Genomic DNA, 144,179 nt, shown 5'->3' on the forward strand with positions numbered 1-144,179 from the left:
TCTTAGATCCCGCCTCCCTCTCATTGCAGGGTACAGAGAGTAAGAGTGACATACCCCAGAACTAACTCTGTAGAACCACTGTTCCACCTGAAGAGCAAGGGTGTTCTCTCTAGTGCCTGGTCTTTTGGACACAAAAAAGAACATGCAGAGGCCCAAGACTGTCACTGAGAGAGAACAAAGAAAGAATAAAGTCCTCAGTGCATGCCCCACCCTATCATCATGGTTGCATCATCTTGGGGAAGGTCAGACTGGAGAATTTACACAGCTAAAATTTATAATCCATCTGACCTGTGGTGGCACAGGGGATGAAACGACCTGGAACACTAAGGACACTGGTTCAAAGCCCAGTAAAACATAAAATCTAAAAAAATGAAAATCGATATTATAATAAAACTTGTAATCAAGTACCATCTACTGGAAAATAATAAAAAAACCTCTTACAAGTGCAAAACCACACTTTACTTTTCTGTGGGCTTTTCTTTTTTTTTATTTTGGGTTGGGTTTTCTTTCTTCTTTGCTTTTTGTGGTTTTTCTCTTTTATTGTTTATTTTATTTTTATTATTTGCCTTTATTGTTGGTAGTTTTTTTGTTTGAGTTTTTACCAATACCACTCCTAAATGCCACCTAAGCAGAGGAAAACAAATACCAAGAATAACTAGGAAAAAGACACTGTTCAGACAGAAAGTAGAAAAGCTCTGGAAAGCATTATCAACAACATGGAAATACTGGAATTATATGATTTAATTCAAAATTAAAATTCTGAAAATTTTAAATGAGATACAAGAAAACACATAAATTATTTAATGTGCTTCTAAAACAAATCAATGAATAATACACTCCTTCATCAATGAGATTAAAAAATTAAAAACCAAGAAGAACTCAATACATGCATTGAAAACTGAGCCATAAAATTTAGCTAAAAAAACAGGCCAGATAGAGGAGAGAATCAATGGCATAAAAATACAGGCATATAGAGACTGGTGAGGCCATGGTGCTGTGCAGAGAGCATCAGCCTGGGACTCAGAAGACCCAGGTTCAAAACCTCAAGGTGATTGGCTTGAGCATGGGGTCATAGTCATGACCCCATGGTCACTGGATGAGCCCAAAGGTCACTGGCCTGAAGCTCAAGGTTCCTGGCTTAAGCCCAAGGTTGCTGGCTTGTGCAAAGGGTCACTGACTCGGCTGGAGCCCCCCAGCCAAGGCACATACTAGAAAGCAATCAGTGAATAACAATGGTTCAACAATGAAGAATTGATGTTTCCATCTCTATTTCTGTCTGTCTGTCCTTGTTTGTCCCTCCCTCTGTCATTCCCTCTGTCCTTGTCTCTTTCACTAAAAATCACTCCAAAACAAAAAACAGAAAACAAAAGGCATATAGAGTTGATACAGAGGGAAGAATAGAGACACTCAAGGATTTGAAAGTGAGAGCTCTATGAGAATTATCTGACTCCATCAGTAAGAACAATATAAGAATAATAGGTATATCAGAAGAAGAGAGGTAGAAGGTAATTGAGAGCCCATTCAAATAAATAATTGATGAGAACTTTCCAAACCTATGGATACAGTTATAGCCTCAAATTGAAGAAGCAAACAGAACACCTAGTTACCTTAACCCAAATAGGCCTTCTCCAAGGTACAGTGTAATAAAACTATATATATATATATATATATATATATATATATATATATATATATGAACCCTCAAGGCAGCTAGGGGAAAGAACAACATAACATATAAAGAAAAGCCCATCAGGTTATCATTGGACTTCTCAGCAGATACTCTATAAGCTGGAAGAAAGTGGACCCAAACATTCAAAGCACTGAAATAAAGAAATTACCAATTGCCAATCAAGAATACTATATCCATTAAAGTTATCTTTCAAATATGAAAGAGAAATAAAAGCATTTTAAGACATACAGAAGCCGAGGGAATTTATCACCAGAAAGCTCCTACAGCAAGATATACTCAAGAAGGTTATTCTACCTGACACAAAGCACAAACCAACACAAAAGTACAAGTAAAAGCTCCAACCAGGTTACAATATAAACAAGGATAATCTGTAATCACAAAAATATCAATGGAGAAAAGATAAAAATCTGAAGTAGCAAAGGAGAGTGGAAGGCAAAAGCACGCATAATACAAAAAAAGATTCATCTATATAAAATCTTTTTTTAAATAACCTAATGGTAAGCACTAGAAAATAATTAAAAACAAAATATAAAGCTTAAAAAAAAAGAAACAGAAGAAAGAAGCTTGGAATACTATCAAACAAAAACAACTGACACAAAAAGAAAGGAAAAAAACCAAAGGAAACACAGAGCTAACAAACAAAACATAAAATTGTTATAAGAAATCCTCATATGTCAATAATTACCTTAAATGTAAATAAAATAAACTCATCAATAAAGAGTCACAGATTAGCAGATTGGCTTATAAAACAAAACCCAACCATACGATGCTCCAGCAGACATGTCTAAGTTGCAAAAACAAAAGTTGACTCAACATAAGAAAGTTGAAAATGATTCTTCAAGCAAATAATACCCAAAGGAAAGCAGTTGTAGCCATACTTATATCTGACAAAGATGAGCATTTCATAATGATAAAGGGGACACTATATCAAAAGGACAAAACATTCATTGATATATATGCATTGAATCAAGGAGCACCAAAATACTTAAGACATTTGCTGTCAGAACTAAGTAAAAAACAAAAACTAGAAAAAAACACAGTCACAGTGAGAAATCTCAACATAACACTAACAACTTTAGAGCATCCAAAAAAGAAAAATCAATGAAGAAATATCGGCCTTAAGTGACACACTAAACCAAACGGATATAATAGACATTTCATCCCAGAACATCATATTATATCATCTTTTCCAGTGCACATGGAACATTCTCAAGGATAGACCATGTTGGACCACAAAACTAACATCAAGAAATCAAGATGAAAATTATACCAAGCATATTCTCTGATCATAAGACTCTGAAAACAGAACTGAACTGCCAAAAGGATATAAAGAAACCTAAAAATGTGAAAACTAAACAACATACTTTCAAAAAATGACGGGATCAAAGAAGAAATAAAAGTGAAGATTAAAAGATATATACAGACCAGGGGTAGTCAACCTTTTTATACCTACCGCCCACTTTTGTATCTCTGTTAGTAGCAAAATTTTCTAACCACCCACTGGTTCCACAGTAATGGTGATTTATAAAGTAGGGAAGTAACTTTACTTTATGAAATTTATAAAGCAGAGTTACAGCAAGTTAAAGCATATAATAATAATTACTTACCAAGTACTTTATGTTAGATTTTTGCAACATAAAGTACTTGGTAAGTAATTATATAATGTTGAATAAATCTTTATAAAACAACTTACTATAGTTAAATCTATCTTTTTATTTATACTTTGGTTTCTCTGCTACCGCCTACCATGAAAACTGGAATGCCCACTAGTGGGCGATAGGGACAGGGTTGACTACCACTGATATAGACAGACAAAAATGGAAACTCAACATACCAAAATTTCTGGGATGCAGAGAAAGCACTAATAAGAGGGAAGTTTATATCATTACATGGTTATATTAAGAAACACAAGAGATTCCAAGTAAGTTACCTACGATCGCATCTTTAGAAACTAGAAAAAGAAAAACAAAGGCAACCCAATGTCAGCAGAATAAAGAAAATAGCACAAATTAGAGCAGAATTACATTAGATAGAAAACAAAAAAAAATTATAGAAAAATTAATACAACAAAGAGCTGGTTGTTTGAAAAGATCAATAAAATTGACAAACTCCTGGCTAGACTCACTAAGGAAAAAAAAGGGACTCATCATACTAGAATACTATGAAAGATTATGTCACCAAATTCAACAATCTAGAAGAAATGGATAAGTTCCTAGAACTATATAATCTTCCTAGCCAGAGTCCTGAAGAAGTGGAAAACTTAAGTAGACATATAAGCAGAAAGAAAAAAGAAACAACTATCTAAAATCTGCCCCAAAATAAAGGTCCAGGACCAGATGGCTATACTAGTGAATTCTATCAAACATTCAAAGAAGACTTGGTACTAATACTTTTCAAAGTCTTCCAAAAATTTGAAGAAGAGGCCATACTTCCTAACACATTTTATGAGGCCAACGTAACCCTGATACCAAAACCAGGCAAGGATAACAGACACACACAAAAGAAAACTACAGACCAATATCTCCAATGAATACAGATGCAGAAATTCTAAACAAAATACTTGTAAGTTGAATACAACAATACATTAAAAAAATAATACATCACAGTCAAGTGGGATTCATTCCAGGAGCACAAGGATGGTTTAAGATATGCAAATCAATGTAATACACCATATTAACAAAACAAAGAACAAAGATCACTTGATTCTATCAATAGATGCAGAAAAGACATTCAATAAGATACATCATCTACTTATGATTAAAAAACTCAATAAAATGGGCAGAGAAGAAAAGTACCTTAACATAATAAAGGCCATATATGACAAACAATTAGCCAATATCATACAAATGGTGAAAAACTAAAAGTCTTTCTTCTAAAATCAGAAACAAGACAAGGATGTCCACTCTCTCCACTCTTATTCAAGATAGTAATGGATGTCTTAGCCAGAGCAATTAGTCAAAAGAAACAAATAAAAGGCATCCATGTTGGGAAAGAAGAACTAAAGGTATTGCCTTTTGCAGATGACATGATCTTGTATATAGAAAACCCCAAAGACACCACCATAAAACTATTAGAAACAATACACAAATATAGTAAAGTTGCAGGATGCAAAATCAATATACAAAAGTTTACTGCTTTCCTAAATGTTAACAATAAAACTTCAGGAAATGAACTGAAGAAACAATTTCTCTTACAACTGCAACAACAACAACAACAAAAAAAAATACCCAATAAACAAAAATACCCAACAACAAAAAATAAACATTTATTTATTTTTAGAGAGGAGAGAGAAGGGAGAGAGAGAGACAGAGAGAGAAGGGGGGAGGAGCTGGAAGCATCAATTCCCATATATGCCTTGACCAGGCAAGCCCAGGGTTTTGAACCGGCGACCTCAGCATTTCCAGGTCGACGCTTTATTCACTGCGCCACCACAGGTCAGGCCACAAAAAATAAACTTAACAAAGGATATGAAGGGCCTATACTGAAAACTACAACACATTATTAAAAGAAATTTTAATTATTATTATTTTTTTTGGTGACAGAGACAGAGAGAGGACAGATAGGGACAAACAGGAAGGGAGAGAGATGAGAAACATCAATTCTTCATTGTGGCACTTTAATTGCTCATTGGTTGCTTTCTCATATGTACCTTGACTATATAGCAGACAGAGTGACACCTTGCTCAAGCCAGCGACCTTGGGCTCAAGCTGGTGAGCCTTGCTCAAACCAGATGAGCCTGTGCTTAAGCTAGTGACCTTGGGGCCTTGAACCTGGGTCCTCCACGTCTCAGTCTGACACTCTATCCACTGCACCACTGCTTAGTCAGGCAAAGAAATTTTAAAAGACACAATGAAATGGAAAAACATTCTACGTTTATGGATAGGGGAATCAATATAAGTAAAATGGCTATATTACCCAAAGTAATATAAAAATTTAATGCAATCTCTTTTAAAATCCCAATTTAATTTCTTAAAGAAATAAAACAAAAAGTTAGTAGATGTGTATGGAACCGTAAAAAGTCCTGAAGAGCCAAAGCAATCTTGAGAAAAAAGAATGAAGTCACTACCTGACTTCAAATTATACTACAGAGCCATGATAATCAAAACAGCATGCTATTGGCAGAAAAACAGACACACAGAGCAGTGGAACAGAATTGAGAGCTCAGAAATAAAACCACATATATGTGGACAAATAATGTTTGACAAAGGAGTCGAAAACACACAGCAGGACAATTGGAAAGCCACATGCAAAAGGATGAAACTTGACTACACCTTGTCCCCTTGCACAAAAATTAGCTCAAAATGGGTCAAAATGTAAATATAAGATCTGAAAGAATAAATTACATAGGAAAAAATAGACACTAAACTTATGGACTGTGCTGTAGAGAATATTTTATGAATTTGAACCCAAAGGCAAGGTAAATAAAGACAAAAATAATGAGATCTTATTAATCTAAAAAGCTGCACAGCAAAAGAAACTGACAACAAAAGAAAAAGGCAGCCAAGTAAGGAGGAGTTGATATTCACAAATAGCTGCTCTGAAAAAGGATTAATACCCCAAATGTAAAAAGAACTCACAAAGCTCAGCAACAAGCAAACAATCCAATTAAGATTGGGAGAGGACCTGAACAGACACTTCTCCCAAGAAGACATACAAATGGTCAACAGATATATAAAAAAATACTCATCTTCACTAGCTATTTGAGACATGCAAATCAAAACTACGATGAGATACCACGTCACACCTGTTAGTTTGGATATTATCAACAAGACAGGTAATAACAAGTGTTGAAGAGGTTGTGGAGAAAAAGGAACCCTCATTCACTGTTGGTGGGAATGTAAACTAGTACAATCATTATGGTAGAAAATATGGTGGTTCCTCAAAAAATTAAGAATAGAACTACTATATGACTCAGCAATCCCTCTGCTGGGTATCTACCTGAAAACATTGGTACATAAAGACACATACACCCCCATATTCATTGCACCACTATTCACGATGACCAAGACATAGAAACAACAATAGTGTCCCTTGATAGAGGATTGGATAAAGAAGTGGTATGCATATACAATGGAATACTACTCATCCATAAGAAATGGTGATATATTTACATTTATGACAACATGGATGGACTTTGAGAACATTATGTTAAGTGAAATAAGTAAATAAGAAAATGCTAAGAACTATATGATTTCACACACAAGTAGGAAGTACAACTGAGACTCATAAACTTAGACAAAAGTGAAGTGGTTTGCAGAGAGAGAATGGGGGAGTAGAGTAAAGAGGGACAAATAAAGATGGAAAATGATTTGACTTTGGATGATGGGCACACAACACAATCAACAGTTCAAATGCTATAAAGATGTTTACCTGAAACCTATGTATTCTTATTGACCAGTGCCACACCATTAAATCTAATTTCTAAATTAAAAAAACAAAAAAGAAATAAAGTCAATGGAAGGGAGCAGAAGCTTCTAGAATGCTGATAATGCTTTGTTTCCTGATCTAGCTTCTAGATGCATGAGTGCATATTAATTCTTGAAAAGTCATTAAGCAGCCCTGGCCAGTTGTTCAGTGGATAGAGCATCAGCCCGGTGTGTGGATATCCCAGGTTCAATCCCTGGTCAGGGCACATATGAGAAGTGACTATCTGCTTTTCTTCCCCTCCTCCTTTCCCTTCTCTCTCTTTCCATCTTGCAGCCAGTGTCTGGATTGAGAGACACAGGGGTTTGAGCGTTGGCCCCTGGTGCTGAGGATAGCCCAGTTGATCTGAACATTGAGAGTTGCTGGGTGGGTCCCAGTCAGGGTATATGCAGGACTCTGTCTCATGATTCTCCCCTCCTCTCACTTAAAAAACAAAACCGGCCTTGGCCGGTTGGCTCAGCGGTAGAGCATCGGCCTGGCGCGGGGGACCCGCGTTTGATTCCCGGCCAGGGCACATGGGAGAAGCGCCCATTTGCTTCTCCACCCCCCTCCTTCCTCTCTGTCTCTCTTTCCCTCTCCCGCAGCCAAGGCTCCATTGGAGCAAAGATGGCCCGGGCGCTGGGGATGGCTCCTTGGCCTCTGCCCCAGGCGCTAGAGTGGCTCTGGTCGCGGCAGAGCGATGCCCCCTGGTGGGCAGAGCGTCGCTCCCTGGTGGGTATGCCAGGTGGATCCCGGTCGGGCGCATAAGGGAGTCTGTCTGACTGTCTCTCCCCGTTTCCAGCTTCAGAAAAATACAAAAAAAACCCCAAAAAACCAATACCATAAAAGAAAAGCAATATACTTATAATCTCTACACTTTTTTATATGTAGGTAGTACATCAATATTTTTTATAAATTATTTTTAATTTTTATTTTTATTTGGGGGGCAGCATAGGCAGTAGCTTGCACATTCACACAGTTCTGTGCTGCTTCTGCCTCCCCCAAATCTGACACCATTCATGTAAAAGCATTGATGTGCTGCCCACATTGAGGCCCAAGTTAGCCACCACTGACCCAAGAGTGACTGACGGGGTGCTACAGAGGATAAGGTTTCTTATCCCTGCTGTAAACACTTTCTCATTTGCCAACGGGACCTCAAGTGTAAAGCAGCATTCCTCATACTTAGTTCCAGGAGGACCTGCTGCAGCTCAGTATGCAACTACCACCAACTCACTGCCCCCAGCAAGTGTCCAGCATTCTGCCAGACTGTATGAATGGCAGGTGACACCCACTCTAATAGGGTATGGTATCCTGGGTAGTCATGGCAGTTCTGAAGCTGCTGCCTCAAGGAGGAGTGCATGGAAATGGCAGCTAATTTCTGTATCTCTTATCCAGAGAGCATGATGCCATTGACCCCTGTGTCCCACAACCACAGCAACCAAGCTGTCAGGGACTTGGTGGTATTCTGCCTGAATTTCTTTCCTACTCCATCAACCCCATTTGGATGTAGGGCCAGAACACAGAGTGCTCAACTACTTACATAGGGGGTTGTGCCTGCCCCTGATGCACTTGTTGCTGATGGGTTTTCACCTTCTGGGTGACCACTGGTCAGGTTCTGAGTCTGCTGATGGCAGTTTCAGCCTGAACCTCCACCTCCTCCTTAGAAAAGACAGAAATGCCTACTTCTGCTGACTCAGAGTAACTGCCAACACAAGTGCGCTCCTTCGTCAGCAACTGCTTTGGCTTTTCCGGCTGCTGGCTCTCATCCTGAAGCTAAAACTGGAGCTCTAGAACCCACAGCTATTTCTCTAGCAACTACCACTACTAGGATAGGATTCCAAGGCAAACTGGAGCTCTCAAATCCACAATTCCTTCTCCATCAACTGTTCCAGCTCCTACTATCATAGTGTCTCAGTTTCCATCTGAAACTGGAGTTCTTGAACCCACAGCTTCTTCTCCAGCTCATGCCACTGCCGGTGTTTGGTCTCTCACATGGAGTTTTCAGTTTCTGCTCGCAGGGCTGTAAAATACACCCAGCCCAATACCCCCAACAGGGCAGCCACAGAGCACCACATGCTCAGGAAAAGCCACTCCTCCAACTCATTCTTCAAGGGCGTTGGCAGTTCCATATCAATCTGATCCAAATCCTGTTCACAGCACCAGATAAAATGCTGGTGGACAAGGCCAGGGAGGTTCACAATGAATTTGGACTGATGGTAGAGGAACTGTAAAGCCAGAAAGTATAGAGCCATTTCCATTTATTAGATTCTTGAAACAACAGGAAAGCAAACAGGCAGGGGAAAACCGCTTCCCAAGTCAAGAAGCAAATGACAAGGAAAATGACCCCTTACAGTGGCAGGCAAGTGATCTGCCCTGAAAAAAAGTACCTGTAGCTTCATACAAGCTATACATCCATGTCTCCACCACATGCTTACAGACTAATCATGCAAAGTGCAAGCAAGCAAGCCTAACATAGCTGTTTTCCCAACAGTGGATTAGGACAAATAAAGTCAAGATGACAATGTCAGTGGGATCCCTACTTGGGGAGGTCTCTTGGTCAGGAGCTTCATATGGGGAAAGTCACCCCTACTCTAGAACCTAATCCCAGAACCACTGCTGGATACTCCAGTTCTGTTGCCCCTTAGGTAAGCAGCAGGTTTAGGTTGGGTGAAGCCAACAGTCCCCTCTGCAGAAGTTATTTCAGCTGGAGATCCCCTGGTCTCAGGGAGGACAATTGAGAGAGTCTTACACTGGGGCTGATTGTGATTCCCCCGCCCGAAGTGGCTAAGCCCCTCGACCAGTCCCAACAATAAGCTCCAAGGAGCTCACACTTTGAATGTCTGTGCTCTAAGCCTCTCTCCCTTCCCTCTGTGGTACTTAGCCAAGCAGGGCTGGGTATCCATGACATGGGCCTGCTGTGAAACTTGACCTCATTCAATGCATGTGAGCTGCTTGTGCAGGTGTTAGCCGCAGAAAGTGGGATTTGCCTCAGCTGGGTTCTGTGCCTGATGAGCTCTCTCTGGCTATGCTGCTAGTAAGGCTAGTTGGGTCCTGCTCTGATGTTCTCTGTAGGTGGCCCCTCTCTGTGTTGGTTCTGGGCCTCTTAGGAGGGAATCTGGTTGAGAAAAGTGTAAGACACTGCCCGGGAGTGGCCCTCAACAAACTTTCTGGAGCTATGGAGCTATAAGCAACCCAGACTTTCAGGTTGCCCCTGAGGGGCTTAGGTGCACATAAAAGAACCAAGTTGCATATCTAGGCTGAATTTTACCAGCAACAAGCCTGGGGGCAAGTCAGCAAAATACTCAACATTCCATGATAATGGCTTCCTGCTGCCTATGTCTGCTGACTGCTGGTTGGGCTTGGCCCCTAAAAACACCTCTAACTGAGTATAGAGCCTGAGGCAATTCAGGCATCAGGAAAGGTGGTGTGTGTGGTTCCCACCCCAAGGCCCTAGGTGTCAGTCTGTTCTGAATATTTTTATAGACCTTACTAGGTGTAAAGCCAGTAGCCAGGGCCACCATCACAGTCACCTGGCCCAATGCAGGTTTGCATTTGATTCAAACAGACAGTAATAAAACAACGGAGCTGAGAACTGGTGGGCCATTAGCTTTAATCCTAGCTTGCACCCAGTGGGCAAGAAATACACACAATGGGAAAATACTTCCCTTTCCATTCAGGGCTCCCAAAGCCACTGACTTATCTGAGTTTCCTAGAATCAAGTTTCTACCTCACCAGCCTTATTCACCTCTGTTCCCCATCTCCTTCTCTCTGCACAAACTCTGTATAAACTGGCTTCTCCTTCAGCACTCCACCATCTTGGCTGCTTCTCGTCTCCTCCACATGGCCTTTCTCTGCTCTCCTCTAGCATGGGCTCCTCTGCCCCACATTATAGTGTAGAAATCAAAACCTTTAATCCAATATACAAACAAGGAAGTCTCTGATACAAAGTCACGTATCTGAGGCATAATGGGATTCCTAATGAGAATGCACCATCCCACATCATGCAGCAGTCAAGGGTGTGGGGAAAAGCTTAGTCTTAAAACTAAGCTTTAGGCTATAATGACCCTGTGTGCTTACAGCCTGTCCCCCACAACCAATGTAAACTATAAGCGAGCAAACATATATATCATATTTACAAACTTATTTGACCAACACTAGGGTATGGGCACTAGGAGTCCAGTGGATGTGGCCTCTGAAACCCACAGATTTGTTCTGCTCATAGTCAGAAGATTCTACTGAATCCACTGTGAGGCAAAAACACCAGCCATATTCTCAGGAAAGTGGGGTGGGGGGAGTTGTGGACTCAATACCAGACAACTGAGTCACTGTAACCCCTTGAGTCTTTTGAGTCCCCTACTTCCGGGCCAAGGCTTCTTACTTCTCAGTAGGGCACAATCTCCCTAGGGTGGGGCAAGAAAGATTCCTGAGAACGGGGCAGCTGCTTTCCCCCAGGCTGATGTTGAAGAACGGGGAGTGCTCCATCCAGGAAAGATGTCCACTCCGGTATTAAAAAATGAATCAACACAGGGGTCCCGTGGCTGTCCCTCACTGTGTCTCTCCCTGAGGCCACCAACTTTACAGTCTCCTCATGCCACTTTAGTCCTCTCAACAACTCCCTTTGCCAAAGCCCGGAGTAAGTGGCTGTGAGTGAGATTTCCTGCAGTGGTCCTTCAAGAAGGTGCCTGTGTCTTTGAGATCTGCTGTCTCTTTTTGGCAGACAGAAACCCACTTCTTTTCACTGCCAAATGCTGTGTGGGCACCTCTTCCAGGCTCTGGTGCTCGAGGCTCAGGTGCCGGGCTTGGGGCTGAAGACCCACACCTCTCAGGAAAACCCTCCCAGCTGCCGACGGTCTCTCTGGACCCTCAGCAACTGCTCGTCTCTGGGAGCAGGAAGCTTTTTTTTTTTTTAATTTTATTTATTCATTTTGGAGAAGAGAGAGAGAGAGAGAGAAAGAGAGGGAAGGGGGAGGAGCAGGAAGCACCAAGTCCCATATGTGCCTTGACCAGGTAATCACAGGGTTTTGAACGGGCGACCTCAGCATTCCAGGTCTAAGTGGGCAGCCCTTGACCGTTTCTAAAAGGCTTGGTTTGGCTTCCCCTGTGCATCTTGGTTGTAGACTCCTCTTCATTTAGTTCTAAGTTGTTTTTTATAATGACTGCTCTTTTTTTTTAAAATAAATTTTTATTAATGTTATTGGGGTGACATTAATAAATCAGGGTACATATATTCAAAGAAAACATGTCTAGGTTATCTTGTCATTAAATTATGTTGCATACCCATCGCCCATAGTCAGATTATCCTCTGTCACCCTCTATCTAGTTTTTTTTGTGCCCCTCCCCCTCCCCCTAACTCTCTCCCTCCCTCCCTCCTGCGTCCTCCTTCCCCCCACCCCTGGTAACCACCACACTCTTGTCCATGTCTCTTAGTCTTGTTTTTATGTTCCACCAATGTATGGAATCATGTAGTTTTTGTTTTTTTTCTGATTTACTTATTTCACTCCGTATAATGTTATCAAGATCCCACCATTTTGCTGTAAATGATCCGATGTCATCATTTCTTATGGCTGAGTAGTATTCCATAGTGTATATGTGCCACATATTCTTTATCCAGTCTTCTATTGAAGGGCTTTTTGGTTGTTTCCATGTCTTGGCCACTGTGAACAATGCTGCAATGAACATGGGGCTACATGTGTCTTTACGTATCAATGTTTCTGAGGTTTTGGGGTATATACCCAGTAGAGGGATTGCTGGGTCATAAGGTAGTTCTATTTTCAGTTTTTTGAGGAACCACCATACTTTCCTCCATAATGGTTGTACTATCAATACTTTACAGTCCCACCAACAGTGGATGAGAGTTCCCTTTTCTCCACAGCCTCTCCAACATTTGCTATTACCCATCTTGTTGATAATGTTGATAATAGCTAATCTAACAGGGGTGAGGTGGTATCTCATTGTAGTTTTGATTTGCATTTCTCTAATAACTAATGAAGATGAGCATCTTTTCATATATCTGTTGGCCATTTGTATTTCTTCCTGGGAGAAGTGTCTGTTCATGAATGACTGCTCTTAAATTTAGTTATACCACCAGTTTGCTCCTGGGAGGAGGTGAGTGGAAAGTCCATCTGACTATTTTGGCATCATCTTGGAATCCTCTGTTAGTTTACCTTTTGCTAAACAAATATTGTTTGAACAATTGGCAAAAATGGAAGAGGGTCTTTGGCTTACATTGTGAGATTGTTCCAGTGCTGATTTCCTGTTATTGATGGATTTCTGAAGGCTTTGAAAGACAACGTCCCTATTACCACAAATGCACACCACAGAATTTAAGCATAAAAACCATATCAGGACACACAAACCACCACTTTAATCCCAAAGAACATGATAGGGTATTATTTTTTTCCAGTGAGATTTTCAAACAGCACAGACCCCTGTCTTTTCCTCTGCAAACACCTGAGAAATTTATTTTTTCTTAAAGTTTTTTCAGAAGGAAATTATCACAAAGTTTTCCTACATTTTACACCAAAGGAACACAGCAGTTTCTCACTAGAAAGCGTTTTCAACACACTGTAACAGATACACTTGAAAAAACTAAGATTAGAAAACTTTTTAAAACTTTTAAATCAACCTAACAATATAATCAAAAACATTTTGAAATTTTCAATGAGCAAGATTCCACAGTCACATTTTATTTTGATAGCAGTTCCACACAGGGGTCTGTCCTTAGGAAGAAAGTATAACTACAATAGATGAGGTTTTGGGGACAAGCTTGCACTCTGTGTTCCACGTGACCTCTGTGCTAACTGCGTTTCCCAGGGATTCAGAGTTGTGGGTGGTCCCATCTGCACACAGAGGTTCTGGGGAGAGTCCCAGGGCCTCATGAGGGCAGGAAACCCAGGGCCTTAGACGCCTGCAGTAAATGTGGGGCAATAACATCGCGCGGGCTTTCTTTCTCCTTGCATCACACAACCCCGCAGTATAAGGTGCTCTCCTCCCTTGTCCTCTGAGCATTGCTTTCCCAAAAGGACTGGCTGGACGGTAAGGCAACCAGATTTAAAAGCTGTTATAGCCAGAGGAACACGCAGAGACTGCCACTCGAGAAGTGATCTAAAACATGAATTTTAGATTGCAGACAATATGAAGTGTTCTAAAACATGAATTTTGGACTGCTGATTTAATAATGTGTTTTAAAGATTTTCTTTTAAAGTAAGAAACATTGGGCATGAAAATGGGACCGAACAACTGGGTTGATGGTGTTTCTAGAGAAACCTTGGTGAGTGTGAGGCTAGGGCTGGTCCCTAGAGTCCTGTGACCTGACACAAGAAAGATTGAGGGCCGTGGAAATACTGGCTCGGTGTGTGAGTCAGATAAGGAGAGAATGCTATTTCAGTAAAGCTATGACACCATTGCATTTCTCCATATGTAAAAAAAAATGAACATGAATTTTAGTCTATTGACTTAGTAAAGTGTTCTAAAGACTTTTTTTTTTTTTTTTTTAAAGAAGAAGCATTGGACTGGTATACCTTATGAGAAGTTGAAAGAGACAGGGTGATTGGGTGCTCCTTTCTGAGCAGCCGGGACTTTTGATACAGTTCAGACACTTTAAGACCAATAAAAAGAAGGCGCTTTTTGTTTGTGCAACACCACAAGACAGGTTGTCTGTCAATCAACAAGCCTTTAGAAACATAGACGCACAAACAGATTGAAGAGGAAGCGACCTCTGCACTGAAATGACAACTAGTGAACAGAGAAGAATCTGTTACCATATCAAGCCGGCATTCAATTTGTCTGTCCTTCATTCTGTGCCAATTTCAAGTGAGACGGCGACGCAGTAGGTACACGTGCGTCTTTTATTTCAGAGTGCAGCAATGTGAGAAGACAGTGGACTCTCATTGCAAAAACTGCCTTAACAATCTCACTTGCCCTGCCGTTATATATCTTAGGGAGGTTAGGAATTGACTTCTCAATATGGCTAGGCAGCAGCAGCGAGCAGGAAATGGGGAAGTCTGGGGTGCACAAGTGTCTCTCAGGCTGTTCTGTGGGTCAGAGGAGAGAGAAGCTGGTTGTCATGGTCTTCAGCATTCGAGTGTGTCTGGGAGCTATGTGTAAAGTAATACCCTCGATTCCTTTGAGATACTCAGAGTAGAAATGACAAGGTTTGGGTGTCAAGAGTCCAAAGTTCATAAAGAAGGAATTTATAAATCAAGGTACTTGCTTCTAGAATCTAAAGACAGGACACAGAGCAGAGGTTTTTCGTACAAAAAGTTTATTTCATACCTTACAGCTACATTACTTTAATTTCATATTTCTTATATCGTCCCCTGAGATGAGTGTGCTTGAAATTGGGACCAAACGCTTGATTGTGGAGTCCACGCACACACACACACACACACACACACAGACACACACACACACACACACACACACACACACACACACACACACAGAGTAGAGTAAAGGCCCAGAGAGATAAGTATCAAGAAATGAAACCAAAAAATGAACAAAAACACACAGCGCGGGGGAGGTGTGGGCGACGCGGGGGTGGGCGGAAAGAAGGCCACCCTGAGCAGAGGCAGAGAGAGAAACACACAGCCAGCTATCGGCAGAGGTACAAGGAGGCCAAGTGTGAGGACTCGGTGGGCCCAGAGAAAGGAACGACTGTATTACGGGAGACTGGTGGGTGGGAGACTCAGGGTGGGAGAGAGAGAGAGCAGACTTTAGGGAGTCAGAGGAGAAAGCACGGGAGGGAATGGGGCCCTCAGAGAGGGACTGAAGACAGGGGAGAAGGCAGGAATTCTGGGCCTTAGAATTTCAGGCAGACAAGGTTAAGAATCTTGTGCCTGGACGTCTGCGGGTGCTGAGGAGGTTCGCGGGCTGGAGGCTAGGACTGCGGTATCCTGGGCCAGGGTTTTCAGTGTCCAGGAAAAAACTGGCCCTGCTCTGTGTAAGGACCAAGAGAAGATCAGAAAATAAGCAAGGCACTAATGGAACAGGGAACTTAAGGGTTATAGGCAGGTCCTGCTCCTGTTCTGTTAGGAGTAACATGCCCAAGGTCGTTCAAGAAGCAGAGACAGATAGGGACTCTGGGAAGCTGAGAGAGAAGAAAAAAAAAAAAAAGGAAAAAGAGACAAACGTTTGCATTCTATTGGTTAAAAGACCCTTATCAGAAGTTTAGGTTTGGAATTCGCCAATGAGCTAGACCCCAGCCCCTGTTGCTATGCTATGTGCAGCCCCCTTAGCAAATAGGTTACCGCCACATCTGCTTCTGTATGAGGCTTGCTTGCTTAGCTTATAAAAAGATTGAGCGGTGAGCGCTAGGTGCGATCCCATCTGTAGCTACTTGTGAGCACAGTGTCTCTGAACACCTCGGGAATTTGACCCTGTGCAGGTAAAACTGGCCAATAAAGTTACATCTATACTCCTGAAAGTCTCCGACGTTTGTTCTTGACCCGGTGGATGCTACACTCTGCACCAAAGCAGGTCTGGGTCCGGCTTTTCAGTTTTATCTGGAAGCCCCATAGAAATGCCATATATCACCTGGCCTGTTCCCCAAGATCTCTTATGCCCAGGTTACAATTGGGAGTACAGTAGGTGCCCAGGAAGGAGGCAGGGAGTGGAGGCTGAGGAGCAGCCTGGCGGTGGGCGTTGGGCTGAATGATGATAGGGGTGAGAGGCAGGATGTCTTTAGTTCGAGCTTGCTGAGTCCCAGGGCCTCATGAGGGCTGGAAACCCAGGGCCTTAGACGCCTGCAGTGAATGTGGGGCAGCGCCATCGCGCGGGCTTTCTTTCTCCTTGTATCACACAACCCCGCAGTATAAGGTGCTCTCCTCCCTTGTCCTCTGAGCCTACGTGTTATTGCATTGCTTTCCCAAAAGGACTGGCTGGACGGTAAGGCAACCAGATTTAAAAGCTGTTCTAGTCAGAGGAACATGCAGAGGTGAGTTCAGTTTTCAAGACATTCCACCGGCAGAAGCAGGGAGCTCCCGGCTCTGCCAGAATTCCCGGCCCCCAAAAGGTGCTTTGCAGACAATTTTTCAAGAAGGGATGCATGCAGCTTCCTGGGTTTCAGTGACCAAAGAGATGCCAGTCAGGAAGTCTCTGACAGGTTTCTGTGGACCCCATGGATTCCCTCACTGCATTCTCTAGACTCTCTTGTCTACTGTGTCCCCTTTCCATGTACCTCCCTCAGGTCAGGGATTGCCCCGTCTAACCACCCGCAGTGTGGCCTCAGCCTCCCTGGAGTTTGTCCTTTGAGGCAGGTGGTTGCCAAAAGCCACTCAGGACTCTCATGTTTGCAATGGTAGCCTTTAGGCCTGATCTTTTCCGCTTCTCGTTATCCCTTGTCTAATTTAAATCCAGCCTGAAGGGTCCTGGCTGAGGAGCTGTTCTCTCTCAAGAAGATTCCCTCTTTACGGATAATAAAGCATTCGCAGCAGGTGGGCTGTCTTCAGCGGGAACAGCTGACCTCTAGGGTTCAGGACAGAAACCACGAACAGGACAACAGACAGACCTTACCACAAAAGCAGGACATGCACTGCACTGTTTAAAAAAATTTTATATTTATTTTTTGTATTCTTTTGTTTCTCTGCATTGGATGGCATGTAGGATGATTGCAGAAGTATTTTTTTTTAAATGAGAGGAGTGGAGATAGAGGGACCGACACCCCACGTGCTCTCTGAAGAGTATCCACCGGGCAACACAAGTCTGAGGCCAATGCGCTGCCAATCTGGGGCCATGCTGGACCCGGGGCTATTTTTAGCACGTGTGGCAATGGCTCTATGGAACCATCCTCAGTGCCTCAGGCCAATGCCTGAAACCAATGGAGGCATGGCTTTGTGGGGCCAGGAGGGCAGGTTGAGGGAGAGAGTAAGGGGAGAAGGAAGGGTGTAGAAGCTGATGGTCTCATCTCAGGTGTGCCCTGGTTGGTACCGAACCAGAAACATTAAGCCGCGGGGCCAACGCTTTACCGCTGAGCCACCCGACCAGTGCCAGAAGTGGTTTTTGAATAAGTGATAACTTTTAACGCATGCTGGAATAAGCATTGACATGTATGGAGGAGGAAAAGTATACTTCATTAATGATCTGATTCTTTAAACCACAAGCACTGGTTGATCAAGCTCCTCTTCCATAAAAAAAGATGTGACACATTGCACAGTGTTGACGGGAACGCATTTTTTCGCAGCAGATGTAATCATTCCCAGTAGAAGGTGAGGAATACGGAAAAATGTAGACCTATAGACACTCATTATAAATATCTTCATCGTTGACTCTTCCTGCATATACACTATTAGTTTCTCTAGCAAAAATGGAATCAACTTCTCCGTGAGGAATTTCTCCAGGATGTTCACTAATAATGTTATGATACTGGCTTTTATACGAGACATAATCGCGTCCTTGAAAAGCATTAGGAACATCTTTGATTTGGATGCCACTGAGATCAGAAACGGTAACAATCCTGTAACCTTAGGCTTCATTTACCCAGGTGATTGTATAGCAATCCTGAGAGGCCAATGCCAGGAAAAAGAATAGCTGAATAAAAAAATGAAAAAGTATAAAAAAAAGAAACCTGGCCTTTGCTGGTGGAGTGCATAAAGTGTGACCAGGAACACTGAGGTCACTATCTCAAAACTCTGGGCCTTGCCTGGTCAAGGCACATATAAGAGTTGGTGCTTCCGCTGCTTCCTCTTCTCTCTCTTTGTTTTCCCCTCTCTTAAATGCATAAGTAAAATCTTCAAGAAAATAAAACGGTTAAAAAGAAGAAAAACTTCAGAACTGAAAATATCAAAAAACATCAACAAAACTTGTTTCCAGTACTCAGGGTTCCCTGAACGGGACAGGAGAGCCAAGGAGAGGAGAGAGAAGCACAGCGCACAAAGCAGGGACACAGGCAAATTGGCCAAGTGAGCAAGGCTGTCCAGATAAAAGGGTAAGAGTGGGAGGGACTAAGTCAGAACCGGGCAGGCCTGGTTTTTGTCACTGCTGGGGAAGTGGCTCTGTTGTGATTTTGATAGCACAAAAATTGCAATTGCAATTGCACATTTTGAAAAAGGCAAAATTTGAAAGTACAACTGTGTAGTGCAATTGAAATTGCAATGTACATTGTGAAATTGCAAATTGTGAACACCGAGCAAGTACAACTGTGTCCTGGAATAACCCACTGCAGGGCCTTGGATGGGAACACAGCCCACAGGCAATGAATGTTTTGCTAAGAGAATTGTTGATTTTGATAGCACAAAAATTGCAGTTGCAATTTCACAAATTTTGACCACCGAGCAAATACAACTGTGTCCTGGAATAACCCACTGCAGGGCCTTGGATGGGAACACAGCCCACAGGAAATGAATGTTTTGCTAAGAGAATTGTGTTGTGGTTTGAAGGCGGGTCACTGAAACAGGTCCATGTGACTGAAGGCAGTTGCTGGGCTTTTCTCAGTAAAACATTCTCATAAGATTTCTGTACTTTGCAAGGTTATCCCTTAAGGTAAGGAGAGGAATGTTATAGGATCCATAGAAGCAATAGCATTTAATGCCTTCTGATATTACGTTGTTACTAAGCTATCTTGCAGGTGCACTCCATGTATCTTTAAAGTAAAAGTTACACTTGATGTTATGCCAATTTCTCAGTAAACAGGCTTTTTGAAGTCTTGTGAAAAAAAATAAAACACAGCGCAAACTGGGGACCATTTGCTTGAACGAGCGGTGCTCTTTTGCTAGTCCTTGATGATTTTGTCTGCTGATCTCTCTCTCTGCGCCCCCGACTCACAACAACAAACTGGACACCAAAACATACTAGCTCCATGTGTGAGTCAGATGAGGAAATAGTGTTCTCTCAGTACAGCTAGGGCAGCGTTGCTTTTACCAATGTGTAAACAAAAATGAGCATGAATTTTAGACCGTTGACTCAATAAAGTCTTCTAAAAATGAATGTGAGACTCTGAACACAATAAAGTGTTCTAAAACATACATTTAAAACGTTTGGTCAACACAGTGTTCTAAATTATGAATTTTAAACGACTGACTCAAGAAAGTATTCTAAAACATAAACTGTAGAATGCAACTTAATAAACTGTTCTAAAACATGAGTTTTAGGCTTTTGACAGAAGAAAGAGTTCTAAATCATGAATGTGAGACATTTTACTCAATAAAGTGTTCCAAAACATAAATTTTAGACTGCTGACTCAATCAAATATTGTAAAAGCTGAATTTAGACTTTTCAGTCATTAAAGTGTTCTAAAGCATGAACGTTAGACCTTTGACTCAATAAAGTGTTCCAAAAAATGAATGTTAGTCCTTGGACTCAATAAGGTGTTCTAAAATATGAATCTTAGACTTTTGACAAAATAAAGTGTTCTAAAACATAAACTTTAGAATGTGACTTAATAAAGTGGTCTAAAGCATGAGGTTAAGTCTTATGACACAATAAAATGTTCTAAAACAGGAATGTAAGACTTTTGACTCAAGAAAGTGTTCTGAACCATGAATTTTAGACTTTTGACTCAATGAAGTGTTCAAAATATGATTCTAGACTTTGGAGTTGATAAAGTGTTCTAAAAACGGAATGTTAGAGTTTGACACAATAAAGTGTTCTAAAACCTGAATGTTACAGTTTGACAGGTTCAAGTGTTCTAAAATATGAATTTTAGACTGCAGACAATATGAAGTGTTCTAAAACATGAATTTTAGATGGTTGACTCAATCAAGTGTTCTAAAAGATGAATTTTGGACTGCTGATTTAATAATTTGTTTTAAAGATTTTCTTTTAAAGTAAGAAACATTGGGCATGAAAATGGGACCGAACAACTGGGTTGATGGTGTTTCTAGAGAAACCTTGGTGAGTGTGAGGCTAGGGCTGGTCCCTAGAGTCCTGTGACCTGACACAAGGAAGATTGAGGGCCACAGAAATACTGGCTCGGTGTGTGAGTCAGATAAGGAGAGAATGCTATTTCAGTAAAGCTATGACACCATTGCATTTCTCCATATGTAAAAAAAAATGAACATGAATTTTAGTCTATTGACTTAGTAAAGTGTTCTAAAGACTTTTTTTTTTTTTTTTTTTTTTTTAAAGAAGAAGCATTGGACTGGTATACCTTATGAGAAGTTGAAAGAGACAGGGTGATTGGGTGCTCCTTTCTGAGCAGCCGGGACTTTTGACACAGTTCAGGCACTTTAAGACCAATATAAAGAAGGCGCTCTTTGTGCAACACCACAAGACAGGTTGTCTGTCAATCAACAAGCCTTTAGAAACATAGACGCACAAACAGATTGCAGAGGAAGCGACCTCTGCACTGAAATGACAACTAGTGAACAGAGAAGAATCTGTTACCATATCAAGCCGGCATTCAAGTTGTCTGTCACCCTTTTTGAGCCAATTTCAAGTGAGACGGTGACGCAGTAGGTACACGTGCGTCTTTTATTTCAGAGTGCAGCAATGTGAGAAGACAGTGGACTCTCATTGCAAAAACTGCCTTAACAATCTCACTTGCCCTGCCGTTATATATCTTTGGGAGGTTAGGAATTGACTTCTCAATATGGCTAGGCAGCAGCAGAGAGCTAGAAATGGGGAAGTCTGGGGTGCACAAGTGTCTCTCAGGCTGTTCTGTGGGTCAGAGGAGAGAGAAGCCGGTTGTCATGGTTTTCATTCTAGCGTGTCTGGGAGCTACGTGTAAAGTAATACCCTCTATTCCTTCAACGTACTCAAAGTAGAAATGACAAGGTTTGGGCATGAAGAATCTAAAATTTATGAAGCAGGATATTATAAATTAGGTTACTTGCTTCTGAAAACTAAGGACAGGACAGAGATCAGAAGTTTTTCTTAAAATAATTTTATTTTATTTCTTACAGCTAGATTTCTTTATCTTAATATTTTTTATATCATGCTCTATTGTTCATAATCATGGTGTCTAATTTTTAACTTTAATCATTTTCTGTTATTTTTTTTTCTTTTTTTCTTATTTTTTTCTGAAGCTGGAAACGGGGAGAGATAGTCAGACAGACTACCGCATGCGCCCGACCGGGATCCACCCGGCACGCCCACCAGGGGCGACGCTCTGCCCACCAGGGGGCGATGCTCTGCCCCTCCGGGGCGTCGCTCTGCAGCGACCAGAGCCACTCTAGCGCCTGGGGCAGAGGCCAAGGAGCCATCCCCAGCGCCCGGGCCATCTTTGCTCCAATGGAGCCTTGGCTGCGGGAGGGGAAGAGAGAGACAGAGAGGAAGGAGGGGGTGGGGTGGAGAAGCAAATGGGCGCTTCTCCTATGTGCCCTGGCCGGGAATCGAACCCAGGTCCCCCCGCACGCCAGGCTGACGCTCTACCTCTGAGCCAACCGGCCAGGGCCACTTTTATTTTTCTTAGTGTAAGCTTTTCCTTTCATTCCGGAAAGAAAAAATTTTACTTGCATTTTAAAGTAAAAGCCTGAGGGCCATTTAAGTGAGATGAACTATTTTAGTCGTTAACATGTCTTTTTTTTTTTTTTATAGTTATCAAGCTACTGTTTCTGAGGCCAAAGTTTTTATTTTGGGGATCCGTATCATTTTCTCTACTGTCTGTTTTAACAATCTCACATCTTTAAGATTAGTGTTATAGAGAAGCATTATTTTGCTGCTTTCCTGGGTTTTGAGCTGAAATGTTACTGAGGCCTTGATGTCATTTTTAGGACTTAGTGCTTAGTGCTATTTTTTATTTCTCTGGTATATTTTTTTGGTGAGGGCTTTACCTGCTTGCCCAGCGACATGTTGGTGGAGCTAGGGTGACCCTGGGGTCCAGGTTTTGTTTTCTTTAGTTTTGCCTATTGCTAGGCATTCTGAGCTCCATTTCCTGGCTGCCTTTCATGCCTGCCGTATCGTCCCTGCTCTGCTAATTTGTCTAACTGTCTAACACATGCCCCCTCAAGGCTCCTGGCTCTGGATTCCTTCACGCTAGTGTGATAGTGGAGCCCAAACGTGAGATATTTGGCTTCAGCAATAAGTAAGTAGCCTTTTAGTTGTAATGAATAGGAGATATATAAAAGTTAGAAAATAGTGAATCAGCTTGCAAGTCTCTCTTCGTGGCTCCCTGGATTTTACTTTGAAATGTAGCAAACAGTTTACCTTTGCAGGAATGTTAGAGAAAGCTTACATTTGGGAGGGGCCTGACAATTAGAGGGGTTTAAATCATTACAGTTTTTTTGTAAAAGCTTAGCCACAGGATTTACTCTGAAATGTTAAGGCCCATAAATTAATTAAAAACTTAGTTCACCAATCTTAAATCTTTTCTTTGTAGCCTAAGAAGACAGGGGTTCTTTTGCACAGATGATTCCCAAAGGCAGATGGTTCCAAGGCGGCAGGTCCTGGCTGTTCCTGGGAGACACCTGACTCTGGCTGACATGAAGATTTACCAAGCACACCAGATAAGACCGTGCTGATTGGGCCTGTGCTACATCACAGGAACCTGCAGAAGAGGTGCTTATGCAGCTGATGGACCTCCCACCCATTTACATTGTTATTGACTAACTGCACAGACTATTTACATTTTTAATAATTTCCCCTGAACCCTATAAAAACTGCCAGCACCAGGAGAGTGTTAAGGCCACTTTGTGGAAAGGACTCCCCTGCCTTTCTGGGTACTGGTATTTCTCTTTTAAAGATGCGCTTATGCAGTCCATTTGGTTCATCTCTTTAATTGGCTGAATGTGATGAGCTGCCCCCAACCCAGCTCTTTCTGCTAACATATTCTGAGGACTCTGGTAGGAACTTACTCTGGTAAGCTTACTTCTGTTAAGATATTGGCAAGGCTCTCGTGGGTGGCTCGGACTAGGGGACCTGGGAGGCAACTTTAGAATCTCCCTAGCAGCTCCAAGTATATTTAAAGGGGGTCCCTCATTTTGTTTCTTGGCATCCCTAGTCATAGTCGCCTTAGATTGAGATTGGTAGAGTGTCTCTTTGGTCTAGTTGTGTGCCCATTTTTTGGTGGCAACAGTTGTAAATATAATATTTTACAGTTGCAATTGTTTGAGTAAAAAACTGTTAGTAGTACCTCTCTGGTTCTGTCAGTTTCTGGATATCTGGTATTCTGGTATTCTGGTTCCTGGTTTAGGAGCTCCATTTGGTCTGGTAGAATGGGTGGCACTGCTTCCATTCCTGGTTAAGGTTCTTTGGGGTGGATTCATACTGGTTGGTTGACCTATGTTTATGAATCTATGAAATGTTATTAACTTAGGACAGCCAAGATGTAGTTCCTTTGAGGCCTGAATTAAATTCTTGCATGCAAAATTGGAAGTGCTGGCTGTCATGTTTACCTAAATAAAAGTCTCATTGCTGTATTTATAAGTGCTCTGGGCATTGTTGCTTTAAAATGGAAATATACAAGGAGCACTCATTTAAACTTAAATAGAAGATGACCAATCATCTTCCGTTAGGGAAGATAGTTCTTCTTTTGTAAGTTCCATCCTCCCTTGAAAAGTGTCCTCCTACATGTCCTTATTTTTGATATTGGAAGACTAATCTGTAAATGTCTGTATTCGATCAATGCAGAGTCAATCCATTGTGTGTGATGTGATGAATTTGTATTTGACATGACAATTTGTCAAGGATCAGTACAGTGTGGTGAGACACGATTATGAGACACCTGCACTCCGCAAAGGAGACCTCGAGAGGGCGTGCAATATACCGAGTGCACAAATGGCTTTCTGTACTTCTTCCTGAAACATGACATGGCACATATGACATTGTAGACTCATGATTATTTCTTTCTCAGTGAATATTCAATCAGACAGTAAGCACAATTGACATTTTATTAATTCATTATCTATTAATAATTTCCAAATATGTATAGTTTTATATGCAAGTATTTTCCTGAAATTTGAGTTCTAAAGTAGAAATCTAATCTCAAGCCATATCTATTAATTTTGATTAAATAGTTGCATAAAACAGACATTTTTTTAATTAGAAAATGATAAATACATCTGTATATCACTCCAAAATAGTGGTTTTGTTTGATATTTAGTCTTACTAAATGAGTACTTTTTTCTTATAATTATTATTAAAAATTAATGGGCCTGTAAGCATAATTATAATATAAAATATCAAAAATGTTTTTATTATGCATTTATCATATTATAGTATATTATTGTTGCAATGAATAAAATGTCTCTTTTATTTACGATATTGTTTTCTTCCATTTATTTTTGTCCTCCTTTTCATTTTAGAAAATTGGTCACCTTATTAAATAGAATGGAATTTTAATCCTGAACTTGTTTCTTTGTTTTGTACTCTGTAAGGTCTTGCCATACTAATTGCTGTGCTCTTGTGTTCATTGACTTTATAGTTAAGGGCCCAATAGCAACTCTGCTATTTGGTTTAATCCAGTTTCATTTCTGTGTCATGCTTGTGTCTTTGTACTGTATTTGTCTTGTTGTATGTAAAACAGTACACAGGTCTGTGAAACAGGAGCAATCGATTTCAGTTTCAGAGCTCTCATTTGCTTAAACACTCTTCATTTTTTCTGCCTGAAATTCTTACTCTTCTATGTGCACCGGGAATCCTCTGCTTCCGCTGTTTGGGCTTTGTCCCATCTGGACGTTCTAGAGGTCATTTACTGAACTGGTTAAAGTGAAATCAGGTTTAAAGACTAGTGTCTCAGTCCTACTTTCTAGAGAATTTGGTTTATAGATACCTTTTGTTTGAACTTTGTACTTAGAATTTGGTTATATTGTTATGCACTAGCTTTCGTGTTTTTCTTATTAAAGGTTCTATTGAGAAAAAATAAGTTAACAATTCAAAGTGGGGAAAAGATCTCACCCATCATTTCAGAGAATAATACTCAGAAAAAAGGAAATAGACAGACATGTTCTGTAAGTATCTTAAAGCCTCCTTCTGGAGATCTGAGAGCTGTTGTAGTTGTGAGAACAATAGGAGAACCAACACCTTTCTGGACCATGTGCAGGCTGTCAAAGTGGGAGAGGTCATGCCCAGACTTCAATATAGAGAGTAAAAAAAAGGGGAGGAGTGCATATGGCAGTTTTAAAATCCAAGCGGCTCAATTGCCCATTCCCATCCTTCACTTAAGCCTGCTCAGAGGCTGCCAAGATCAAATAAGGAGTCTTGCCTTCTCTGCAATATTAGTAATATTGTATATGTCTATAGTAAAATGTAAAACTAATTCAAATGTCTCTTTTTTTATATCAGGTGGTCTAGAAAATCATTTGATATTACTTCTGATTCACATTTACTTAATGCCTTTTAAAGTTTTTAACAGAAAATATGTTTGTTTTCCCCGAGTTTACAAAAGATTCATGTTATCTCTGTTATGTCTTTTGAATATATGAGTGTGTTTGCCTATAAGAGAGCCTGTTTCTAAAGGTCATAAAATGCTTTTATATAAGTATCAGTCTAAAATAACTGATTATTGACTTTTAGTTGTCACTGAAAGTTATGGTTTCTGGAAATTGAGAGTTCTGATTAACTAAAAAGAAATTGTATAATTTTAAAAATACTGTTTGTTTGTGGTATTTTCTGAAGTTAGAATTGGGCAGGCAGTCAGACAGACTCCTGCCACATGCACCCGATTGGGATCCAAATGGCATGCCCACCAGGGGACGATGCTCTGCCCGTTTGGGGCATTGCTCTGTTATGGTCGGAGCCATTCTAGTGCCTGAGGCAGAGGCCATGGATCCATCCTCAGTGCCCGGGCTAACTTTGCTCCAATGGAGCCTTGGCTGCAGAAGGGGAAGAGAGAGAGATAGAGAGGAAGGAGAGGGGAAAAGGTGGAGAAACAGATGAGTGTTTCTCCTGTGTACATTGATCAGGAATCGAACCTGGAACTTCCACACACTGGGCCAACACTCTACCACTAAGCCAATCGGCCAGGGCCCTAGAAACATGTTTTAAAGAAAAGGGAAGAAAGTAAGTTGTTCTGAGAGCCAGTTATTTCTGAAGAGGGAAGAAAGTTTGTTAAAGTTACAAAGGTTTGTGCAGTGTCAATGTAAGAAACTGTCAAAACTGTAAGAATGTTTTATGAGTTTATTTGAGCCAACTGTCAACAACTGCTGGGAGGCAGAGTCTCCATGGATTGAGAAAATGCTCTGGAAAATGGCAGTTTCACCACTGACTTTATACATTAGAACCAAAGGAGAAGACAGAAGGGATTACATGAATTTAGCTGGGGATTGATTGGGGAGGTGGGAGAAAGCAATGCGGGGAAATCTCTGGGATTGAATAAAAACTGAAAATGTGTGGCTTCTTCTGTGATCCTTGGTTATAGACTCTTCTTTGTTTATTCCAAAGTCAGTTTTTCAACATGATTATTAAATTGTTGTAATCCAATTTGTTCTTGGGGAGTGGCAGTTGGAACATCTGCCTACTCCATCGTTGGCTTGGAGTCAGGAGCCAGTCTTATACTAAAGGCATCTTTCAAGTCCAAACAAGTAAACCAGAAGACTTGGGCAATGAGAAGGCTTAGGAGATTCTAGGGCTTTGGCACTGTTGGTGTATAGTCACTGCTGCCTTATTTATTACTCTCAAGTCCTGTACTGGCTGGAAATCATTGGTTCCTGGTTTTCTGATGGGGAGAAAGGATATTCCAGGTTGACTTGCATGAGATAATGATGCCATGTTTCTTGAGCCTCTGGATATGCACCCGGATTCCTTCCAAGGCTTCTCTAGGAATCAGGTATTTTCTTTGGCTATCAGGCTGTGTCCCAGGCTTTAACTCTATCCATACTGGCACCTGATTTATTGCTAGCCTGGGAGGATTGTCCTCAGGCCATTTCTGGGTTAACCTGTGACTGGGCGGCTTCCCAGGCTTGGTAGCAAAAATCCTTCATTCCTTCTCTGTGGGGACAGTTACAGTTAGAACAAGCTTAGGCTTTGGGACCTGTAAGTCTAGCTGGCCATTTTCAGAAAAGATAGAGTAGCCCTTTGTTTGCTTAGCAGATCATGCCATTAAAAGGGAACGGGACAGTCAGGCACGTACAAAAACTGATGCATAACCTCATGACCTTTTATGGTACAGTTATGGAGCAGGCAGAATGCCTGTTATGCCTGTTTTCTTGTGGCTCCTACAATGTCCACCCTATAGGTGGAGAGTGGCACTACTGGCCAGGTCACCTCTGAGTGGTCAGCCCCTGTATCAATTGGGAAGTTTATATGTTAGCCCCTTACCGTCATATGGACCATAGACTCATCAGGGGCCCCTGAGTCTGGTTGCCCTCAGTCCTCGAGGGATTTCCCAGCTACATTGATCAGTGTGTCTACCCTTTGGAGGCGGCTGGCAAGCACACCTCCCCCTTTTCCTGACTGGGACATTCATTTTTCCAATGACTGGTTCCCTGGCAGATGGCACACTGATCACGCCACAAGGGGGTCCTGCTTGACTGTCCTTTCTTTTCCTTGCCTGTTTTGTTTCTATTTTCAAATGGAGCAGAATTTTCTTTGCCCTTGTGTTGAAGGGCAACAGCTATGAGCTCAGCCTTCTTTATTCCGCACTCATCCTCCTGCCTGCTTGCAAGCTGTCTGTTGGCATAGACCTCCTTCCAGGAGTTGGGAAATGTTCATCCGTGTGAAGACTTCTAATTTCTGGAGCTTCCTTTTTTTATCTCCTGCTCTCTGGCTGACAAAGGCCATATTAACCATTCTTTGGTTAAATAGGCTTTCTGGATCAAAAGAAGTATATATCCGGTAGGCCTCACATAACCTTTCATAAAAGTTATTCAGACTTGTGTCCGTCTTTTGCAAAGTCTCTGCCACTTTGCTGCTATTGGTGGTCTTCTGCCTTCCCTTCCAGAAGCCTTGGAGGAGAGCCCCTCTCAATCTCCTGAGCCGTCTCAGGCCCTCTGCTATATTCAGGTCCCATTTAGGATCTTCTCCTGGCATCTGAACCCTCACATATTCCTGGGGGTTCTGGGATTCCTCAAGGGTATTCTCTAGCCTTTTAGTCACCTATTATGTATTATTTGGCATTTTTCCTCCATGTTGAACAGAGAGAGGAGCAATTGATGGAAATCTGCCCACGTGGGATTGTGGGTCAGAAATATGGATTGCATGAGATCTATTAAGGCCTGAGGCTTTCCTGTATAAGGCGGAGTGTGGTGCTTCCGATTGAGGAGGTCAGTGGTGGTGAAGGGTTGGTGCACCAGCACCTGCCATTCTACCATCTGTCCCTATTCATTTATCACTGTGTTCCTCGATTCTCTCAGAAGCATCTGTACTCTAGGCACTGTCTTTGAGCACAAACTCTCAGCTAGGGGAGGAGAGCCTGGACCTGGTTCCAGTAGGGCAGTGAGAGGCACCTCCCGCTGGGGTGAGCTTATGCTGGGACTTGATAGATCCAGGATGAAAGTCCTGAATCAGTATCCATCTCTGGGGTGGACAGGGAGCCAGGTATGGAAGGGTAAAGCCTTGCCAGTGTGCACAGTGGGGGCATCAAAGTTTTTGCTTTTTGTGTCTCACTAGGGGTTAGAGTTTCTGACACTGGTGGTAGCAGCGTCTCTCCAGGTTAGGTGAGACACTTCCCTGCCTTTGCTGTCATCACAGTGGAAGCCTGCCTCTAAGCCAAGGGGGAGGGTGCAATACCAGCATGAGCCAAGTGTCTATGTAGGGAAACTGGACGGGGTGGCCTGGATCCCTAGTGACCATCTGCCATACCTTCTGCACAATGGACCTGTCCAAGCTTCCTTCTGCTGGGCACCCCACCCCAAAATAGACCATTCTAGTTCACACAAGGTCCTCAATTTCCCTGGGGACATGGTAACCCTGTAATCCCCTGGGAACCATTTTCTAAAGTTTCTGATCATTGTGGCCAGAGGAATAGGTTTTCCCTGTGAACCACCCATTCCTGCCATGACAAACATCAGTCACACTAAAATAAAGAATTGGGAGAGGTTAAGCGAAACGTGAAGGGGACGCCACTCATATCGTCCGTCACTTACAAAATAGTGGACCCTCTTGGCTTATGGCAGGCTGATATAAATTATCAGCACATACTTTTGCTTCTCACCTGTACAAGGTGCCCTTTAAAACCATGGTTCAGGACTCAACACTCGCTTCGGCCCTGTGGGAAGGAGTTGAAACTCCTCCGTGATGTCCGCCTCATTCACTCCGCACTCACTCTTTTACCCAACCTCCCGCCACACCTAATCTGTCCTGTGGAGAGAGCTGTCACCACTCCTACCCTATGGAGGGCAGTCACTCACTCTCCAGAGGGTGATCAGGCCTCCTTTCTGCGTAGTGGGGCAGGACTTCAGCTAGCTAACCTTGCCCGATTTCCTTACCGTTGCTCTGATGTGCCCTCATTTTCTCATTCTTCACTGTCTGATTCTACTGAGACCAGCAGATGGGGTTTCCCCTTCCATCCTGTGAGGCATTTACATGGGGAAGTTCCCAGTGCACACTCAGCGTGCACATCCACAGGGCAGTTCAGGGGCTGCCCAGAGGGGTACCTAAAGTCCACCAAACGTGGGCATCATTCCTCCTTACCATCCTGCCAATGCACCAGCAATCTGTTGCAGAAAATGACACTGACAGAGGATGGTAGATGTTCAGACAGTTTAATAGAGGAAGGAGTATTTATTAGTAGCCAGCAAAGCATGTGGGACTAGTAGCACCAAAGCACAAGCTCCCCGAAATTAGATTTCATACATGTCATATACCTTTTCCAGTGTCCACGCGAGGTGCGTGTGATTCCTTTGTCTAAGGTCCTGCGTAAGCCTCATGACTCAAGGTGGGGAGGGGAGTTTCGGTGGGGCAGCAAGGAGGAAGGGGTTTCCAGACCTCTGTGCCTATCCATTTACAGATGCTGTTTTTTCTGTGAGTGTTGCATCAGTCTTCAGGAGGTCAGGTAGAGTTCTACAGGATGTGGATAATCTGTAACTGGCCGAGTCAGTCATTCCGGCGGCTCCTTCTCCTGCATTCTTCTGGTTCCTCCCTCTCAAGCTGGCCTGTGCAGTCCCCACCCCCTCCCACCTCTCCCTGCTCTCAGGACTCCTGATCTCTCTGTGGCCTCTAGCTTCCTTCTCACCCCTCTTTTAGTGTTGCATTGCCTTTTCCTTTGGGGCCACCAAGTCCTAATCTGAGCTCTGCTAAACCCGTTATTGGAGCTGAGTGTTTCTCAAGCTACTTCTATTTAGGGATGCGTTCTCACCCTCTGCCACCCAGGTCTCCCTCCCTCACTTTCTCCACTATACTCTCTTTTTATGCTCTACTTTAAAAATTTTTTTTTGTTGTTATTAGTTTTGCCATCTATAGTGTGCATGCCCCACCATGTACTCCCAAAATCAAGAATTTGGTCTCAGTATCAAGAACACTCATCTGAGTCTTTGAGTATCTTTATTTTTTAATAAACTATCTTAAATTTAAAAATGCCTTAGTCTCCCTGGCTGGATAGCTCGGTTGAGTAGAGCATTGTCGTGAAGTGTGGAGGTTCCTGGTTGGTTTCCTGGTCAGTGTACAAACAGGATCAGATCAATGTTCCTCTCTCTCTCTCTCTCTCTCTCTCTCTCTCTCTCTCTCTCTTCCTCTCTTGCTAAAATTAATAAATAAGCTGAGTTCTGGTGGCACAGTGAATAAAGCATTGATTCTTATACATGCTTTATCCAGGAGTCTTAAGTCAAGCCGGTGACCCCTTGCTCCAGCCGGCGACCTTGGGCTCAACCAGTGACCGTGGGGCCATGTGTATGTTCCCATACTCAAGCTGGCGACCCTGTGCTCAAACCAGCAACCTGAAGCTTTCGAATCTGGGTCTTCAGTGTCCCTGGTCAACTCTCTATGCTCTGCATCACTACCTGGTCAGTCTCCTTCCCACTTTTTTTCAAATATTATTAAATAAAAAAATTTAAAATTATCAAATAAATTTTTAAAAAGCCATCCTGCCTATCAAGATGACAACCATGTTTGCAAGAATGACTCTCACCTTTCTGCGTACCTGCCCCCAGTTCCACTGAATCTGTAACCTGTGCACGGGGCGACACTGCCCTAAAAGAGGCTGACATGAGAGGACTAAGCCCAGTGGGGCTGGCCCTGCCCGAAAGGCAGCTTCCACTAGTGGCCTAAGGAAAGGAAAGCTGATTTGTCCTCACTGCAGCTGACAGTAGTGCACGGAGAGCAGTGGGGCTGCCTTCTTCCTAAAATCCACTGAAAGTAAGAGACAGAAACCAGGGACTCACTACTTCCAAACAGCAGCTAAAATTTGTAATTAAGACCAGGGGGCTGACTCTGTCCTAAAAGCTCTCATATTAGTGGACTAACCAGAAAGGCTGACTTCAACCTAAATGTGGAGGACATGATTGGACTGAGACCAAACGAGCTGATTTTGTCCTCAATGTACTGTCCACAGTGAGCTGAAGCTGGTGTGGCTCGATCCGTGGACTGAAAGCAGTGGGGCTGAATCGCACCTGAAAGTGGCTGACATTCCAGGACTGAAAGCAGCGGCACTTCCTCCGAACATCAGCTGACCGTGGTGCACTAAAAGCCTCCTGACAGGAGCCTGCATTTGAGTACTAAGACAAGGAGGGCTGACTTTTTGTCCTAAAAGTGACTGAGATTTTTGGACTAAGAGCATTGGGGCTGACTTTGTCCTAAAAGCAGCCGACATTCTTGAGGAAGTCAAATAGGTCTGACTTTGTCCTAAATAGGCTAATATTAAGGAACTAAGAACAGAGTTATGTTTTCCTAAAATGGGAAACATCAGGGTACTAAGTACAGCACCATGTGGTGGCCGTGGCCACCTTTAGGACCCCCCCCCCCCCCCCATGCACGGGCAGGAGCTCCTAATTCTCTGGTGGTGCACCATTGTCAGAATGGATTTTTTTATTTGGCTGTGGGTTGTTATAATCAGCTCTACACTCCTGCTGCCTTGGAGCCTCTGGTCAGATATCAGCAACTTGTCATGTTTGTAAGCAGAATGTGCTATAAGCTCCTGAGGGGAAAGCCAAGCCTTTAGAACTGACAAATTGGGGCAGAATGACTTCATACACTATTTCTGATTCTTAGCAGGTTAAACATCTGGTGGTGGAAAAGTTATGCCTTAGATGGTCAAGTTTAGATTCATGTTTGGATCAGCTGATACCATATAAAAAGAATTTAATGTTTAAAGAAGAAAAACTGTGTAAATAGCTCTCAGGGTGAAACGATGCCCTCCCTGGGAGTTTATCCCCAGTTCCCTGGAATGTTGCTCCTGTGTTCAGTTTATGGAGCTCCACTCACTGTGTGGTCATCGGGCTCTGAACCTCCCTCCCTCCATCCCTCTCCCCCTCCCAGCACCCAAGCTCCTCTTCTCTGGCTCCTGGGGCCTCCATCATTTCTCCAACTCACGCCCCACCCAGGTCTCTTGTAAACTGCAAATCGCAGCCACAGGACTAGCAGGTGATAATGGTGGACAGTTTGCTGCTTTCACGCGGCAGAGCAACACTTCAATACTTTGATGGTGTAATGCCAGTGGCCTAGGTCAGGCGTGTCTACACTGGACTCAGGCAGATGGCAGAAAATCTGTGGATCCAGAAAGTGTTGGGCCATTCCCATTTAACAGACTCTCACAGTGGCAGATGAGCATAATGGCAGGGGAAACCTCTTCTCACAGCAGCAAGCAAATGAACAGCAAGCTGGCCACTCATAATGGCAAGCGGACAGGCAATCTGCAATCCACCATTCACCGCAAGGGCAAGCAGCTCCAGCCTTACATAGACTGCACACATGTGGTGCCTCCACATGCTCACGCACTAATCAGAAAAGGTGCTTGCAGCCCGGAAACCAGCGAGCATGCCTAACAGCCATTTTCCCACCATTCCACCCCTTTAGGGATGCTCACCTCACAAGCTACAGGATAAGTATCTTCTGCAATGGTCCCTATGCAAGGAGTGTGGTATATTACAGAAACAAACAGACTACAGCAACAGCACACTTTGTACAATAGTTCCAAAGGTCCCTTTGCCATGTCTTCCTGAGCACTCTGCCCAGGGAGTTAACTGGAGCCCACCTCTAGCCCCTTGCCCCATGGCAGGTAGGAGGGCCTGTATAGCTCAGGGCTATGTCCATTGAAAAATGTGTCCCTGGCACATCTCTGCAACTGGATGGGAACATATTTCCTGTGCAGGAGGGCCTCCACAGCTGCCGCCGCCCACCCCCATCAAGGTCTCTTATAGTACTGTCCACAAGTCATGTGTCCATCCAGCAAGGGAAACAGTGCCCTCCTCTGGTTACAGTCCAAGAGTCCATTACACTGCTCAATGACCAGTCCACAATAGACAGCCCAGTTTTCTGTGCAAATCACCAAGGTAAAGGTCCATTACAGACACCTAGTCATACAGCTATTTAGTAAGGAACCTCAGCCCCTTTCCATAAGCACTCTGTTCATTCTCACAAGCCCCATACAAACCCCTAAGCAAGCTTACAGGCCCAGGCAGGATCAAACACATTCAACACCTGTGCTGTCTTGATAGTTCTCTTAGCTGCTGCTGCTGCTGCTACTGCAAAAAGTACCGATTATTGTTAAGGCGAACACAAGCTGTGCATTAGAAGGTGATCAGTGGATTGAAACTTTACATGGGCTCTCCAGCCCCCACTCCTTACCCATCCCTGTTTGACAGGTTTCTCGGCCTTCCCCCTATTTAAACTGGGCAGCAGCCCTCAGAGCCTTATGGTCCTGTGCTGTCTCCAGTTCCCTTAAATCCACCATTTGTTTAACTATGTTGATGGACTGCCCCACATAGGTCCCCAGCCCAAGATAGCCACTAGTGACCCAAAAAGGGCTGATGGGGCCTGACCAGGTGGTGGCACAGTGGATAGAGCGTCAGACTGGGATGAGGAAGATCCAGGTTTGAGACCCTGAGGTCGCCAGTTTGAGCGTGGGCTCATCTGGTTTGAGCAAAGCTCACCAGCTTGGATCCAAGGTCACTGGCTCGAGCAAGGGGTTACTCGGTCTGCTGAAGGCCCTCAGTCAAGGCACATATGAGAAAGCAGTCAATGAACAACTAAGGTGTTGCAATCGATGAAAAACTAATGATTGATGCTTCTCATCTCTCTCCATTCCTGTCTGTCTGTCCCTGTCTATCCCTCTCTCTGACTCTCTCTCTGTCTCTTTAAAAAAAAAAAAAAAAGAGTACTACCAAAAACAAAATTAAAAAAAAAAGGGATGATGGGGCCCTACAGAGAATAATATTTCTTATCCCTGCTATAAACACTTCCTCATCTGGCTCACAGGACCTCAGGATGACAGCAGTATTCTTTATATCTAGTTCCCAAAGGACCTGAGGACTGCCACTGAAAATTGCCTTTCGCAAGTCTCCAGCATTCTGCCAGACTGTATGAATGGCAGCCATCACCCACTCTAATAGGGTATGGTTTCCTGGGTTGTCATGGCAGTTCTGAAGATGCTGCCTTAAGGAGGAGTGCATGGTAATGATGGCCAATTTCTCTATCTCTGTTCTGAAGAGCATGATGCCATCCACCACCTGTGTCCCACAACTGCAGCAACCAGGCTGCCAGGGGCTTGGTGAGTATCTACCTGAATTGCGCCCCCAACTCCATCACCTCTGCTTGGGTGTAGGGCCCGACCACAGAGTGCTCCACTACCTGTGGAGGGGGTTGTGCCTGCCCCTAAGGCACTCTTGGCTGCTGGGTTTTCACTTTCTGGGTGACCACCAGCTGAACTCTGAATCTGCAGATGGCAGTTTCAGCCCAAACCTTCTCCTCCTCAGAGGAATTGGAAATGACTACAACTGTCTACTCAGAGCCACTCCGCCATCATAGATGCAGCTCTATCTTCAGCGCCTGCTTCAGCTCTTGTGGCTGCCAGCTCTTGGCCTGAAGCTGAAGCTAAAGCTCTTAAACTTGTGGTTGTTTCTCTAACAACTGTTGCTGCCAATGTTCAGCTATCAAGGCAAACTGGAGCTCACAAAAGCGGTCAGCCTCCTTCTCCATGACCATTGCATTTCCTGCTGCTGTCAAAACTCGGTCTGTATAGTCTATATAAGGTTACAGATGCTTGCTCTCAGGAGTGATTCTCCCAGATCACTCTCCTGCCACTGCGAGGTGTGGTTTTCCTGCTCCTTTGCCCTCCACTGTGAAAAGCAGGTTTTCCTTTGTTTACTCACTCTTTTCCTTTTTTCTTTATTTGCTTGCCTGTCTTTGTAAGCCTCCAATAAACAGGTATGGCCCTATGTTTCTAGCTTTGCAGTTTGTCTACCATCTGCCCAAATTCACTGTGAACCTGCCTGGTTTCAACCATCACCATTACAGCCCCCAAAAGGACAGCCACAGGGAAGAGCCACTCCTCTATTCCAACCTTCAACAGTGTTGGTGGCTCCACACTGATCTGGTCTGAAGCCTGCCCACTATGCCAGATGTAATGCCAATGTCTAAGACTAGGCAGGTCTACATTGGATTCAGGGAGATGGCAGAGGTATTGCGGAGCCAGAAAGCATTGGGCCATTCCATTTAATAGAGTCTTCCAATGCTGATGAGCAAATAGGCAGGGGACAACCTCACAGCAGCAAGCAAACAGGAAAATGTCCCCTCACAATGGTGGGCACGCAACCAGCAATCCACCATTCGCAGCAATGGCAAGCAGCTGCAGCCTTATATAGACTATACACACATGGTGCCTCCTTGTGTTCATGCACTAACCAGACAAAGTGCTTGCAGCTGGTAAACCAGCGAGCAAGCCTAACACAGCTGTTCTTTCAACAAATGACCAGGCTTTAAGATCCACCAGCCTGCTCAACAGGCCTGACTTGGACACTGGGAACCCTGCCTTTCCTCCCCACCTGTGGTCCTACACCTTGGTCCCAACCCCATGCCCACTGGTGTCCCTGAACATTCCTGGCCTGAGCCCTCCTCCATAGTCCCTTCTTTGCTGGAGACAGCCCATCAAGCTTTGGATGCCACCGTTCGCCTCTGCCTGTCCCACCACCCAGAACCCCTCTGCACTCTAGACTCCTAGTCCCCACTTGATTTTGTCTCCTTTGGCCCTGTCCTTATCTATTAGTCTGGTGCCCCTCCTCATTGGAGAACTCTGTGCCCTGAAGGCTGTGTTTATTTTTATCTTCAGCTCTCTCCACTGTGAATAACCCCACCCTGTACACAGGCTGCTCCACCTCCCATCACCTGCAATCCATTCTCTTTCCACAAGGGACTGCCCTTGCAGGTACTCCATAAACTTTCATTTGTGCTGAAGGCCCTGAGCGCCCCCTTGTGGCACTGATAGTTTATCACAGGATACACTTCCTTTGCATTGGTCTGAAACCCCCAGCCCACATCCCTGCCTCAGTCTTTTAAACAATATAGCTCAGGCCATATTGTTAAAAATAAAAATGGTCTGTGCCTGCTGTAAAAAAACTTGAGCAATTAGTCTGAATGCAAAAACGTTTAGGAACACATACTTTATCATGTGTTACTGGCATTTGTAGGTTTCCCATGGCTGCATGGCCTTCCGTGGATACAAATCAAGGGGTCCGCAAGTCATGCACCCTCTGAAGGCTGTGGGAGAAGCCTCTCCTTGACCCCTGCTGATTTAGGAAGTGTATTGATATCATTGAATAGAAGATGGAAACAATGCATTTGCCTTGCCATTGAAGCTATTTCTGGCCCCAATTAAAGGCAAAATGTGAATTGAACTAAGTGGTAAGTATAGATCCTGTATCACTTTACTGTCCTGTTCTTTCTTTCAACTCTTTTGTGTTTGTAACTTTTCACAATTCCAAGCTGGGGAGAGGGAGAAAATAAATAGAGGGTGAAGGGAAAGATGGGTGAAATGGTTAACAGCTAAATACTAGAAAGATGAGCACTAAATAGAAGGTGTGCATCATTTTCTGAGATTAGAGGAAAGAAGCTGTGAGTAGCAATAGAGACAAGTGTGTAGGTATGGGTGTGCAAAGTTGAGAAACTGCCAGGTGATCTCCATCTTTTCCATGGAGGAGGAGGCAAAAAGAGTAGCAGCAGGTTGGTGGCATGAGGAGAATGAAGATTTGGAATAGTTGCTGTAGAACCGCTGAGGTGTTGTAAAGTAACCGTAATTCAATTACGTGGGTTTACGTAGAGATACCAAGTCCAGATGAATTTTAAAGAGTTTTATGAAAGGAGGAGATTTCTTAAATATGCCGGTTTCATATTGTTGGGCAGATGAAATATATTATGCTCACTTAGTTAAAGATAATGCTGCCCACGTGGAGGCCTTTGCCCAGGTGATATTAATGTGTGTTGGGGTGGGCTAAAGGCAGGCAGAATCCTTGTAGCCTGGGGCTTGGTTTTGGGATTAAGCCTTTCCTACCCTTTTTGATGTGGGGCGGTACAATCCAATCATGCCTCAAAAAGTGACTTTGTATTAGAGACTTCCCTATTTTGTATATTGGATTAAGGGTTTGGATTTCTACACTATAAAATGGGGACGGAGTGGAAGCTTGCGCTCTTGGTTCCTGAGATTATCATTAGAAGAGAGAGCAGAGGAGAGCAGAGAAAGGCCACATGGAAGAGGCCAGGAGAAGCAGCCAAGATGGCGAGTGCTGAGTGAGATGCCAGTTTGTGTAGAGTTTGTATCTGGGATAAGGAAGGAGATGGGAAACAGAGGTGAATAAGTCTGGTGAGCTAGAAACCTTTGATTCTAGGAAACTCGGATAATTCAGTAGCTTTGTGAGCACTGAATGTGACTGGGTTTTGGAGCCCAGTGTGTATATTTACTTGCCCGCTGGGTGCAAGCTAGAATTAAAGACTATGGCCCATCAGTTTTTGGTTCCGCTGTTTCTTTACCGACTGTCCGAATCCAATACGAACCTGCATGGGCCGGGCTGCTTTGATGGTGGCCCTAGCCCTGGCCTTAGATACTGGCTTTACACATATGACTAACATGGGGCATTCGCAGACCCAAATTGTGTGTGTCTGGCACAGCCCCTGCGGCAGGTTATAAACCTTTGTTCTCACACACACAGGTTGGTGGGAAAAGGAGGAGGGGGATGGGACACAATTCATTAGCAAGCTTACAACATTAGTTTATAGGACCTATAAAAAACATTTCTACACATCAAAACTTATAAGGTAACACAATAGCAAAAATGTTATTTTATATAAAAAGATATTCCTAAATTCCAGTGTTCATTTGCCATTCCTTTGTTTAGAGATATATACATTAATTATACATTTTTCAGGAGGGGAGGGGTAGTTTCCATGGCACTAGGGAATAAATGCCTGCAAATGGCTCATCAAATAAGAAAAGGTTTTTTTCAATCTCTCTCTTCCTGCACCTGGATAGCTATTTATCTGCTTCCTTACAAGTGTGGGGGGGAAGGGAGGGAATCCAAATCTCCTCTTCATTTACAATACAATGCTATCAGCTATCCTGAGCTGGAGCAAATCACACAAGTATAAAAGTCATTTTTACAAAATTTCTTTTCACACCTAGCCCAAATTAATAAAATGATCTTTAAGCTTCCTAGTAGAAGGGAGCCTCCTACACAGTATGTTTCTGCAAGGCAAGAAGCTTTCACATTTCTTTCCCTAAAATATTAAAATTAATTTTGTAGCTTTTTGGTACCTTACTACAGAGGGAGCTGGACAGAGAGTAAAGGCTTCATAGCTAAAAGGTTTGGCTGAGGTGCCGCTAAGGACTTGAGTGTCTAGAAACTGCTCCTGATTTTTGCTCTTATAAGCACTTCAAGCTTATCTCCAATCACAGAACTGATCAGATGCTAATTGTTTATTCTACAATAGCATATGTTTCTTGAGGGAAGGAGCTTGGCTTTCATCTTTGTGTTCCCAGCACCTGAAATATTGTAAACAGTATAATGAATATTTATTCAATAATGGCAGTTCCACATTTAATTCTAAATAGTAAGTTTTTATTGACCTTTCTTCTTATCCTCAAACCAGATTCTGCTGGGTTAGTTGCTTCTCTATTATGATCCCATAGCAAGGTAAATGTTTGCAGTGCCCATTGAAAACCTCTTTCATTGCACTTCCTGCATTGTAGTGAAATTGTCTGTAATACATCTGTCTCACCCAGTAGACCAAAATCACTTAAGATTAGTGATTGTGTAGCTTGGCACCACAAACTTGACACAGCAGTTTTCCTAAAACACTACATACAGACTTTTTCTGAGCTGAGCTGAACAATCAATAAAGACTTTAGATTTTGCTTTGCAAAGGCTTTATTTTTAATGTACACGTGAGTTTAATAAATAGTTTTAACTGTTGGAATCCATGAGAGTCTGAAAAGACCAGAGTAACAGGCTTTATTGAAAGGAAGAAAGGAACCCTGCCGGGCACTTCTCCAGGGAGAAGGGCACTGGTTACAGACTATAAGGTGAATTTTATATGGTTTGGGAGAACCTGAGGAGATACTGAGTCAGAAGTTCTGGTATGTTCCCTTTTACGGTTTTACAGTTTTGGCTTCCTGAAACACTTCTCTTTGGGGCAGGTTGACCAGCTTCTTGGAACTTTTCTGCCTCAGGGGCAATTTTCCAGTAAGTAAGGGTGAGGTCAGGCAGCCAGGCGGAACAACCAAAGGGCAGTTGGAAGTCCTGGTAAATTCATATATCTATCATTTCTCAACTCTGTGGTATGATAAGAAAGGAAAAGAGGTGGGGAGAAGAAGAGGGTATGGGGATCAGGAAGGAGGTTTGTCTCAGACTGACTATCTTTTGTAGCTACTTCCTGCTGTTATTCCTATTGGGGGCCTCCTTCGTGAACCCCTCTCTGGGGTAGTTGGAGTAGGGGTTGTAAAAGTATTTGATTGTAGGTAATTTTGGAGATTTCTCTCATTCGGGCCTGCAGGAACTTGATAAAGAAAGGGGCAAGCACTAAAATTAGGCACAAAATTAGGATTGGTTCTATAATTGGTGCTAGCATTGAGAACAATAGGTTTTTCCACCATTGTTCGGAGTAGGGGTGTATTTATAGGGTTCCAGATTCTTCTGTTTCGTGAGGGCAGGATTCAGGGTTGGTGTATGGACTAGATAGATTTTTCCAATTTTCTGATTGGCAAAGGTCTATAAGAAACTGGTGAACAAATTTAAGAGGCAGGGTCCAAAAGTTTAGAAAAATAAATAGGAGGGTGAGTGGACCAATGAAAGGCAATAGTCAAGACACCCAGATTGTGAGAAACCACTGATTCCATGCTTATGAATTCACTGGGCTTCAGAGAGAGAGAATAGGAATAAGACAAGGCAGTGGCCAGTCCCCTGCCCCTAGACCTACTTGTGTAGAGATTCCTAAAGCAACAAGAAGAGGGATTACCTGTATAGCTCGTTTGGTCCTTAGATTGATGGGTAGTGTACTAGGAACTGGAAGAGGCTCATGGGGTAAGATTAGGTTGATATTTGGGGTGAGATAGATTAGGGTAAAGGTTTCTGTCCAATTAGTAGGGAGACACATAGGTGTTGGTCCCACACAAGTAGAAAGCCCCTGATTGGGTGAGGCAGGCTGAGAGGTAAATAGAGAACAGAAGGACAAGGAGGAGTTGGTTTTGTTTCTGTTTCTGAGCTGTAGATGGTCAGGGTGGAGGAAAGCCACCCAGAGCAGCAGTGGGAGTTGTCAGGATCACGGTGTGTGGACCTGTCCATGTGAAAATCAGTCCTTGGGTGATGTAATGCTGGAAGTGCCTCTTGGATAGTCTTTGAACAGTTTGCTGAGTCACCTGTAAATCCTGCAAGTGCTTAGGGAAAAGGTGGTTACATTTCTACACTTTGCAGTAAGAGTTTAAGTCCTAGTGACCACTGCTTCTAGCTGGAATTAGCAGCAGGTCCCAGCCTACAATCGGCATGGGGCACTGAGACAAGAGGAATAAAGAAGACGCTATACATTAAATAAAGCAGCAAGATCAGACTGTCAATACCCACAGTAGAGATCTTCGAGGGATAAATAAAACTCAAATATTCAGGCAAGGCATAGTAGATGACCCTTGTGTTTACAAGAAATGAGATCAGTTTATCTGTTACTTGGAAGAAATACCTTAGGCTTGTAAACTTGTCCTTGGGCCTTCAGTGGCAATGCCCAGCATGCTGGGCAAGGTCAGGTCACAGGTAGCTGGAGCAGGACTAGAAGAGACTGAACCCCCCCTCCATAAAGCAAGGGGGCAGCTTACCTTCTCGTGTCCCTCTTCCATAGCACAGATGTGTCAACCGGTGGTGCCGGGAAGCCTGGAAGGCTTCAGTTCAATAACCTTTCTTTCCACTCTTGAATCAGGACCCTGATGAAATCCTATAATCCAGGACCCTTTAGGGCACTGGAGCCTTTAAGAGTGTATGCCAAAAGCTGGTATTTCCTGACCTCTTTTGGAACTTATTTGCCTTTTCTGTTACTTCCTTGGCCATTATAGACCTTAAAAGCCATGCTCAGAAGATCTCATTGAGGGGCTTGACTAAGAGAGCAAAATTGGGAATCCAGTGTTTAAAGAAGCCTATTAGACTGAGGAAAGAAAGAATTTGATTTGCGGTGGTAGGTGGTTGAAGACTGTGGAGGGTCTGAGTTCGATCTAGGGTGAGACCTCAGGTGGTGGGGGTTAAAGTGATGCCCAAATAGACTATGGACTAGAATGAACTTGAGCCTAAGTGAGAAGACATGATATCCCTTCATGGTGAGGAAGTTAAGAAGGTGGTGGTGTGTCTTCTTGAGGCAAGCAGAGAGGGGATGCAGAGGAGTAGGTTATTTACATATTTTAAGAGAGTACTAGTTTTGAGATTGCATGCTGCTAAGTCCTGAGCTAGTACCTGCCCAAATAGGTGTGGGCTGTTTCTGAACCCCTGGGGTAAGACAGTCCATGTAAGTTGCTGGGCTGCATTAGTATCTAGGTAAAGGCAAACAGAAAGTAAAATCAGGGCATAGAGGAATGGTAAAGAAGGCATTCTTGAAGTCTAGGACTGTGAAGTGAGTGGGGTTTGAGAGAATGTGTGACAGTAACTTGTAGAGATTCCCTAATCTACTGGATGGAGGGGAATTACTGCCTCATTGATTAGGTGTAAAGCTTGTATGAGGTGATAGGCCCCTAAAGGTCTTCAAACAGGAAGGATGGGTGTATTGCAGGGAGTCTCTGTGGGGATGAGTAAGCCTGGTTGAAGAGGCGAGTAATTATTGGTTTAAGGCCTTAGAAACAGACACAGTTACACATTAAACAAAGACTTCATATACAAAGTATAAATTAAGGAATTTAAATGAGCACACTTTACTTGTTTCAATTAAAATTATACTAGAGATATTTTCTGATAAACACAGAAACAAAACAGATTACTCACTCACACAGCTCAATAAACAACTCTGCTTTTTAAGCTTTTTGAGATGGCAGGGAGTTGTCAGCATAGAGGGGAGGAAGAGAGAAAGCAGATGGATGGATAGTGTGAGCAGCTAGATGGAAAGAAGGAGGGTCAGAATCCGCAGGAGGAGGGGGAGGGAATTAAAGTGCTGGTGGTGGTGCCACATGGTCAGAGGAGTCAAAAAGATTTAGAGCTCTGAGGAGAGGGGTGAGGACGAGGGGAAGAAAGGCATAGTTGTAGCCAAAGCCGGTGGGGAGGGGGAATGGGTAAGATAGAGCTGAAGCCGGTGGGCTGGGAGGAATGGGTCAAAGAAGAAAGAGACAGAGCTGCCCATCTGTAAGGAGGGAGGGGGGTTTAAGAACACAGTGGAGAAGGGAGGGGCCCCTGGCCAGCAGGGGAGGAGAAAGAGAGACTGGTATTTGTAAGTGAATGAAAAACAGAATTTTGCAAATGGAGGGGGCTTTCTGGAGGGAAGAGACTTGAGAGAAAGAGATTTGCAGAGGGACAAGGAGGGGTCCCAAAAGAGGGGTGCCCCAAAGGTCAAGCAGGAGGGAAAGAGAGTTGAGAGTTCACGGAGAAGGAAAGATTCAAAGTGGAGGTTTTAGGCGAGGTTTCTTTGGCCAAAAACAGCCTGCGTGTAGAACAAGTGGCACAGAAATTAAGGACAGGAGCAAAAATAAAAGGAAGCCTGCTTGTAGGAAATTTCAGAAGCCTTTCCCATCCAGTGGCAAAGATTGTCAAGATTTCTTAGGATATTGTAATCAAATGTCCCATTTTCAGGCCAATGGGAGTCATTATCTAATTTGTATTAGGGCCACGCCATGTTACAGAAGAAAATGAGTTTTTTTGGCTTGAGGTCAGAGAGGCCCAATTTAGTGAGTTTTTTTTTTTTGTTTGTTTGTTTTTTTGTTTTTTTTAATGAGACATCCTAGAGGGGTCTGGTCAGAAGGCTTAGACTCTGAAGAGTCCATAGTGGAGACAGGTGAGCAAGAGGGGGCATCCTCGCCTTTTGTCACTGTCCCAAGAGGAGAAAATCTCCATGTGGGGGAATCACCCCTGATAGAGGTCGTCACCACCTGTCAGGGAGCTCCAAGAGAGAGAGAGAGTGGAGAGGCTTGGCTAGGCGCCTAGTCCTTCCATGCAGTCCACTGAGACTGAAAGTCGAAACCCTCAAAAGCTGAGGTGTGTCAGAGAAAATCATCTGACCAGAGAAAATTTTGTGGGAAAGAGAAGCTGACCAGGGAGGGAGAAGGGAGAAAACTCCTTACCTTTCTGGTCTGGCAGGGGTTCAGGACAGGGTCAGATTGCCAGCCAATCAACCTACAATTACATGTCCAAACAGAATCAGGGAGTAAGCCCGGGATGAGCTGCTGCTGCCCATTGCTTTCCTGGTTGTAAATTTGGACAGCAAAAAGGGATCGTCCAGGCAGTTAGTACCCTGTCCTGGGTTTCAGCACCAAATGTTGGAATCCATGGGAGTCTGAAAAGACCAGAGTAACAGGCTTTATTGAGAGGAAGAAAGGAACCCTGCCAGGCACTTCTCTGGGGTGAAGGGCACCAGTTACAGACTATAAGGTGAATTTTTTAGGGTTTGGAGGAATACTGAGTCAGAAGTTCTGGTATGTTCCCTTTTATGTTTTTATGGTTTGAGTTTCCTGGAATGCTCCTCCTTGGGGCAGGTTGACCAGCTACTTGGAACTTTTCTGCCTCAGGGGCGATTGTCCAGTAAGTAAGGGTGAGGTCAGGCAGTTGGGCTGAACAACCAAAGGGCAGTTGAAATTTCTGGTAAATTCATATATCTATCATTAACAAGCAAAAACAACAATATTACTAAAGTACAATCAATAATATACAGTGCCAAGTTATCTGAGTCAGAATACTCTAGATAAAACACAGAAGAACAATTGCTTTACAAACATCTGTAAAGGCACAACACCACCTCTTTCCTATTGTGTCTCTTCCAACTGTTCAAAATGGCAAGACTGCTTTCCAAGCCAGTGGAGGCAAAAGTTTCCAAACAGATTTACTTTTAGAAGTTTAGAAACTGGGTTTAGTTGACTTTTCATAAAAAACAATTTAGAAGACCAAGGGCTTTTAGTTTCAGGCACTGGCGGTGGCCAATCTTCTGAAAATGAAAGGCAACATGTGACTCTGAACAAGAACTGAGTTCCCAAACTGACTCTTTTGAAATCCAGCATGATTGTGCACTGACTGATATAATGAGGAGTTTCCTGGTTTGTAACTACTGCTGTAAGTGTATTCTTTAAATTTAAGTCTTTCTTAGTTAAATGTTGTTGGGCGAATGAGTGGTAAAATCTGTATTTTCTGTTTTTCTCACTCTTATTGTTAAAGATGGCCACTGCTGTCAGGTGGTGATGCTCTCATGTGATACAGCTAATTGCCTTTCATGCTTGGAAAGGGTTTTGGTTATGCTAATGGGTGTTGGGGAGGGCTTTTGTGCTGAAAAGTTTTAAAAGGAGGAGCTAGGAGGACATTTCGCAGAGCAGGTCGCGCTGTGGTAGGGAGAAGAGCCCATGTTGTAGCAGGGCAGGGAGGCCATGTGGAGGAGGCAGCCAAAATGGCGGAATGCTGAAGGAGAAGCCAGTTCATGGAGGAGAAGGAGATGGGGAACAGAGGTGAATAAGGCTGGTGGGCCTTTGATTCTAGGAAAACTAAAAGGATTTTTCTGGTTGTGGAAACAGAGGAACATGTGAGTGGGTTTTGGTGCTCCCTGTGTTTGTTTTTCACTCGTTGGCCAGTACGAGTCTAGAATAAAGGAAAATGACTCACCAGTTTTTGGCTCCACTGTTTCTTTATGATCTGTCTGGATTAAATGTGAACATGCACTGGCCAGGTGCTGTGATGGTGGCTGCGGCTACTGGCCATACAAATGTTCATTGGTTCTTTTTCTTTGTTTGACATATTTCAGTTTCTTTGTCAGTAACACGTTTTGATCAGGAGAATTACAGGCAGTGGGGCATTTCCCTAGACTCGTGGCTTGGAAGCCAAGCATATCTGAAAGAAATGCTTGTTTGGTGGTAGGAGGGACCCATTCATCAATGTCAGCTTCAAGGCACTCAGCAGTAGGACCATTGTTGAAAACCTCTGGTTGTGTAATACCAGATATAACACGGCTTCTGGATTTCTGGCTGGGTGTTTTTTTAGTTTTTGGACCTCTGGGAGTGGCTTGCTGTGCCTCATTTTCAGAGGAAATCCTTGTATTCTATAGTTAGCATAAAGATCTGAATAAAAGGCAGGTAATTTCTTGAAAGCTCCTTTCACCCCATGAATTCTTATTTGGTGGAATTCTTCAACAGAAATTGACTGTGAACATGGAGCAAAATCTTGGCTGTCTTCAAACTCACCTTCTGAATCTGATGGAAAATGTGGTGAACAGTGTGTTTTTGGATACATGGAAACAGACATGTTTTGCAAGGATAATTTTTGTGAAGACTGGCTGGAGTTTTCAGAAGCTGATCTCAGTGAAAAATCAGATTCTGTACAATGACTTTCTTCCAAAGACTTTCCCCACTGTAACAAAACATCCTGTGATTTTTTTGGTCATTTCTGTTGCAATGTCCATTTCTTTAGAACTATCATCAAAGAGATCAGCAGAAGCATTTTAGCTATGTTCAGGACCAGTGAAATCGTTGTGTTAAATCATTATCAATATGTCCATAAGGCATTCTTTTCAATGTATTTGTATTTCTCTTTGGACTACTGCACAGAGCTTCTAAGGGATATGTAAGTTTCCTGCAAATTGTAAGACTGTCACCTTGGTTCTTTAGTCACCAATTATATGGTTTATTTTCTAAGTTGCAAAGATCAGAAACATCATTATCACTTTGAAACACAAAGCTGTCAAGTTTTCACTCATTTACACTTTTTTTTTGTTTTTTTTTTTAAAGAGACAGAGTCAGAGAGAGGGATAGACAGGGACAGAGAGACAGGAACGGAGAGACGAGAAGCATCAATCACTAGTCCTTCGTTGCACATTGCGACACCCTAGCTGCTCATTGATTGCTCTCTCATATGTGCCTTGACCGTGGGCCTTCAGCAGACCGAACAACACCTTGCTCGAGCCAGCGACCTTGCATCCAAGCTGGCGAGCTTTTTGCTCAAGCCAGATGAGCCCGCGCTCAAACTGGCAACCTTGGGGTCTCGAACCTGGGTCTTCTGCATCCCAGTCTGACGCTCTATCCACTGAGCCACCGCCTGGTCAGGCTTTCACTCATTTACAAAAGTGATTTTTCTCCACATTCATTAAAATATTTGATACTGAGACAGGAATTGTCAATCTCCAAAATACTGTGCCTAAGTGAAATTGCAGTCCTATGTGGTGAAATTCTGGTAGACTTCCCAAGAGTAGAAATTGTTCCTAAACCTTCTGAAGATGGAAACAGAGCTGACGGATAATTGTTCAGCAGACAATGTTCAGAACTATCTCTTTCATTTCTACTTATAGAGACAGCCTCTGCTGCATTATGTGGTTATGACTCTTTTTTGAACACTAGGATTTGGATTTGCTTCACAGTTTGGAAAGGGAGTTATCTTTGCAAGAGTTTGCTTTGACTGCTGCTCGTGATGATCTTAAAGCTATGGGTGTTGTGCACAGGGCTCCAGTGGTTTCCTGGGGAGTCACAGAGAAACTGCCATGGCCTGCGTGCAATTTATTGATGCCATTATCTAGATGACACTTCCCAATGCTGGCATCTCTCTGGGTTATAGCAACCTCATTTTGTATAACTTCTAGAAATTTGTTTAAGCTTTCGGAGAATGGTATATCATCCCATATCTTGGGGTCATAATCCTGGGAACCACCAGATATCTCTTCAAGTCTGAGTGACCAAGGTGACAATACATATTTATTTCCTGAAAACTCAGGGGGGTGGGAGGGTACTGACATCACGATGCTGGTGACATGTTAGCTCATGCTGGAATACCTATTTGAATTGCCACTGCACTGTGGAAGGATTCTGTATTACTTGGCTCATGGTGCTCTCACACTTTCAAAGGGAGTACATTGGAACCAGTAACTCCAGGATCATGAGGACTGCTGTGGACTGCATTTGGCTGCTTAGCTTGTAAGGCAAGTTCTTCACCCAACCTCTGTGCTGTCCTCTCTCGGTCCATACATGAAACAAGGTTCCATGGACACTGACTGGCCCCACGGCAACTGCTGAAACCAGTGGCCTCCACCATGGAAATGTGCTTTCTGTTTGGTGGAAGAGCATTGGTGGCCTGGCTTTGTTCTGAAGCTGGGAAATGATTATCACCTGTCAGTTGTGACACGATGGAAGTAAGTTCAAGTGATGGCCACCAGAATATTAAAACATCATCCCTGCCACGGGACTCAGAGTAAGAACTGCTGTTAAGGCCGCCTATGCTGCTGAGATCACCACCTGAGTGCTCTAAAGCTAAGTGGCTATTAGGTGTCTGGGAGCAGCCCCAGCATTTCCTGAAATTACAAAGCCACAAAGCTGCCAGAAATAGTCAATGACAGAGAAGCAGGCAACATCTGGCAAGCCACCAGTACCTTAATCCCTCCCCTGCCTCCAGGGCACTGCTCTAAGTATGTAGTTACAGAGACCCAAAACTTGACCACAGTGGTTTTCAAAATTCTGTAAAAGAAGTAAGTAAATTTAAATGAGAATAAATTGTCTTCCTTTGACTAGAATGTAAAACAGATACATAAAATTATTTCAGTTCCTCTAGTATCATAGGCACAGAAGTATAAATAAGAGAACTAAACCTTAAAGTAAAGAGACTTATATTCAAACCCTGGGTTCTAACATTTACTAATATTATAATTTTGGACAATTTCTTTCTGAGTCTTAGTTTTCTCATTTATAAAATAAAGATTTAAAATGCAAAATTATTGTATTTGCAATAACATATGGAAACCTGCGGTGTTTAACAAATAGTAGTTCCTCAATAAATGGCAGCTATTTTATTTCTCATTAGATTCCATAAACTTTGAGTGCTTATGGGAAATGCTCTCACCTGTTTAAATAAATAAATAAAAGATACCCTGGCCACTTTGCTCAGTGGATAGAGCTTTAGCCCAGTGTGAAAATGTCCCGGGTTAAATTCCTGGTCAGGGCACACAGAAGTGACCATCTGTTCCCCCCCCCTTCACCCCATGTTTCGCTCTTCTCTTCTCTTAGTTGGTCCAAGCGCCAGCCTCAGGGACCGAGAACAGGTAGGTTGATTCAAGCATCAGTGCTAGATGGAGGTTGCCAGGTGGATCCTGGTCCAGGCACATGTGGGAGTCTGTCTTTCTATCTCCCCTCCTCTCACTTAAGAAAAAAAAAAAAGAAAAAAAAAAGATAAAGAATTCGCTAAGGTTTTAACAAAGAAAATCTCTATAGCTTCTGACTTTACCTTCTCTTTGGGCCTTTCTCACCGTTCAGTTATGGAGTGCTCTCATCCAGTTTTTAAAACCCTGATTCCATCCATGTTGTTGCAAAAGGTAAGATTTCTTTCTTTTTCATGGCCCCATAGTATTCCATTGTGTATATGTACCACTGCTTTTTAATCCACTCGTCCACTGATGGACACTTGGGCTGTTTCCAGATCTTGGCTATTGTAAACAATGCTGCCATAAACATAGGGGTGCATTTCTTCTTTTGAAACAGTAATATGGTGTTCTTGGGGTATATTCCTAACAGTGGGATAGCTGGGTCAAAAGGCAGTTCCATTTTTAATTTTTGAGGAATCTCCATACTGTTTTCCACAGTGGCTGCACCAGTCTGCATTCCCACCAGCAGTGCAGGAGGATTCCCTTTTCTGCACATCCTCTCCAGCACTTATTCTGTGTTGTTTTGTTGATAAGCGCCATTCTGACTGGTGTAAGGTGGTATCTCATTGTGGTTTTAATTTGCATTTCTCTAATGATTAGTGATGTTGAGCATTTTTTCATATGCCTATTGGCCATCTGTATGTCCTCTTTGGAGAAGTGTCTATTCATTTCTTTTGCCCATTTTTAGATTGGATTTTTTATCTTCCTGGTGTTGAGTTTTACAAGTTCTTTATAAATTTTGGTTATTAGCCCCTTATGTTAAGTGAAATAAGCCAGGCAGAAAAACAAAAATATCATATCACCTCACTCATTTGAGGAATTCAATGAACAGTGTGAACTGAGGAATGGAATTGAGACAGAAGAGGGATTAAAGGGACCAGAGGAAAAGAGGACAGAGGGAAAGGGGATGATAGGATGGGATAAACCTGAAGGGAAGGGGGGAGGGCGCTATGGGAAGGGGGACAAGGGAGATGTTGAGGGGAATATGGGGGAGGGAGGGATCCATTCAGGGTGACACTAGAATCTATGTAAACACAATAAATTAAAATCAATTAAAAAATCTGACACCAATGTGAATAAAATGTCCATGTGTTCCCTTCAGCATAGATGGAGACAGAAAATTATTACTCCCTCGGAGTCAGTATATTCTTTGTAATTTTATATAGTCACTTTTTAAATTATTTAAAGCCGTCCTTCTTAACCTATGCTTAGAGTTAGCAATATACAGATAAACAAATAACTAACACTTCTGAATTTATATAAAGTTAGAGTTTTAAAGCTCTGTCAGCATTTAAACTAGGCTCTTCTGACTTCTGAAAAAGGAAGCTGTCACACATGGTGTTTTAACAAATCACCTATAGCCTATTTTTGTACAGTCTGAAGTGGTTCTACAGGTTCTCACATTTATGACTCCTAACCAGTAGAGAATTCAAATCATTCCATTACAATGGGAATGCTAACAGAGTACAGAAAAAGAAAGTTAGTCTCAATTACCATCACTCCAAAAATGAAGCTCTGTCCAACAAAGCAAGTTTCCACTGCTTTAGTTAATAGGGTTCAGAGTGGCATCACTATCCAGTGTTGCTGGAATTTCATTAGAATCCTGAATGTATCTTGATTGGAAAGAAAATTAAAAATGTAAGAAGATAACCTTTGAAACTGTTAACTTGCCATAAAGTCAGAAGATACAAACAGTTTGAAAATGCAGCATGAATATTTTGAGTTCCATATATAAAAAGTGACTTTAAGAGCTAGGCATTTTGTTCCCTCTAGTTTCCCACAACCAGAAAGACAAAAACAATTGATCGATTGTGAATAAAGTAGATGCCTGCCTAGCCATCAGGCCCAGCAATTTCTCTAAGAGCAGCCGGGGAAGCAGTGGTGGGGTGTCTAGCCCTTCCCCTCAGAGCAGGGGCAGGCTTTCCTCTCCCCTGAAAGTGCTGGCGCTGGGCCCTCTGCTGGTTCTTTCTTCAAATGGGTTTGCTCTCAACAGTAAGGAGACAGACACTTCTGTGAAGGGACTAGGAGAGGAAGGTAGGAGGCTGAGGGGGAGAAAAAGCTGCAGTTATTTATATATGTCCTCGCATTCTCAGGACAATGTTATAATAGGTCAGACTATGCAGGTGAAGTTGTAATGCAGGTGAGAGAAATGACAAACTTTCAACTTCTGATATGCAGACATTCCTACAAATGGCTTCTTCTGCATCAAGGGATTTTAGCCAGTTGTGGGATTCAGCCAGTTTTCACCTGTTCGGCAGAACCAATACCTAATTTTTTGTTGAGTTTGGTGAACTGGTTGTTAGAATGGCACTTGTAACCAGGGTTTTCCCTAAGGTGGGCGCCTGGGCAGCTGCCCAATGTGGAAATCACAAATTTACATTCCTTACTCTTTTTTAACATTCACCTGCCAAACAGTGTATTCTAAGTGCCTGTAGGAATGTTCATTTCATCCATAGGTGAAAAAAAAATGCAAGTGAGGATGCCAATCAAGAAGCAATATAAAAATTTCTTTAATAACAGTTTCATTGTTTTTTGTCAGGTATTATTTAATATTTTTTTCATTAATATTTTAAAACTCTTTCTTATAACACATGGTAATTTAGTTTTGTGTACCTCTTTTATTGTTTTTATTTAAGTATTAAATGCATGAAATAATAAACTACCTTTTGGAATGTAATTTTTTTATACTTAAAATGGTCATTACAGTAGAGAACCAGTTGTTAAATTATTTGAATCCCACCATTGACCCTTGAGTGTTAACTGCAATTTGGATAATCCTTCAATATAAAACAATTTTATTTTCTTATTTTATGTTCTCTAACTTGGATTAGGGTTTTGGAAAATTAACATTCTAATTACAGTTTAGTTGGTTTCAATAAAAAGATTCTGGTTTAACATTATCACACTATGTATTCAGGAAATAAACATCTATTTCTTGATTATCTGTTAAAAGAACTGATGATCGGGGGTTGAGTGGTCTTTTCACTAAATGCCTCTTCTTCAAACTCTATTACTATACCAAAAAAGTAGCTAGGAAAAAGAATTCTTTTTTTTTTTTGTATTTTTCTGAAGCTGGAAATGGGGAGAGACAGTCAGACAGACTCTCGCATGCGCCCGACCGGGATCCACCCGGCACGCCCACCAGGGGCGATGCTCTGCCCACCAGGGGGCGATGCTCTGCCCCTCTGGGGGGTTGCTCTGCCGCGACCAGAGCCACTCTAGCGCCTGGGGCAGAGGCCAAGGAGCCATCCCCAGTGCCCGGGCCATCTTTGCTCCAATGGAGCCTTGGCTGCAGGAGGGGAAGAGAGAGACAGAGAGGAAGGAGGGGGGGGGGGTTTGGAGAAGCAAATGGGCGCCTCTCCTATGTGCCCTGGCCGGGAATTGAACCCGGGTCCCCCGCACGCCAGGCCAATGCTCTACCGCTGAACCAACTGGCCAGGGCCGGAAAAAGAATTCTTTAAATAATCTTACCTGTGCAAATCGGTTACTATAAGACCAAAGAATGCATCTAAGCAGGATCCAAAAACAGTCATGCCAAATAATTTGTTTGATTCTGCAACTTTTATGGAAAGTTTGTATTTGTAACTGGCGTTTTCAGCTTCACCAGTAGGACCACATTTTGGCCAATGAGACCTGGAAAAGTGGAAGAAAAAAGTATAGAAATGTTCAGTAATTTTTTTTCCATGTGATGAAAAACAAATCTGGGAAAGTAAAAATTAAAAATAATATTTTGTGTACAAATGTTTCCATAAAACTTACATCTTCTTAAACTATTTCAGATCAATCTCTTTTGAAGTTCTATGTTTATAACAGCTGCTTTACTGGTTTAAATTGAGTAGCACCAAGCTGACAGAACAGGGAAGGAAAGGCTGTGTGTGGGGGCGGGGGATATGGTGGAGGGAGCGAGATGTTCTTATGTTCTTACCGGGTAGCTAAATCATTGCGCACAACATGAGGCATATCGTTAGTTAGTGTGGGTTTGGGTGAAGGTGCAAACTAAATAGAATGAAGTAAACACCACACCAACAGAAGACCTAAAAACTAATGTCTATCTTCTATTAAAAAAGTAAAGAGGCCTTGGCCTGGTTGCTCAATGGATAAAGCCTCCAGCCAGAGCACCAGAGGTTGTGGGTTTGACCCCCGGTCAGGGCACATATGAGAAGCACTGAGTGCACAACTACATAGAACAACTAAGTTGAACAAGTTGATGCTTCTCTCTTTCTCTCTCTCTCTCTCTCTCTCTCTCTCTCCCTCACTTCCTCTCCCTCTATAAAATCAATGGAAAAAAATTTTAAAATAATGAATAATCTTGAAACAGTTAGTAAGTATTGTATAGAGAGTAACCCAGTCATACTTTTCTCACTATTGTAACTTTACTTTCTTTAATTAACTGGAATATGCTAAGAATTTATCAGATTATAAAAATTAAGGTACAAAACATCTTATTTAACTTGTTTTGAAGGCAATGTATAATTACAGCTAATGTCTTTCTGGTCAAGAACTATGTATCAAGTGTAACTCTACTGTACTAAATGTAGTCTTGGGATAGTTACTAAATCTCTTATACCTTGATTTCTTCATCAGTAAAATTCAGGGTTTGAGGATAAAAGGGGACAAAGTAAAAGAAAAAATCTTTGCAGATCTTGCCAATTAATAAGTGTTAGTCTGCTTCTCTCTTATAATTATATTAAATTTTATAATAATTATTGTCTACTGTTTCTCCTTTCTAGCTGTTTTGCAATAATAACTTACCTTCTTAAATTAGTAAACTGACTAAATACAACCCCTTACGGTAATGATTAACCGTAGAACTTTGTTTTTCCTTTGTGATGCTCACAATCTAGCTCAGCAATACGTAACCGTTTTCATCTCCTGGCATCCATAAACTATTTACCAAAATTCTGCAGCACACCAAAAAGTATATATTTTTTTGCTGATCTGACAAAAAATAAGTATAATTTTAATTCATTCACATGGGACTGCTATTGTGTGGTCTGTGGTCACTTTTTTTTTTACTTAAAAAGCTAAGGAAAAAGAGGTCAGTACCCTTGACTAAATAGTCAGGTATTAACATATTTTAAAAGTTCTTATGTCACACCGATTGAAAATTGCTGATCTAGCTTTAAAAAGAGTGGCAAAATGCAAATATAAAAGAATTGAAAATCTGATTGCTGCCAGTTAGCCACTAGGGGGAGCCTAAACTCCAGAGCTACAAACGTGACTATTTTGAACAAAGGTTAACCCGTCATCTAAGAAGTTATTGATTCATCATTAGAGCTGTGATAATTACTATTTTTTTTTTTTTATTATATAATTTTATTTTTTTAATGGGGTGACATCAATAAATCAGGATACATATATTCAAAGATAACAAGTCCAGGTTATCTTGTCGTTCAATTATGTTGCATACCCACCACCCAAAGTCAGATTGTCCTCTGTCACCTTCTATCTTGTTTTCTTTGTGCCCCCTCCCCACCCCCTTTCCCTCTCCCATTCACCCCTCCCCCCCTGTAACCACCACACTCTTATGAATGTCTCTTAGTTTCACTATTATGTCCCACCTACGTATGGAATAATACAGTTCCTGGTTTTTTCTGATTTACTTATTTCGCTTCGTATCATGTTATCAGATCCCACCATTTTGCTGTAAATGTTCCGATGTCATCATTTCTTATGGCTGAGTAGTATTCCATAGTGTATATGTGCCACATCTTCTTTATCCAGTCATCTATTGATGGGCTTTTTGGTTGTTTCCATGTCCTGGCCACTGTGAACAATGCTGCAATAAACATGGGGCTGCATGTGTCTTTACGTATCAATGTTTCTGAGTTTTTGGGATATATACCCAGTAGAGGGATTGCTGGGTCATAAGGTAGTTCTATTTTCAGTTTTTGAGGAACCACCATACTTTCTTCAATAATGGTTGTACTACTTTACATTCCCACCAACAGTGTATGAGGGTTCCTTTTTCCCCACAGCCTCTCCAACATTTGCTATTACCTGACTTGCTAATAACAGCTAATGAACAGGTGTGAGGTGGTATCTCATTGCCGTTTTGATTTGCATTTCTCTAATAGCTAAAGAAGATGAGCATCTTTTCATATATCTGTTGGCCATTTGTATTTCTTCCTGGGAGAAGTGTCTGTTCATGTCCTCTTCCCATTTTTTTATTGGATTGTTTGTTTGTTTGTTGTTGAGTTTTATGAGTTCTTTGTATATTTTGGATATTAGGCCCTTATCTGAGCTGTTGTTTGAAAATATCATTTCCCATTTAGTTGGCTTTCTGTTTATTTTGTTATCAGTTTCTCTTGCTGAGCAAAAACTTCTTAGTCTGATGTAGTCCATTCATTAATTTTTGCCTTCACTTCTCTTGCCTGTGGAGGTCAAATTCATAAAATGCTCTTTAAACCCAGGTCCATGAGTTGAGTACCTATGTCTTCTTCTATGTACTTAATTGTTTCAGGTCTTATGTTTAGATCTTTGATCCATTTTGAGTTAATTTTAGTACAGGGGGATAGACTGTAGTCCAGTTTCATTCTTTTGCATGTGGCTTTCCAGTTTTCCCAGCACCATCTATTGAAGAGGTTTCTTTTCTCCATTGTTGTGTTTTGGCCCCTTTATCAAAAATTCTTTTGACTATATATATGTGGTTTTATTTCTGGACTTTCTATTCTGTTCCATTGGTCTGAGTGTCTATTTTTCTGCCAATACATGCTGTTTTGATTGTCGTGGCCCTATAGTATAGTTTGAAGTCAGGTATTGTAATGACCCCGAGCTTCATCTCTTTTTCTTTAGGATTGCTTTGGCTATTCAGGTTTTTTATAGTTCCTTATAAATCTGATGATTTTTTGCTTTATTTCCCTAAAAAATGTCATTGAAATTTTGATGGAAATTGAACTAAATTTGTATATTGCTTTTGGGTAATATAGCGATCTTGATTATATTTCTTCTTCCTAACCAAGTACAAAATATTCTTCCATCTCATTATATCTTTTTCAATTTCCCTTAACAATGGTTTATAGTTTTCATTATATAAGTCCTTTACATTCTTTGTTATGTTTATTCCTAAGTATTTTATTTTTTTGTTGCAATCGTGAAGGGGATTATTCTTTTGAGTTCGTTCTCAGTTGTTTCATTGTTGGCATATAGAAAGGCTATTGACTTCTGTATGTTAATTTTGTATCCTGCGACCTTACTGTATTGGCTTATTGTTTCTAGTAGTCTTTTTGTGGATTCTTTGGGGTTTTCGATGTATAGGATCATATCATCTGCAAAAAGTGATACCTTTACTTCTTCTTTTCCGATATGGATGCCTTTTATTTCTTTGTCTTGTCTGATTGCTCTGGCTAGAACCTCTAGTACCACATTAAATAAGAGTGGAGAGAGTGGAAAACCCTGTCTTGTTCCTGATTTAAGGGGGGTAAAGCCTTCAGTTTAGTGCCATTTAATATGATGTTAGCTGATGGTTTATCATATATGGCCTTTATCATGTTGAGATATTTTCCTTCTATACACCATTTTGTTGAGAGTCTTAAACATAAAATTGTGTTGTTTATTTTATCGAAAGCCTTTTCTGCGTCTATTGATAAGATCATGTGGTTTTTGTTCTTTGTTTTGTTGATATGGTGTATTACATTAACCGTTTTACGTATGTTGAACCATCCTGAGATTCTGGGATGAATCCCACTTGATCATGATGTATTATTTTTTTAATATGTTGTTGTATTCGATTTGCTAGTATTTTGTTTAGTATTTTAGCATCTGTATTCATTAGAGATATTGGTCTGTAGTTTTCTTTTTTTGTGCCATCCTTGCCTGGTTTTGGTATGAGGGTTATGTTGGCTCATAAAATGTGTTTGGAAGTATTGCTTCTTCTTCAATTTTTTGGAAGACTTTTGAGTAGAATAGGAACCAAGTCTTCTTTGAATGTTTGATAAAATTCGCTGGTATAGCCGTCAGGGCCTGGACTTTTATTTTTGCGGAGGTTTTTAATGGTTTTTTTCTATTTCTTCTCTACTAATAGGTCTGTTTAGGCTTTCTGCTTCTTCTTGACTCAGTCTAGAGAGGTTGATTGTTCTAGGAATTTATCCATTTCTTCTAGGTTGTTGAATTTAGTGGCATAAAGTTTTTCATAGTATTTCTACAATAATTCTTGTATATCTCGGTGTCCGTGGTGATTTCTCCCTCTTTCATTTTGATTTTGTTTATATGAGTTCTTTCTCTTTTTTCCTTGGTAAGTTCTTGCAAGGGTTTGTCAATTTTGTTGATCTTTTCAAAGAACCAGCTCCTTGTTCTATTAATTTTTTTCTATAGTTTTTCTGTTCTCTAATTCATTTATTTCTGCTCTGATTTTTATTATCTCCTTTCTTCGGTGGTTTGGGTTGTTGTCTTTGTTCTTCTTTTTCTAGTTCCTTAAGGTGGGAAGTTAGTGGTTCACTTGGGCTCTCTCTTGTTTGTTCATATATGCCTGAAGTGATATGAACTTCCCTCTTATCACTGCTTTTGCTGCATCCCATAGATTCTGATATGTCATATTGTCATTTTCATTAGTCTGTATATATCTTTTGATCTCTGCACTTATTTCTTCTTTGACCCATTCATTTTTTAAAAGTATGTTGTTTAGTTTCCACATTTTTGTGGGATTTTTTTCCTCTTTTTTGCAGTTGAATTCTAGTTTCAAGGCTTTATGATCAGAAAATATGCTTGGTACAACTTCAATTTTTCTGAATTTGCTGATGTTGTTTTTGTGGCCCAACATATGGTCAATTCTTGAGAATGATCCATGTACACTGGAGAAAAATGTATACTCAGTTACTTTGGGATGAAATGTCCTGTAGATGTCTATCATATCCAGGTGCTCTAGTGTTTTGTTTAAGGCCACTATGTCTTTGTTGATTCTCTGTTTGGATGACCGATCTAGAGCCGTCAGCGGTGTATTGAGGTCTCCAAGTATGATTGTTTTTTGTCAGTTTTTGTTTTAAGATCAAAGTAGCTGTCTTATATATTTTGGTGCTCCTTGGTTTTGTGCATATATATTAAGAATTGTTATGTCTTCTTGATTCAGTGTCCCACTTAGCCATTATGAAATGGCCATTTTTGTCTTTGAGTACTTTTCCTGTCTTGTAGTCAGCTTTATCCGATATGAGTATTGCTACACCTGCTTTTCTTTATGGATGTATTTGCTTGGAGTATTGTTTTCCAGCCTTTCACTTTGAATTTGTTTTTATCCTTGTTACTTAGATGAGTTTCCTTTAGGCAGCATACAGTTGGATTTTCTTTTTTAATCCATTCTGCTACTCTGTGCCTTTTTATTGGTGAGTTTAATCCTGTTACATTTAGTGTAATTATTGATACTTGTGAGTTCCCTATTGCCATTTTATATCTTGCTTTCTGTTAGTTTTGTGTCTTGTTTGATCCTTCTCTTTTGTTTTCTATCTTTTGTTTTTATTTGGTTGTATTCCATACATCTTTCCTCTGTTGCTATCTTTTTTATCTCATGTGCTTCTGTGGTGGTTTTTTCAATGGTGGTTACCTTTGAATAATGAAAAGGGTCCCTACCCTGTTCATTGTAGCGAACTATTTTGTGAGTACTTTTGCACTCCATCTTCCTTTGCTACTGTTAATCTCCATCTTCTCCCCCTCTTTCTTTTTGTTGTTGTCACAGTTTAAATTTGGTTTTATTGTGTTCTTCTTGGAGCTTTTACTTGTGGCTCTGTTTTTTTTTTGTTCTTTGTATCTGATTGGAGAACCCCCTTTAGTAATTCCTGGAGTGGGGTTTTCTGATGATAAATTCCCTCATCTTTTCTGTATCTGTGAATGTTTTTATTTCTCCTTCATATTTGAAGGATAGCTTTGATGGGTATAGTATTCGTGGCTGAAAGTTCCTCTTTTTCAGGACTTCAAATATTGGGGTCTACTCTCTTCTAGCTTGTAGAATTACTGCTGAGAAATCTGATGATAATCTAATGGGCCTTCCTTTATATATTGTATTCTTCTTTTCCCTGGCTGCCTTGAGAATGTTTTCTTTGCCGTTGGTTTTTGCCAATTTCATTATGATGTGCCTTGGAGTAGGTTTGTTGGGGTTAAGAAAACTCGGAGTTCTGTTTGCTTTTTGAATTTGAGGCTTTAGTTCTTTCCACAGGCATGGGAAATTCTCATCTATTATTTGTTTGAGTATGTTCTCCATTCCATTTTCTCTCTCTTCTCCCTCTGATATATCTATTATTCTTATGTTATTCTTTTTGATGGAGTCAGATAATTCTTGTAGGGCTATCTCATTATTTTTAATTTTTTAGTCTCTTTCTTCTTCTCTCTGTTGTGCCTGAAGTTGCTTGTCTTCTATTTTACTAATCCTCTCTACTATCTGGCATGTTCTATTAGCTAAGCTTGTTACCTCGTTGTATAGCTCATGAATTGAGTTTTTCATCTCTGTTTGATTTTTGTTATAGTTTTAATTTCCTTGGAAATATATTCTTTGTGTTCGTTGAGTTATTTTCTGACCTCCCTAAATTACCTTTCTGTGCTTTCTTGTATATCTCGGAGGATTTTTAGGATTTCTATCTTCAATTTTCTGTCATTTAGCTCCAAGGTTTCCAATATATTAAATTTTTTCTCCACAGATTTTTCCTCATCTATCTATGTTACCTCTCTTTTATTTGTATCCATGATATTCAATTTTCTCTTCCTTAATGGTATCTGAGGGTGGTTTTGTTGATAGTATTAGTGAGATGTAAAAAAGAATAAAAAGTTAAAAAAATTAAAAAATCAAAAAAAGTTGTTTTTTTCAGAAAATTAATAATGAAATAAAGAAAAATAAAATAAAATAAAAATTAAAAAAAGGCAACAATTCCCCCCCTCCTTTTTTCCTCTCCTCTCCTCTCCCCTCTTTCTTGAGAAAACCTTGTGCTGAACTGTGAATTATATTGTATTAAATAGAACAAACAATGCCTGTAATGGAGAGCCTGAATTAGGGAAAAGTAATAAAGGGGGGAAAAAAGAAAAAAAAAGGGGGTATGGACCCACAAAAAGCAAATAAGGAAAAAATTTGGGTCAAGAATAAAATGATTTGCTTTTAGGTGTTGGTTGACTAAGAGTTATGATGAGAGGATAAGAGGGAAACAGGAAAATGGGGGAACAAATTAAAAAATTACTATTGTATTTAGTGGAACAAGAACTAGATAAAATGGAGAGCCAGGGTTGGGAGCACTGCTAGGGAGTTAAAAAGGTGATGTAAAAAACCCCCAAAATGCCACAAACATGTGTTTGAGTCCCAGATAAGATAATTTGTTCGTTATTGAGGTTTGAATGAGAGGAGATGTAAAGGAGAAAGGAAGAAACTAATATAGAGGGAGAAAAGAAAAAGAGAAAGAGAGAAAAAAGAGGGAACCACTAAAAGAAGAAAAAAGAAAAAAGAGAGATTTAAGGGTTTTGGAGTGCAACCCTCATAGAGAGAAAGGAAGAGGAAAGAAAAGATAATGGGAGATGTAACACTTATGGGTAGTGTAGTTCAAGGAGAGGAGAGAGTAAGACCGGCAGAGAGTTAAATGACCAAATTGGAGGAGGGAAAATAATATCAAGAATGAAGATAAGAGAAACAAATGAACAAATATAATAAAATGGGATAGGTTATAAAGTCTGCATATTATTCTTGTGTTTGAGAGTTTATCTTCTTGCTTTTTCTTTTCTCTACCTCTTTCTGGCTGGTAACTCTGTACCCCGGGTTCGGCCCTTTGGCACGCTCAGGTAGAGGTTTGCAGTTGATAAGTCTCTATGGTGATGTCATGTATTGTGCTTCAGTCTCGTTGGCAGTCGAGGGTCATTAGCATGTATAGGCTCCGACAGTGAAAGAGTCCGTGTTCCTGGAGCATCTCTCCTAGCCTTTCCTTTCTCAATTAGTAGCCTGATAATCCAGCTATGGGGTTGCTGCTGCCTCTGCCTGGATAGTAAGAGGCTCAAAGAGCTGGCAACTCCCCACTCTATTTCCACTCAGCACAGGGCTCTGGGTAAGGCTCAGTCAGTCAGAGCTGCTAGCATAATCAGGCAGACTTTCCGGCCATTCAAAGACCTCTGGCTCTGCCACTCTGTCCGGTAACACAAGCGGGTGCCCACTTCCGGGCGCTTGGAGGAAACTCTCACTCACTGGCTGCGCGCGCAGACCAGGATATCCGGCCAGCAGTCTCACGCTCTGAGTGAAACCCCCAACCGCAGGGAAAAGTTGCAGCGTTGGAATTGAGTCTCGCTCCGTCCCCGTGCGCGGCTTTTGCAAGGCGCTGGGGCAGCCCGAGATTCCGCTTTGGCCCACAGAAAGGCCCCTGACTCTGCTCCTCTATGCGATAACACGAGCGCGCACTGCCGAGGCACTCGGAGGAATCGCTCACTCCTTATCTGCGCGCGCAAACCAGGATATGAGGCCGGCCGCTTTCCCTCTGAGTGAAACACCCTCTGGTAAGGAAAATCTCCACCGTTGGAATTAGTTCTCACTCCCTCCCGTGCGTGGCCTTCCCAGGGCGCTGGGGCTGCCCAGAGACTCTGCCCTCGGCCCACAGAAAGGCCTCTGACCCTGCCTCTCCGTGGGGCAACACGGGCACTGACTCCCGGGGCCTAGGAAGAAATCTCTCGCCCACTAACTGCGCACCAGCCAGGAGACCCGGTAAAATGGCCGCGCCGCTTGTCTTTCTTTGTTTGGGTTTGGCGCGAGTGTTAGCTTGTATTGCCCGGGTTGCCACAGGATCAGATTTTCCTTGGCTTGGATCTCCGTGCCACAGCCTGGTTCGGCCGTTTGTATTCACCCCCTTTGCCCGCCTCAGTTTCTATATTCACAGTTACCAGAGAAAGCCGCCCTGTTTAGGTTAGTGAGGAAGGCGGAGCATTTCTTACTCCCTATTTCCTTCGGGGTTTGGTTATATATTTAGCCAATTTTTCACTCAATCATACCTTTGGGTGTATTGCGAAGCATCTGGAAGCTCCAATTATAGGTTTTTCTGTTTCTGGTTGAAGATCTTGTTGAGTTTTGGGGGAGATTTATCGGTATCGCTTCCTACCCCGCCATTACTCTGACGTCATCTCCGATAATTACTATTATTATCTTTTGCTACACTGACGATGAATCAGTGCCAATTCGTTTATATAACCTTACCCAAATCTGCTGGAATTTGTGCTGTAGTTTGGCCATGAATATAGCTTCTTTAAAAGTTGTATATTAATAATGCATTCAAGTCTCATGTAAAATTTCTTACCAAGCCTTAGAAAAGTTAATAGGTATAAACATTTTACGGTTTATAAATGTTTGTGACATACCTTATTTCATTTTGATAGATAAACAAGGCCATTTAGTTTTATTTACATATGGGGCAAATGATGTGAATTCTTTTTTAAATGTTTATTTTATTGACTTTAGAGAGAGGAAGGGGGAGAGCAAGAGAGAGACAGGAACATCTTTTCCTGTATGTGCCCTAATCGGGAATCGAACCTGCAACCTCTGTGCTTTGGGACAACACTCTAACCAACCTAGTTATCAGGCCAGGGCAATTGGAGTGAGTTTTTGTTTAAGGTGATAAAGTTAGTGAATTTCATGATCCAAATCCAAGGCCTTGGATTTCTAGTCAGGAGCTTTGTCTTGTGTAATGTCTTATGATAAATATGAGAACAATATGATTAATAATGAACTATCTTACAAATAGATAATCCATGATAGCCTAACAAACACTAGGTTTACTAATATGAACACATATAAACACTAAATTATAGTTTCATGTAATATATGCATAATGAAGATACTTGTGTACTTGATTTTCTTCATTCCTGTGGGAATAAGAATGAGTTGAAATCAATAACTGTTAAAATGGAGTAACATACATCAGAACTTAAACTTTAATATGCACACAACCACCTGGTGATCTTATTAAAATGAAAATTCTGATGCAGTAAGTCTGGGTCAAGGCCCAAGATCCGGCATTTTTCACAAGCTCACAAGAATTCCCCTGCAGCTGTGCACCTGACCACGCTCTGGGAGCCAGGGTAGAGACAACACGTTCAAATTATAATCCCCTGATTAACTTCTACAACCACTCCTATTTCTAAAATGTCATTTGTTATGGAACAGCAGTTTTCAGACTTTATATGCTTAAAAATTATTGAGGAAACCAAAAAGCTTCTATGTGAGTAATATGTATTTATATTGTAACTGATTATGAGAAATTAAGTAAAAGAGAAATTAAAATTAATAAATCTAAAAGTATTTATTAATTCATTAAAAATAACCCATTGCATGGTTGACAAAAAAGGCATAGCTTTATGAAAAATAACTGTATTAAAAAAGATGAGTGAGAAGAGTGGCAATGTCTTACATCTTGCAAATCTCTCTAATGTTTGGTGTAATAGACAGTTGAAGTCTCCTATCTCCTTTTCTGCTCACTGTTATTCTATCACGTATCACGTAGTCTCTCAAAAACCTCACTATGCACTTATAAGAGATGAGAGTGAAAAGGAAAGTAACGTCTTAGGATTATAAAAATAGTTTGATCTCAAAAAGCCTCTGAAAAGATCTGTCTAAAATAGTACCTGAAATTTGCTACCTTTCTTATTCCAGTTAAAACAGCAAGTTTCATTTTTTAATTTTTTTGGAGTGTGTGTGTGTGTGTGTGTGTGTGTGTGTGTGTGTGTGTGTGTGTGTATTTCTCTCCCGGAAAAAATGCACACAGAACAGAACACTCAATGCTTTATATATTCCGGGCACTGGAAGACTCATATACAGCTATAGCCTATCCATAGATCCCAGGCTAAAATAGATGATTACATAATGTCCTTTTCAAATATATAGTCCCATATTAAATTGAATTTATACAATGTAATAAAAAAGATACTTTAACAAATGCATATTTAATGGATGTAACCCTAGAGTCCATCAATAGACAAGTGGATAAAAAGCTGTGATGAATATATATGGGGTGTGAAAAAGTAGGTTTCCAGTTGTAATACAAATAAATAATATAATAATTAGCAAATAGTACAAGAATAAACTTTTTTGTGTACTCACAACTAGAAACCTACTTTTGCCCACCCTGTATGGAATACCACTTGACCATAAAAAAGAATGAACTCTTACCATTTGTGACAGCATGAATGGACCTAGATGGCATTATACTAAGTGAAAGAAGATAGAGAAAGACAAATACCATGTGATTACACTTACATGTGGAATCTGAAGAACAATAGAAATGAACAAACAAAATAGATACAGTGAGCAGACTGATGGTAGCCAGAGGGGAGAAGAGTTGGGAGACTGGGTGAAAAAGGTGAAAGAATTAAGAAGCAAAGATTGGTAGGCCCTGGCTGGCTAGCTCAGCAGTAGAGTGTCAGCCTAGCGTGTGGAAGTCCCGGGTTCAATTCCCGGCCAGGGCTCTCAGGAGAAGAGCCACCCTTCCCCCTCTCCTTTGTCTCTGTCTCTCTCTTCTCCTCCTGCAGCTAAGGCTCTATTGGCACAGAGTTGGCCCAGGCACTGAGGATGGCTTCATGGCCTCCACCTTAGGTGCTAGAATGGCTCCAGTGGCAATGGAGCAATACCCCAGGTGGGCAGAGCATCGCCCCATAGTGGGCATGCCAGGTGGATCCCGATCGGGCAAATGCAGGAGTCTGTCCCTCTGCCTCCTCACTTCTCACTTCAGAAAAATACACACACACACACACACAAACACACACACACACACACACATACACACGTGATAGATACGTGAATTCAAACTGCCCTCTTGATGTTCTGCTTATCTGTCAGACCTCACCCTTACTGGACTATCACCCCTGAGACAGAGAAATTCCAAAAAGCTGGCAAGCCGTCCCTAGGAGAAGCATTCTGGACATACCAGGATTTTTGATTCAACACCCACTTGTGCGAGACTCTCCTTTTACCCTATAAATTAGTTCCCCACCTTTACTGGTGCACTTCTTCCTGGAGAATTGCCCTGGCAGGTCTTTCTCCTCTAATAAAGCCTGCACATCGGATGTTCAAGTGCTGTCTCATTCTTACATCTGGTGCCGAAACCCGGGACAGGGGACTAACTGCCTGGACGATCCCTCTTTGCTGTCCATACGAAGCCTGGACAAGCAATTGTAGGTTGATGGCTGGCAGTCTAACCCTGTCCTGAACCCCTGCCAGGTCAGAAAGGTAAGGAGTTTCTCCCTTCCCCCTCCCCGGTCGGCTTCTTTTTTCCACAAAATTTTCTCTGGTCGAATGGTTTTTTCTGACATGCCTCACGTTTTGAGGAGTTTGACTTTCAGTCTCAGTGGACTGCATGGAAGACTAGGCACCTAGCCACTTCTCGTCCTCGGAGCTTTCTGACAGGTGGTGATGATCTCTATCAGGGATGACTCCCTCACATGGAGATTCTCTCCTCTTGGGACAGTGACAAAAGGCAGGGACACCCCCTCTTGCTCACCTGTATCCACTATGGACTCTTCAGAGTCTATGCCTTCCGACCAGACCCCTCTAGGATGTCTCATAAAAAAAATTAAACAACAACAACAACAACAAAAAAACCTCACTAAGTAGGGCCTCTCTGATCTAAAGCCAAAAAAACTCCATTTTCTTCTGTAACACGGCATGGCCCCAATACAAATCAGACAATGACTCCCATTGGCCTGAAAATGGGACATTCGATTACAATATCCTAAGAAATCTTGACAATCTTTGCTACCGGATGGGAAAGGCTTCTGAAATTCTTTACAAGTGGGCTTCCTTTTACTTTCACTCCTGTCCTTAATTTCTGTGCCACTTGTTCTACACGCAGGCTGTTTTTGGCCAAAGAAACCTTGCCTAAAAACTTCGCTCCTAATCTTTCCTTCTCCGCAGACTCCCAACTCTCTTCCCTTCCTGCCTGACCCCCGGGGAACCCCTCTCTCGGGACCCCTCTTTGGTTTCTTTGCAAATCTCTTTCGCTTGAGTCTCTTCCCTCCAGGAAGCCCCTTTTCTTCGCAGGATCCTGTTTCTCATTCACCTGCAAATATCAGTTTCTCTTTCTCCTCCCCTGCTGGCCAGGGGCCCCTCCCTTCTCCCACTGTGTTTTTGAATTCCTCCTCCCTCCTTAAAAGCTGTGGCTCCAGCCTGACCTGTGGTGGCACAGTGGATAAAGCGTCGACCTGGAATGCTGAGGTCACTGGTTCGAAACCTGCACTTGTCTGGTCAAGGCACATATGGGAGTTGATGCTTCCTGCTCCTCCCCCCTTTCTCTCTCTCTCTCTCTCTCCCTCCTCTCTAAAATGAAAAAAAAAAAAAGTTGTGGCTCCAGCTGCAGTGCCTGTCTCTCTTCTTTGACTCCTCCCACCAGCTTCAACTACAGCTATGCCCTCCTCCCCCTCCTCTTGCAGATTCTGACCCTCCTTCTTTCCATCCAGCTATTCACGCTGTCCATCTGTCTGCTTTCTCTCTTCCTCCCCTCTATGCTGGCAACTCTCTACCATCTCAAAAAACTTAAAAAAACAGAATTGCATATTAAGCTATGTGAGTAAGTAATCTGTCTTGTCTCTTTGTTTGTCAGAAGATATCTCTAGTATAATTTGAATTGAAACAAGTACAGCATGCTCATTTAAATTCCTTAATTCATAATTTGTAGAATCTTTGTTTAATGTGTAACTGTGTCTGTTTCTAAGGCCTTAAGCCAATAATTACCCACCTCTTAAATCAAGGTTTACTCATCCCCATGGGCTCTCCCTGCAATACCCCCATCTTTTCTGTTCAAAAAACTTCAGGGGCTTATTGCCTCGTAGAAGCCTTACATCTTATCAATGAGGTGATAGTTCCCCTCCATTTAATAGTCCCTAATCTCTACAGGTTCTAGACCTCAAAAATGCCTTCTTTACAATTCTTCTACACTCTGACTCTGACTTTCTGTTTGCCTTTATGTGGACTGTCTTACCCTAGGGGATCAAAAACAGCCCATACCTGTTTGGGCAGGCACTAGCTCAGGATTTAGCAGCATGCAATCTCAAAACTAGTACTCTCTTACAATATGTAGATAACCTGCTCCTCTGCAGCCCCTCCCTGCCTGCCTCAAGGAGACACCCCACCACCCTTCTTAACTTCTTCGCTGTAAAGGGATATCATGTTTTTTCTGCTAAGGCTCTACTTTATTCTCAGTCCGTAGTCTATCGAGGCATCACCTTAACCCCCACCACCTGAAGTCACACCCTAAATCTAACTCAGACCCTCCACAGTCTCCAACCACCTACCACCACAGATCAAATCCTTTCTCTCCTCTTTCTAATAGGCTTCTTTAAACAGTTAATTCCCAATTTTGCTCTCTTAGTCAAGCCCCTCAGTGAGATTTTCTGAGCATGGCTTTTAAGGTCTATAATGGCCAGGGAAGTAACAGAAAAGGCAAATAAGGCCCAAAAGAAGTCAAGAAATAACAGCTTTTGGCATATGCTCTTGTTGGGCAGATAAAATATATTATGCTTACTTTGTTAAAGATGGTGCTGCCCACATGGAGGCCCATTGCCCAGGTGATATTAATGTGTGTTGGGGGTGGGCTGTGGGCAGGCAGGATCCTTATAGCCTGGGGCTTGGTTTTAGGACTAAGCCTTTCCCACCCTTTTTGATGTGGGGTGGTACAATTATATCATGGCCCAGATAAGTGACTTTGTATTAGAGACTTCCCTATTTTGTATATTGGATTAAAGGTTTTGATTTCTGCACTATAAAGTGAGACAGAATGAGACCTTGCTCTCTTGGTTCCTGAAATTAGCATTAGAGAGTAGAGCAGAGAGGAGAGCAGAGAAAGGCCATGTGGAGGAGGCCAGGAGAAGCAGCCAAGATGGAGGAGTGTTGAGTGAGAAGCCAGTTTGTGCAGAGTTTGTGCAGGGAGAAGGAAGGAGATGGGAAACCTTTGATTGTAGAAAACTCGGATAAGTCAGTAGCTTTGTAAGCACTGAATGTGAGTGGGTTTTGGAGCCCAGTATGTGTTTTTACTTGCCTGCCAGGTGCAAGCTAGGATTAAATATGATGGCCCATCAGTTTTTGGCTCCTTTGTTTCTTTACCGACTGTCTGAATCCAATGTGAACCTGCTTGGGCCCGGCTGCTGTGATAGTGGCCCTGGCTACTGGCTTTACAGCTCTTAAGGGCTCCAGCACCCTAAAGGGCTTCATAGGATTCCATCAGGGCCCTGATCCAGAGTGGAAAGAAAGGTCATTGAACTGAAGCCTGTGAGGCTTCCCGGCCCCACCGGTTGACACACCTGTGTTGTGGAAAGAGGAACACAAGAATGTAAGCTACCCCCTTGCTCCATGGAGGGAGGGTTCAGTTTCTTCTAGCAGTTTCTTCTGCTCCAGCTACCTGTGACCTGACCTTGCCCAGCATGCTGGGAATTGCCACTGAAGGCCCAAGGACATCGTTCACGAGCCTAAGGTATTTTTTTCCAAGTAGTAGATAAGCTAATCTCATTTCTTGTAAACACAAGGACCATCTACTATACCTTGCTTGAATATTTGAGTTTTATTTATCTCTCAAAGATCTCTACTGTGGGTATTGACAGTCTGAGTTTGTTACTTTATTTAATGTATAGCATCTTCTTTATTTCTCTTGTCTCAGTGCCCCATGCCTATTGTAGGCTGGGATCTACTGCTAATTCCAGCTAGAAGCAGTGGTCACTAGGACTTAAACTCTTACTGCAAAGTGTAGAAATGTAACCACCCTTTCCCTAAGCACTTGCAGGATTTACAGGTGACTCAGCAAACTGTTCAAAGACTTTCCAAGAGGCGCTTCCAGCATTACATCACCCAAGGACTGACTTTCACATGGACAGGTCCACAGACCGTGATCCTGACAGCTCCCACTGCTGCTCTGGGTGGCTCTTTCCTCCACCCTGACAACCTAAGAGCTCAGAAACAGAGAAACAAAACCAACTCCTTGTCCTTCTGTTCTCTATTTACCTCTCAGCCTGCCTCATCCAATCAGGGGCTTTCTACTTGTGTGGGACCAACACCTATATGTCTCCCTACTAATTGGACAGAAACCTGTACCCTAATCTACCTCACCCCAAATATCAACCTAATTCCACCCCATGAACCTCTTCCAGTTCCTAGTAAACTACCCGTCAATCTAAGGACCAAATGAGCTGTACAGGTAATCCCTCTTCTTGTTGCTTTAGAATCTCTACAAAAATAGGTCTAGGGGCAGGGGGACTGGCCACTGCCCTATCTTATTCCTACTCTCTCTCTCTCTCTCTCTCTCTCTCTCTGAAGCCCAGAGAATTTGTAAACATGGAATCAGTGATTTTGCAAAAACTGGGTGTCTTGACTATTGCCTTTCATTAGTCTTTAACTCTCCTATTCATTTTTCTAACTTTTGGACTCTGACTCTTATGTTTGTTCACTAGTTTCTTACAGAACTGCATGCAGACCTTTGCCAATCAGAAAATTGGAAAAATCTACCTAACCCTACACACCAACCCTGAAACCTGTCCTCGTGAAACAGAAAAATCTGAAACCCTATACAGCTAGTGCTCAATTTATGACCATGATTGGTTTTGACAGACTGGTCATAACATGATTTGGTCATAAGTTGAGTAGGCTATATGTACAGTACTGTGAAATGATGTTATAAAAATCTTTATGTCATATTTTATCATAATTTTCTTTCATTATTGTTATATATCATAATTTTCTTTGTTCATTTTATGTCATTTGTATCATCTCTACACCACTTTGTTTCTTATTTTTACATTTGTCAGGTTTCAGTAAAACACTGCATTACCAGTACAACTGGTTTAATATTTGCAAAGACAATTTCCTCTTGGTAGACATCTTAGGAGGGGTTTGATGAAAAATATTCAAGACACAAAACACAAATTGCTGTCCTAAGTCTGAGATAACAGTTGAAATGGTGCACATGTAGATGGTAGTGCTGCTGGAAGCTGGTTCACACTGTCATATGCCCAGCTGGGCAATGCTTGCACTGCCAGACATGGAGCAGTCATGTCTAGCGATTGTGGTTGTAAAGTCGAATGGTCGTAAGTTGCATAGCTTGTAAGTTGATCAATATTTGTATCAGCAAACTTCCTAAATACTATCTTTCAACACCTACAGGTCCCCTAACCCGTATCCCTGAAGAACTAGGAAAATGAATAGCATTCACCTCTTAATACTTCTCAGTCTTTTTACCCTTCAAATAGTAAGGGGACAAGATTGTTGGGTCTTCTTGGCTGAAGAAGAGCCTACAAACGGACATGAAACATTTATTTTAGCTCAAGCTAACTGCTCTCTCCAGGGCTGCCAGGAAAGAATACCTCTAACGTTACCATGGAAGAACTTTCATCCCCACTATACAACCCTCCTTAGCTCTGCATTACTGATCTCCAAATATTTGCCTCCTTCTTTATCAAGTTCCTACAGGCCTGGATGAGAGAAATCTCTAGGATTACCTACAATCAAATGCTCCTACACTCCTATTCCCCAGTACCCCAAGGAGAATTTCATGAGGGAAATATCAAATAGGTAGGGATGACAGCAGGAAGAAGCCGCCCCTCAGCCCGAGAAGTTCCTTCCTGAATGTTCTCCAAACCCCCTTCCTTTTAAACCACACATACTCAGTCCTTCTAAAAACTTACACCAACAGGTTCCCTGTCTCTAAAAATCTCTACATGTCCTCCTATCCGAGAGGAACCAGACCAGCATGTCTCATGAGGCTCATCCAGGAGACCATGTGTCACCATGTCACCCTGTTCAATTGGCACTCACAACAAGCAACTAACAATTATTACCTCACAAGATTTTTTTTACTTCCTCACTCAGGTTTTCAAAGACATCTCCTGGCTCAGACCTCATAGCATGGAAATTGATGACCTCCTTAGCTGGATGAGGGACTGGGCTTGGCAAGGTTCCCTTCTTGAGTTCTCTCCAGAAGAAGCAATAATTTTCCAATTTTTTCTCCTTTCTCTTCATCACCCCTCACCGCATATTATAAAATTAATAGCTGCCTTTCTTTTATATGTAACCACAGAGTTTAGAAATAATAGATACGTGATTTCCAAACTGCCCTCTTGATGTTCTGCTTATCTGTCAGACCTCACCCTTACTGGACTATCACCCCTGAGGCAAAGGAATTCCAAGAAGCTGGCAAGCTGTCCCTAGGAGAAGCATTCCGGACATACCAGGACTTTTGATTCAACACCCACTTGCTCAAGACTCTCCTTTTACCCTATAAATTAGTTCCCCAGCTTGTACTGGTGCGTTTTTCCCGGAGAAGTGCCTGGCAGGTCTTTCTCCTCTAATAAAGCCTGCACATCTGATGTTCGAGTGTCATCTCATTCTTACAAGAAGAAGCAAAGATTGGTAGTTACAAATAGTCACAGGGCTGTAAAGTGCAGCACAGGGCACATAGTCAATGGTACTGTAACAACTGTGCAGTGCCAGATGGGCACGGAAGTATCAGGGGTGCTTTGTGAAGTACAGTGTGTCCATAAAGTCATGGTGCACTTTTGAACGGTCACAGGAAAGCAACAAAAGATGATAGAAATGTGAAATCTGCACCAAATAAAAGGAAAACTCTCCCAGTTTCATATCTATTCAGTGCAGTTTGATGTGGGCTCATGCACAGATTTTTTAGGGTTCCTTAGGTAGCTATCCCGTATAGCCTCTATAGACTCTTCACTGATTGATGGCCTACCAGAACAGGGTTTCTCCATCAAACTGCCGGTTTCCTTCAACTGCTTATCCCACTGAGTAATGTTATTCCTATGTGGTGGTGCTTCATTATAAACATGCCAACATTCACGTTGCACTTTGGTCACGGATTTGAATTTAGCAAGCCACAGAACACACTGAACTTTCCTCTGTACCATCCACATCTCGACTGGCATGGCCGTGGGCTACTCCACTGTATACACGGTGTTACATCATCCTCTGTGCATGCACACATGCTGCCACATCATCCTACAGAAACTGGGAGGGTTTTCCTTTTATTTGGTGCAGATTTCACATTTTTATCGTCTTTTGTTGCTTTCCTGTGACTGGTCAAAAGTGTACCATGACTTTACGGACACAATATATAAGATTATCTAACCACTGTGCTGTACACCTGAAACTTTGAAACAAATACAAAATAATAGTGAGTATAAACTGTAATTAAAAATAAAATTTAAGAAATCTTTAAGGCTTTACATGTCACTTCCCCCCAAAAGGAGAAAACTATGATCAATGTGTGTGTGTATGAGGTTCAATTTGGCTTAAGTAAATGAGACAAACTTTTTGAGTGATCAGAAAGGGGGGGAAGGGATAGGACAGAAGAAAGATAGATAGTCTCTGAGCTCTGCTTCACATTCTAAGACAGGAAAAAAAGTTCTTAGTATCAGAGACAGATTTCTACACTAAGGAAACTATGGGTCCCATTAAGTAACCTAGTAGAACAAGTTCTGTTTGGGCTGCGTGGATAGCTTCTCTGGATAAATAAGTCCACTCCCTTACTCATAATTTTTGGGAGAGTACACACATAAAAATTAAGTAAATTTGGTCCTTCATATGAAAAAAATTACCATGTTCACATATATTGATATAAGTATATACACAGTTATGAATAATCAAAAACTTTCTATATTATGTTTTTTATATTTGCATGTCTGTGTGTCTACATCTTTATACACATCATGAAACCTTTTCATATGAAGTCTTTGAACACTAACACAGGGATGAGAATGGAGCTCTCTCCATCCACTCTTCCTTCCCTACCCCCTCTTCCTCTAGGACAGTGATTCTCAAAGTGTGCGCCAGGGTGCACTGGTGCGCCCTAGAAGATTTCCAGGTGCGCCCTATGGTATTCTAGAGAAATATGTGCCTGTTGGGGACAAAAAACCAACAGGGTTTTTGGAGTTTAGATTTTGGGGGACAAAGGTGTGGCTGTAAGCTGACAGTCTGCCCAACCTCCCACCTCACTTGCCTGATTAGGTTGCAAAACACTGTTAAACTGTGGTGTTGGATTATTTACACTACCCTCCATGTTCCTGGGAAAGACTGGAGGCAAGTTTCTTCTATCCTTTGTTTGGTGTAAAGTTAAGATGACATGTATGGTGGGGGTTTTCTGCACTCAACACAATTAAGAGTAAAAAGAAAGGAATTTTCCAATGTATTGACAAGGAAATGAGAGTTTGCCTTTCAAATATATGCCCAAACATTGAAGAAATTGCTAGGACACATGAGGCTCATTTTTCTCATAAACACCAGAATAAAAAAACTTAACACATTTGTGCCAGGACCTGCTGAATTTACTATATCTTATTAAGAATGTATCTATATATATAAAAAGATAACTTTTTTGTCATATTTCTGTTTCTTAAACCCTCTTTTTAAAAAAATTTTTTATAAAGATTTTATTTATTCATTATAGAGAGGGGAGGGGGGGAGGAGCAGAAAGCATCAACTCCCATATGTGCCTTGACCAGGCAAGCCCAGGCTTTTGAACCGGCAACCTCAGCGTTTCCAGGTTGACACTTTATCCACTGTGCCACCACAGGTCAGGCCTAAACCCTCTTTTTTATGAATTCTAAAAAGCATAAATCAAAAAATGTAACATAAAATGTTTTTTAATGTCAGAATAAATTTAATTTTGTTGTATTTATTTCATTTAATTACCACAAAAGCACATTTGGACTTTATATTTTTTTCTTTAAAATTTGACTTAATTAAAAAAGTTTTTGACTTAATTATTATAATACATTTCTTAGAAATTTGTATATAGTGCACCTACATTTATTTGTAGAATTTTAAATGCACCCCGACTTCAAAAAGTTTGAGAATCACTGCTCTAGGCTCATGGAGTCTTAAAGCTCTGGAGACTGTCATTTAGAAAGCACCTCTGCTCTAAAATTTGGAGGCTAAAAAATAAAAAGTTAACCCCCCAAAATACAAAACAGCTCCCATGGTTGTTATTACTAAGGCGTCTCCGAAATCTGTTGCCAAGGCGAGTGCAGACTTCCTGTTGTAAACTTGCTCTGCTGTAGCAGACGCAGAGTGAAAGGAGCATTTCTGTGTCCAGCGCTGGTTTGCAGCTGACTTGTTCCTCCTGTCTCGGGCTCACAGGCTTTCCCTGTACCTTGTGGGAGTAGAATTATCCAGGAGAAACACTTCTGACATGAAGGATATATAAAATTTGAATTTTGGAGAGCAAGAACCGAGGCAACAAGAAATTTCCTTCTGTTCATGTATTCACGCTGTGGCCTGCCAAACACAATACTTGCCAGGGTGAATGGTTATCTTTCACCGCAGGCGTGGTATTCACTTCTTTTTTTTTTTTTTTTTTTTTTTTTTTTGTATTTTTCTGAAGTTGGAAATAGGGAGGCAGTCAGACAGACTCCCGCATGCGCCCGACTGGGATCCACCCAGCACGCCCACCAGGGGGCGATGCTCTGCCCATCGGGGCGTTGCTCTGTTGCAACCAGAGCCATTTTAGCGCCTGAGGCAGAGGCCATAGAGCCATCCTCAGTGCCCGGGCCAACTTTGCTCCAATGGAGCCTTGGCTGGGAAGGGGAAGAGAGAGACGGAGAGGAAGGAGAGGGGGAGGGGTGGAGAAGCAGATGGGCACCTCTCCTGTGTGCCCTGGCCGGGAATCGAACCCAGGACTCCTGCACGCCAGGCCGACGCTCTACCACTGAGCCAAACGGCCAGGGCAGTATTCACTTCTGAGGAAGACCTTGGCCTCCACTGCAAGGCCGACAGGTGTCATTTCTAGTAAATGTGTACCTACTGGAAAACTCATTTTATTTCATGCTGAATTAAAAGTATTAATAGAAAGAAAATAAAATTGAAAACAAAACAGTTCTAACAAACATTCTGTTTCTGATTACATACTCTGTCTCAGTAATTCAGGAAAACAGGCATTTAGCTTCTTTCACCATCTTTAGAAGAAAAGCTATACAGAGGAAGCTTTTACCATAAATAGGAAGGAACTTAGATAAATTTACATGACTCTTTCAAATACCCTAAATTGGTGGGAAATGGTCCTTCTTATATCAAAAAATGACTTTATTGGATCTTGGCACATTTTTACACAGCTTAAAGAGAAAAAAAGACAATTCATATTCTGTGAACAGAAAAAGCAAAATGTTATGTGGTACAAGTTCAAAGTGCTTTATTCATTGTATAAAATGTATCAGAGAAGTAAAAACAATAAAATAGCAATGTTCTATTCTTTCATACTTAAAAAAATTTCAAATGTCCGTTTGTTTACCAACATTTAAACATTAATTAGCATAATTATATATAGTATAAAAATGTGTCTCTGTATATCAATCCATTTTTATTCATAAACAAAAACAGAGGTGGAACTGTTTCAGAGACAGGCATCTGCAATTTTGACAAAGTGGAAGTCACAGTTTAAAAAGCATAACAGAAGCTTTTAGGCATAACTCATCATAGGATGATCAGTAATTTAGACATGTGGTGACAATTGGAGGGGAGATCTTTAACTGAAACTAATCCTGTCCATCAATTAAAATGCCATTTCTTTGTTGTTGTTGTTATTTTAAAATGCTCTATTGAGTACACACAGAGGAATATTTTGTTTGTGAATTTAATATAAATGCCATTATATATATATGCAAAAATACATGAAACCTATGAACAAAATTACAATAGTACTCAAGTTCCACATGCTTAAATTTTACCAATATCCCCATGGGAAGAATTTTAGCAAAACATAATTATTTTCAGTTCAATAAAAAATAAAATACTGGTTAAGCTTCTACTAAGTATGTGCTGGGCACTGAATCTACATGAATAAATGAGACATACGCTTGCCCTCTCTTTTCTCTGACTTCATATAACCTGGCCCTTGGGAACTTTTCTAACATGAATTGAAAAATGTACATGTAGTTCTACATTTTGATAACTCCAAAAAGCTCTTTAAATAGCCATATGTACTATTATCATTAGTTACCTATCATTATTATATACTGCATGTGTTATAATATGTAGTTATATAGTATTACGAGTTACCCATTATAATTACCTATAATAGAAGTAGTGTGGAAGAGAGCACTTGAGGGTCTGCAGGCATTCCTAACTGAGTATGGCACTAATTCTTGATGCACTGAGCTCAGCCTCACAATCCTTCTCAACACAGCACTCGAAGAGTCTCTATTGGACTTGGCTTGTGAGTTGTCACTTCTCTTCTAAGGTTTTTCACTAAATACTGTATGTGAAATGCCATCCACTTAAAATGGCTCCAATTGAGGCTTTACTAACATGCACCACTCATCCCACAAAGATGTACTGAAGGATAGAATAGCTAACACAGGGGTCAGGAAACTTTTTGGCTGAGAGAGCCATGAACACCACATATTTTAAAATGTAATTCCATGAGAGCCATACAATAACCTGTGTATGTTACGCATCATCCAATAAAAATTTGGTGTTGCCCCAGAGGACAGCTGTGATTGGCTCCAGCCACCCGCAACCATAAACATGAGTGGTAGAAAATAAATGGATTGTAATACATGAGAATGTTTTATATTTTTAACATTATTTTTTTTATTAACGATTTATCTGCTAGCCAGATGCAGCCATTAAAAGAGCCATATCTGGCTCGCGAGCCATAGGTTCCCGACCCCTGAGCTAACATAACAGCTAATGTCATGGAGTGCTTGCCATGGGCCAGGCGCAGTGTCAAGTGCCTTCTTGTATTATTTTTAATTTTCATGGAAACTCTAAAAAATAAGGGTAAGTGTTATTATCCACTGTAGTAATCACTTGCAGGTTATCTTTGTTGTGGGTATTTTTATCTAATAAATTAAATTTAATGGGGTAACATTGATTAATAAGAGTACATAGGTTTCATGTAAACATCTCTATAGTATTTAAACTACTGATTGTGTTGTGTGCCCATCACCTAAGTCAAATCATTTTCCGTTACCATGTATTTGTCCCTCTTTACTTCCTTCTCCCCTTAAAATGACCTTTCTGTGAAAATAAAATCTTGCTACCTAAGCAATAAGATGGAAACTTGCAAAAATGAAAGATAAAGTTTTATATAAATCACTGAGCTACATTATTAAAGGGAGCATAGAAAAAACCTAATACTTCCTAATTCTTTGTTTTGTTTTTTATTTGGGATCCTTAAATATGGAAGACTAGTAAGGTTCTACCAAAAATGGATAGGTATTTCTAGGTTTGGTTTCCATCTTAGGTCACATGGCAATCTCTAAGGCCAAGATAGAGAAGGTGACACAGAATCAAGGGGAAGGCAGAACGGGTCACAGAACACTGCCATTATTAGTGCGACTAACCTCAAGTTTCTTGACAAGGCAACAAATGATGGAAGGTATGCCAGCAAAGGCACCTGCCTGTTGGGAACCGAAAGCCAACAGGGTTTTTGCAGTTTAGATTTTTGGGAAACGGAGGTGCGGGGGAACTGGCAGTAAGCTGCCAGTCTGCCCATCCTCCCACCTCACTTGCCTGCTTAAGTTGCAAAAGGCTAAGCTCTTCCCCATAGCCTCTATACTGACTGTTGAAGTTGGTAAAGGCAATTTACATGCCCTTACCGCACTTCCATGTTAGCTGTGGTGCCAGATTGTTTATACTCATCATACCACCCATGCCCTCCCTCCAAAAAGACTGGAGGCAAGTTTCTTTGTCCTTTGTTTTGTAAAGTTAAGATGTTATGTATGGTGGGGGTTTTCTGCACTTAGTAAAATTCTTGTGTTGCCTTGGAAATGTGATCAGAGATCTCTGATTTGCTAATGGCCCACTTTGCCCTACAAATAAAGCAAGAAGTGGGTGTGCAGCCCGCTCTGTTCTTTCTTTCTTTTTTTTTTTTTGTATTTTTCTGAAGCTGGAAACAGGGAGAGACAGTCAGACAGACTCCCGCATGCGCCCGACTGGGATCCACCTGGCACGCCCACCAGGGGCTGACGCTCTGCCCACCAGGGGGTGATGCTCTGTCCCTCTAGGGCGTCGCTCTGCCATGACCAGAGCCACTCTAGCACCTGGGGCAGAGGCCAAGGAGCCATCCCCAGTGCCCGGGCCATCTTTGCTCCAATGGAGCCTTGGCTGCGGGAGGGGAAGAGAGAGACAGAGAGGAAGGAGGGGGGGGGGTGGAGAAGCAAATGGGTGCCCCTCCTATGTGCCCTGGCCGGGAATCCAACCTGGGTCCCCCGCATGCCAGGCCAACGCTCTACCGCTGAGCCAACCGGCCAGGGCCCTGCTCTGTTCTTGCCATCAGCAATTGCAAAGCCCTCCCAAGCCCACCCTTTATCTTTAAGCCCATATTCTTAATTCTGCCCTGTTCCCACTCAGGACCTGGAATTACTAGCCACACTGGTTCACGGCACCTGCCCTCTACACTGCCTCTAACATTCAGTTTGGGGTGGGGTGTAATATGATGGTACACCTACCTGTGAGCTAGGGGAGATAAAATAGGGCAAGGCTCACTCCTGAAAATGTCCTCTTCCCTGTTTAAACTCCTGCTACTGAAAAACAAAGCCTCAGTTCCTTACAATGGCTGATAAAGCCCTGGGTCATCTAGCCCACCTCCTTGACCTCACCTTGATCCCTGATTTCAAGTCATGCTAGCCTTCATTCTGCTCCTCAAATATACCACATGGTTTCTCTTCTCAGCCTTCTGTGCTTACCTTTCTCTGGACCTATAGTGTTCTTCCCTTAGTTCCTCAGATAGCTGTCTCATTCTCATCCTCAGTCTTTAATTTCACCCTCTTCAGGGAGTCCCATTTTATCTCAAATTTCTATGATATCACCCATTCTATTTCTTACTTTCTATGATATTACCCATTTTATTTTCTTCTCTTTTTTATAAATTAAAAAAAATTATTCATTTTTAGAGAGAGAGGATAGGAAGAGACAAAGAGAAGAGAAGGGGGGAAAGGAGCAGGAAGCATCAATACACATATGTGCCTTTGTAGTAAGGTACCAAAAAGCTGAAAAATTAATATTGATATTCCAGGAAAAAAGGTCAGGCTTTCCTTTCTTTGGGGAGGGGAGGGAGAAGAATGTAGAAGTTTCTGGCTTGCAAGAACAATGGGTCATTTAGTTTTAAATCTAAAATAAAGGTTAACTGAGAAACTCCTTCTCTTTCAATGGGAGACAGGATTTACATACCACCCTACATTGATTGTAGTTCCTCCCCCCTTCCTGGAATCCTGAGAGTAACATACCTCTAGGCAAAGGAGAGAAGAGGAACCCTGAAAGATATGTAAGTATCTTTGATTGTGTTACCTTGAAAGTCTTAATGTTTCTGTGTATCCCCTAAATAAATGTTGTAAGCTTGTGCCATGATGTCATACTCTCCCCCACCCGTTTGTGATCAAGGGTATATAACCAGCCCCTAAAAGGTATTTTGGTGCACATAATTTGGGTTTGCAACTGCCCCATCAGCCATATGCAGCCAGCATATTTAACAAATCTCCTCCTTTAATAAAACTCTTCAAAACTTATCTGGACTTAGTGTTTCTACATGAACCTGCAGAAGTGAGGTACAGTGCTTTTCAGCATCTAGGGTATGGTACTTTACAACACCCTGACCAGGCAAGCCTAGGGTTTCAAACCAGCAACCTCAGTGTTCCAGGTCAACACTTTATCCACTGCACCACCACAGGTCGGGCACCCTTTTTATTTTTTCATGGTACTAATCATGCTCCTGATAGAAGTAATCATTAGAATGCATAGTTCCTGCATACACATTTGCTTACTATTTTTGTTTGTTCTTCCCCCACTAGTCCGAAAGGTTTGGAAAGACAGGAACTTGGTCTGTCCTGTGCTCCACTATATCCCCAGTGCTTAGCACATAGTATATTCTCTATAAATATACAACAAATAAATGAAAAACTATAAGCAGAATCATGCAATTTAAGGACAGTTTCATAACAGAGTGGGTATGTGCCATATAATAGGATTTTCCTTTTTCATTGAAAGCTCCTTTAAAAAGCCTGTCTCTATTAACAATAAGAATCACTTTTATTTTCCACATCTTATACTACTGCATTTTTATAGTCTTACCAGGTTTTCTTTGTCTCTGTTATTTTTTTTATGACAGAGACAGAGAGAGAATCAGAGAGAGTGACAGATAGGAAGGGAGAGAGATGAGAAGCATTGATTATTTGTTGCAGCACCTTAGTTGTTCACTGATTGCTTTCACATATGTGCCTTGACCGGGGGGCTACAGGAGAGTGAGTGACCCCTTGCTCAAGCCAGCAACCTTGGGCTCAAACTAGCAACCATGGGGTCACACTTACAATCCCATATTCAAGCCAGTGACCCAGCACTCAGGCTGGTGACCTTGGGGTTTCAAACCTGGGTCCTCCATGTCCCAGTAGGATACTCTATCCACTGTGCCACCGCCTGGTCGGTCTGTCTCTTCTATTCTATTTGGTTTTGTTCTCCCTCTTGCCTTTTCTCTTGCTTCTCTCCTCCTTGTTCTTTATGTGCTAGTGATTTATGCTAGAGAATGCACACAAGTAATCCTTGGTCTCCTCCCCACCTCCAGACACTCCCTGCCACAGTCTTTTTCACATTTCTTTGCTTTTTCTTACTCCACCCTCTGGCTAAAATGTCCTCTCACTCTCCTGGCAAATGCTCATTTTCCTTTACAATTCTTTTCAGAGGTCTTCTTCTCCAGGAAGCTTTCCCAGGTTAAATGACCCTACTTTTTAATGTCTCACTTACCAAATTACAGTAAATTTGTTTAATATGTGTTTTCCAGGAGACAGAGTAAGATCTTAGAAGAGCTATCTTTCATACCCGCCCAAAACCTGTCAACTGAACTTCAGCTATTAACTTTCTTCCTAATTTTTATTTTTCTTCTTTTATTTATTTATTTATTTATTTATTTTTATTAATTTTAATGGGGTGACATTGAAAATCAGGGTACATATGTTCAGAGAAAATAGCTCCAGATTATTTTGACATTTGATTATGTTGCATATCCCTCACTCAAAGTCAAATTGTCTTACATCACCTTCTATCTGGTTTTCTTTCTGCCTCTCCTCTCCCCCCACACCCTCCTTCTCCTTCCTCCCCCCACCCCCAGTTACCATCACATTCTTGTCCATGTCTTCGAGTCTCATTTTTATGTCCCATCTATTTATGGAATCATATAGTTCTTAGTTTTTTCTGAGTTACTTATTTCACTCAGTATAATGTTATCAAGGTCCATCCATGTTATTGTAAATGATCTGATGTCATCATTTCTTATGGCTGAGTAGTATTCCATAGTATATATGTACCATAGCTTTTTTAAAAAAATTAATTTTAATGGGGTGACATTAATAAATCAGGGTACATATATTCAGAGAAAACATCTCTAGGTTATTTTGACATTTGATTATGCTTCATTCCCATCACCCAAAGTCCAATTGTCTCCCGTCACCTTCTAACTGGTTTTCTTTGTGCCCCTCTCCTCCCCCAACCCCCTCCCTCTCCTCCCCATAACTCCCAAACTTTTGTCCATGTCTCTGAGTCTCATTTTTATGTCCCACCTATGTATGGAATCATATAGTTCTTAGTTTTTTCTGATATACTTATTTCCCTCAGTATAATGTTATCAAGGTCCATCCATGTTGTTGTAAAGGATCTGATGTCATCATTTCTTATAGCTGAGTAGTATTCCATAGTATATATGTACCAAAGCTTCTTAATCAACTTGTCCATTGACAGACACTTGGGCTGTTTTCAGATCTTTGCTATTGTGAACAATGCTGCCATAAACATGGGGTGCATTTTTTCTTTTCAAATAGTGCTATGGTGTTCTTGGGGTATATTCCTAAAAGTGGTATAGCTGGGTCAAAAGGCAGTCCGATTTTTAATTTCTTGAGGAATCTCCATACTGTTTTCCACAGTGGCCGCACCAGTCTGCATTCCCACCAGCAGTGCAGGAGGGTTCCCTTTTCTCCACATCTTTGCCGGCACTTATTCTGTGTTGTTTTGCTGATGAGCGCCATTCTGACTGGTGTGAGCTGGTATCTCATTGTAGTTTTAATTTGCATTTCTCTAATGATTAGTGAGGTTGAGCATTTTTTCATATGTCTATTGGCCATCTGTATATCCTCTTTGGAGAAGTGTCTATTCATTTCTTTTGCCCTTTTTGATTGGATTATTTGTCTTCTTGGTGTTGAGTTTTATAAGTTCTTTAAAAATTTTGGTTATTAACCCCGTATCAGACATATTGTCAAATATGTACTCCCATTGTGTAGCTTGTCTTTTTATTGTTTTTATTGTTTTTAGCTGTGCAAAAGCTTTTAGTTTGATATAGTCCCATTTGTTTATCCTTTTATTTCACTTGCGTGTGGAGATAAGTTGGCAAATATATTGCTGCGAGAGATGTCAGAGAGGTTACTGCCTATGTTTTCTTCTAAGATGCTTACGGTTTCATGGCTTACATTTAGATCATTTATCCATTTTGAGTTTATTTTTGTGAATGGTGTAAGTTGGTGGTCTAGTTTCATTTTTTTGCAGGTAGACGTCCAATTTTCCCAACACCATTTATTAAAGAGGCTGTCTTTACTCTATTGTATGCTCTTACCTCCTTTGACAAATATTAGTTGTTCATAAAGCTATGGGTTCTCTGTTCTGTTCCATTAATCTATATGCCTGTTCTTAGCCAGTACCAGGCTGTTTTTAGTGCAATGACCTTGTGGTATAACTTGATACCAGGAAGTGTGATACCTCCTGCTTTTTTCTTCCTTTTCAAGATCGCTGAGGCTATTCGCGTTCTTTTTTGGTTCCATATAAATTTTTGGAATATGTGTTCTATATCTTTGAAGTATGTCATTGGTATTTTATATTTTTCTTCTTTTAAACACAGTTCTGCCATATACCATTAAATATAAAGCACCATTTTACCAAATCACAAAATAATTTTATGTGTACAAACTTTAGAATGCACATAGTAGTTTCATATATAGTATCTTATTCAAAACTTATCTTAATAATTGTCTACATTTTATCCTCATGCACCATTTATTTTCTAAATTGTGGTCATATGGGCAGATTATCTTATTTAAGGCTCTAAAAATTTATATTGTACCAAAACTATATTGGCATTCATAAAATCATCTTCACAAAACTGTTATCAAATTCAAACTTTAGGTAATGGGTTAAACCTGTACAATGACTAGGACACTGTGCCAAGTGTTGTGGGGAAATTTTGAAAATAAGATACTTCCTGTCCTAAAATGTTCACTGTATAACTGGAAAACTTACTAATAAATTAATAACACAAGCAGAAATATCTGGGGAATGATTTTTAAATTAATTGTAGAAGAACTAATTTTATATTTAAAGAAAAATTGGTCAAATTGTCTTTAAGGGTTTAGTGGCCTCTAGTGGATCAAATAAATATGTCTGGAAAACTATAACTGGCAAATTTGAGAACTGAAATAAAAATGGTCATTAAAAAACTATTTTTATTATTGTGTTTCACCTTGTAAACCCAAGAAAATTGCAAAAAAACCTTCCCATTTATTGTCTAATGGACAAACTGTAATAATATCCTTTCAGGCAGTTATTGTTAGTTATTGCTTAGCTGTCTTTATAGTATTTCCTTTGTGATACTTGTCATCTAGTTTGTGTTGCCCCTCCCCTGCCTGACTTGCAGCATAGAGTGTCCATATTTGATAGATGACTTCATGAAAAAGCATCAGGAATGAGGAAACACTGAAGTTAGGGAAACACAATGATAGACCTGATAACAACGTCATAGGTGGTATTTCTTGCAATTTACCTTAATTTTATTTGGAAGGACAGTAATATAGTATTACATTTCTTTCAGCTCCATCATCAGCAAACTGTGATTCCAGTTAATAAGCTCTGCGCATTTACTTTCTTATCACTTATTTATTTTGCAGCTGCTAAATACCAGATGTTGGGAATAATATAAGTGATGGACAAAATAGACAAGGTCCTTCCATAGGCACTAGAGTGGCAGTCTAATGCAACAGATATTAAACTAATAATCACAAGAAAAAATTTAACCAAAATCATGGTGAATTCTATAAAGGAAATGAACATAATACCATGAGAAGTTTAACAGAAGGACTGATCTATAGTCCCAGCTTGGGAGGATGAGAGACATAGAGAAAGAGAGGAAAATGTCACTTTAAAAAAATATTTTCTCTCAGAGTGGTCATATTAAAGGTAATTTTTATTTCTCTTATATATTTAAAATGTTTCCTAAATAAATTACTTTTATTATTAGAGAAGTAAAATATATATAGTAAAAATATTAGGTAAATAAATTAGCAATAACATACAAAAAACCCCTTGGGTCCTCCCAACCTCTCACACATACAAGTGGAGACAAAGAGGCTAAGATGGGAGACGGAATGCGGGAGTGGAAACCTTAGGGTAGGTTGATGGGGACTAATTAGGGCCTCAGTAGCTATTGTTCTGAAGACCCAGAGATGGCCCGTCAATGCTCAAGAAGGAAGACTCTGATAGACTTTTACTTACGTGGGGTCTAGGTGGACACACCAAAGTATTTTAAATTTAACAGAGAATAGTATGGAACACTTGCCGTTTCTCTTTCTAGTGAAGACATATGGGAAACTAAACAAAAGTAAAAGTTCAGTAATTTACTATGGAAAATTATCATCACAGAAAAGGGACACAGTTTAGTCCCGTATTTTCTTTTGGATATGTAATGCTGATGGTTGAGACCAGGCAGGTTCACATTGAATTCAGGCAGTTGGTAGACAAACTGCAGAGCCAGAAAGCATCAGGCCATACTTGTTTATTGGAGGCTCACAGAGAAAGGTGAGGGAATAAACAAAGGAAAACCACGTTTGCAGTGCAGGGCAAGGGATCAGGAAAGCTGCCCCTCACAGTGGTGGGAGAGCGATCTGGGAAAATTGCCACTGATTGAAACACTCAAAGCTTTTCATAGAAGAGTACACATGTGGCTTTCTGCCATGGGCTTATGCACTAATCACGCAAAATGCTTGCAGCCGGGAAACCAGCAAGCAAGCCTAACACAGCTGTTTCCCCCACATTACACCACTTTAAGGTTGCTCACCTCACAATCTATGCAACAGGTATCTCTCGCAATGGTCCCTGTGCAAGGAGTGAGGTACATTATATAAACAGAAACAGTACAAACTACAGCAAAAAGAGTTACAAAACCACAAGCTATGGGAAAAATGAGAGAATTTTAAGTGGCGCCAAGAGAGGCAAATCATTCCCTTCTGGCAGAATTCAGGCCAGCATTTTGTCCGCAGGCATCATCACAGCACCTGATACCAGAGGCCGCCCCGAACGGGCACACCAAACCCTATCGGCCTGCACACCAGGACCTGCTGGTTCGATGTGTAACAAAACGGGAGAACTCATTATGGGCCATAAGTAGATTATAAAGGTGCCCTTCATGATGCTGTCTCCCAGAGCACTCAGGGGATAATACCCTTCTGTCTTGGGCAGCCAGGTGCTGGTTGCCCAGGGAGTTAAGTGGAGGTCCACCTCTATTGCCCCTACCACACGGTGCCAACAAGGCCACCCAGCATAGGTGGGGGACTGTACAGTCCAGGGCCATCTCCACTGAAGCCATGGGCCTTTAAGGAGGGCTGTTGGGGCAGGCAGGAGCGTGTTGCCCTGCTGTCCAAAGCCTGGCTTGAGGAAAGTGTCCTTGGTGCATCTCTGCAACTGAATGGGAGCAGCTGTTTGGTGCAGGAGGGCCTCCACCAGAGCTGCACCCCCCTACAAGGTCTTATTTAAAACCTGGACTACCACCCACAAGTGGCATGTCCATCCAGCAAGGGAGCTGGTGCCCCACCCCCGCTGTTGTCACAGTCCCTGCTTTAAGAGTCTATTATACCGCTCAATGATATCAGCAGCCTGTGGGTGGTAGGGGACATGGTACTTCCAGTCCACCCCCAGGTCTTGAGCTCATTGTTTTACCACAGAACCTGTGAAATGGGTACCATTGTCACTTTCAAGGACCAGCAGTTGCTCGTATGCAGCACTCGGGCAGTTCAGAGGCTGTATGACTGCCTTCTGGTCTGGGTTATGGGTGGGGTAAGCAGCACGCAGAGCGGTGGCAGTATCTACACAAGTGACTACATCCTGGTACCAGTCCGACTTTGGTAAGGGTCCAATGATATCTATCTGCAACCATGTCAGTGGAACACGACCTCTCTGGGTCTGTCCAGGTGATGCCAGTTGTATCCGAGGGTGCTTCTTAGAACACACTGCACATTGATTGCAAGCTGCAAGGATCTCCATAGGATGCAGGCAAGTTCCATGGCTTAACTGTAGCCCACATAGTTTTCTGATCCATACAGAGCAGATGCCAGTGGAGTCACGGTGCCATGTCACCTGCAGGCAGTCTCCAAACATCACACCCTTGTGAAGGTGTCCACCTCATCATTCCCAGGATGGGTTAGAGGGGCATGCCCTGTGATATGATATACTGTCACCTGCTTCTGGTGTCCTATTTCCCATAAGTCCTGCCACATGACCTGACCCCATAGCAGATGGTACATTACCACCCACTGGTTAATGTGCCAAATAGCAATTCAAAGGGTCAGTCCATGATAGACAGCCTAGCTGTCGGTGCAAATCACTAGAGGTGAAGGATCATTATAGGGAACTAACCATGTGGCTCCTAATTCCTTCATTGGCTGCTCTGGCCTGTACATGTGTACATTGAAATAGTCTCAGTGGCCGGATGGAAGGCTATAGCCGTCCACTAGGCAGGTTGGCCCCTGCTGGAACCATCAGTATACCAGGCATCCTCGGGGATGGGTGTCCGCCCCTCCCGGTAGAGACTGACTTTATGTTCTGCCTCCTGAGCCCCAGCTGCACCTGACTCTAGGGGCGCAGAGGTGACTGGACCCAAGACTTCCTGCAGTTATGCCCTCAACAGGCTGGTGCTAAAAGCAGTGTTTTTGCATGCACTCCACTTGGGTAGGGTCGAGGTTTGGTCCATACCACTATGTGGTTTGGTTGCACAATCTCTCACCCATCCTGCAATAGGGCATGTGGTCTTGACTGTAACTGGAGTTGTGGTCATAATACTCTCAGTGGTCAGGAGGGCAGCATACACAGATGCCAATTGCTTCTCCACTAACGAGTAACAGACTTCAGTGTCTTTCCACAACTGGGACCAAAACCCAATAGGTTGCCGTAAGCACTCTGTCTGTCACCACAAGCCCTATCCAAACCCCTCCGAGGTTACATGAACATCCAGCTCACAGGGCCTGGCAGGATCAAACACACTCAAGACTTGTGCCACCTTAACAGCTCTCTCTCTCTCTTTTTTTTTTTTCTGAAGCTGGAAACGGGGAGGCAGTCAGACAGACTCCCGCATGCGCCCGACCGGGATCCACCGGGCACACCCAATAGGGGGCGATGCTCTGCCCATCGGGGCATCGCTCTGTTGCGACCAGAGCCAGCCTAGCACCTGAGGCAGAGGTTATGGAGCCATCCTCAGTGCCCCGGCCATCTTTGCTCCAATGGAGCCTTGGTTGCATGAGGGGAAGAAAGAGACAGAAAGGAAGGAGAGGGGGAGGGGTGGAGAAGCAAATATGCACTTCTCCAGTGTGCCCTGGCTGGGAATCAAACCTGGGACTTCTGCATGCCAGGCCAATGCTCTACCACTGAGCCAACCGGCCAGGGCCTTAACAGCTCTCTTAACTGCTGCAAATGCACCTTGTGCCTGCTAAATCCAATCCCAGCAAACTTCCAAATAAAGTTATATAAGGCAGTGGTCCCCAACCCCTGGGCCACAGACTGGTACCAGTCTGTGGGCCATTTGGTACCGGTCCACAGAGAAAGAATAAATAACTTACATTATTTCCATTTTCTTTATATTTAAGTCTGAACGATGTTTTCTTTTTAAAAAATGACCAGATTCCCTCTGTTACATTCATCTAAGACTCACTCTTGATGCTTGTCTCGGTCATGTGATACATTTATCCGTCCCACCCTAAAGGCTGGTCCGTGAAAATATTTTCTGACATTAAACCAGTCCTTGGCCCAAAAAAGGTTCGGACCACTGATATAAGGGACACAGTAATTGGGCCAAATGGGGTATAAATACTCACCACTACCCCAACAGACCTAGAAATTCCTGTAACTGTTTACTATAGTGGGCATGGGGAAGGCCTGTTTCTTATGTATCAGTACATAACTGCATCAGAAATAACTTATGTCTTACGCGACCAGACAGCCTCCAAGAATTTAACAGATAATCCAGGTCTTTGTAATTTGGCCTCATGGACCTCCCAGCCACATACTTTTAAAAGGGATAGCTATCAGGATAAGGACTGCTTACTCCAATTCTGGAAGAAAGTCAATAGTTAGCATAGTGTCATCAATATAATGATACATACAAACTGCTTCTGGCTGTTTCCATTTAGCCAGGTCTGCAGCCACCAGCCCATGACACAAGGTGGGGCTACGCAAGTAGCCCTGTGGTAATACTGGTCCACTGCTGCCCTTCCCAAGTGAAGGCAAAATGGTCTTGACTCTCTGCAGCTATATCAATAGAGAAAAAGGTGTTAGCCAAATCTGCCACAAAGTGGTATGTCACCCACCTATGGCTTAACTGATCCATCAGGTTAGCTATTCAGGGAACAGCAGCATGCAAAGGGGGAACAACTTTATTAAGTTCTCTGTAATCTACTGTCATTTGCCAGGTTCTGTTTGGTTTGTGCACAGGTCATACTGGGAAGTTGTAAGGGCTGTGTGCTGGCCAGATGATCTCCACTTTTTCTAGTTTGAGGATCATACCTGTGACTTCTTCATAATTGCCTGGCAAGTGGTACTGCTTTGTGCTAGTTACAAGTCAGGGAACAGGTAATTGCAAGGGAGAATGTGCTGCGTGTCCGCACAACACTGCCTTTATGACTTGGACCCACAGGCAGAATTATCTAGCTGTAGTTTCCAACCACAGTCCTTGTAAAATAGCTACCCCTAAAATCTATTCAGGAATAGGAGATACATATACCTTATATGGCTTAGGAGGCAGTCTTCCTATCCCCAATGGGATAGTTGTTTACTTCACTCAAACAATTTGGCCCCCACAACCGTCAGTGGCCACTGGGGTCCCAGCAAACTGCTCTGGGTTCCCATAGAGGAGGGAACATTTTGCACCTGTATCCACCAAGGCCAACACTCGTTGTACATTAGAAGAGGCCAGTGGATTTAGCGGAATGCCAGTTCTACATGGGCCTTCAGTCCCTGCCTGCCCCTGTTAGATGGGTCCCTCGGCCTTTCCCCTATTCCAACTAGAACAACAAGTCTTGGGGATCCTCCTCTCCCTCAGCTGTGTCCATCATATAATCTTGTAACCTTGCCACCCACACAGCAACCATTTTATTGGTAGCTGCAGGGCCATTCATCTCAGCATCTGGAACCTCTGTTCTGGATTAAGCTGCCACCAAAGCTCCAAATAAACTTTATTAGACTTGCCATCTAATTTCTTCTTTCCTGCCCTGGCTGCAATCAAATCTTCCCACGTGTGTTTGGGTAACCTTTACAGGCCCATTCCTCTTGTGAGTCAGTGTGTGTGGGGAGCAACACAGGCAGCAGCTCTCAGAGCTTTATGATTTTATGGTGCTTCACCTCACCCAAATCTGTCACCATCTGTGTAACTGTGTTGATGGGCTGTTCCACATCGGGGCCTAAGTCAGCCACCAGTGACCCAGAAAAGGCGGGTGGGGCACTACACAGAATAAGGTTCCTCATCCCTGCTGTGAACACTTCCTCATCTGGCCCATGGGACTCAGGTTGAAAGCAGCGTTCTTCACACCTAGTTCCTGGAGGACCTGCTGCAGCTCAGTATATGTCTGCCACTGACCACTGCCCCTGGCAAGTCTCATTCTGCAGGACTGTATAAATGGCAGCTATCACCCATTCTAGTAGGGTACGGTTTCCTGAGTTGTCATGGCATCTGAAGCTGCTGTCTCAAGGAGGAGTGGGTGGTAATGGTGGCTAATTTCTCCACCTCTGGTCCAGAAAGTATAATGCCATCCATCCCTTATTCCCACAATCACAGTAACCAAGCTGCCAAGGACTGAGTGGGTTTCTCCATCAGCTCTGCCTGGGTGTAGGGCTAGACCACAGAGTGCTCCACTGCTTGCAAAGGTGGTTGTGCCTGCCCCTGAGGCACTCTTGGCTGCTGGGTTTTTACTTTCTGGATGACCACTAGCCAGGCTCTGAGTCTGCAGATGGCAGTTTTAGCAGAAACCGGTCTGTGGGCCATTTGGTACCAGTCCGCCAAGAAAGAATAAATAACTTAAATTATTTGTTTTATTTATATTTAAGTCTGAACGATGTTTTATTTTTTAAAAATAACTAGATTCCCCCTGTTACATCCATCTAAGACTCACTTAGACTCACACTTGTCTCAATCATGTGATACATTTATCTGTCCCACCCTAAAGGCCAGTCCATGAAAATATTTTCAGGCATTAAACCGGTACATGGCCCAAAAAAGGTTGGGGACCACTGCTTTAAAACACCTGCTCCCGCCAACTCAGAGCCACTCTGCTTGCATGGATGTTGCTCTTTCTTTAACACCCACTTTGGCTCTTGCAGCTGCTAACTCTCAGCCTGAAGCTGAAGCTCAAGCTTTTGAACCCACAGTTGTTACTCTAACAACTGTCACTCAAACGTTCAGTTTCTAGGGCAAATTGCAGCTCCCAATCTGGTAATTTCTTCTCCAAAGTCCATTCCAGTTTCAGGTGCTGTTGGTGTTCAGCCTGCATCTCACACTGCAGCTCTCAAGAGCAGTCAGCCTCCTTCTCTAGTGCTCATTCCGTTCAAGCTGTCACTGGTTCTCAGCCTGAAGCCTGATCTGGAGCTCTTGAATCTACAGCTCTTTCTCCAGTGACCACTCCAGCTCATGCCATAGTTGATGTTCAGTCTGCAGCTCATCCTGGAGCTCTTGACCTTGAGTAGACTCTCACACAGAGCACTTGGTTTCTTCTCACAGGGCTGTAAAAAACACCCAGCCCACAACTGCCAAAAGAAAGGACAGCCACAGAAAATCACATGCTGGAGATGCTGGAGAACAACGACGACTCCTCTACCCCACCCTTCCAGGTAGAGAAGGTTTGGATCATACAAAGCTGACCCAAATCCTGCTGACTACACCAGATGTAATTCTGGTGGTTGAGGCCAGGCAGGTTCACGTTGAATTCAGGCAGATGGTAGAGAAACTGCAGAGCCAGAAAGCATCAGGCCATACCTGTTTATTGGAGGCTCATAGAGACAGGTGAGCAAATAAACAAAGAAAAACCACTCTTCACAGTGGAGGGCAAGGGATCAGGAAAACCATCCCTCATGGTGGCAGCTGAGGGAATTGGGGAACTGCACCTCGCAGTGGTAAGAGTGATCTGGGAGAATCGCCACTAAGGGAAAACACCCATAGATTTTCAGAGACACACATGCAGCTTTCTGCCATGTGTTCATACACTAATCGTGCAAAGTGCTTGCAGCTAGGAAACAGGTGAGCAAGCTTAACACTGCTGTTTTCTTTACAGGGTATAAATACACATTACACTAAACTATAAACAAAGGTTCTTGAAGATGGGATGTTAGATGAGTCACAATTTAATGGAATCAGGCTAATTAGCTGATGCAGACTTCTCACACTAGAGATTAGTCAACAATCCCAGATACATAAACTCATTGATTATCACCCATGCATCCCATTTTCATACTACATTTAAAAACCACTGGTCTATTCATTAGGGCTGTATAATGGTGAACCATGCTTGGTCACAGTGAAATCGCAAAGCCTGGGAGCATTTGACCTCCTTCGGAATTCTTTGTAATTCTTTGTTCTACTCTATTATCTGGTGACTTTTAACTCTGTCATTACCAAGTTTTTAGAATGCACCTTAACAGTCTATGAAAAACCTTGTCTGTGTGGACAACCTGATATTTGTAGGCATAACATTTGGTTAAGAAGTAAATTGAGGTCACAATAAAATAAAATCTTGACTAGCATGAACTTCCATTAATGAGCTCTGCCTCTCAAACATGGATAGCCATACCCTCAACCACCAATATGAGAGAAAGTTTATGAAGGCTCCAGATACACAGGACTCAGGGGCCTGTTAGTAAATAATAGGGTCACTTGTTAGTAAATAATGTAAAACATTACCTTTTGGCCCTGGCCACCTAGGTTGGTCAGTTAGAGTGTTTTTTTGAAATACCAAGGTTGTGGGTTCAATCCCCAGTCAGGGCTCATATAGAAAGCAACCAATAAATACACAATGAAGTGAAAAAGAAATGAATGCCCTCTTTTCCTCTCTCTCTCTCATCTCTAAAGTCAATCAATCAATCAATAATAAAAATATTAATTTTATATAAAAACAAATGCAAATATATCATGAGGTTAAATGCAAAACTTATATAAATTTTTAAGTTAAAGGTCCAGACTTCAAAGTGTGTGTTGTTTTTTGTTTGTTTGCTTGCTTGCTTGCTTTGGGTAGGCTCCTATGACAAGGTCCCAAACATCAAGGGTCTGAGTTTGATTCTTTCTCTCATCAAGAGTCTTTAATGGAAAAAATTTAAGAACTACTAAATGGAAAATATGAAATTGAGAATAATTTGATGGATCATATTGTTTAAAATGTTATTTACTGCTAAGGAAACATTATAACATAACCATACTTGTTGAAGCCTGATAAATAAACAGGGTATTTTTTAGTCTGGATTTTGGGGACAGAGGTGCTGGGAGCTGGCTGGGAGCTGACGGTCTGCCCAACCCCCCACCTCACCTGCCTGATTAAGTTACAAAGGGCTGTGCTTCAGTACTTGTCCTGCCCGCTCATGTTCCCCGGAAGGACTGGAAGCTATCAATACTTACTTCTTTGTTTAAAGTTAAGATAGTAGGGGTCTTTCTGCACCTGGTGGTTTTCTTGGGTTGCCTTGGAAATGTCATTGAATTGCTAATGGCTCACTTTGCCCAAAAGAATAAAGAAGGATGTTTTCTGGGGGCGGCCATGTTTTTGCAGATCGGCCAGGACAGGAGTGCCAGTTGGCAAGGAGCTATGGTATTCTCCTGAACCCATCCTGTATATATTTTTAAATCTCTATTTTTTCATTCAATTTTGTACCATTTCCCGCTAGAGACCCTAGAATAAACTCGTTGCGTGGGTCGCGGCGCATACTAACAAAATAATGCTGTCATCGCCATTTCTTCCTTACTGACCCTAGACTTAAAAATATATTGACCTACACCACTGATAGTGTTGATTTAGGAAGAATGTCAGTGTATGAGGAGCCATAGTCTAAACTGGGAAATAAATAATCCTCCACACATATTACTGCTGAACACTGAGCTGTCTCAAAAAATCTTCTGACACTTTTGTCCTCCCTCTACCAAAATAATTAGTTTACCTGGAGACAAGAGCTATTTGGAGAGCTTCAGACAACCCATCAGCAGGCTGAATATATATTTTTACAAAAAGAAATTCTGGCAACATGTAGAACCTGCTGTAATTGCACCTTGCAAAATGAACAAATAGATTGTCTTCTGTAGTTGACTTTCTAAAAGATAAGATTAAAATTTAGCGGCTTCTGCCTGACCAGGCAGTGATATGGTGCATAGAGCATAGGCTTGGGATGCAGAGGACCCAGGTTTGAAACCCTGAGATCACCGGCTTGAGCACAATATCAGACATGACCCCATGGTTGCTGGCTTAAAGCCCAAGGTCTCTAGCTTGAGCAAGGGTCACTGGCTCAGCTGGAGGCCCCCCCACCCCTAGTCAAGGTTCATATGAGAAAGCAATCAATGTACAACTAAGGTGCTGAAAAAACTGAATTCTTCTCATCTCTCTCCCTCTCGCTCACTTAAAAAAAAAAAGCAGCTTCTAAATGCAATGTGATATCCTAGAATGGATCTTGCAATAGAAAAAGGACATTAGTAGAAAAACTGGTGAAACTTACTGTATTTTTTTCTCCATAAGACACACTTTCCCCCCCCCCAAAAAAAGTGGAGGGGAAAATGCCCATGTGTTTTATGGAGCGAAAAATATGGTATTTTATTAAATATCTTAACACACCATTTGGTTCAGAATATTTTTTTTTTTCATATTTTCCTCCTTAAAATCCTAGGTATGTCTTATGGTCAGGTGCATCTTATGGTTAGGTAATAATAATTTACCACTGCTGGTTGCTTAGTTTTGACAAATGTACTATGGTGATATACAATTAACAGTAAGGAGCCTATCCTGTGGTGGCACAGGGGTTGGAGTGTCCACCTGAAATGCTGAGGTCACCAGTTTGAAGCCCCAGGCTTGCCCAGTGAAGGCACATATAAGAAGCATCTATGAGTTGATGCTTCCCAGTCCTCCTCCCTTCTCTCTCTCTCTCTTTTTTTTGTCTCTAAAAGCAAGAAGTAAAATCTTTAAAAAACAACAATTAACAATAAGGAAAGTGGGTAAGGGATATATATAGTACACGTTATGAACAAGGCAGGTTCTGTAGGTTTGTTCCTAAGTTGAATTTGTATATATGTGAATTGGAACAGGTACATTTATTTGGTAAATGCAACTTAAATGTTTGTCTTAAAATAGTATTTATTTTTCCCTTTCTGTGCATATAAATAATTAAACATTTTCAAACTTATAAAACCTATCTTGTTTGTAACCTGGGGATCGCATTTATAGAAAACTCCCTGTGCCACCTTTGTAACATGTCTATAAATAAAAATTATTCCAAAATAAAATATTTAAAATATTAAAAAGTCATTATGTTCAATAAAATATTTGTGAATTTGATGCCAAATCTACCCCAAATTCTTAAAACTGTTTCAGCCATGCTTAGGGGTGCTAAAATTTTCTCTCTGTTGCTTAAACCGAATGTTCAGAAATTTTTGTTCATTTGTCATAATAACTTTGTTAAACTTTAGATCTAGTTCTATCTGGATATTTTAAGTCAGATGCCCATTTTTAAAAACACTTAATTCAACCTTTTTTTTTAGTAAGAGAGTGAAAGAAAAAGACTGGGGGGAGGAAGAGACAGACAGGGAAAGACAGACATAAAAGGAGAAAGATGAGAAGCATCAGTTCTTTGTTGTAGCACCTTAGTTGTTCATTTATTGCTTTCTCATATGTGCCTTGACCAGGGGGGCTACAGCAGACCGAGTGACCCCTTCTTCAAGCCAGCGACCTTGGGCTCAATCCAGCAGCCATAATGTCATGTCTATGATTCCACACTCAAGCCAGTGACCCTGAGCTCAAGCTGGTGACCTCATGCTCAAGCTGGTGAAGCATGATTTCTCTATAGAAGATGAGGCATGATTTCTCTATAAAAGATGCTGTCAGAACTGATCAACGACTGCTGGCTGACAAGGTCACAGCAGGAGAAGACCCACAACTGCTGGCTGACAAGGTCACAGCAGGAGAAGACCCACAACTGCTGGCTGACAAGGTCACAGCAGGAGAAAATCAAAACTGCTGATTGACAAAGTCACAGCAGAGAAGACCAACGGCTGCTGGTTGACAGAGTCACCGCAGTGAAGACCAATGGCTGCGGGTTGACAAAGTCACCGCAAAGGAAAGGCACAACGATACTTCCCCCTTTGACTTTTTGAATTAATCTGGCCTTATATCCCCCTTTTTCTGGGTGTGTGCTATTATTTATGGCACAGGAATAATAGTACTGTGCTTTTCCTGTAGATTTGTAGTAATTTCTTTGGAAATGAGACAGAGGGTGTGAGTTCCACAGAAAAGCCTGTAAGCCCCTTGAACTGGGCTCATAAACATAAGAGGCTGGCTATGATATCCCTTGTAAAGGGTTAAGTTTGTAGGAGAATTTTTTCTTACTAATCATGTTAGAAAGAATAGATTGTGACTTGTGAATGGGTAGGAGGCAGTGGCTGTGCACAGAGCACCTTTTGGCCTTCACTTAATTAAACATTTTTCCTCCCTAGCCTTTTCATGTGATAGAGTAGAGAAACTTTCCTTTCTTCTTGCTTACTTGACCTGCAGATGGTGGAACACTCTGAGAAGAATATAGTTAGAACTTAACTAGTGTGTGAATATAGTAAATAAATAAAATTTGACTAGACAATAGAATCTTAGAAAAGGAGTAATGGAATGGCCCGTTGCATGGCCTGGGATGGGAATGCAGTCAGCAAGAAAAGAATGTTTTGCTAAGAGACTTGTTTTATGACTGAAGGCAGTTGCTGGGCTTTCTCAGTGAGACACTCTCATGAGGTTTGTATACTTCCCAAAATTCTTTCTTCAGATAATGAGAGGAATGGGGGGACATCCATAGAAGCAATAGCAATTAATGTCTTCTGAAATTATGTTGCTACTAAGCTATCTTGCGAGTGCACTCTATATATCTTTAAGTAAAAGTTACTCTTAATGTTATGTCAATTTCTTAATGGGAAAGCCTTTTGTTATCTTGTGAGAAAAGTTAGGACACTGCATAAACTCAAGGCCATTTGCCTGAGCAAGCGGTAGTCCTTTGCTAATCCTTAATGATTTCGTCTGTTAATCTCTCTCTGCCCCTTGACTCACAACAACAGTAAAGTTGAGTTATTAGTTAGTACTAATTTTTTAAAAGCTTTTACCAATGTTGTTATCGCTATTCAAGTTATTTTATAGTTGTACTTTGAGTGAATTGCCACCTGATTTGTAGTTTATAGATATAAATTAACTGTTATCTGGAAACATGTAAACATAGTGAAACAGAAGCAATGATTAATACCATGTAATTGTAACTTGGTGTGTGTGTATAAAAAAGGAGCTGTACTAGCATTTGGTGGAGATGCCTGGCAGTAAATGCTAACTAGAGAATAAAGAGAAAGAAAAGAATTCGGCTCTCTCACTCAAATTTCGCCGATGCCGTCTCCTCCTGTGGGACCCCTGGATCCCCCCTGGGGCTGGACCCCGGCAAGATGCCTCCTCTAACTCTCTGTTAGTATTTCTGAAATCACCTGACAGAACTAATCCCAGACTCCTAAACACTTTGGTGATACAATTTATTAGTCTAAACATTTTACCACATGGTCTCAACAAAGAGAATCATTTTGTTGTCCTAATTTATAACAATGATTTTCCCAGGTGTTTTATACAAAAAGGTCATAATTCTTGTCTTGATGTCTTTATTAGCCCAGTTTCTGTTTTTCTAGGCATCAGATTCCTTTCTTTAAATTTTTAAATTTTATTTAGAAAATTAACTTTAACAGGGTGACATTGATCAATAAGAGTACATAGGTTTCAAGCGAACATTTCTATAGCATTTAAACTGTTCATTATGTTGTATACTCATCACCCAAGTCAACTCATTTTCTGTCACCTTATATTTGCCCTTCTTTACACCCTCCCCCATCCTCTCTCCCCTCCCCATTCACTCAAGTCCCCTTCGCCCTCCCCCATGTTTCCTTCCCCCGGTAAGCACTTCACTTTTATTTATGTCCACAAGTCTCAATTATATATCCCACCTATGTGTGAAATTATATAGTTCTTAGCCTTCTCTGATTTACTTACTTCACTCCGTATAATGTTCTCAATGTCCATCCATGTTGTCATAAATGTCACTATGTGACCACTTCTTATGGCTAAGTAGTATTCCATTGTATATATGTACCACATCTTCTTTATCCAATCCTTTATCGAGGGACACTTTGGTTGTTTCCATGTCTTGGCCACTATGAATAATGCTGCAATGAACATGGGGTTGCATGTGTCTTTACGTACCAATGTTTTTGAGTTATTGGGGTGATACCCAGTAAGGGAATTGCTGGGTTCTATCTTTGATAAAGGACATGATTAAATTCTTAGAGAACATGGTGATTGTGCTAGTCTGCTCCTGTACAGATGATGACCAGGTGTAGAGAGATAGCCTTTTATGAACGTTACCAGAATAGAATGAGCAATGCATTGCTCAGACAGAATGACTAACCCATGAGCAGCACAAAATGAGTAACTGTGCACCACCTTCTCCCTTCCAGAGAGTTGGAGTTTGGAGAACATCCTGAGGTGATATTTGGTGATTCAAAACTGCTATTCCTAGATCCTTTCTCATTCTTTTACATTCTCTCTGGAAGGAAATGACATTCTATGTAAGGCCAGATGTAGGTATCCTGGACTTATTCCTTTCATCGTTATTTGGCCCGTTATGTTGCCCTATGGAGAACACAGGTCTATAACGGAACAGAAATCGACTCAAAACAAAAGCAGGACTTATAAGCAAGACCTGAAGTTATAAAACTCCTAGAAGATTCATAGGTCCTAAGCTTCTTCACTCAGTCTTTTTGATAATTTTTGGAATTTAACACCAAAAGCTTAGGTAATCAAGTGAAGCTACATCAAACTAAAAAGCTTCTGCACAACAAAGGAAACCATCAACAAAATGAAAAGGCTACTTACCAAATGAGAAAAATACTTGCAAATAATATATCTGTATGGCCAGAGCAGGTTCAGGTTTGATTTGGACAGATGGTAATGAAACAGCGAAGCTAAAAACTGGTGGGCCATTACATTTAATCCTAGCTTGCACCTGATGGGCGAGAAACATACACAGTGGGAAAACACTTCCTTTTCCATTCAGGGCTCCCAAAGCCACTGACTCATCTGAGTTTCCTAGAATCAAAGGTTTCTACCTCACCAGCCTTATTCACCTCTGTTCCCCATCTCCTTCTCTCTGCACAAACTCTGCACAAACTGGCTTCTCCTTCAGCACTCTACCATCTTGGCTGCTTCTCCTCTGCAATGTTAATTTCAGGAACTGAGAGAGAGCGAGCCCCAGGTCTGCCCTATTTTATAGTGTAGAAATCAAAACCTTTAAGCCAATATACAAATAAGGAAGTCTCTGAATCAAAGTCACTTATCTGAGGCATAAATGGGATTCCTCATAAGAGTGCACCACTTCACATCATGCAACAGTCAAGGGTGTGTGGGGAAAAGCTTAGCTTTGTAAAGATCTTAATATTAAAAGGGTGGGAAAGGCTGAGTCTTAAAACTAAGCCTTAGGCTTTAATGATCCTGCCTGCTTACAGGCTGTCTCCCACACCCCATGCAAACTATAAGCGAGCAAACATATATATCATATTTACAAACTTATTTGACCGACAATATCTGATAAGGGGTTAATAGTCAGAATACAGGAAGAAACAAAAGTAGGTTTACAGTTGTTCATATGTAAAATGCTACAATAATTAATAAATAATAATATAATAATAAACTTTCTTGTACTCACAGCTGTAAACCTACTTTTGACCATGCTGTATATAAATAACTCATACAATTCAATAACAAAGTGTATAAATAACTCATACAAATCATTAACAGAAAACCCTCAAACAATTATATTTTAAAAATAGATAGAAGTGAAAAGACATTTTTCCAAAGAACGTACAGATGGCCAATAGGCAGTGAAATATGTGGAAAGGTGTTCACCATCCCTAAGCAAATCCAGGCCACCATCAGACAGCACCTCACACTTGTCAGCACTGTTAATACCAAGAAGATAAGTAATACCAAATGTGGTGAAGATGTGGAGGACAGGGAACTGTTGCAACCTATGTGACAAGTACAGTGGTACCCTGAGATACGTATTTAATTCATTCTGTAACTGAGCTCGTCAATCAACTCGTATATCAAACTGCCGATACTGGACCTGTGTGCCAACACACCAACTAGCGGCAGCTTCTTGAATCATGACTCGTATCTCAGAATTTCGCTTTGATCTCGAACAAAAATACAAACCAAGTCGCAGCTCGTATCTTAAAAAATTCGTATGTTGGTCCGTTTGTATCTCAAGGTACCACTGTGTATTCCAGGCTCTCAAGGGATAATGGTATGAAATTAATGAATATAGACAAAGAACTAAAGACATATAAAAGATGGGTTTCAGAAGGAAGCCACAGCTTCTTGCCAGCAGTAAAATTCCTGCTCTGGCAGAGCTGAAAAACATGGCTACTGCCGTAGCCGCATCCTTCTTTATTATTCTGGGCAAGGTGGAAATGAGCAATTCAATGACATTTCCAAGGCAACCCAAGAACTCCACAATGTGTAGAAAAACCCCTACCAATACTTAACATACACAACCTATACAAAGAAGTAACTTCCTTCCAGTCCATCTGGGGAACATGGTGGGCAGGACGAGTACTGAAGCACAGCCCCCTGCAACTCAGTCAGGCAGGTGAGGTGGGGGTTGGGCAGACTGTCAGCTGACAGTCAGCTCCCAGCACTTCTGTCCTCCAGATATCCAAAACTCTAAAAATCCTGTTGGCTTTTTTGGTCCTCAACAGGGAACCCTTCTGCACTGTTGGTGAGAATGTTATTTGGTGAAGTCATTATGGGGAACCCTATGGAGGTTTCTCAAAATTCAGAACCGAATTATCATGATTCAGCAATTCCATTGCAGGGCAGGTGTGTGGACCAAATGGGGGAAGGGGTCAGAAGGTACAACTTTCAGTTGTAAAAGAAATGTCAAGGGGATGTACTGTACAGCATGGTGACTATAGTTAATATTACTGTAGTGTATATTGGACAGTAGAATTTTTTTAAATAATTTTATTTTTTTAATGGGGTGACATCAATAAATCAGGATAAATATTAACTGTATTCAATACAAATCACCTGGGTTTTTTGTTTGTTTGTTTGTTTTGTTTTGTTTTCTTTTTTTATTAGTTTTACTAGGATGACATCAATAAACCAGGCTACATATGTTCAAAGAAAACATGTCCAGGTTATCTTGTCATTCAATTATGTTGCATAGCCATCACCCAAAGTCAGATTGTCCTCCGTCACCTTCTATCTAGTTTTCTTTGTGTCCCTCCTCCTTCCCATTCCCCTCTCCCTCCTTCCCTTCTGTAACCACCACACTCTTGTCAATGTCTCCTAGTCTCATTTTTATGCCCCACCTACGTATGGAATAATGCAGTTCTTGGTTTTTTCTGATTTACTTATTTCACTTCGTATAATGTTATCAAGATCCCACCATTTTGTTGTAAATGATCTGATGTCATCATTTCTTATGGCTGAGTAGTATTCCATAGTGTATATGTGCCACATCTTCTTTATCCAGTCTTCTATTGAAGGGCTTTTTGGTTGTTTCTATGTCTTGGCCACTGTGAACAATGCTGCAATGAACATGGGGCTGCATGTGTCTTTATGTATCAATGTTTCTGAGTTTAGGGGTATATACCCAGTAGAGGGATTGCTGGGTCATAAGGTAGTTCTATTTTCAGTTTTTTTTGAGGAATCACCATACTTTCTTCCATAATGGTTGTACTACTTTACATTCCCATCAACAGTGAATGAGGGTTCTTTTTTCTCCACAGCCTCTCCAACATTTGCTATTACCTGTCTTGTTAATAATAGCTAATCTAACAGGTGTGAGGTGGTATCTCATTGCAGTTTTGATTTGCATTCCTCTAATAACTAATGAAGATGAGCATCTTTTCATATATCTGTTGGCCATTTCTATTTCTTTCTGGGAGAAGTGTCTGTTCATGTCCTCTTCCCATTTTTTTATTGGATTGTTTGTTTGTTTGTTGTTGAGTTTTATGAGTTCTTTGTATATTTTGGATATTAGGCCCTTATCTGAGCTGTTGTTTGAAAATATCATTTCCCATTTAGTTGGCTGTCTGTTTATTTTGTTATAAGTTTCTCTTGCTGAGCAAAAACTTCTTAGTCTGATGTAGTCCCATTCATTAATTTTTGCCTTCACTTCTCTTGCCTGTGGAGTCAAATTCATAAAATGCTCTTTAAAACCCAGGTCCATGAGTTTAGTAACTATGTCTTCTTCTATGTACTTTATTGTTTCAGGTCTTATGTTTAGATCTTTGATCCATTTTGAGTTAATTTTAGTACAGGGGGACAAACTGTAGTCCAGTTTCATTCTTTTGCATGTGGCTTTCCAGTTTTCCCAGCACCATTTATTGAAGAGGCTTTCTTTTCTCCATTGTGTGTTGTTGGCCCCTTTATTAAAAATTATTTGACCATATATATGTGGTTTTATTTCTGGGTTTTCTATTCTGTTCCATTGGTCTGAGTGTCTATTTTTCTGCCAATACCATGCTGTTTTGATTGTCATGGCCCTATATTATAGTTTGAAGTCAGATATTGTAATGACCCCAGCTTCATTCTTTTTCTTTAGGATTGCTTTGGCTATTCGGGGTTTTTTATAGTTCCATATAAATCTGATGATTTTTTGCTCCATTTCTTTAAAAAATGTCATTGGAATTTTGATGGGAATTGCATTAAATTTATATATTGCTTTGGGTAATATGACCATCTTGATTATATTTATTCTTCCTAACCAAGAACAAGGAATATTCTTCCATCTCATTATATCTTTTTCGATTTCCCTTAACAATGGTTTATAGTTTTCATTATATAAGTCCTTTACATTCTTTGTTATGTTTATTCCTAAGTATTTTATTTTTTTTGTTGCAATCATGAAGGGGATTATTCTTTTGAGTTTGTTCTCAAATGTTTCATTGTTGGCATATAGAAAGGCTATTGACTTCTGTATGTTAATTTTGTATCCTGCGACCTTACTGTATTGGCTTATTGTTTCTAGTAGTCTTTTTGTGGATTCTTTGGGGTTTTCGATGTATGGGGTTGCTGCTGCCTCTGCCTGGATAGTAAGGGGCTCAAAGAGCTGGCAACTCCCCACTCTATTTCCACTCAGCACAGGGCTCTGGGTAAGGCTCAGTCAGTCAGAGCTGCTAGCATAATCAGGCGGGGCTTCTGCCCACTCAAAGACCTCTGGCTCTGCCACTCTGTCCAGTAACATGGGCGGGCGCCTACTCCCGGGGCGCTTGGAGGAAACTCTCGCTCACTATCTGTGCGCAGACCAGGATATCAGGCTGGCAGTTTCACACTGTGAGTGAAACCCCCGCCCGCATGGAAAAGTTCCAGCGTTGGAATTGGCTCTCGCTCCCTCCCTGTGCGCGGCTTTTTCAGGGCGCTGGGGCAGCCTGGAGATTCCACTTTTGGCCCACACAAAGGCCCCTGACTCTGCCACTCTGTCCGGTAACACGGGCGGGCGCCCACTGCCGAGGCGCTCGGAGTAATCTCTCGCTCACTATCTGCGCGCGCAGACCAGGATATCAGACCGGCAGTCTTACACTCTGAGTGAAACCCCCACCTGCACAGAAAAGTTCCAGCGTTGGAATTGGCTCTCGCTCCCTCCCTATGCATGGCTTTTTCAGGGCACTGGGGTGGCCTGGAGATTCCGCTTTTGGCCCACACAGAGGCCTCTGACTCTGCCCCTCTGTGGGATAACACGGGCGCCCACTCCTGAGGTGCTTGGAGGAATCTCTTGCCCACTCTCCGTGTGCGCCGACCAGGATATCAGGCCGGCAGTCTCACACTCTGAGTGAAACCCCACCCACATGGAAAAGTTCCAGCATTGGAATTGGCTCTTGCTCCCTCCCCGCGCACGAATTTTTCAGGGCACTGAGATGGCCCGAGATTCTGCTTTTGGCCCACACAAAGGCCCCTGACTCTGCCCCTCTGTGGGATAACACGGGCGCCCACTCCTGAGGTGCTTGGAGGAATCTCTTGCCCACTCTCTGTGCGCGCAGACCAGGATATCAGGCCGGCAGCCTCACACTTTCAGTGAAACCCTCGCCCACACGGAAGAGTTCCAGCGTTGGAATTGGCTCTCGCTCTCTCCCCGTGCGCGGCATTTCAGGGCACTGGGGTGGCCCAGAGATTCCACTTTCGCCCACAGAAAGACCTCTGACTCTGCCTCTCTGTGGGATAACATGGGCGCCCACTCCCGGGGCTTTTGAAGGAATCTCTCGCCCACTATCTGTGCCTGCCGACCAGGAGATCAGGGAAAATGGCTGCCCCACTTGTCTTTCTTTTTCTGGGTTTGGTGCGAGTGTTAGCTTATATTGACTGGGTTGCCACAGGCACAGTTTTTCCTCGGCTTGGATCTCCGTGCCACAGCCAGGTTCGGCCGTTTGTGCCGCGGCCTGGATCTATTCACCCCCTTTGCCGGCCTTAGTTTTTATATTCTCAGTTCCCAGTGAAAGAAGCCCTATTTAGGTTAGTGAGGAAGGCGGAGCATTTCTTACTCCCTATTTCCTTCAGGGTTTGATTATATATTTAGCCAATTTTTCACTCGACCATATCTTTGGGTGTATTGCGAAACATCTGGAGGCTCCAAGGATAGGTTTTTCTGTTTCTGGTTGAAGATCTTGTTGAGTTTTGGGGGAGATTTATCGGTATTGCTTCCTACCGCGCCATTACTCTGATATCATCCCGAATTTTTTATTTTAAAATTTTTTCAAGTGAATTTATTGGGGTGACACTGGTCAAGAAAAGTTCATAGGTTTCGAGTGTCCCATTCCATAACGCATCATCTGTACACCGCACCACACCTTCACCCCCCAAATCCAGGTCTCCTTCCACCACCATTATCCCCCTCTTACCCTCTTCTACCTCCCGACACCCCTTTTCCTCCCACAATCACCCCACTGTTGTTGGTATCTATGGGCATTTTTATTGTGACAGAGACAGAGAGGGGGGATAGAGGGATTGACAGGAAGGGAGAGAGATGAGAAGCATCAATTCCTCATTGCGGCACCTTAGTTGTTCATTGATTGCTCTCATATGTGCCTTGACCAAGGGGCTACAGCAGAGTGACCTCTTACTCAAACCAGTGACCTTGGGCTTCAAGCCAGTGACCTTTGGGCTCAAGCCAGCGACCATGGGGTCACATCTATGAGCCCGTGCGAAGCCAGTGACCTCAAGGTTTCGAACCTGGGTCCTCCACGTCCCAGGCCAATGCTTTAACCACTGTGTCACTGCCAGGTCTGGCTATGAGCATTTTTTTCATTGCTTAATCCCTTCACCTTTTTCACCCAGCCACCAACCCCCATCTCCTCTGACAGCTGTCATTCTGTCCTCTGCATCTGAGTCTTCTTTGTTAGTTTACTGGTCATTAAATCTCATGTATAAGTGAAGTCATATGGTGGGGAGTAGATCTTAATATTTCATCACAAGGGGAAAAATTATAACTGTATGTGGTGGTGGACGTCAAATAGGCCTGTGGTGGAGATCATTACACAGTACTTAAATATATATATATTTTTTTGTTTTTTTTTTTTTTTTTTTTTTTTTTTTTTTTTACAGAGACACAGAGATTGAGTCAGAGAGAAGGACAGATAGGGACAGACAGACAGGAACGGAGAGATGAGAAGCATCAATCATTAGTTTTTTGTTGCGCGTTATGACATCTTAGTTGTTCATTGATTGCTTTCTCATGTGTGCCTTGACCACGGGCCTTCAGCAGACTGAGTAACCCCTTGTTCGAGCCAGCGACCTTAGGCTCAAGCTGGTGAGCCTTGCTCAAACCAGATGAGCACGCGCTTAAGCTGGTGACCTTGGGGTCTTGAACCTGGGTCCTTCCGCATCCCAGTCCGATGCTCTATCCACTGCACCACCACCTGGTCAGGCTATATATATATTTTTTAATAAAAATTTTTATTAATTTTAATGGGGTGACATCAATAAATCAGGGTACATATATTCAAAGAAAACATGTCCAGGTTATCTTGTCATTCAATTATGTGGCATACCCATCACCCAAAGTCAGATTGTCCTCTGTCACCTTCTATCTAGTTTTCTTTGTGTCCCTCCCCCTCTCCCTCCTTCCCTCGCCCTGCCCCCAGTAACCACCACAATCTTGTCCATGTCTCTTAGTCTCGTTTTTATGTTCCACCAATGTGTGGAATCCTGCAGTTCTTGTTTTTTTCTGATTTACTTATTTCACTCCGTATAATGTTATCAAGATCCCACCATTTTGTTGTAAGTGATCTGATGTCATCATTTCTTATGGCTGAATAGTATACCATGGTGTATATGTGCCACATCTTCTTTATCCAGTCTTCTATTTTTTTTTTTTTACAGTGATTAAAGCCTTTAAGCAAACTCTTGGCCAATAAAGCAAAAATGCATAAAAGAGTAGTGTCCTTAACAAGTTCACCAAGTCCAAGTTGGCCCCAACACTATGCCTAATCCCTGATAAATGCAACCCAACCCAAGTTCAGCCTGTTAGGAGCTGTCCCAAGGAGCAGGAGTCCAGGAAAAGTCCACATCCAGGAAAATCCACATGGCATTGGAATACTTAAATATATTGACTCATTATGTTGTACAATTAAAATATAATTTTTAATCTTAAGAACTAAAGGAACAAACAAAACATAAACAGACTCAGAGCTACAGACAGCAGATTGACAGTTGCCGGATGGGCGGGACTTGGGGGTTGAAAAATCTGAAGGGACCCAGAAAGACAAATTGGAAACAAACAAAACCCTGCAGTACTACCCCCTCCACAACCACATCAAAATGACAGCTAAACTACAGAGGAACTACCATTCACAGCTGCCTAAAATCGAGCTGGATGGATTCCCTACAACCAGGGAATTAAGGAAAAAGCCACATGGAGACCAGAGGGAGGGGCTGAGACACCAATAGGGCTTGTCCCACACCAAGTATGGGGGACAAAAATCGGAGAGATATTTCAGCTGTGGGGGTCCCCTCTGAGGAATGAGGGGTCCCAGCCCAGGGTTCCAGGTCCTGGAAGACAAGTCCCCATAACCTCTGGCTGGCAAAAGGAGCAGGGACTGAGGTGAGGGAAGCAGATGGCTGCTGGAGTCACAGGCAGTTCCTCTTAAAGGGCCTGTGCATGGACTTCCTCTGACTCACGCCCTCTGAGCCCCAGGGCTGGGGTGTAAGCTTGAAAGGCAGCAGGGATATGCAGAAAAAAGCTCAGTTACCAACATCTGGATGAGAGCTGGGGAGCAGAGGGCAGGGAGCAGCTTTCTTTCCCGCAGAGGTATTGACACCAGCCATTGTTCCGTTTCTGAGCCCCCCTCTCCAGAGCCAGCAGGCAGGCCCCACACCTGAGACTCCACCAACCTGGCTGACACTGTTAGCCCCACCTGGTGATTCCCTGAGTCTCACCCCACATAACTTTAGGGCACACTCAAGCTGTTTTCAGTGGCTTTTCCAGACCAATGGCTTGTGTTGACTCATGTTTCAGATTTTCCTAAAAGCTCTCAAACAAGCAGCATCTGGCTTCAGTGAACCCTGTACCTCTGCTAAGTGGCTCCAGGCCTTGCTTTGACCTTAGTCTCAGCTGGGCACCTCCAAACCCAGCACAAGCAGCAAACATCTGCAGATCACTTTGTAGCTCCTGCCAGGTGGTCCCAGGCAGAACCCAGGTGGTGACTGACCAGCGCACCAGGGACAGCTTCAGACCATGTCAAAGTACTACGACCCAGCCACCCCCACAAGTGACAGTCAAGGGGCTAACAATATAAATAGAACAGATTCAGACAACATGCTGACGGTTGCCTGAAGGACGGCGGTTTGGGGGATGGGGTGAAGAGTGAAGGGATTAAAAAATAGAGATTAGTAGTTACAAAATCGTCATGGGGATATAAATGACAACATAGGAAATACAGTCAATATTTTAATAACCATGCATGTTGCTAGGTGTGTCCTGGCAATTTTGGGGGAACGTTGTATAAAGTATACTATTGTCTAACACTGTGCTGTACACCTGAAACTAACACAAAACAGTGTAAAGAGTAACCTGTACTGAAAACAGAAAGACCTGCTCTGCTCTTCCCTACAGGGCACAGATGGGCTTCAGGAAGGGTTCCGGTTTCTCTCTAGACCTCTCTGCTTCTGGGGTCACAAGGAAAGAGGCAGATTGCAGAACTCCACAGTCGGGTCAAGCTCTCACTCTGCTTATAGACAGCAATGAAGAAAAAGCTATTCCGTTTACCTATTCTCCCCATCCCACCCTCTACCCCTTGCTCCTCCTGAGTCCCCCCACCAGCCTTTGGCAGGACCCCCACCTGGGCCCCCCTCCTGCTCCCCGACCTCACACAATCAGGGTCCTGTCTCTTGCCAGCAACCCCTCACTGGGGAGCGTGCAAGAATGGCAGCCTCCACAGGCCGACTAGGGTCCCCTGCTTCCCCTGCCATGCCAGTCCTCCTCCTTCTCTGCAACCTGTCCACCTGCCCTGCCCCTCTACTCCCCACCCACCTTTGCCCTGCACCCCCCTTCTGGCCCTTCTCTGGCCTCAACAACTGGGCAGACAGCTTGCCATCCACAAGGTAAGTCCTACTGAGCAGACTCCTCCCACCATCTCCCTTCTCTTGGGCTATTCTGCAAACTGTCTTCAGGGCCCGGAGTCCCTGCCACTGGGTCTGGAACCCCTCGAAGCCTCATGACTCAGGCACCTGTTGGGCACAGGTAATGAACGCGGTGGGCAGCACTACAAGCAATCCTGGTGGGCCCTCCAGCTCTCCAGGTAGCCCTGTCTCAACAGCAGGTTCTCAGTGATCTGGGCATCTGGCTTGGGTCGCAAGGAAGGAGCCTTTCCTGGCAATTAGTCCAAGAAAATGTAACAAGCTCCTGTGTGACCACACTGGAGTCCCCCTGCAGGCTTTCCCGGCCACCATTAGAAGGGGGCGGCTGAGTCAGTGGGGCCAGGGCACCTTTCCCTGCAGGCCCCTTCCCCTCCATGTGGCCAAGCACAGTCCTTATTCAGAAGGAGCGACTGCGTCCTGTGCCTGGGACATACCCCAGTCCCCAAACCAGCCTCCTTAGGGACAGTGACTAGGGGACTCCTGACAAAGGAAAGAATGTCCGGATGGAGGAACTGTGGCAATGGGGAGACAGGTGAAGCCCTGCTGTAAGATTTCAAGGCCTGGACACTGGGGGCCCTCAGAGACAAAGCACCCTGTTCACTGTGGTCCTGGGAACTCAGGGGGCATTTGCCATGCTCTGCCATTGCGGCTGGCCATCAATGTCCAGCAGAATCAGGACCATGTTCCCGCAGTCTCCCTGGGTGCAGCTATGGTTTCTGAGGGGCAATAGTTGCGGCTGGAGGTGAAGCCTCTCTGGGGGCATCTCTCTGAGGCCTCACCCCCACCACACCCTCCTCCCTCCCTTCCCGCAGGCCCCAAGGCAGCCAGGGCTCCTCCCTTTCCCAGCCCTGACAGCAAGGAATGGCCAGACATCTGGGAACCCGAGTTCGAGCACTTCTGTTTGCCTAGCAGACTCAGACAGCTTGAAGTAGGAAGGCTGAAAATGGGCAGCACGTCCCTTTTGGAAGGTGAGTCTCGGGAGTGATGACTGTGTGGGGAGGGCACCCCTGAAAACTTACAAACAGCACAGGCTCCCTGCCCCCTTCAAGGGGGCACATCCCGGGCTGGCTCTCCCGACCACAGCCTGGTGTGGTCAGGGTCCCGAATTATACTTTCTTTTGGCCCCTGCAGAATTCTCAGTCTTGAAAACCTGCTTTCTGCCGGGTGAAGTCACTCTTTGAAGACACACCCTGTGACTGGCACCTTTTCGCCTGGACGCACACGATTGCAGACCAGGGGAGACTGATTCCTCCTGCTGATGGCCTGGAAATGTGGGTGGAGGGTGGGGAGCCAGACCGAGTTCGAGGACACCCTCCGCAAGCGCCTTCCTCAGCCACTCGCCTCCCTCCTCCGTGCCTCCATCTGCTTCAGGGGATGGGTCCTTCCCTGAAGAAAGTCCCTTCTCTTTGTGACCCGAGGTGCGCCAAACACAAGCATCTCTAAGACCAGTGTCCAAAAACAGCTGTGCAATGTCCACCCAAGGACGGGAACCAGTGACCCAGCTCCTTGAGGCCATGAGACAGGTCCTGTTCTCTAGAGCTCCCCGCTTCCCACTTGAGGCAAAGGTAAGACCGGGTTCTCCAAAGCTCAGCGCAGCCCAGGGGCTGCAGGGCAATGGAGAGACCTGGGGAAGAAGCTGGGTCATGGCTGCGCACTCCCATCGCTCTCCATCTTGCCAACTTGCCCTGTTAAGAGATGCATCTGACCCCCATGGGGGAGGTGGGAGCCATGTCACAGCCAATTCTCCTTCCCACGTGCTCTGGGGGGCTGCGTGTAAGGAGCTCTTCAGAAGTCCACATGCTCCACTGACACTGGGAATTCTTGACTGAGACTTAAAAGATATGCAGCTGGGTCCAGGTTTCCAAACACATGCTTGTTCTTGGAAGCTTTATTTTTTCCCATCCAGAACGAGGTCCTTTGATTTCTTGAGGTTAAGGAAGAAAGGCAAGGTCAGGGGCGGCCCAGGGCTGCAGAGGGCGCTGGTGTGAGGCTACACAGCCTCCTCGGAGCCCTGCCCTTGGCCTGCTGCTGGGGGACCCGGAGGGTTTTGTATTTTCCAGACCTGGTAGGATTGTCACAAATGCACCAGCAATCTTCACTGACTCTTCCTCATTCCGGTGGCCCAGGACCAGTCAACCTCCTCTCGTGTTTCCTTCAAGTGTCAACTCTGGAATCAGCAAATATTTCTTGCAATGACAGAAAAATATTTGTAAAACTTGGGGTAAAAGACCAGTGAATGCAGGGCTGGATGAATGAGTTACAGAAAGGGAACTTTGTCCTTATACATCTTATAATGGCTAAATGACATTCAGTTTATATTTTATCAGAATGTTACTTATGTATTTTGATATTTGAGATTTTGATTCAATATCGCATAGTGAATACTGATAGATATTATCTGCAAAACTAAAAGTTTTGGGGGGTCCTTAGTAATTTTCCATAGTGTAAAACGTCCTGAGGTCTCACTGGAGAACCCCAGCCAGGACGTGATGTGGCCGAGTCAAGGGTCAGCTGAGCGTGGTGCTTTTCATCATCACCTGCTAGCCTGTCTCACAGGTGAGACACCTGAGACAAATGCAAATACTTCATTTTTTCCCTCTTTTCCGGTTTTATTTCTTCTTCTCTTTCTATCATATTTTCTCTTCCTAGCTTTTCTGTTCTTCTAATTCCCCTCCCCCAGCCTAAACTTTCATAACAAAAGTTGCCCGTGTAACAGCTTCCCTTCTTTGTAGGAACTGACCTTTTCTCATCAGTAAACAAAACTGAACCAGCAGCTGCCTGACCTGTGGTGGCGCAGTGGATAAAGCGTCGACCTGGAATGGTGAGGTCGCCGGTTCAAAACCCTGGGCTTGCCCGGTCAAGGCACATAGGAGAGTTAATGCTTCCTGCTCCTCCCCCCTTCTCTCTCTTTCTCTTCTCTCACTGTCTCTCCTCTCTCTAAAATAAATAAAATCTAAAAAAAGAAAAGAAATGTTTACCTGAAACTTACAAAAAAACCCCCAATACTTGAAATAGGCTTTTTGTATTGTTCAACCCATTCAAAGATGGTAATGTGCATTCTTAAAAACATATCTTCAGCCCTGGCTGGTTAGCTCAGTCAGTTAGAGCGTCATCCTGAAATGACAAGGTTGCAGGTTCGATCCCGGGTTGGAGCACACATGGGAAGGAACCAATGAATGCACACCTACCTAGAACGACAAATGAATGCTTCCATCCCCCCTGCCCCTCTCACTTCTTCTCTCTGTGTCTCTGAAAACTCAATCAATAAAGTAAAAAAAATTAAGCCCATGTGGTTTGGTTGCTTTAAGTGTTGTCCAGAAGCACAGAGGCTGCCAGTTCGATCCAGCCAGCACACTTACAGGAACAGCTCGATGTTCCTGCCTCTCTCTCTCCTTGCCACTCTAAAAAATAAACAAACAAGAAACCTTGTCATCAAAAACCTGCCAATGAAAGTAATATCTGTTTCATATCAAATTGACAAATTTATTAAATGGCAATTCTCCTCCTACCGCCCAGCCCCGCGGCCCTGGCAGCCCTTGCTCTGACACAGGGACCCCACCTGTCTTCTGGGGAGGCTGAGGTGCCCCTCTGAGGAAGCTCCTTAAGGTCCAGGTGCCACTGGCAGGGACTTCAGGGCCCGGGGACAGCTTGCAGGATGGTACAAGGGCGGGCAGATGGCTGAGCAGGTGACGGACAGGGGAGGAGGAAGCACAGGTGAGCCATCTGAGCAGGGCTCTGGAGGCCAGAGGAGGGGCGGGAGGAGGGCGTGGCTGGGCAGGGAAGCAGGTGACAGCGGGCTCTGGCTGGTGGGTCCCAGGGAGGGCTCAGGGGACAATCTGGGATTTGCTTGTGTCCGTGGCCACAGGATGGGAGATAACATCTAAGCTCCATTCTGTAAGCCAGACAGACTGTGGACAGAGCACCGGCGAGTCTTCCCCCTTGACCATCATGGCTGCAAGGCGAGGTTCTCGCACCCAGCACGCCAAAAGCTAGAGACATGAATGGACAGGACCAGAGCACGCAGAAAACCAGCAATAAACGGACAGGGCCCCGGCGCTCCAGGCTAACAAGACTTGGTTAGGAAAAAAGCCCTCCCTTCCCTACTCTGAGAACAGCGGGCATGCGCATGAGGGGAGATGACCTTTGAGATGGGAGTCCACCATTCTCTCAGGTTGCTGCACCTGAATAATCCTCTTCTTTTCGCACCTGCAGCTGCCTCATGACTTGGACTTGTGTTGTGGCAGGCAGCTGAAAGCATTTGCCTTTTTACGTTACAAGACCTAACCCCAGAATTTGGTACCGGTGTTCAGGAGTTACTTACCAGAGCTTTGTTAAGCTGTTTAAGTTTATTCATTTAATTTTAAATCGATTTTTAATTTTTCAATTACAGTTGACATGCAATATTATATTAGTTTCAGGTGTACACCTAGTGATTAGATGTTACATCACTTACTAAGTGATCTTCTCAGTTACTCTCGTACCCATCTGACACCATTTATAGTTATTAGAATACTGACTGTATTCCCTATGCTGTACTTTACATCCCAAGACTATTCTGTAACAACCTCTTTTTAATCTTTAATCTCTTCAACCTTTTTAGCATCCCCCAAGCCCCTTCCCATGTGGCAACCATCAAAATGTTCCCTGTATCTGTGAGCCTGTTTCTGTTCTGCTTGTTCATTTATTTTTTTATTTTTATTTTTTGTTCATTTATTTTGTTGTGAAATAGTAGTTTGGTGGTGATGAACTTTAGCTTTTTCTTGCCTGGGAAGCTTTTTATATGTCCTTTGATTCTAAATGATAGCTTTGCTGGGTGGAGTAACCTTGGTTGTAGGTCCTTGCTTGTTATCTCTTTGGATATTTCTTGCCATTTCTTTCTGGCCTGCAAAGTTTCTGTTGAAAAATCAGCTGACAATCTTATGTGAGTTCCCCTGTACGTAAGTAACTGCTTTTCTCTTTCTGCTTTAAAAATATTCTCTTCGTCTTTAACCTTTTCAATTATGATATGTCTTGGTTTGGACCTGTTTGGATTTATCTTTTTTGTGACTGTCTGTGCTTCCTGGACTTGTATATCCATTTCCTTCTCTAAGTTAGGGAAATGTCATTATCTTTTTCAAATAGGTTTTCAGTTGCTTGCTCTCTCTTCCCCTTCCTGCATCTCCATGATGTGAATGTTCCTGTGCTTGGAGTTGTGTCAGAGTATTTTTACACTATTTTAGTGTTTTGGACCCTCTTTTCTTTTTGCTGCTCTGAGCAGATGTTTTTGCTTCCTTATATTTCAAATTGCTTATTTGATTCTTGGCTTCACTAAGTTTAATGAGCATTTTGTAACTAGTGTTTTGAATTCTGCATCTAGGAGATCACTTGTCTCCATTTTGTTTAGTTTTATTCTGTTCTCTCGTTTCGGACATGTTTCCTTTTCTCCTCAGTTTGGCTGCCACACTGTGTTGGTTTCTGTGTATTATATCAGAGCCGCTTCACCTCCCAGACTTGGCGCAGTGGCTAACAGGATTTGTTCCCAGTGCCCGGGAATGCTCATCTCTGGCCATTCTCAAGATGGCTTAACAGAGATGCCCCTCCCCTCCTAGAGGAGGCTGTTCGCTCTGCGAGGCCTCCTGAAGGACTGGGACTGCTAGAACACGAAAGGCAGGACAGGTTAACTAGCCCAACTTTTAAACACTGCATTTCTTCCAACTGGCAGCTCCCTCTAGTCCCGAACTCGGAACTTCTCAGCGTCTAGATACCTGGGGGAAAGGAAAAGAGCTTGGGGCATCTTGCAAAGTATAAGCCTTTGGTCTATTTTGTCAAAACTCAGGAGGAAATGGTCAAGTTTCGCCAGCCATCTGCTATGTCACTGCCAGCAGCCACCCTAGACTTAAGGACACTCTCTCCTGAGGCCCACACCCAGGTACTTTCAGCCTGACTATAAGGCACAAAGGTAGTTCCGCCCCCAGCGGAAAAGGGTTATGCACTGGGAACTGGGGCTGGAAGGAGTCACATGTCAATCCCAGGCACTTGGCCACAAAGTGCAGCGTAGGGAAGTTTCGGGCTCTGACCTTTGCCTCAGCTACCAGACTTCCTCCTCTTTTACAGGGAAGGGAATTTCTTTCAACCAAAGACAAGCAATTAACCTCCACATTCACCAGTTCAGACCCTCAAATCCCAGTTCTCACCTGCTAGCTTCCCTTTCATACTCCAGAATATGACGAATGTCCAGACCCAAACCTCTGCCCCTACAGGAGGTAGCAGAAGGGCCTTTGGGAATCACCCAAGTCCCTATATCGTTTACAATGTTCGATCTAAGGAAAGGCTCCAAATTAGGGAAACTGCCCGAAATATACAGCTTATCAAAAGACAAATCTTAGCCACCTAAGCTAAGCTAATTAGTTTAACCTATTTCAACTATGAGTTCTGTGAGGTTTGCTTTATAATCGTGTCTCATAAACACATGCTTCTTATAAGTGTTTGACAATTTATAGAATGCAAATGGCTTCTTAGCTGTCTAATACAAAGTTGAAATTTAGTCCTTTTTAATGTTAAACATTAAATGTTAAACAAGGATTTTTCTTTTCTTTTCTTTTTTTAGGAGGAGGGGAGACAGAAAAACTACCACATGCACCCTGACTGAAATCCACCTGGCAAACCCACGCAGGGCCGATACACATGAACCAAGCTATTTTTAATGCCTGAGGCAGAGGCTCCTCAGAGTCATCCTCAGTGCTAGGAGCAAACTAGCTCAAACCAATCAATCCATGGCTGTGGGAGGTGAAGAGAGAGAGAGAGAGAGAGAAAGGGGAGGGAGAGGGGTGGAGAAGCAGATATGTGCCCTGATAGGGAATCAAACCCAAAACATCCACACGCCGGGCCGAATATCTACCACTGAGCCAAACAGCCAGGGCTGGATTTTCCTTTTGTTTTATATTTTTCTCTCAACTTGGTCCCTCCAGAATTTGTCAATTCTTTGATAAGTGTGTCATGGCAATATATTTATTTGCATAAACCCATTAAGAATCTGTTCTCTCTGAATAGAACATATAAATCCTAGAATCTCAGAGCCAAAAAATAATCTTGTTTTTCCACTTCTCATCCTCCTGACAATGTGTATTCCTTTGCTTGCTACATCCAGAGTCCTCATGATGAACTCAAACCAGTAACTACCTGGTCAAAGGTACCTTGATCCCACCACAACCAGCAACAGGAACAGCAAACAGTTTTCTTTTTTTTTTTTTTTAATTTGGTTCCATTTTCACCTTTTATTGAGAATATAGGGCAATACTACAGTTTGGGATCATTAAATCAACAAATGTAGAGGTACAGTATTGACAACAAGTATGACCTGAATTATGGGAGTAAGTGGTTTTCCAGTTCAGGGGGTAGGAAAGAGAACAGGTGCGGGACCTTCCAAGAAGAGAACCACAGTCCTCATGCACCAAAGGTTTTGGCTTCAACTCATTAATGGCTGGAAGGAGCCAGTCTGGTCAACCATCTTCATCACAGGAAGTCAGAATCTGCACAATTTTTCAAACTAATAGAGAACTCCAGGCTGACTCATAAATTGCTCTTGATAGTACTGCACTGACTGATACATGATAATGTGACCTGTGACTATACATATAGATAGATGGAACTGAATTGAGAACACAGAAATAAACCAATCCATCACAGCCATCTGACGTCTGACAAGAGCTGACAACAGGAAATGAAATAAAGGAGGGTTTGTTCAACAAATGATGCCACTGACTGACTATCCACCTGCAGTTCAAATTGGCCCTTTTCCTCACACTACATTCAACAATTAACTCAAATAGGTAAAAGGCTTAAATATAGGAGGCAAAAACACAAACTCTCAGAGAAAAAGGGGCTAAGTCTGTTATTAAACAAAATGGCCCAACGCTTTCTGGTTCTGCAGTTTCTCTACCGTCTGCCCGAATCCAACCTGGGTCTTCGGCCTCAGCCACTGGCATTACAATACCTGACGGGGAATTCACATAGAAATGAATAGCAAAGACGAGGAGGTGATATCAGGTAGAGAGGACATTTTGGGCAAGGGGGGACAGGGTCTTATACTTCAGAGGTGAAATGGATGATATAAAGGTAACTTTTAAGAGCTGCAGCATATGTGGCAGGTTACTTTTTGTTAGGGCAACCCCCAAACTATAGGACATGTGGGTAAGGTGGGGATCTACACAGTCCTTGGAGCTTGAATTTCTAAAGCTAAGGTAATTATGCTAAAATTCTCTTCCTAAACCAGTTTATCCAAATAAGTATCTTAGGAAGAAATAAGATGAGAAGCACAGGTCCTTTCTCAGTCTTGTTTCTTAACAATCACCTTAAGCCTGACCAGGCGGTGGCGCAGTGGATAGAGTCGGACTGGGATGGGGAGGACCCAGGTTCGAGACCCCAATGTTGCCAGCTTGAGCGTGGGCTCATCTAGTTTGAGCAAGGCTCACCAGCCTGGACCCAAGGTCGCTGGCTCGAGCAAGGGGTCACTCGGTCTGCTGAAGGCCCACGGTCAAGGCACATATGAGAAATCAATCAATGAACAACTAAGGTGTCACAACGAAAAACTAATGATTGATGCTTCTCATCTCTCTCCATTCCTGTCTGTCTGTCCCTGTCTATCCCTCTCTCTGACTCTGTCTGTCTCTGTAATAAAAAAAACAATCAACTTAAGAACATGTCAAGCACAAAACTTTGGCTTCTTCATTCCCACCTTTGAACCTTTACATAAAAGTTTTACATCCACAAGTTAAATTAATAGATTGTTTCATATTTTGTTGATATAATTATTCAGCACTGAGAATAAGTTAAATTGTTAAATCTTTTTTTCCCCAGGAAACAATGATGGTGATGTACTCCCATAATTTACCTCCTATTAAATGATTACTTGCTTTACATGGAAAAAAACAAACTTCCCTCTAAACTCAAGATTTTGTTGCCTGATCTAATAATCAAATTGTGGGGAAAACAGCTGTTAAGCTTGCTTGTCGGTTTCCCAGCTGAAAGCATTTTGCACGGGTAGTGCATGAGCACGTGCTAGCAGGGCGTGTGTAGAGTCTATGTAAGGCTATGGGTGCTTGCCCTCAGGGCTGAGGGCGGGTTGTGGATTGCCTGTTCGCTGCTGTGAGGAACCGTTTTTGCTGTTTGTTCGCCTGCTGCAGTGAGGTTTTCCCCTGCTGGTGGCTTGTCCACTGTTGTAGGACTCGATTAAATGGGAATGGGCCAACATTTTCTGGCTCAGTAGTTTCTCTACCATTTGCCCGAATCCAATGTGGACCTGCCTGGCCTCAGCCACTGGCACTACACAAATACATATGAGGCAGATTAGACACAGAAAATAACCTCAAGGCACATATGAGAAGCAACTACTATGTGTTGAAGCTTCCTGTTCCCCCCCCCCACCCTCACCTCTTTCTCTCTCTCCTCTTAATAAATAAAACCTTAAAAAAATAAAGACATACATATGTATGGGAATATCACATACTTGATAGTCAGAGACCCCACATGCAGAAGAGAATCAGAGATAGAAACAAGTATATAAGATATTCTGACCTAAGGATGATGTAAGAGGTGCCTCCTAAATATCCTTGCAAAATGATAAGAGCAGATGCTTAGTAAAAAGGTGCTGTTCCCATGATGTACACTAGATGGCAGCAAAAAAGCATTGCCTGGCGGTCTCAACTCAGGTGTTCCAAAGATGTACACTGCATAGCAGTGTGCATGAGTGTTGAAAGAGTCCCACTCTGAGAGAGGGTCCACTTACATCAGCTCTGGGTTCTTGGAATGAGTATTACCTGAGAGCTTATGGAGTCCTGCAACATGAGCGCTGGGTCCTCACCAGAAAGAGTAGGGGGTTGTGTCATGTCAGCTCTAGGTCTTCTGAGCAAGGAGGCAGGTCCTGTGACATCATGTCTGGGTAATGTGAGTGTGGAGAGGACCAGAGATGAGAGACTGGGGTGTCCTGTCACTACAGCACTGGGTCCTGTGAGGATTAAAAGGAGTCTCTGCCTATAAAATTAGGGTATACTGATATATTTCCTCTGTGTCCTGTAACTGTGGGGAGGAGTCCAACTTGATAGTAAGGGGGCATGACACTTCAGCTCTGGGTCCTGGGAGCCTGGGTAAAGTTCCCATCTGACAATAAGAGGTCCTGTCACATTGGCTGCACATTCTTGAGGTTGGGACACGGTCCCACCAGAGACAATAGGCTCTGGGTTCTCTCACTGTGGGAAAATGTTCCTGTACGTGTAGTCTTGTTAGTTTGGAGAAAGATCCCACTTAAGAGAGTAGTGGATCCTGTCACTGTATGTATATAAGACATCCTGAGGCCCTGGCCGGTTGGCTCAGTGGTAGAGCATCGGCCTAGCGTGCAGGAGTCCTGGGTTCGATTCCCGGCCAAGGCACACAGGAGAAACGCCCATCTGCTTCTCCACCCCTCCTCCTCTCCTTCCTCTCTGTCTCTCTCTTCCCCTCCCGCAGCCAAGGCTCCATTGGAGCAAAGTTGGCGGGGCGCTGAGGATGGCTCTATGGCCTCTGCCTCAGGCGCTAGAGTGGCTCTGGTTGCAACAGAGCAACACCCCAGATGGGCAGAGCATCGCCCCCTGGAGGGCGTGCCGGGTGGATCCCAGTCGGGCACATGCGGGAGTCTGTCTGACTGCCTCCCCGTTTCCAACTTCAGAAAAAAAAAAAAAAAAAAAAAAGACATCCTGAGATAGGGATTTACAGGATACTTGAAATGATAAGAGCAGAAACTTAGTAAACAGATGCTTTCCCAAGAAGTACACTGATGGCAGCAGAAAAGAGCATTTCCTGGCCGTGCACATCTGACTGTGTGGAAGTCTTCCACGCAGAGCACAGACAACCCTGTCACCTCAGCTCGGGATTCTCTGAGTGCTGGGATGAGTTCTATCCCAGAGGGTAGGAGGTCTTATGGTGTCAGCTCTGAGTCCTCTGAGTGTGGGGGGAGTTCCCTCATGAAGGAACTGGGGGTCCTTTCATATCATCTTTGGATTTATTTAGTGTGGAATATGGACCCACCTGAGAGAGAATTGAGTCTTTGACATCTCTGGATCCTGGCAGTGTGGGGAGGAGTCCAACTTGAAAGAGGAGGGGCCCTGTGAGTATGGAGAGGATTCTACATAAGACAGCAGATTGTTCAGTCACTATAGCTCTTGGTCTTCTGTGTGTTGCAAGGGTTCTCACCCAGTAAAAATAGGGTGCCCTGTGTGAGGCAAGGACTGTCTCTAATTTGGGGGTCTGGTCACATCACCTCTGGTTATTGTTAGTGTAGGAAGCAATTCCTCCCTAAGATAGTAGGGGGTCCTGTCACATCACCTCTGGGTCCTGTTAAAAACTATCTGCAGAATGAATCACTAACTGGAGGTGAGAGAGGATGGTGCATTTGGGGAACTCAGAAAGACATTATGGCTGGAACCCAGGGCCAGAGTGGTGAAAAACAAGGCTGGAGAGGTCGGCAAAGGCAGGACAAGAAGGGCCCTGGAAACCATGTTAGGAAGTTTAGACTCAAACAAAAAGAAAAAAAAGGAGGAAAAGAAGTTTAGAATTAAATCTGAGGGAAAGTAGGAGCAGCTGAAAGGTGTAGATCAGGGGTGCCCTAACCAGATTTGAGCTTTATCAGCCTGGCGATGTGCAGACTGGCCTGGAAGGTCACAAGATGGAAAGGAGAACCAGCTGGGAGGCCACTGACAAACACGTAGCTCTGCAGCCGTCCGGTGACTGGCTAGATGTGAGCGACGAGGCAGGAACCTAGAGAACTTTAGGGTTTCTGGTACGAACACACGGCTCAGCTAAGCACTTTTCCCTCTGGGTCATCAAGGCAGTTTGGAAAAGGCCCCTTTTCTGCACCTCATACTTTCGGATACGTATCTCTGAGCACCTCAAACGCTGGAGCTTTACCTCTCCCTTTCTGCAGTGCCCGTTCCAGACGCTCAGCGAGTGTAGCCCGAAGCACAGCAAATGCTCAATAAACGCTCTCCGAGCGCCGCAACAGCGCTGTCTGAAATTCCAGTGACTGACCTTTGCACTCCCAGCCCTCACTAGGACCGCCGTTGTAGGAAAGGCTCACTCCCGAAAAAATAACGGAACGGCTGAGTCTCATTCACAATGACGTTAAGGGCTTCACCCTCGGGAGAACCCGTCGGGCAGATACTCACAGCAGAGAGCAGCCCAGCCAGAACTGCCCGCGCAACGCTCAGTAACGGCAGGGAGGCGGCACCCAGCCAGCCAGAGCCCAACGCCAATCGAATCTCCCGCGTCCCCTTCCGCCGGAAGTGACGCTTTGGCGTGCTTCCTCAGAGCCAATCAGAAGAAGGCGCCCGAGGGTGGAGATTAAGCGGTTTGTATCGTGTACTTTTGGGATCTGCTGTTTTGGTCGAGTCGGGTGTAGACGGGTGTTTGACGATAGGTTTCCCCCCCACTTGTTGAGCGGCAGGGTAGTCTGTCAAGTTGATTTGGGGGCAGCGCAGAGCCAGCCGGGCGTCGGGATCCCCGGGAAGGGGTGGGAGCTCCCCTCCAACTCGAGGTCGGCGGGGTGACTGGAAAGAGGGAGAAAGCTGGTGATGGGGGTCGGCGGAGCCGTGAATACGGAAGAGGCCTCAGCTCGCGGGGTTGGCGCGACCCGGCATCATGGGGACAGAAAGGGGGTGGCAGCAGGAGGAGGGAGGGAGACGGAGCCTGAAGCAGCCTGCGGGGAAAAGGGGGGCGCGTAACCGTAAAAAGTGACCAGGACCGAGCGGGATTCGGGGTCTTGGGAGCCTTGGGGGACCTCCACTAAGGGAAGGGCTGTGTGCGCCACACGGAGGCGTGGGTCCACCCGCGGACAGAGTAGCACAGGAGGCGGTTAGACTTCATGATGGAGGAGGATCCAGAGCCAGACGGAGCCGTCTGAGAAGCCGTGCTCCTCTGAGACCCAGTGCAAACCCCGCTCCGGTCCGAACCTCAGTTTCCTCTTCTGTCAGTGAGAATAACAGTCATACACGCGCACAAGATTTCCGTGCTGGTGACTTAGATGAGATGACGTGTGTGCCATTGTGCCCAGTGATACAGTGACGTGTAGTGAATAATAAATCGTCACGGTAGCTGTTCTTACCGTTATATGGGATTTACGGAGGGCATGGGGTGTAGCAAGAAGTAAGGCGGGCAGGGTAGGGTTTGGAGATGAAGACAAAGTCGAGAACATGGGGTGACCAGGCGGAAAGGGGGCGCTATAGTTACGGTTGTGATTCTCGTCAGTAGCAGGCGCCCTGGAATGATGAGGGCAGATTCTGGACTGTGACCGAAGTGAAGGTGGACTTGGAGTGGGGATGGCACCAGAGGGAAATGAAATGTGGCGGCGCTCTCCGGAACGGGGGCGGGCACGGTGTGGCTTGGGTGACCTGGGTTTAGGCAGCATTGCTGAGGGGCAGGGTGACTTTGGGTTCCCGCGGGGAGGAGGCTGTTTGAGGCGAACGGAGCTGCGGGCCGGGCGCGCCTTTGGCTGTGCCCCTCTGCGGGTCTACCTCCCACCTGCACTGCAGCCTGAGCCACGGGGCGCCGGGGCCTCCTGCTTCCACTCCTGGCTTTCCTGATGCCACGGTCGTCATCCCTTTACCGCCAGCCCTAAGGGCCCTCGGCAACCTGCCCTGGTCACCAGCTGCACATCTGGCCCTCTGTAGTGGGGAGTACTAGATTCACTACATTGAACAGAGGATAAGGCTGGGTGGAAAGGACTGGAGCTGTCTTCATGTCTTGAACAGTGTGTGATCGTTAAGATCTTTCTTTGCGCTTCTCTCATGACTAGGGCCTTACTCTAGCCTTAAGTTAAAATCTTTTGTATCCTTGTTTTAATCCCTTTTTCAAGCAGAGACCCTGTCTTGTAAGTATCCATACTCCTCCATAGCATACTGCACAGTTTACTTAGAGTATTGTCTTCAGGAATGTTTGTTGAATCTATTATCTTTTCCCCTCTTCTTATTAATGTTTCCCTACACATTGAGGTAAGGATGGTGCGTGTGTGCGTGTGCATGTGTGTGTGTGTGTGTGTGTGTGTGTGTGTGTGTATCTGTGAAGAATATGAAAACTTGATTCCCAGCTGTCTAAAATGCTTTGGAGAAACAAAGTAGAGTGTCATGTAAATAGAGAAAAAGCCTTTTTCTCATTTCTTATTTTAATGACCTAAAAGCTATGGCTACTTGTCTGTGCTGACCCTGCTCACAAATGTCTACAGAGAATGAGTGCTGCAGTTCCTGGGTTGTTGTTTTGTGTGTGTGTGTGTTTGTGTGTTTGTGTGTGTGTGTGTGTGTGTGTGTGTGTGTGTGTGTGTGTGTGTAAGGGGTAAGGTAAGGATGAAGAATGAACATATTAGGAAAAATGTCTACTTAAAAGCTACTTCTACCCTGGGCTTCCCTGTCAAGGCACAAATGGGAGTTGATGCTTTCTGCTCCTCCCGCCTTCTCTCCCTCTCTTTCTCTCTCTCTCTCAAATAAATGAAATCTTTAAAAAATAAAATTAGCCTGATCTGTGGTGGCGCAATGGGTAAAGCATCGATCTAGAAAGCTGAGGTCACCAGTTCAAAACCCCAGACTTGCCTGGTGAAGGCACATATGGGAGTTGATGTTTTCTGCTCCTCCCCCTTTTTTCTCTTTCTTTCTTTCTTTCTTTCTTTCTTTCTTTCTTTCTTTCTTTCTTTCTTTCTTTCTTTCTTTCTTTCTTTCTCTCTCTCTCTCTCTCTCTCCTCTCTCTAAAATGAATAAATAAAATCTAAAAAAACCTAAAACAACAACAACAAAAAATAAAATTAAATTTAAAAAGAGTTTAAAAAAGGTAAAAGAAGCCTGACTGGTGGTGGTGCAGTGAATAAAGCATCGACCTGGAACGCTGAGGGCGTGCTGGTTCAAAAGCCAGGGCTTGCCTGGTCAAGGCATATCTGGGAAGCAACTACTATGAGCTGATGCTTCCCACTCCTCCCTCCTTTTCTCTCTCTCACCTCTCTAAAATCAATCAATAAAATATATGTTTTTAAAAAGGCTACTTCTGGGGTAATTGTGTACTACTCATATTTATTACAGAGCTAAAATAAAGGCAGTTTTTAGGATTTTGGCTTTTCATTCAGAAATGGGCCAATTAACTATGATGTTTGTAAATCCTTACTCTATTATGTGCTTGTCGGGTCCCAGTGCCCTGCGTTCCTGCAACTGAAGAGATCATGATGTTCCCTCTCACTGTCCATATTGTGAGAACTACCCACGTGGGCTAGTAAAAGGGAGATTTGTTAGATTTCTTTAGTAATTTTCTCTGAGCTGTTCTGCAGTTTACTTATATGATACAATGAAGTATCACTCTATTACAGCAGATATGATATCTTTTTTTTTTTTTTTTTTGTATTTTTCTTAAATGAGAAGCAGGGGGGCAGAGAGACAGACTCCTGCATGTGCCCAATTGGGATCCACCCAGCATGCCCAATAGAGGGCGATGCTCTGCCCATCTGGGGCATTGCTCTGTTGCAACCAAAGCCATTCTAGTGCCTGAGGCGGAGGCCATGGAGCCATCCTCAGCGCCCTGGCCAACTTTGCTCCAATGGAGCCTTGGCTGCGGGAGGGGAAGAGAGAGACAGAGAGGAAGGAGAGGAGGAGGGGTGGAGAAGCAGATGGGTGCTCTCCTGTGTGCCCTGGCTGGGAACTGAACCCAAGACTTCCACATGCCAGGCCAACGTTCTACCACTGGGCCAGCCAGCCAGGGCCAGATATGATATCTTTACATAGTTAAGCAGCATAGCTATATTTATTTAATAAATATTTATCAAACTCCTCTTGTGTGCCACCCACTGTATTAACAGCTGGGGATAAGTGGAAAACAAAGACATCATGAAGTTTACAGTTTAGTGGAAAATATCATTGACAAGTAGTTACAAGTGCAACATGTGCTTTAAGGAAGTAGTTTGTTGCGGAATCTACAATGAAGAAAGAAATCTGAGCAGGAGTCAGCCAGGAGAAGGGATGTGATGAAGTTTTGATCCAGGTAAAGGATATATTGTACAGGATTTTCGGGAAAGAGCAGGTCATGTTGGGGGAACTGAAAGGAGGTTAGTGAGATAGAGACAGCAGGTCAGAGAGGAGGAGGCATGAGGTGGGCCCTCAAGATGAGATCAGTATTGTCCCTCTTCTCGTGCGCACACTTGCGGTGTGGGTATTCCTTCTCTGAAGCTTTCACTGACTTTAAGAACATAACTTGATGTTGAAGTAGTCTGAAGCTCTGTTGACCAGAGTAAATGTATTCACCTCATGACAGGTACTGCATACATGCCCTTCATATATTATCTTTCATTCTTCGGGGAGGTACTCCCATCTTTTTATAGAGAGATAAAGGGCTCAGAGGTGAAGTAACATATCCATGATCACGGAGCTGATAAGTGATGGTGATAGCACCAGGATTTACACAGAACTCGGTTGACATCACAGCCTTTGTACTAGCTGTATTTTTGGGATAGACACAGGTTTTGTAATTCCTGGCCTGATTTTGAGACAGTTGTGAAAGTCACATTTATTAAGGAAGTCCAGATAAGACAATATTTAAATTGAGGAATCTCAGTTCTCTTTCTAACACCAGGTTGGGTAATTTTGGAGAGTAAAAAAAATTATAATGGAGGTGTCAAAAACACAGAACTTTGTTCTCATTTCAGGTTTGTGTTACAAGAAGAGCTTTAAAGTAATGGCAACCATGTTAGCAGTCAAAAGGGGCTGTGAAACCTCCTGAGGTAAACAGACTATGGGATATTTTTGGATGGTTCTGTGCATTCTAGAGTAAAAGATTTACGAGACCCCATTGATGAATACCTAAAGGCACTCACCAAGTGAATTAAGGAGGAGACTAAATTGATGAGGCAGGAGTAAGGTTGCTACTTTATGTTTATTTATAAAAGTATTTTGAGGTTTTATTTATTGATTTGAGAGAAAGGTGGGGAGATAGAAAGGAATGGGAAGCATCAACTCCTAGTAGTAGTTGCTTCTCATAGGTGCCTTGACTGGGAAAACTTGGGGATTTGAACCAGCAACCTCAGCATTCCAGGTCAACACTTTATCCACTGTGCCACCACCAGTTAAACACTGAGGTTAATACTTCAGGATTTTCCCCCTTAAGCTTAGTGCTCAGCCAGGGGTTTCCAAGCAGCAACTTCAGCACTCTAGGTCGATGCCTTATCTACTGCACCACCACAGGTCAGGCATATTTTGTTTTCTTTAATACCCTGGTGTAGTGGAATAACCCATTGCATGGCCTTGGATGGGGACACAGCCAACAAGAAAAGAATGTTTTGCCAAGAGAATTGTTTTGTGACTTGAAGGCAGGTCACTGAAACAGGTCTATGTGACTGAAGGCAGTTGCTGGGCTTTTTCTCCGTAAAACATTCTCATAAGATTTCTGTTCCTTTCAAGGTTATCCCTTGAGATAAAGAGAGGAATGTTGTGGGAACCATAGAAGCAATAGCAATTAATGCCTTTTTTTTTTTTTTTTTGTATTTTTCTGAAGTTGGAAATGGGGAGGCAGACTCCCGCATGCGCCCGACCGGGATCCACCCGGCATGCCCACCAGGGGGCGATGCTCTGCCCATCTGGGGCGTCACTCTGTTGCAACCAGAGCCATTCTAGCACCTGAGGCAGAGGCCATGGAGCCATCCTCAGCGCCTGGGCCAACTTTGCTCCAATGGAGCCTTGGCTGCGGGAGGGGAAGAGAGAGACAGAGAGGAAGGAGAGGGGGAGGGGTGGAGAAGCAGATGGGCGCTTCTCCTGTGTGCCCTGGCCGGGAATCGAACCCAGGACTCCTGCACGTCAGGTCGACGCTCTACCACTGAGCCAACTGGCCAGGGTAATGCCTTTTGATATTATATTATTATTAAGCTATCATGCAGGTGTGTTCCATGTATCTTTAAGTAAAAGTTATGCTTGATGTTATGCCAATTTCTCAGTAAACAAGCTTTTTGAAGTCTTATGAATAAAAGTAGGACACAGTGCGAACTCGGGGCCATTTGCCTGAGCGAGCGGTGGTCCTTTGCTAGTCCACGATGATTTCATCTGCTGATCTCTCTCTCTGTGCCCCTGACTCACAACAATATTTGGCGCCTACCATGGGGTCTTAAGAAGAGATTAGGAACAGGCGGAACCCCGAAAGGATAAGTTGGACGTGTTGTGTAGGCAAAACTTTCGGGAAAACTAGCAAAGTCATGGGGAATTCCCATTCGTTATTGGACAATTATGTACAAGTTTTAAAATCCCTTTTAAAAGGGTCTGGGATCAGATAAAAGACAAGGTTTTGTTACGTCTTTTAAGTGCTATTCAGAAACACTGTTATTGGTATACTCCTGAGCATTGTAATCAATTGAATTTGAATGTTTGGCAACAAGTAGGAAAATCTTTACACTGTGCTCATCAGCACAGAGATCCGCTTGATGCTGAAATGTGGGCTGCTTATAATCTTATTGCTACAGCCCTTAGCCCTTTGCAATCAGATGGAGATTCTGTTAAAGACTTGAGTGAGGTTATTTATAATGAGCCTGAAGAATTTGATTCAGGGCCTGACCTGTGGTGGCACAGTGGATAAAGCGTCGACCTGGAAATGCTGAGGTTGCCGGTTCGAAACCCTTGGCTTGCCTGGTCAAGGCACATATGGGAGTTGATGCTTCCAGCTCCTCCCCCCTTCTCTCTCTCTGTCTCTCTCTCCTCTCTCTCCCTCTCTGTCTCTCTCTCTCTCTCCTCTCTAAAATGAATAAATAAAATAAATAAATAAAAAAAAAGAACTTGATTCAGCACAGAATGAACAGAATAATGTGACTTAGACAATACTGTCTCTGTTTCTGAAGTTACTGATAATGTTAATGAAATTCAGCCATCCACAGGCTTTCATCCCTCTTTCTTAAAAAATGAGGGAGCCCCTATAGATGATGTGGCCTTTCTAAAACATTTATTAAGTAAACTACAATTTACACTGGAACAACAGGAGAATAGAAATCAGTATACTGCTTATCCTGTTCAAAAGCAAGATATATGTGAGCCTACGGCTCCTCCAATTCAAGGTCAAGAATTAATTAGTACTGGCAGGGGAAGGATTTTTCAATTCCCTGACATCTCTGAAATGCAACAGGTGCTTGTGCATCATGATGATTTAGAATCTAATTCTAGGAATTTTTCTGCATCTATTTTGCCAATTATTCGACAGCCTTTCCCTCCTAATGCTCAACATCCTGGGGGAGGGTATAATGTTCAGTTCGACCAAATTGAATTTACTTTCTTAAAGTTAGTCAAACAATCTGTTGCTACGTATGGACCTCAGTCCTCATATGTTCAAGGCCTTATCTCTTCCTATTGTAATGATCATTTAATCATTCCTTTGGATTGGGATTTACTTGCTAGTACGGTTTTGGAACCAGGACAATATTTACAATTCAAATCTTGGTGGAGAGAGGAGGCTCTTCTAATATCTCACATGAACGCCAGAAATAATCTCCCGGGAGCTACTTTTGAAATGCTCATCAGTGTTGATGCTTATGCAGCTGTGGGACAACACACTGGTTATACAGATGCTGTTATAGCTCAGATTAGATCGCTTGTCTTAAAGCCTGGATGCAAATCACTGGAGATAGAGACAAGGGAAAAAAGCTTGCAGCTTTACATCAGTTGATACAAACTCAATTAGAATTAAGTCATATAGAAGAATCATGAAGTCCTTAGAATTCTCTAGTCTTTGTAATAATAAAATAAATAAATACTGATTTTCTTTGGTGTTTTAGGTACAATCCTCTGAGCTATCATTTTGTTTTCTTTTTTATTCTTTGCCTGGAAACTGAGGCAGGGGACATGTGTTGGGTCTGACTACAGAAAATATACCAGCAGCTGCCAAGAGAATTTTCTTGGGGAAATTCTGTTTAGTCTCGTCCATCGTCAGTCCCTCTGTCAGAAAATGCCCTGATTAAAATCAGGCAGGTATCTTTCTAATCTGACTGTGCTCTGAAATCCTGGCTTTCTCTTTGGTTTGTCTGATCTGGTTTGTCTGATTCGAATTTGTTTAGTTTTTGTTTGATTTTGTCTAAAATGTTATTTTTAATGCCTGAATTAAGTGTTTACATACGAAGATTAAAAATGCCAGCTTTTAATCGCCCCCTGGTAGGCAGAGCGTTGCCCCTGGTGGGCGTGCTGGGTGGATCCCGGTGGGGCGCATGCGGGAGTCTGTCTGACTGTCTCTCACCGTTTCCAGCTTCAGAAAAATACAAAAAAAAAAAAAAGAAGAAGAAAAAAAAAAAAGAAAAAAAAATGCCGGCTTTTATATTGAAAAAAATAGTTTCATCCATATATTTTTTGCTTTAAAATTAGAAATTATAAGGAGCGCTCATTTAAATTTAAATTGAATAGAATATAAGATCCTTAAGACTTGCTAATTTGGTTAATACATTGTAAGGTATATTCAAAGTTTGAAATCAAATAAGAATTCAAGTATTAGGATTAATTAAAGTTATATGTTATACTTGTGTTTACGTGTTGAAAATTGTCTTGTTTGTGTGTAAAATATGCTCAAATTTGTAAAACTAAGGAATTAAATAAAATTAAGTCATTTTAAGAATTTATCTCAAGCTGCTTCAGACAGTTGGCTGCTTGTAAGGCAACATCCTGAAAAAGGAGGCACTGAGGAAAGTGGGAATTTAGTTCCTCTGATGCCCTATAATAGACTTAACAATACAAAAGACTTTTAGATATAGAAGCTAATGCATCTGTTATTCCTAAGCAACGTTAGTTTTCTTTTTAGCCCACTTAGGCAGTAGTCACTAAGCTGCATGGCTTAGGAAAAGTTCCTAACAAAGCTCTTAAGATTTTTTTTTACAACAGGAAAATAACAAGGGTCATTTATCATTTAGCCTCTAATAAAAACATTTATCTTATTAAATAATTAAAAGAGCAACTTTTTAAATTATAGTCTAAACTTTCTGATAAGGAGTTTTTTTATACTCACTATGACCAAATTTCTGTCAAAGCTCTTAAAGAGTTAAAAACAGCTTGCTCCCAGTATAAAACTAACTATCTTTATACGCAGGAACTGCTATCCTCCTTCATGGACTTTGAATGTTTTATTTCAAAAAATTTAGAAATGTTAGCTCGGACTGTTCTTTCAAAAGCAAAAGAATTACAATTTATGACTTAGTAGGAGAATCAAGCTTGTATTCAAGCTAATCAAAATGCTAATGCTAACACTTTTTAATATTACACAAGGTGAACTTTTTAGATAGACAGTTTGCTAATTTACACAGCAATGTAGGCAAAATGTAAGGGTGAAGATTTGCTTTTATCTCCACAAATACGGGACTAGTAGATACCTTCCAGAAAATTAAAGCCTCGGCATAAGTCGGAAATAGAAAAAAGGGAGATTTGACAATTAAATAAACTTACCCAGGAGGCAAAAAATGTTTTAATTAAGACTAAGACTTCAAAAAACATCTTTTATTCTGTTTCTAGCAATGCTAGCTGTTGTGTCTATAACAATAAGCAGAACTAACTATTCTTACTAAGTTTATATTACTTAAATAAGCAATGTTGAATAGTCAGACACTGTATCAACATTATATAAATCTTTAGAAAAAATTTGTTAGAAATATCCTCAATCTTTAATACTCTGTTATATAAATGACATATTAATAGCTTATAAAAATAATGCTGAACTTTCAGTCATCCTTAAAAATGCTTCTGAAATTTAAATCAGTGTAGTTTGTTGCTAAAGACAAAATTCAAACATCCTATCCTATTAACATTATTACTGATTCATAATATGTAGAACATAGAGTTAAACTTATAGAAACTGTTTACATTTCAAATAATGGTTCTGAATTACACAATTTGTTTCAAGAGTTACAACTTTTATTGTAGGAATGAAATTTGCCTATCTATATAACTCACATTTATTCTCATACAGCTTTACCAGGACCTATGTCTACTACAGATAATGAAGTTAATCAATTACTCATTAAATCAATAAAAATAGCTACTAAGTTTTATACAAAGACTCATACAAATAAAAAAGATTTTATGCAAAAATTTAAAATAACCTGGCAAGAAGCTTGGAATATTGTTAGAAACTGTCCTCGTATAGTATTATAAATACTCCTTTATTACCGAGAAGAATGAATCCTAGGAGACAACACAGTAATAACCTGTAACAAATAAATATTACTCATATTTCTTTTAAAAAAAACAACTCATATGGTTTTATTAATATTTATTCTTCCTTTCGATAGGCCACACCTTTGCCTAAAGAAAAGGCTGATTGTGTCATTCAACATCTTAGTGAAGCTTTTAGTGTTATAGGCATTCCTAAAGCAATTAAAACTGACCATAGTCCTGCCTATACATCTACTAAATTTCAACAATTCTTAACATTTTAGAATATTAAACATACTATTAGAATTCCATATAATCCACAAGGACAAACGATTATTGAATGCAATAATTGCACTCTGAAAAATATGTTACTTAAACAAAAGGGGGGAGAAGAAAGGAGATTATCCCCTAGAATTATGTTACACAAAGCTTTATTTACTTTAAATTTCTTAAATAAAGGAGAAGATAATTTGACTGCTGCAGACAGACATTGGACAAAAAATAACAGTTCTAAGATTAATCAACCTATACATTATAAAAGTGAGTTGGATCAATAGGTACCGAGTGTAGTGCAACATTGGAAAAGAGGGTTTGCTTGTGTCATTGCAGAATCCGGTGAAGTCCTTTGGAGTCCTGCTCACAGAATTAAACTAACAACATGGATAAGAACAAATAGATTCTTTCCATATCCACCCATTGCTGAGATGGAAGAAATGAATTTCAGAAGAAGAATCTTAAAGGTGCTGCTGCTTGGTATTGAAAAGGCTAAAATACCAAGTTGGGTTCAACCTAAAAAGCTGACCTTTAATGGTAAAAAGATACTACAAGCTACTAGGAAAAAAAATGCTACTAACCTGTTTTTTAGCAATGATTGCCTTGGTAACAATTCTGATAAGTAGAGCTGAAAATTTTAGTTATTAGGCATATGTCCGTAATCCTCCATTAAGTAAAGCTATTCATTAGGAAAATAGTGCCTTTCCTATTTTTGTTAATGACTCTAATTGGCTTCCAAGACCTTTTAATGATAGAGGTCCCTTAGCACCTTCAGAAAAAGGCATGAAATTAGAAAATTATACAACAGGAGTTGAGGGATTACCTATATGTATAGGACATGAGCCACGTTGTTTAAACATAGAAGCTCAAGCTTGGCTCTTTATTGTCAAAAATAACAGTAAAAAAGATGAAAAAAAAAAACATTTGTTACAACGATATAGATTTAAAAGTAATACATCTGTACATATATGTCATAGATTAAAGCCCTCATAGCTCCGCCTGAGTTAAAGGGCAGGGTGCTGATTTAAGGTGGCATAAGTACAATGGTTTAATTACAGCTGGTGATCAAAGTAATCTTACTATCATATAGCATAGAGGAGGGATGTCACCTCAAGCTCCTCATATAAAATTTGGTCCTATACAATATTATTTGTGGAAAGTAGCCATGGCACTTAAACATATGTCAGTGTGGAAAGGAAAAATCTGGAGAAATTATCCTTCTAATCATATTATGTTAATCTTTAAGAAAAATGAAACACATTTTATATCTGCTTGTGTTAGATTACTTTATATGTTTATTATAGGTGAAACCAAATAGCTGAAAATTATTCAATAACTTGTAATAAGTATGCTTTTTATACATGTATTAACTATTCTATTCTTTTTAATAAAAATAATCAAAGTCTTTACATTTTAAAAACCTGAACAGGAGTCTGGATCCCAGTACAGATGCATCGGATGTGGCAGGGTTCCCCTTCCATGATGCTATTACAACATCTTATTAAGTCCTTGAAGTGAACCAAGAGACTGGTTGGACTGATCATCACCATCATTATAGGACTAATAGCTGTAACCATCGCAGCTGCTGTATCTGGAGTTACATTACATCAAAGTATTCAGACTGTAGACTTTATACAAAAATGGCATGAAGATTCTGAACAACTGTGGACTTCTCAATAACGTATAGATAGTAACATTAATACTAAAGTTAATGATTTAGAACAGACTATGATTGTGTTAAGAGATCAAATTGTTAGCCTGCAAAGACAAATTAAGCTAAGATGTGATTAGAATGTAACTACTTTTTGTGTTATCCCTATTTCTTAAAATCATACTTACTTCCATTAGGAAAATGTTAAAAAGCATTTGTTAAATCATGATAATGTAACTAAAAAAATCATTAAATTACAAAGACATATTCATGAAGCTTTTCAAAGAAAATTAGAAATTCTAACATGTCAACCTATATTGAAGGGATTAATGGATAATTTATCACAATTAAATCCTATTGAACATATTAAAAGATTTTGGGGATCCACTGTAGGACTTTCTATAATAGTATTCTATGTTTTCTTTTATATATAGTCTGTCGACAAATCAAAGCAAGAGAAATAAGGGATGAACGACAGAAGGCTGTGTTTTCTGTGGTGCTTCATGACATTCAGCATAAACAAAAAGGGGGAAATGTAGTGGAATAACCCATTGCATGGCCTTGGATGGGAACACAGCCAACAAGAAAAGAATGTTTTGCCAAGAGAATTGTTTTGTGACTTGAAGGCGAGTCACTGAAACAGGTCTATGTGACTGAAGGCAGTTGCTGGGCTTTTCTCAGTAAAACATTCTCATAAGATTTCTGTTCCTTTCAAAGTTATCCCTTGAGATAAAGAGAGGAATGTTGTGGAAACCATAAAAGCAATAGCAATTAATGCCTTTTGACATTATATTGTTATTAAGCTATCATGCAGGTGTACTCCATGTATCTTGAAGTAAAAGTTATGCTTGATGTTATGCCAGTTTTTCAGTAAACAAGCTTTTTGAAGTCTTGTGAATAAAATTAGGACACAGCATGAATTCGGGGCCATTTGCCTGAGCGAGCGGTGGTCCTTTGCTAGTCCATGATGATTTCATCTGCTGATCTCTCTCTCTGCACCCCTGACTCACAACAACAGCTTGGGTACAATATTGGTCTCATCTTTTTACACCGTGTTTATAATAGTACTGTTTTCCTATTTAATAAAATGTTATCCTTTTAAAGGATATTAGAATGAAATTTAAGCTAATCTCTTTAATTTCTTTGGTGAGAAAGCTGGCTGCTGAACCATAATTGTAATGATATTATTGCAATCTAAGAAAAAATAAGTAGTGCCTTGAGATGAGGATTTATAATCTTTAGCATATGAAGGGATCGGTGTTATCACCTATTGTTAGGTTCGGGTCCAGAGCCCCTTACCAAAAGCCTCAACCAGCCAGGCTAAACTTCAGGTGACCTGGTACCAAGGCAGTTATTGGAACACTTCATCTGAGCAGTCCTGATTGATGTCTTACCTCTGCCTGACCCTCGGACATCCTGCCAGTTAGTCATCCCCCCCCCCCCTCCAGTCACTTACCTGAACATTCTGTTGCTTGGCCATCAATCACCACTCTCTCCATTGTTAAACCACCACCGGTAACAAGTTTTCTCCCTGCAGTAGGAAATATGTCCAAACTCAGACCTGTATAGGCTGAAGCTTTTCAATTTTCAGCTGCTGATGCCACTAGAGTCTCAGCCCATCTGTTCGCAGGTACATGAATAAATTTCTTAAAAACTCATCAGGCCTGTGCATCCCTCCTTTGATGACCTAACACAGATTATTTTAAAATTCTTTATGAATAAGATATCCAAAGCAATTACATTTTATTTCTGTAATATGTACCTCTCCTCAGAGCTATGTAATTTACATCGTGATGAATGTATACTAAAAGTATGTTGCACTGTCACAACACTGGTGACGGTAACTGTATTGTGTCGAAAACCAAAAGCCTATCACGTTCCAGGCCACATCGTGTTCAGTGTGTTTGCCCTGTCACCACGTCACTGCTCTGTCATCAGTTCTGAAATAAGTGCAAAGGTTTTCTAATTTGACTTTGCAAAGTCATGGTTTTTAAGGGAACACTCAAATCAAATTGTTAAAGTTTTATATCATAATTTTCTCATAAGTGGCAATATTCAGCATCACATTATTGTACATACTTGTGTGTGTTTGGCAGTGGTTTCAGACCTGGGGGGTGCATGCTCAGAATTTTTCACTTTGAGGCTACTTTGTCCCTGCAGTTTAGATGTGTCTCCTGAAAACAGCGTATAAGTGGGTTTGTTTTTTGATCCAATTTGCTACTCTTTAAAAATCTGCCTCTTTACTGGTGAGTTCAGTTTATTTACATTTAGGGTAATTATTGCTGTATCAGGATTTCTTATACCATTTTATGTTTTGTTTTCTGGTAGCTCTGTGTCTGCTCTGGTTCTTTTCCTTTGTGTTTTTGTCAGTTGTTTTTATTTAGTGATATTTCATACTTTTCTCTTTCCTCTGTTCCCTCTTTTTTTAAAGTCATGTATTTCAGTTTTGGTTTTCTCATGGGTGGTTACCATTAGGTTATTAAGAAAATATTTTTCATATATGCAAGAACCCTTGTCTTACGGATGTGTCTGCCCTCTGTCCTCCTTTGTTACTGTGGAACTGCATTCCCTCCCCTTTCAGGTTTTTCTTGTGACAGATTATCCTTGTTTATGTCATAAGCTTGGAGTTTTTACTTGTTTTGTTTTTTGTATCAGGTAGAATAATCCCCTTGAGTATTTCCTGCAGTGGGGATTTTCTAGTGATAAATTCCCTCAGCTTCTGTTATGTCTGGAAAATTTTTTTAATGTTTATTGGTTTTAGAGATCGGGGAAGTGACAAAGAGAGAGAACATTGATTTGTCCTGTATATGCCCTGACCAGGGATCAAACCAGCAGCCTCTACTTCCAAATAATACTCTAACCAGCCAAGCTATCCAGACAGGGCTGGAAAAGTATTTATCTCTCCTTCATAATTTGAAGGATAGTTTTGATGTATGTAGTATATTTGTCCAATAATTCCTCTCTTTCAGTACTTTGAATATTTGGGCCCACTCTCTTCTGGCCTGTAGAATTTCTACTGAGAATCTGATGATAACCTGATCAACTTTCCTTTATATGTTATGTTCTTCTTTTCCCTAGCTGCCTTGAGAATTCTTTCTTTGTCATTGATTTTTGACAGTTTTATTACAGTGTACCTTGCCAAAGGCCTCTTTGGGTTGTGGTAACTAGGTGTTCTGTTTGCTTCTTGGATTCAAGGATCTAACTCTTTCCATCGGCTTGTAAAGTTCTTATTAATTATTTGAATGGGTTCTCCATTTCCTTCTCCCCCCCTTTTTTTTTTTTGTGTGGCAGAGACAGAAAGAGTCAGAGAGAGGGACAGGTAGGGACAGACAGACAGGAAGGGAGAGAGATGAGAAACATCAATTCTTCATTGTGGTTCCTTAGTTGTCCATTGATTGCTTTCTCATATTTGCCTTGACCAGGAGGCTACAGCAGACTGAGTGACCCCTTGCTCGAGCCAGCAACCTTGGGCTCAAGCTGGTGAGCCTTGCTCAAATCCGATGAGCTCAAGCTGGCGACCTTGGGGTCTCAAACCCAGGTCCTCTGCGTCCCAGTCCAATGCTCTATCCACTGTGCCACCAGCTGGTCAGGCTCTTCTTTTGATATACCTATTATATTGCTCTTATGGCGTCAGATAATTCTCAGTAGAGTTCTATCATTGTTTTAAATTCTTTTTTTTTATGTTTTAAAAATATATATTTTTTAGATTTTCTTTACCGATTTTTAGAGAGAGGAGAGAGAGTGAGAAGCACCAGCTCTAGATGCTTCTTGCATGTGCCTTGACCAGGCAAGCCAGGGGCCTTGAACCAGTGACCCCAGCACTCCAGGTTGAGGATTTATCCACTACACCACCACAGGTCAGGAAAGTTCTTTTCTTAATTTCATTTTTATTTTTAAAAACGATTTTATTTATTGATTTTAGAGAGAGAAGGCAAGAGATCATAGTTGTCTCACTTTAGTTGTTCATTGATTGCTTCTTGTATGTGCCTTGATCGGGCAAGCCTGGGATATTGAACCAATGCCCTCAGCATCCGAGGTCGATGCTCTATATTCACTGTGCCACCACAGGTCAGGACACTTTAAAGTTCTTGAGTCTCTCTATTCTTCCCTCTGTAACATCCCTAGTTGCCTGTCCTTAGTGTCACTGATTTTATCCTCTATCTGGCCTGTTTGATTAGCTAAACTTTCTAGCTCACTATTTAATTTATGTATCTCTGTTTTTAAAGTTTTAGTCTCTTTGATGAGGTACTCATTTTGTTCATTAATTTGTTTTCTGAACACATTGAATTGCCTATCAGTGTTGTCTTGCATCTCATTGAGTATTTTTAGAGCTTCAATTTTTTAATTCTCTTTCATCTGTATTCCAAGTTTCCATGTGGTTAAGATTACTTTCTGGAGACTTTCCATTTTCTTTCTGAACTGTATCTCTTTCTTGATTACTCATTATGTTTAATGGACTCCTTCTCTGTCTGGTAGGAATTTGTGAGTAGCTCTTTCTTAGTAAACTTCCAAGAGGTTTTTCTATTATTTTGCAGTAGGTGGTACTGGATCACAAATTTTAGGTCTGTGACATCTCCTGGCTGACCCCCACTGTAATGCTGCTGCTGACCATGTAGCAACGCTTTTGGGGGTGGGGTGGCCTGGGAGGACTTTATTGCCTTCTTGGTTCTTCATCCCAGCAGTGGCGATCTTGGGCCTTTGCATGTTCTTCCCTGTGCCCAGTTCTTCAGGGAAAACAGTGGCTCTGCAGAGTTAGTTCTTGGGCATGCCGCTTATACACTCTGCACCCTGACACTAAGGGCAAAGGGAGGCTTTATCTGGGAGGTTGGGGGGTTGTGGGACTGTGCAGGCTACAGGCAGACCACAGGGGCACTAGCAGTGTCCCAGACTTTTGCCTTCTGCCCTTTTCCAGCACTCAGCTGGTGCTCTAGTTGTTCACTCCTGAGAGCACCCCACAATGACTCTGCTCTTCTCGGCAGCAGGAAACCCAGACACATTGGATTTCTCCCCTCTATGGAGCCCCAGGAGTTCTTGGCTGCATTTTTATCTCCCCTCCCTCCCCCTGCCACTTCCTGCCCACCCTTACATTGCTTCAGTGTGTGGATCTTTCAGATCTCCCTGTGAACCCAGCTGGGGTTCCTTCACTGAGTTATAGCTGTTCAATTTGTTGAAATTTTAAGAGGCGGAGATCAAGGGGATCTCTCACACTGCCATTTCTCTGACGTCCTCACCGTGCTGAGTATTTTGGATGGAAGTGGTTGGCAGGAACTCTATCCTTATTGTCTGATTAAATCACATCCCCAAGTGAACATTCGACACTCTTTAAGTGCTTGCCCTCATCAGGTGGGGAATATCTGCAAATAATCAGACTTAAGCTGAAGTATTATACAAAGTTAAACTGAATGTGCCAAAATTGGATTGTGTTTGACTTATAAACATGGCAGTTTCATAGGGTTCAACTTAACATTTACATAAGTGTTTTGTGCATCCTACAGATCTTTAATAAAAGTATAGAATATCACCTTTTGAATGACTACAGTTTTGAATAAGTATAGGACTAGTGCTAAATTTTTGCTGGTATGACTTCAGTATATTTTGGAAACCTTTATTTACTCTGTTACCAAAATTGTTAAGGAAATGCATAGAGATTTGTAGAGGTTTTGCTTTTTATGCTAGAGGATGATGCTTGGACTTCAGGCTCTTTGAGTTAGAAAGGAACTTTAGAACCACCTAAAATAACAAAATTCCCTTAGTATACTTGCATATATTTTGTAAAAAAAACTTTAAGTGATATTTTTATGGCTTTCTACCTAGCATATTGGTAGAATTATAAATGAGTACTTTCTTTCTATGAGGTAGTAAGGCCTTAAAAATGTTTATTTTCTTTGAACCAGTACATCCTCTTAAGAATTTATCTCAAGAAAACAATTAAGAACATATATAAACATTTAGCCCCAAGTGTATTTATGTAGCTTTGTTTATCATAATGAAAGATTGAGAATGATACATATGACCAATTGTGGGCTTGCTCCCCATCCTGACTGCTCTCCCCTGATTTTCTCATGTTGGTCTGTGTCCCTCTTAAAATGTGGGGCTCAGACTGGACCCCATACGCCACGGTGCTCTGACCTCACAGAGGACAGTAGGCCCAAGATCTCCCTTCATCTGGATGTGGAATTTCTATCATCAGAGACCAAGTTTCTGACCATGTTCTTTCTGTGTAGCTATGGCTGCTGAGATCCAAGTACTGTCAGTGGGTGCCATTCCCCAGCCATGCTTGTGTCTTTGAAGAAACGACAGTAACTGCTATTTGCAGAGATGGTTCTTCATTGGGACTTCTTTTCTTTGCCTGATAGAGGCCCAGGTTCTAGCACTGAGGAGGATCTGAGAGCAGCATGTGAGTCACACTTACTTGCTACTGTTCTTTCTAAGAGCAGGGGGCCCATTGTTGCTGCATGTCAGCACTCCCGTCCCCATGGCCCAGCTTGCATGGTCACCTTGAGTCACCCACCATGCTGTGCTTGACCATCACACTCTTCTCTGCTTCCCATGTGTCTATACTGTAGTTCTCTGCTGCATTTGAAAGAGCTGAAGCCACTGCTGGTGACCACATACAGGGAAGAATGCTGATACACTGTTGGAAATAGGTAGTTTAATATTTGGTGATTGGTTCTTTTATAAAAAAAATTAATTTGTTATTATTATTTTAATAGTGAGAGGAGAGTAGACAGAGACTCCCACATGCACCCCGACTGGGATCCACCCAGCAAGCCCACTAGGGGGCGATGCTCTGCCCCTCTAGGGCCCTTACTGGTTGCAACTGGAGCTATTTTTTAGCACCTGAGGTAGAGGCCATGGAACCATCCTCAGCACCCAGGGCCAACTTACTCTAATCGAGCCTTGGCTGCAGGAGGAGAGGAGAAGAGAGAGAGAGAGAGTCGAGCGGGGGAGAGGTAGAGAAGCAGTCACTTCTCCTGTGTGCCCTGACCGGGAATTGAACCCTGGACGTCCACACACTGGGCCAATGCTCTACCACTGAGCCAGATGGTCAGGGCCTGATTGGTTCTTGATTATTTTTGATTGTCATTTTTTAGGAACATTTTCTGAGAAAAGTGTTATACAATTAGGTATTTTTTGATGTACCATGAATAATTGAGAGTTGTCAGAATAGTAAAACACTGTTTTGCTTTTCTTCTCCAACTTGCACATCCTTATTGCCTTAGGCTTGGTAGGTTTGTGAACCTCTTAGTTTAACACAGTTCTTTCTGTTTCTTTATGTACAACCTCAACCCTGATGTGTGGTCACAGTTACTTTTTTTTTTTTTTTTTTCATTTTTCTGAAGCTGGAAACAGGGAGAGACAGTCAGACAGACTCCCGCATGTGCCCGACCAGGATCCACCCGGCATGCCCACCAGGGGCGACGCTCTGCCCACCAGGGGGCGATGCTCTGCCCATCCTGGGCGTCGCCATGTTGCGACCAGAGCCACTCTAGCGCCTGAGGCAGAGGCCACAGAGCCATCCCCAGCGCCCGGGCCATCTTTGCTCCAGTGGAGCCTTGGCTGCGGGAGGGGAAGAGAGAGACAGAGAGGAAAGTGCGGCGGAGGGGTGGAGAAGCAAATGGGCGCTTCTCCTGTGTGCCCTGGCCGGGAATCGAACCCGGGTCCTCCGCACGCTAGGCCGACGCTCTACCGCTGAGCCAACCGGCCAGGGCACTTTTTTGTTTTTTAAGGTAAAGTAAATCCAGTTACTTGGACAGCTTAATTTCTGACTTCTCACACTCAGTATTTCCAAAAACATATTGGGAATAATGCATGCCCTCTCTCCCTTTTGGCAAGTCATGCTGTAGCTGAGCATGTTCAAGACTGAGAAATCCTTCAGTGAAGAAAACTGTTCACATTTGCTAACACATTTTTTACATGAGCCTGAACTGCTTATCTCATCTCTTCTCACCTTGGCCTCTGCCTGTCTCATAATGATCCAGTGATTCCACTCAGGATAATCTGGAACATTCTCCTGATATCAAGAGCCTTAACTTTATCACACCTTCACAGGTTACTGGATGAGACTCTGGATACCTTTGGTGGTCATTCAGCCTAACAAGTATAAGAAGAACTTCAAAATGTTCAGAATCTATATTTAAAAGCTTTTCCAAAGTATTGACTCCTTACTTGCACCTCTTTGTGCTGCCCCCATGCTGTGGGAGGGTCCCTCTGACCTCTCAGCCACTGGACATTTGCACTGCTGCTGTCACACCTTCCAGTCTGGAAAGAGCATGGGGATGAGGATGGTTCCTGGTGCTGGGGAGATCACGAGCAGTGGGTAACAACAACGATAGCTACTGATTACTGAGCCCTGGGTTTACAACCATTAGATCACTTAATCCTCCAAGAATCCTATTAGATATGCTATGCTGAACTATTTTGCACAAAGAAACTGACTCAGGTTAAATCATTGAATTCAAGGCCATCTAGCTAGTAAATGATAGGATCTAGATTCAACAGCAGGTTACTCTGGTTATGAAATATACACCTTATCCGTTATGCTACCCAGCTTAAGTTGTATTTCTTGCATGTGTGTGTATTTGCTTTCAATATATCTATATAGGTCTCTGTAGTGTTTGCTGAGCCAGTTTTGACGAGAGGCTGTGTTTGCTTGTGGCCACTTACCTCCGTTCTCAGTGTCAGTTTTTCCTGACTGGTTGCTGTCACTGTTTGTTGTGTAACCCAGACCCCTGTGAAGATTTGGAATATACTGCTCACAAATATTAGGGGATATTTCAAAGTGATTATGAAGTGATAAAAAATAGAAGCATTTGATTTTTTTTATTAAACAAGAGCATCAGAAAAGCAAATGACAAGTCAAAGAAAGTTGTTTGATTATGCATATGAGATGCAAAACCAACTTTTATTTCATTGGTGAAAATGCACTACACAAAAGACTGAAAGTACTGGAGTATCTGCAAATTCCCTGATCCCTTTTTTTTTTAATGATCTTTTATTTTTTTTTTCACTTTTTTATTATTATTAAATTTAATGCAGTGATATTGATAAATCAGGATACATATGTTGAGAGAAAACATCTCCAGATTATTTAGACATTTGATTATGCTGCATACCCCTCACCCAAAGTCAAATTGTCTTCCGTCACCTTCTATCTGGTTTTCTTTGTGTCCCTCCCCTCCCCCCACACTCTCTCTCTCCTTCCTCACCCCATCCCCCCATAGCCCTCCTACCCCCGTTACCGTCACATTCTTGTCCATGTCTCTGAGTCTCACTGATCCCTTATTTTTGTGAGTAGTGTAGTTAATACCCTGAAAGTTTCCCATGCCCCTGTCTAGGCAGTCCCTGCCTTCACCATATACCATGGACAAACCTTAGCAAAATTTTGCTTAAACAACATCAACAACAGTTAGAAGACAATTTAATGACAAGTAGAAAAATTTGAATGCAAGCTGAATATTAAATACTGGAGAGTTATTGGTTGTCTTTTTTGCCTCAATCGCTGTTTCGATTGACCCCTGGAGAGTCAGCCAGGGGAGAAGTAAGGGAGACCTGACTCACTCACTTTTGTGTGCCTTGTGCCTGTTTCTGTCAGAGACCCTGTAATGCTGCATGCCGCACTCATTTGATTCCAGAATTTCTCCCCCACCACTGACTTGGCAGATCTAGCAACCAGCACACTGTTTTACAGAATGTCCTACATTTGAGATTTATGTATTTGCTTCATTTTAGTATCTGTACCTTGTCTCTCTAGCTCCAGTATTTCCTGTAAATAAAATGTTACCCATCAGATCTCTATCATAGAGTTACGTCCATCCGTTCGTTCATTCATTCAGTATTCTGAAGAGATTGCTATAACTAGGCAGCAGGAAGACCAGTTAGGAAACTTACTGTCACCCCATGTAGGAGGGATGGTGACTTGGACCTGAGTGTTTGGGCTTTATCTATACTTTGCAGACTGACTAAAGTTGTGCTGGTGGATTAGAGATTACTGTGAGAGCAAGAGAGGCATCAGGGCAATGCTGAGATTTCCCACACGAGCACCTGGAGGGTGGAGTCGACCTTCACTGAGCAGAGGGAGACTCTCAGAGGATCGGGTTGGGAGGTAGGGAGAATGGAGATCTTGGTTGCGTGCATGTTACACGAAAGGTCCCCTGGTGATGTCTAGGATAGATTTCCCAGATTGGCTTAGCTCATTCTCTTTTAACCCCCTTGGAAAACATAGAAAACTGAGAAGATGGCAATTCCTGAAACTGACAACAGATTCCATGTGTGAGTTCTGCAAGAGGGAGTGGTTTTGTGAGAGGTGGGTTGTGCATCTCTTGGCCCTTACAGCCATGGAGCTGGTGGGTCCTAGACTTGGTACAGAGACTGCAGAGGGACTGTGGCCTAAGACCAGACAGCGTGTCCATTTCTCTGTTTATTTCTTCCAGGAAGTAGCAGCAGCTTCCTTAGTGTGGCAGATCTCCAATCTTGCCCTTGGAGACCATTCTGGAAGCTACAGTGTCTAAATATTGAATACATCAGAAAAGATAATAAAAATTAAGTTAAATGAGTAATACCTTTCTAAAAAAGGAAGGCAAACTATGTACTGGTTCATAAACCAAGAATTATATAATTTAAAAAATTTTTTTACTTTTGATATCAAAAATAAAACAAACAAACAAAAAAACCACACAGCATATCAGTGCCCATCATATGTCATTCAGACAACCAAGAAGTTTGGGCTTCCCGAACAACCTTACTAGTGTGTAAGGCCCAGGCGGGACATATTGTTCTTATGTCATTACCTACAACTCCGTGGAGATTTTAACTCCCACTGTGGCTGGCAAATAACTTTATTTCCCATGTCTGATACTCACACTGTGGGGAAAACCAGTTCCTGGCTCCCTCCTGTTGGATTTTCTTTCTTGTATTTGTGACAGCCCTGGATGTTACCATGATAAGCCCTGTGTCTCTGTGTGTGCTGTTTCAGATACATCATGAGAAGGTTCTGTGTTCCCTGTCCGGGTCACGCTAAGGACATTGGCTCCAAACAGTCACCCACCTCTGGATGAAGCCCAAACCATTCCTGAATAACAGGCTATGAGGCTAATTACTGGTTTTTTACTTGTAGGTTTTATTGAATCCAGGGCCTTCCCACTTAAAGATGAGGACTCAGCTGTTTCCTTTCCCATCACCAACACACACACACACACACACACACTTGCTCTCTCTTTCTCTCTTTGTCTTTTCATCCTGTCTTTATAGTTTGTTTCTAAACACCAATATTTGGTGTTAGCTGTCTTGTGTCTGTTTTATACTATTCACATTTGAGCCAACTAACTGATTTCTTTAAATTTGAGTTTCTGAAGTATATCAGAGGTGGAGAAACTTCTTTCTGTGAGCTACAGAGGTGGAGGAAGAGTGGTCTTGTCATTAGACACTTATAATGTCACAAATAGAGTAGAAAATCCAGTAA

The 144,179-nt window shown here is 42.4% G+C and overlaps 1 pseudogene; it reads right to left on the reverse strand.

Annotated features, from left to right (window-relative positions):
* Positions 1 to 45,233: 45,233 nt before the first annotated feature.
* On the reverse strand, positions 45,234 to 109,311 carry LOC136398163 (DNA damage-induced apoptosis suppressor protein-like; annotated as a pseudogene).
* Between the last annotated feature and the right edge of the window lie 34,868 nt (positions 109,312 to 144,179).

This window comes from Saccopteryx leptura, chromosome 3 (genome assembly GCF_036850995.1).
Source record: "Saccopteryx leptura isolate mSacLep1 chromosome 3, mSacLep1_pri_phased_curated, whole genome shotgun sequence".
Lineage (NCBI taxonomy): Eukaryota > Metazoa > Chordata > Mammalia > Chiroptera > Emballonuridae > Saccopteryx > Saccopteryx leptura.